Source organism: Tetrahymena thermophila (assembly GCF_000189635.1).
Source record: "Tetrahymena thermophila SB210 genomic scaffold scf_8254716, whole genome shotgun sequence".
Taxonomy (NCBI): Eukaryota; Ciliophora; class Oligohymenophorea; order Hymenostomatida; family Tetrahymenidae; genus Tetrahymena; species Tetrahymena thermophila.
In genome coordinates, this window is record NW_002476481.1 from 1 (window position 1) to 110,021 (window position 110,021).

General features: G+C 22.4%; 34 protein-coding genes across 34 annotated transcripts in view; 17 read left to right on the forward strand and 17 right to left on the reverse strand. All coding sequences in view use genetic code 6, as the record gives it.

Annotated features, from left to right (window-relative positions):
* Positions 1–3,285: 3,285 nt before the first annotated feature.
* TTHERM_000095358 (hypothetical protein) lies at positions 3,286–3,774 on the forward strand (the record flags this gene model as incomplete). Its single annotated transcript, XM_012796581.1, has 1 exon — positions 3,286–3,774. The coding sequence occupies one exon, from the start codon at positions 3,286–3,288 to the stop codon at positions 3,772–3,774; it is 489 nt and encodes a 162-aa protein (XP_012652035.1).
* Positions 3,775–5,719: 1,945 nt separating this feature from the next.
* Positions 5,720–5,935, forward strand: TTHERM_000095359 (transmembrane protein, putative; the record flags this gene model as incomplete). The annotated part of the gene is made up of 1 exon (XM_012796582.1): positions 5,720–5,935. One exon carries the CDS (start codon positions 5,720–5,722, stop codon positions 5,933–5,935), a length of 216 nt encoding a protein of 71 aa, XP_012652036.1.
* A 963-nt stretch (positions 5,936–6,898) lies between these two features.
* TTHERM_00095360 (hypothetical protein) lies at positions 6,899–7,459 on the reverse strand (the record flags this gene model as incomplete). Its single annotated transcript, XM_001012087.2, has 1 exon — positions 6,899–7,459. The coding sequence occupies one exon, from the start codon at positions 7,457–7,459 to the stop codon at positions 6,899–6,901; it is 561 nt and encodes a 186-aa protein (XP_001012087.2).
* A 1,430-nt stretch (positions 7,460–8,889) lies between these two features.
* Positions 8,890–9,656, reverse strand: TTHERM_000095362 (transmembrane protein, putative; the record flags this gene model as incomplete). Its single annotated transcript, XM_012796583.1, has 2 exons — positions 8,890–8,963; positions 9,014–9,656. The coding sequence occupies 2 exons, from the start codon at positions 9,654–9,656 to the stop codon at positions 8,890–8,892; spliced, it is 717 nt and encodes a 238-aa protein (XP_012652037.1).
* Positions 9,657–10,579: 923 nt separating this feature from the next.
* Positions 10,580–13,913, reverse strand: TTHERM_00095370 (AAA domain protein; the record flags this gene model as incomplete). The annotated part of the gene is made up of 4 exons (XM_001012088.2): positions 10,580–11,952; positions 12,104–12,923; positions 13,001–13,542; positions 13,598–13,913. The coding sequence occupies 4 exons, from the start codon at positions 13,911–13,913 to the stop codon at positions 10,580–10,582; spliced, it is 3,051 nt and encodes a 1,016-aa protein (XP_001012088.2).
* A 1,845-nt stretch (positions 13,914–15,758) lies between these two features.
* Positions 15,759–19,087, reverse strand: TTHERM_00095380 (AAA domain protein; the record flags this gene model as incomplete). Its single annotated transcript, XM_001012089.3, has 4 exons — positions 15,759–17,161; positions 17,266–18,073; positions 18,152–18,705; positions 18,760–19,087. The coding sequence occupies 4 exons, from the start codon at positions 19,085–19,087 to the stop codon at positions 15,759–15,761; spliced, it is 3,093 nt and encodes a 1,030-aa protein (XP_001012089.2).
* Positions 19,088–21,200: 2,113 nt separating this feature from the next.
* On the forward strand, positions 21,201–21,686 carry TTHERM_000095382 (hypothetical protein; the record flags this gene model as incomplete). The annotated part of the gene is made up of 2 exons (XM_012796584.1): positions 21,201–21,384; positions 21,439–21,686. The coding sequence occupies 2 exons, from the start codon at positions 21,201–21,203 to the stop codon at positions 21,684–21,686; spliced, it is 432 nt and encodes a 143-aa protein (XP_012652038.1).
* Positions 21,687–21,938: 252 nt separating this feature from the next.
* Positions 21,939–22,372, forward strand: TTHERM_00095400 (hypothetical protein; the record flags this gene model as incomplete). The annotated part of the gene is made up of 2 exons (XM_001012091.1): positions 21,939–22,110; positions 22,341–22,372. The coding sequence occupies 2 exons, from the start codon at positions 21,939–21,941 to the stop codon at positions 22,370–22,372; spliced, it is 204 nt and encodes a 67-aa protein (XP_001012091.1).
* A 276-nt stretch (positions 22,373–22,648) lies between these two features.
* TTHERM_000095401 (AAA domain protein) lies at positions 22,649–25,784 on the reverse strand (the record flags this gene model as incomplete). The annotated part of the gene is made up of 4 exons (XM_012796585.1): positions 22,649–23,868; positions 24,008–24,770; positions 24,846–25,372; positions 25,436–25,784. The coding sequence occupies 4 exons, from the start codon at positions 25,782–25,784 to the stop codon at positions 22,649–22,651; spliced, it is 2,859 nt and encodes a 952-aa protein (XP_012652039.1).
* Positions 25,785–26,830: 1,046 nt separating this feature from the next.
* On the reverse strand, positions 26,831–31,923 carry TTHERM_00095410 (hypothetical protein; the record flags this gene model as incomplete). Its single annotated transcript, XM_001012092.2, has 2 exons — positions 27,040–31,923; positions 26,831–26,986 (listed from the first exon to the last, which is right to left on the reverse strand). Exons 1-2 carry the CDS (start codon positions 31,777–31,779, stop codon positions 26,831–26,833), a joined length of 4,896 nt encoding a protein of 1,631 aa, XP_001012092.2. The 5' UTR covers positions 31,780–31,923.
* A 1,380-nt stretch (positions 31,924–33,303) lies between these two features.
* TTHERM_00095440 (hypothetical protein) lies at positions 33,304–36,280 on the reverse strand (the record flags this gene model as incomplete). The annotated part of the gene is made up of 9 exons (XM_001012093.2): positions 36,144–36,280; positions 35,669–36,011; positions 35,481–35,590; positions 35,022–35,203; positions 34,695–34,939; positions 34,413–34,574; positions 34,117–34,356; positions 33,856–34,063; positions 33,304–33,797 (listed from the first exon to the last, which is right to left on the reverse strand). Exons 1-9 carry the CDS (start codon positions 36,260–36,262, stop codon positions 33,304–33,306), a joined length of 2,103 nt encoding a protein of 700 aa, XP_001012093.2. The 5' UTR covers positions 36,263–36,280.
* A 2,377-nt stretch (positions 36,281–38,657) lies between these two features.
* TTHERM_000095441 (hypothetical protein) lies at positions 38,658–39,149 on the reverse strand (the record flags this gene model as incomplete). Its single annotated transcript, XM_012796586.1, has 1 exon — positions 38,658–39,149. The coding sequence occupies one exon, from the start codon at positions 39,147–39,149 to the stop codon at positions 38,658–38,660; it is 492 nt and encodes a 163-aa protein (XP_012652040.1).
* Positions 39,150–39,537: 388 nt separating this feature from the next.
* On the reverse strand, positions 39,538–39,828 carry TTHERM_000095443 (hypothetical protein; the record flags this gene model as incomplete). The annotated part of the gene is made up of 1 exon (XM_012796587.1): positions 39,538–39,828. The coding sequence occupies one exon, from the start codon at positions 39,826–39,828 to the stop codon at positions 39,538–39,540; it is 291 nt and encodes a 96-aa protein (XP_012652041.1).
* A 1,075-nt stretch (positions 39,829–40,903) lies between these two features.
* TTHERM_00095460 (hypothetical protein) lies at positions 40,904–41,218 on the forward strand (the record flags this gene model as incomplete). The annotated part of the gene is made up of 1 exon (XM_001012095.1): positions 40,904–41,218. The coding sequence occupies one exon, from the start codon at positions 40,904–40,906 to the stop codon at positions 41,216–41,218; it is 315 nt and encodes a 104-aa protein (XP_001012095.1).
* Positions 41,219–41,923: 705 nt separating this feature from the next.
* On the reverse strand, positions 41,924–42,079 carry TTHERM_000095461 (hypothetical protein; the record flags this gene model as incomplete). Its single annotated transcript, XM_012796588.1, has 1 exon — positions 41,924–42,079. One exon carries the CDS (start codon positions 42,077–42,079, stop codon positions 41,924–41,926), a length of 156 nt encoding a protein of 51 aa, XP_012652042.1.
* Positions 42,080–42,234: 155 nt separating this feature from the next.
* TTHERM_00095480 (hypothetical protein) lies at positions 42,235–42,828 on the reverse strand (the record flags this gene model as incomplete). Its single annotated transcript, XM_001012097.2, has 2 exons — positions 42,235–42,625; positions 42,782–42,828. The coding sequence occupies 2 exons, from the start codon at positions 42,826–42,828 to the stop codon at positions 42,235–42,237; spliced, it is 438 nt and encodes a 145-aa protein (XP_001012097.2).
* A 1,770-nt stretch (positions 42,829–44,598) lies between these two features.
* On the forward strand, positions 44,599–54,753 carry TTHERM_00095500 (CCR4-NOT transcription complex subunit 1; the record flags this gene model as incomplete). The annotated part of the gene is made up of 17 exons (XM_001012099.2): positions 44,599–44,784; positions 45,376–45,751; positions 46,601–46,722; positions 46,848–47,244; positions 47,301–47,428; positions 47,957–49,260; positions 49,389–49,596; positions 49,651–49,782; positions 49,845–51,801; positions 51,862–51,948; positions 52,008–52,348; positions 52,443–52,915; positions 52,976–53,381; positions 53,447–53,734; positions 53,785–53,956; positions 54,014–54,147; positions 54,205–54,753. The coding sequence occupies 17 exons, from the start codon at positions 44,599–44,601 to the stop codon at positions 54,751–54,753; spliced, it is 7,260 nt and encodes a 2,419-aa protein (XP_001012099.2).
* Positions 54,754–57,490: 2,737 nt separating this feature from the next.
* TTHERM_000095509 (hypothetical protein) lies at positions 57,491–57,892 on the reverse strand (the record flags this gene model as incomplete). The annotated part of the gene is made up of 2 exons (XM_012796589.1): positions 57,491–57,703; positions 57,767–57,892. 2 exons carry the CDS (start codon positions 57,890–57,892, stop codon positions 57,491–57,493), a joined length of 339 nt encoding a protein of 112 aa, XP_012652043.1.
* A 61-nt stretch (positions 57,893–57,953) lies between these two features.
* TTHERM_00095510 (hypothetical protein) lies at positions 57,954–59,289 on the forward strand (the record flags this gene model as incomplete). Its single annotated transcript, XM_001012100.2, has 2 exons — positions 57,954–57,959; positions 58,015–59,289. The coding sequence occupies 2 exons, from the start codon at positions 57,954–57,956 to the stop codon at positions 59,287–59,289; spliced, it is 1,281 nt and encodes a 426-aa protein (XP_001012100.2).
* Positions 59,290–60,127: 838 nt separating this feature from the next.
* On the forward strand, positions 60,128–64,105 carry TTHERM_00095520 (tetratricopeptide repeat protein; the record flags this gene model as incomplete). The annotated part of the gene is made up of 1 exon (XM_001012101.1): positions 60,128–64,105. One exon carries the CDS (start codon positions 60,128–60,130, stop codon positions 64,103–64,105), a length of 3,978 nt encoding a protein of 1,325 aa, XP_001012101.1.
* Positions 64,106–65,399: 1,294 nt separating this feature from the next.
* On the forward strand, positions 65,400–69,395 carry TTHERM_00095528 (tetratricopeptide repeat protein; the record flags this gene model as incomplete). Its single annotated transcript, XM_001471198.2, has 1 exon — positions 65,400–69,395. One exon carries the CDS (start codon positions 65,400–65,402, stop codon positions 69,393–69,395), a length of 3,996 nt encoding a protein of 1,331 aa, XP_001471248.2.
* Positions 69,396–70,096: 701 nt separating this feature from the next.
* Positions 70,097–72,082, forward strand: TTHERM_00095530 (DEAD/DEAH-box helicase; the record flags this gene model as incomplete). The annotated part of the gene is made up of 5 exons (XM_001012102.2): positions 70,097–70,402; positions 70,464–70,809; positions 70,991–71,387; positions 71,451–71,591; positions 71,671–72,082. The coding sequence occupies 5 exons, from the start codon at positions 70,097–70,099 to the stop codon at positions 72,080–72,082; spliced, it is 1,602 nt and encodes a 533-aa protein (XP_001012102.2).
* Positions 72,083–73,802: 1,720 nt separating this feature from the next.
* Positions 73,803–75,077, reverse strand: TTHERM_00095540 (tRNA pseudouridine synthase; the record flags this gene model as incomplete). The annotated part of the gene is made up of 1 exon (XM_001012103.3): positions 73,803–75,077. One exon carries the CDS (start codon positions 75,075–75,077, stop codon positions 73,803–73,805), a length of 1,275 nt encoding a protein of 424 aa, XP_001012103.1.
* A 1,414-nt stretch (positions 75,078–76,491) lies between these two features.
* TTHERM_00095560 (hypothetical protein) lies at positions 76,492–79,506 on the forward strand (the record flags this gene model as incomplete). Its single annotated transcript, XM_001012105.1, has 7 exons — positions 76,492–76,620; positions 76,680–77,069; positions 77,126–77,347; positions 77,477–77,599; positions 77,657–78,162; positions 78,386–79,341; positions 79,457–79,506. The coding sequence occupies 7 exons, from the start codon at positions 76,492–76,494 to the stop codon at positions 79,504–79,506; spliced, it is 2,376 nt and encodes a 791-aa protein (XP_001012105.1).
* A 609-nt stretch (positions 79,507–80,115) lies between these two features.
* TTHERM_00095570 (WW domain protein) lies at positions 80,116–84,763 on the reverse strand (the record flags this gene model as incomplete). The annotated part of the gene is made up of 6 exons (XM_001012106.2): positions 80,116–80,265; positions 80,324–80,650; positions 80,844–82,298; positions 82,625–82,948; positions 82,999–84,536; positions 84,613–84,763. 6 exons carry the CDS (start codon positions 84,761–84,763, stop codon positions 80,116–80,118), a joined length of 3,945 nt encoding a protein of 1,314 aa, XP_001012106.2.
* Positions 84,764–85,066: 303 nt separating this feature from the next.
* TTHERM_00095580 (hypothetical protein) lies at positions 85,067–87,020 on the forward strand (the record flags this gene model as incomplete). The annotated part of the gene is made up of 4 exons (XM_001012107.2): positions 85,067–85,519; positions 85,578–85,635; positions 85,697–85,768; positions 85,930–87,020. The coding sequence occupies exons 1-4, from the start codon at positions 85,241–85,243 to the stop codon at positions 87,018–87,020; spliced, it is 1,500 nt and encodes a 499-aa protein (XP_001012107.2). The 5' UTR covers positions 85,067–85,240.
* Positions 87,021–88,887: 1,867 nt separating this feature from the next.
* On the forward strand, positions 88,888–89,199 carry TTHERM_000095589 (transmembrane protein, putative; the record flags this gene model as incomplete). Its single annotated transcript, XM_012796590.1, has 2 exons — positions 88,888–88,983; positions 89,044–89,199. The coding sequence occupies 2 exons, from the start codon at positions 88,888–88,890 to the stop codon at positions 89,197–89,199; spliced, it is 252 nt and encodes an 83-aa protein (XP_012652044.1).
* Positions 89,200–90,238: 1,039 nt separating this feature from the next.
* TTHERM_00095590 (zinc finger lsd1 subclass family protein) lies at positions 90,239–93,690 on the forward strand (the record flags this gene model as incomplete). Its single annotated transcript, XM_001012108.2, has 11 exons — positions 90,239–90,358; positions 90,407–90,498; positions 90,553–90,594; positions 90,655–90,693; positions 90,754–90,858; positions 90,923–90,964; positions 91,032–91,079; positions 91,247–91,351; positions 91,411–91,461; positions 91,515–93,397; positions 93,449–93,690. 11 exons carry the CDS (start codon positions 90,239–90,241, stop codon positions 93,688–93,690), a joined length of 2,769 nt encoding a protein of 922 aa, XP_001012108.2.
* Positions 93,691–94,035: 345 nt separating this feature from the next.
* On the forward strand, positions 94,036–94,584 carry TTHERM_00095600 (hypothetical protein; the record flags this gene model as incomplete). Its single annotated transcript, XM_001012109.1, has 2 exons — positions 94,036–94,145; positions 94,440–94,584. 2 exons carry the CDS (start codon positions 94,036–94,038, stop codon positions 94,582–94,584), a joined length of 255 nt encoding a protein of 84 aa, XP_001012109.1.
* Positions 94,585–95,772: 1,188 nt separating this feature from the next.
* On the forward strand, positions 95,773–98,699 carry TTHERM_00095610 (transmembrane protein, putative; the record flags this gene model as incomplete). Its single annotated transcript, XM_001012110.2, has 15 exons — positions 95,773–95,868; positions 95,929–96,072; positions 96,162–96,326; positions 96,388–96,597; positions 96,644–96,787; positions 96,958–97,242; positions 97,294–97,385; positions 97,440–97,481; positions 97,654–97,692; positions 97,753–97,842; positions 97,899–97,940; positions 98,004–98,051; positions 98,286–98,390; positions 98,450–98,500; positions 98,555–98,699. 15 exons carry the CDS (start codon positions 95,773–95,775, stop codon positions 98,697–98,699), a joined length of 1,698 nt encoding a protein of 565 aa, XP_001012110.2.
* A 1,999-nt stretch (positions 98,700–100,698) lies between these two features.
* TTHERM_00095620 (hypothetical protein) lies at positions 100,699–101,343 on the reverse strand (the record flags this gene model as incomplete). Its single annotated transcript, XM_001012111.1, has 1 exon — positions 100,699–101,343. The coding sequence occupies one exon, from the start codon at positions 101,341–101,343 to the stop codon at positions 100,699–100,701; it is 645 nt and encodes a 214-aa protein (XP_001012111.1).
* A 1,909-nt stretch (positions 101,344–103,252) lies between these two features.
* TTHERM_00095630 (hypothetical protein) lies at positions 103,253–103,918 on the reverse strand (the record flags this gene model as incomplete). Its single annotated transcript, XM_001012112.1, has 1 exon — positions 103,253–103,918. One exon carries the CDS (start codon positions 103,916–103,918, stop codon positions 103,253–103,255), a length of 666 nt encoding a protein of 221 aa, XP_001012112.1.
* Positions 103,919–106,175: 2,257 nt separating this feature from the next.
* Positions 106,176–107,765, reverse strand: TTHERM_00095640 (hypothetical protein; the record flags this gene model as incomplete). The annotated part of the gene is made up of 1 exon (XM_001012113.3): positions 106,176–107,765. The coding sequence occupies exon 1, from the start codon at positions 107,751–107,753 to the stop codon at positions 106,176–106,178; it is 1,578 nt and encodes a 525-aa protein (XP_001012113.1). The 5' UTR covers positions 107,754–107,765.
* Positions 107,766–108,966: 1,201 nt separating this feature from the next.
* The window catches only part of TTHERM_000095648 (hypothetical protein), a gene marked incomplete at both ends in the record, with an annotated part of 1,457 nt that continues 402 nt past the window's right edge, over positions 108,967–110,021 (forward strand). The window contains 7 exons of the mRNA XM_012796591.1: positions 108,967–108,974; positions 109,095–109,133; positions 109,184–109,273; positions 109,332–109,373; positions 109,436–109,483; positions 109,848–109,931; positions 110,008–110,021. The exon at positions 110,008–110,021 is cut by the window's right edge and continues 123 nt beyond it. Of these exons, the coding sequence (XP_012652045.1) occupies positions 108,967–108,974; positions 109,095–109,133; positions 109,184–109,273; positions 109,332–109,373; positions 109,436–109,483; positions 109,848–109,931; positions 110,008–110,021 (325 nt within the window). The remainder of the gene's footprint in view (positions 108,975–109,094; positions 109,134–109,183; positions 109,274–109,331; positions 109,374–109,435; positions 109,484–109,847; positions 109,932–110,007) is intronic.

Consider the following 110,021-nt stretch of genomic DNA (forward strand, 5'->3'; position numbering starts at 1 on the left):
GGTAGATACTTCGTAGTTATTAATTTAACTTATATTTACATTTTAATACAAATTAATTTATCTTAATAATCAGTATTATTATTTTTTCTTTTTAAACATATTTAAAGTTATATTCTAAAAACTTTTAAAAATAATCAAAAAAATTTATATTTTAATGAAGTTGCTTGTAAAGTCCTATGTGAGATTTTTAAATAAAAGTAAATGTTTCATATATTTTATTGTTATTAGCCTCTTTTTTAGAAATTTACTTCTAATTAAAACTAAGTTAATTCATAGTTTTTTTATGTAATTGTATTAAATTAATTCAACAATATGAATATTAGTTAGACTTAGTTGACTTATTTCAAATTTAAGTTTTTTTACTGAAAATTTAATTAATTTTATAAAACAACAATGCATACTTTTTGAAAATAAAAAACTTTTTAAAATTACACTGAATATATTTATTAATTAGTAGATTTTTAACTTCTAAATAAAATTACTTGCTAGCTAAAATGATAAATTAAAACATATCTTTAATCAACAAATTCAAAAAAAAGTTTCTATAGCTTTTTTTTATTTTAAAAATAATTAATAATACTTTTTATTTTCTTAAATTTTAAAATATTAAATATAAAAAATTAACACTGAAGGTTGATAATTTAATTTTAATTTAGTACTTAAAATTGATAATTAAATATTAATTAATATTTAATTTTTTGTTAAAAATAGAAACTTTATTTTTTGAACTAAAATCAGCTTTATTAAAATGTAGATATCTATAAGAATAAATTATTTAAAACCTTTTTTATTGGCTTAAATTATGGAATTTTATTAATGATAAACAAATCAATTAAATAATTTAAATTATAATTATTTATTTAAGAAATGAAATTAAAAAATTCTTTGGATATTAAAAAATTTATTCTCAATTCATACTTTTGAATATAATTTTTTTATATTTATTTATATATTAAAAAATTATTAAACTATTAATTTTTTGAATTAAATTATAGTTAAATGAGCCATTACAGATACATAATTACGGTTTAAAGAATATTATTTTTGAGTATTCTATCAATCACAAAGTATTTTCTTGAGTTCAGTATTTTAATTTAAACAATAAAAATATTTTTTTAATCTATTTTTTCTGTAAATTGCCATTTAATATATTAAATAAATGTAATGTGATTATATATTAATTAATATATTTATTTAATTTTTCCAAAAATTAAATTCTTAAGATGAATTTAGAATTCAGTATATTACATAAAATAAAAATAAATTTCTATTGATTGAAATATTTATACAATCAAATTTCTATCTAATTATATTCTTAAATTGAAAAATATATTTTATTGAATATGTGAAACACTATTCAATTATTTTATATAAGTTTTTAGAAGTAAAATTCTTATTTTAAACTTGTACTTTATTTTTTTCTATGAATATAAAGATATCTTTGTTTAAGATTATTATACCATCTTTACCAATTAATTAATGCTATTACTAAAATTAAAATAAATAAATAAATAAATAAATAAATAAATTAGATTAAATTCGAATGCAAAAATATATGAATTACTTAATCAACCATGTAAGTAAGGAGATTTATCATAGATAATAGCTTAGTGATTAAAAAAAGGTAAAAGGATACATTTTTTATTTTATTAATTTAGAAGTTATTTTAAGAATTCATAAAATTTTTATTATAATTATATAGGTGACTAATTCAAATTTTAATTTATTATTTATTAATTTTTTTTATTTTGATTTTAAATATCTTAATATTTTTGTTTATTAAATTAAATCAAAAAATTAAACCTAACAAATAATTTAATATTAAAAATAAATCAATAAATTAAACAAAATGATGAGAATAAATACATAATTAACAGATTAATAAAAATAATAATTATGCTTCTATAAAAAAATGATGCATAATTTAAATATTTAAGAAGACATATTCTATACAGATCATAACATATTTAAATTTTTACAAAAAGCGTTAATAAGATGTAAAAAATTTTATTTTACTCTTAAAATAATTAAAAGTAGTAAATATTTCAATAGATGTAAATAAACTTAGTTGCTAATAAAGCATAAAATAGATTTTCGAATATCTAATATTAAAAGATTCTATAAAAAAATGTAAGAGATTAAAATTTTAAATATTACTTGAAGTAATTTCTCATTGAAGAATTATGAAATTTTTTTTTTAATGTTGGTATTTCTGAATTTTAATGGCTATAATATAAGATTATTCATTATTATTGATAAAAAATAGTTACTTTTAATATCTTAAAGCACTTTTAAATATTAAGTTGTGTGAATATTTTAGAATAAATTATAAAAATCACTAATAATAAAAATATAACTTTAAAAAAAGTTTTTTTTTTCAATAACTATTAAGTTATTTGTTATATATAAATGTATTAAAATATTTATTATGCTGTTTTTTAATTTAAAGCAATTCCATTAGAATTATGAATTATTTTGAAAGATTTGATTATTAAAATAAAATATTACTATCTAAAAAATTTTATGAATTCAATTTATATTAACAAATTGAGCTTTTGATCCAAAGTATAGAATCACTTTTAAATATTTTTTTAACTCAAAAGTAAATAAAAAATTGTTTCTAATTTAAATTTTAGTCAATTTTAAGATAATGATCAATAATAAATTATTATTCACAAACACACATAGCAGATGGGTGGATGTTATTGGGATCAAGATAAACCCATATAAATATTATATTTGTCATTTATTAAGGTCTAGACCATTAGACCATGATAATTTTTATCACTATTAAAGAAAAATAAGGGAATAAAAAATTATTTTAATGATAAGGAATTAAGAAATAATAAAAAATATAAAGAGTACTATACGGCTTTTAGACAATTTATTATCTAAGTTAGGTGATTTTCTTTATTTGAGAAAGAGATACCCTTCTTAAACCCTTCAAATACTCTGCACTAACTTTAAATTTTTCAACTTGATTGGAGTGGAAAAAGATGAGAGTAGAAAATATAAAGGTAGGTTTAAATGAAAAAGATGTAAGCAATATTAAACATTTTTGTAAATATGGTTATTGTTTTGATGGTACTAAAAATGTTTAGTAGTCTATTATAGTGTGATCTTGCTTGGTTTTGTGAAAATTATTCCATAAAATAATTTAAAATCCCATTAGATTTATACAATCTTTTAGTCAATAAAATATACTTAATTTGTGAAAAGTTTTAGCTGAAGAAGAGGAGTCCTTGAGAAAAAAATTTCATCTAGAAAAAATTAAAACTGTAGAATATGATATCCCAAATAGGATTCTTGAGGAACCATGTTAATGAAAAGCTGTATTAACATATATTTAATGAGGCTATATTAGAAGCTGACAAATTCTTGCTAACACACAATAGTCTAGTGAACAGTGAACAGTATCTATTGGCAACAAATATGGGATTTTTGATTATGGAAGAGATTTCAGAGACTTTAGAGTTCTCATTGTAGGTCATAATTGAAGTTACTATAGGTTAATCTAAATATTTGAAGACTTAGTTCCTATTAATCCAGATATTAAAATTAAGAGTCTTTATTGATAATTGGATAGGATATAGATTATTATAATAAGAGTTTTGGTAGTGGAAGAAGAACTAAAAACCACATAGAAAACCTATAGTTTAAGATAAATATGTTGGATCATTTGACAAAGGATAGATATTCAACACTTTAAAATAAGCATAACTCTATGTAGAAATATTTTAAGTCTTTAAATAATAAAAAAATTAAAAACAATGAATTGTTTTTTTACTTTTAATCAATATTTATATATAAATGTTTAAATTCCATAGTATTTTAGAAAAAGAAAACTTCCTACTTCTTTTAATTCACAAAATTATATTAACTCTTTTTTGTATTTTATATACCTTTTATATGAATAAAAAATATTTTACTTGAATTAAATAAATATGTTTTAATTTTTTATACTTTACATATTTTAATATGAAAATAAACTAAATTAATATTCATACATTGAATTATATTTTTTATGAATATAAATTATTATTAACTTTTTTTTATAAACGAAGCATATTAATATTTTAAAAAAATTTTCATTAAAATACTTTTTTACTATTATTAAAATTTAGAAAATAATTTAAGTTTTAAATATTTTTAGCTCTATTTGAAAATGATTTGAATTTTATGAGGAGATTTATGAAAATGTATTTTAAAGATAATTTTATGAGAACTTCTTGGATAATAGATGATTTTAGTTCTAATATATTTATACATTTATCTTTTTAAGATATTGAATGACAATAACTCTTTAACATTTGAATTACCAAATTATATCCGGGAAGTATTTTCTTAGATTTTAATGAAAATTTGGTTTACAGGTTTTTTGAATTGATAAATGTCACTTACAATTTTGAAAATTATTGATCCATTGCATATAGAATAAATTAAGTTTAAAAATTCTTGAAATGTAAATTTGCCACCATTTTAATGAAATAATTCTCAAAACTCTCAATTCTTTTATACAGTTTCTTAATTTTTGACATTTAGATGAAATTATTTCTCCAAGAATATACATTTATTTATTTGTTTTATTGAGTAATTAATAATTTGCATTTAAATTATATGTATAAGTAAAAATTTTTACTTTTATTTTCTATTGAATTTGTTAAAAATTTAACTAATTCTTAAAAGTATACAAGATTTTATAAACTTATTACTATTATAAAAATCCTTTTTAATGCGTTTATTAAAGCCAATTTTTATAATCAGATTATTTGAATTAAAAAAAATAATTTGTGATGGTTAAAGTATTAATTATATTTATTTGATTTTGAATTCATTTGCATGAACAGCACAGTTTTCTAGTATTTTGTTTAAATTTTGATATAATTGCATCTAATTTATTTGTCCATTAAATTATTTAAAACATCGATGGATGCAATTAATCTATTAAAATATTAAAATATACTTATTTTAAAGTGTTCATCAATTTATTTAAATTAAAATTTTGATCTATTTACATACTTATAAAGGTTGCTTACATTAATAATTAAGAATGGTATTCTTAAAATACCTTATTTAGAAAACAAAAACTTTATCATATGTATGCTATATTTACACTTGAAATCATATAAATTAAAAATGAATAAATAGATTCATGACAACTAATTATAATTTCGCTCATTGATCATAGATTGTTTGATATTTTGTTAATTAATTGAATTTATTGGAGATTACTCAAGTAAATTATTATTGAGCTTAATCATTTTCTAACAATTAATTCTTCACTTGTTAGGATAAATTAATTTAAATTATTGACTGAAAAAAGTTCGCATAAATTTTAATTAAATAACCTTTAATTTATTAATAAAAACTTTTAGGGGTAGGATAAAATTCAAAAGATAAAATGTCCCACATTTATTCTTATTTTATTATCATTCATTTTTACTAATAACCTAAAAAAGAAGGTTCTTATAGATGCTACAGAGCCTGCTCTCTCTCTCTAGAAAATATTCATGCATTTAAGAATTATCCTTCTAAGTTAAAAATAAATTTCAAAACTTAATATTTTAGTTTTTTTGATCATAAATAAATTTCATCTTTCTATTTTCCTAATAAATGATGTATAGATAGTATATTTTATGTAAGAAAAGAAATATTAAACTTCATAAATAATAAATAAATAAAAAAATAATAATAAATTAAATCTAAAATCAACTCAAAAATGAAAATTTCTGTCTTTGCTCTCCTTGTCCTCGTTGTATTATCTGTTTTTGCTACTGTTGCTAAAGCTTAAGATGAATAAAAAAAAACCATAAAAGTATACAATAAGACTGAATATAAAGTTAAATGCCTTATTGGTGAAAAGGGCTGTGATTGCTGGTCATGCAAAAGTTTTGATGAAATTTTGAAATGCAAATATACTTGCAATCATGATTGAATAAAATCATATAAATTATAATAATAATTAATTAACTTTTACATATTATAATTTTATATTTGTAATTAAAATATTAAAATATTAAAAACAAATATCCTCAAAACTTTTCTATTTCTTTATAAAATATCTTTAAATATCACCATATTATTTGCATTTGTAAAAAAATAAAATAAACAAATGAATGAAATAATGATGCATGCTTCAAAAGTAAATTAATTTTTGATATCATAAAAAAACATAATTAATTAATTAATTTTTGGTAGATGATTGATTTATTTTTATCATATCATCTTTTTAAATAATATTAATCTATTAAATTGCAAGGATACTATTAAAAAATATTAAATAAGCTGAATTTTTTTATGAGAAATATAAATTTAAACACATTTTCTCTATTGAAATTAGCTCATATATGTATGTGTAGATGATTATCTTCTCTTTATAATCAATCATTTTCTATTTATTCAAGGCAAATTTAATATGAGACTTTTAATTTAAATAGAAATAGAGGATTCTAATTTATTATTTTTATGAATCAATATTTCGAATGAATTTGAGAAATTATATTTTATAAGCATAAAAAATTCACTCATACATACATACATATTGTAAATAAATAACATTATGATAGATCATAATTTATTTATTAATAAAGCGCAGATCCAATTTTATTCTTTTGTCAATATATTTAGATGAAAAAAGCAAATAATCAACATATTTGTTTCATAAAATAAAAAAAATCACTTATTTATTTTTTATTGTTTTTTAAGATAATTTTATTAGCATAAAAATTGATAAATGGAAATATAAATAAATATATATACTTGAATAATTTATGTGAAATAATTTTAATTAAATTACTAAAATGATAAAAAATTAAGATATAAAATTTTCTCACATAGTTACAAATTATTCATTATATTCAATTTAGTGTATTAAATTATTTTAAAATAGCTAATAATTTCATTATTGATCGCAAATGTAATAAGCTACAAAATTATTATCAACTAAAATATAGTACCAGCAACTGCAATCAGTATTATTAGGATCATATACAATGCAACATTCTCCAGTAAAGGGATTGCATATTTTTTTTGGGGGATTTGTTGGAGTAGTATTGTTGTTATTACCACTTCCTGAATTAGTGGAGTTAGTATTTGTACTATTACCACTTCCTGAATTAGTGGAGTTAGTATTGGTATTATTGCCACTTCCAGAATTAGTGGAGTTAGTATTGGTATTACCTGAATTAGTAGAGTTAGTATTGGTATTATTGCCACTTCCAGAATTAGTGGAGTTAGTATTGGTATTACCTGAATTAGTAGAGTTAGTGCTGTTTTTACCTGCATTAGTGGAGTTATTATTGGCATTACCTGCATTAGTAGAGTTAGTGCTGTTATTAACCACATTAGTAGAGTTAGTCTTTGTATTAGTTGAGTTGTTATTATTAGCATTACTAGCAGCAGTAGAATTAGTATTATTTTATCCTTTTGCAGTGTTATCAACAAATTAAAGATTTCTCATATTAATAGCATAACTCAAGTTGAGCAAAGTAAGTAAAAGTAAGGAGACAAATAATTTATTCATTTTACTTTATTTTTTTTTATTGATTATTATATTTATAATGAAATTTATTTATTTCTGTAAATACTAAGTCAATTATGAATTTATTTAAACTGAAAAGATAATAAATATAAATTCCATCATCATATTATTTAAAAAAAGTCATGAATATAAAGTATTAGATTATATTTAATCAGCAAAAGGTTTCTATTTGGAGTATTTTAATAAAATCTATCTTTAATTTGATTTAAATCTATTAATTCCTACCCCCTTTAGTTTCGTAATTGATTTTACCAACAATTAATGTTTGAAAGCATTTTTAATTAACATTATTAGAAGACTACTTGAATTTATAAATTTGTGGTTTATCTTATTGAACAAATTAATAATTTTACAATAGACTGACTGTTAATTATTTTATCTTAATCTTATGTAAATTAGAAACTAATTAGTGGCTTTAGCCTATATATTTTAATTTAATGGACTAATAGACTAAATATTTTTTGGTCTTAATGAATAGTTAGTTGATGGTATTTTTAATTATTTTCTATGCATATCATGCTAACTAAGCAGAATACTTTAGAAATTTCATGATATAATTTTTTATTTTTTGAAAATATTTTTAAAATTGTGCGAATATATCTTATTTGCAATGATAGGATAATTTTCGTTATTATTACTATTTTAAGTTTGCATATAAATCATTTATGTTCTTTAATTGAAAGAAGGAAAAATATATTTCATCTAAGAAATTTAGATTATTTTAAACCAATTTACAATTATAATTTTAATATAAAATAGATTTACATAACAATATATAAAAATATATTTAACATTATCAAGATGTTACTCTTTAGTGTAAATTATTAACTAAATTTAACTTTTAATGATTTTTGTAAAATATTGTAAGCTATTAATATAATCATATATTTTTAAGATTCAGTGAATATTTCTAAACAAATAAAATTCTACCACGAAGGTTTAATGTACTTGAATGTATACAATGTCTTAATTTTCATTTTAAATCTTTTGCTAAAATGAAGTAGAGGCTTAAAAATTTTTAATGCGTAAGAAAAGGTTGAATACAGAAATCTCTAATAAATTAACAATTTAATTGTATTTTTATTAATTATAATCTATAACCATTTTTTAAATAATCACAAAAATAAATACCTTGAATCAATTAATGTATTAAAAGTGAACTCAAAATATCATTTGAATTTCCTATTCTCATTACAAATTTTTCTAAGTTTTTTAATTACTTTTTACTTTTTTGATAATAGAGTTTTTGATTTGAAAATTTTGATACAAATTATTCAAAATATATGCATGAATCAAATATTTTAAAGTAAGATATATTTATATTTTCTTTCTTTCTTGCTTCATTCAGTTCACCTTAATACCTCATAATTAACATTTACCAAAAAATAGATTTTTTTTATTTCTGAAACACTAATTGTGAGGCCTAATTTTTTGCACAAATTAACAATGTTGCCCAATATACACAGGTTTTACTGTTTATATAAAATTGTTTGAAATTACTATCAATTTTTAAAAATTAATTTATCTATTTCATCTATTAGGAGCTGATTAAGTTTATTTATTGAAGTAAAACTTAGCAAAAATATATTTTACTTTTAACTTAATTTTTATTTTTACCATTTTCAGCTTTAAAAAGGTATTTCTTTTATTAATTCTTTTAAAAATAACTTTATTTATTCATTTTTCCTTTATATTTTAGTTTTTTCTTTTATTTTGATTTTTTTTACTAAAATATATTAAAATTATTGTTATTCTGAACTGAATTATGAGGTTAATTTTGGTTATATTCCCTTTAGCTTAGATAAATCATTAAAAATGATATTAAAATTAATTAAAATAGGGATATATTTGTTATGCTACTACAGCAAAAGGCAAAGTACATAATATGAATTTTTATAAAATAAAATCTAAAGTTAACCAACTCAATTTTCTTACTATTGTATAGCTTGACAATAATAAATATATTTATTTTACTTTCTTTAATAAGTTTTTTACAAATTAAGAAATCTTTTAAATCAAATTATTTAAGAATGACTTAGCTCTCCTTATTGGTTAATTATCTAATTTAAATTAAATGATTTAAATTTTGTGTTAAAATTGAGTTTTTATAATTCATTTTATTTTATATTAATAGTTTCTATTTCAAAAATAATATCTTCAATTATCAAATTATAAATAAGATATTGGTTTTAAAAATAAAGTTTGTATGATCAAATATTTTAGAAAAACATCTATTGCTTTTCAAGAAAAAAAATTTATTAATTTATATTTTTATGTTATTTGTAATAAATAAAATTAAAGCTTTTAATAGAGCATATTGAATTATTGTCTTTTTGATATTTATATTTTTAAATAATTAATCAGGTCAAAAACAGAACATAAATAATTAATTTAGTTCAAAAAATAAATAATAAGGAAATATTTAAAGAAATTTAGATTCAGAAAAGATGATAGATGATACATGACAAGTTATAATATTTTCAAAATGTTAAATTTAAATAGTATTAGATATAAGCTAAAATTATAATATTTAATAAATAATTTATATAATTAACATATTTAAAAAATTAAGAAAATTTTAAATTATATTTGAAAATTAAAGTAGAATTTCTTCTTAATTTTTTAATAGAATACTTACAAATTACTGTTTTATAGAAACTTAATAGTATTTAGTGGAGGTTAAATATTAAATTATATTACAGTGTTCATAAAACAGTAATGATAACTCATAAGCTAACAGAGATGAACAATCAACAAATAAAAAATATAACTAAATCTTTTCAGATTTACCAATTAACCAATTTTTCTATTGATTCTTTAAATTAAATAAAAGAAAAATCATATTAAAAAATATTATTTGTTGCTTAGCAACAGGCAGGAAATTCTACTTTTAGAAAAATAGAAAAAATTTTCATACCATTCAAGTTTGTTTTTTCTTTTATTTAAGAGAAATTATAAATTAATAAGGAATTATTAATTAATTAATTAAGAATTACATTTTAATTTTTTACTTATTTTATTATTTTAAAAATTTTTATATCATTAAGAATTACTAAAATTTATTGAAAGATTTTAAGTTAAACTGAGCTATTATTTTTTTTACTTTTATTAGCTAAGTCTTTATTTTTATTTTTTGGTACTTTAAAAGGAGTTTTATTTTTCATCTTCTGTTAAAAAGCTTCTCTCTTTTTTTCTATTTTATATTTTGTTTTGATTTATATTTTTATTATCTATTTTTTCTTCAATATTTTCTAATAATTAAGGAAATTCTGAATAACTTTCTGAGTTAGCTGCTTGATTGTTACTTATTTAACTTATATTTAAATTTTAAAACTAATTAATTTATCTTTCCTATTAGTCATCATCTATTAATATTTTATCTTATTAGAAATATTGAAATTATTGTTCTAAAAATTTTGAAATATAATCAAAAAAAGTGTATCCTTAATTGCAAAGTCCTATGTGAGATTTTTAATAGCAAAGGTTGCAAATATTTTATTGATATTAACCTTTTCTATAGAGATTTATTTCTAATTAAAACTAAGTTAATTAATTGATTTTTTTATATAATGGCATTTAACTAATTCCACCATATGAAAATTAATTGAGACTAAGTTGAACAATTTCTTTCCATTTTTGGCATTTTTAACTGTACATTTCAAAATTTCCTATACAAAAGAAACCTATTTTAGCTCTTGAAAATGCTACGTTAATTCTTTGTAATTCAGTTATATAACCACATTTATTTTTTTAATTTGATCTGACGCATGAAAGAATAATAATATCATTCTCATTTCCTTAAAATTCATCAACGGTATATACTTCTATTTCAGGTAATTTTTTAAGTTTACATTGAATAAGCGTTTTTTAAGATTTATACATAGACAGAATAGTTATATTTTTTTGCTTGTATTTATCTGATAGTCTCTTAGCCAAAAACTTAATATAATACACCTCAAATTCGTTTAAGTATGAGCCTTCACTCATTTTTTACTCTGGATAAGTATGAGGAAGAAGATACATGCCAACAGTTGATAATTCCCTAACACAACTCCTATTATTAACAACTCGATCATCTTTATATTCATTACCATAAAATAACCTAGTAAAGTTTGCTAACTCAGGTCTCATTCTTTTTTACTAGTAGAGAGTAACAAAATCAATTTTATTCACTTTTATTAATCTTTCAAAGTAAGACATTCCATAATTAAATTCTCTTATTAATGATTTAGCTCTTATAAGTGGTTTAAGTTATTAATGATCTCCAAATTAAATCAAATGTTTTATATTTGGAGTTAAAATTGGGAAAAATTCACTTTCATTAATTTCACTAGCTTCTTCTACAACAATTATTTCTGGTTTGAGAATCTATAAGGCTTAATAATAAGTGTGATAGCCAGTAAAAGTCATTCCTATAAAATAAAAAAAATATTTGTTTAAATCTTGAAGTACTTTATAACAATTAATGTTTGTTTAAAATTATTTTTCTGTTAATTTCCATTAATTCTAAGATGTAAAATGAGAAATGAATAAAACATTTTAATTTATGAATAAAAAATATACCAATAAATTAAAATTGTTCTTGTTTAATGAAGTCCGATAGTCTCAATTAGTATTTTTTCTCATGAATTTCATAATTTTTCAAATTAGATTATTCATAGTTTCTCATTTCTTAAAGAAAATTTTCAATTTCTTATTCTTTTATAAAATTTTAGAAAGATAAATTGTCAAGACTTTCTTCCAATTGAGAATTATTTACTGAATAATAATCTTAATTTTAATCTCTTTCTAAGTAATCTTAGAGCTTTTTATCTATTTATTAAAATCCTAATGAGTATATTTACTTCCTTTAAGGACCTCCTTATTTTTCAATAGTGTATTTTTTCATTTCTTCAAATGCAGTTTAATATCCAAGTCTTAGAAGTTTTATTTCTGGATTTATTTTTTCTAAGTTCTTTAGAAGCGAATCAAGAGAAATATTTTTTTTACTTATGATTAAAATGGGTTTTTTGCAATAATTATTTTTTAAATTTTATAGAGTGTGGATTAAGTGGCTTGCTAAGAATGTTTTTCCTGTTCCTGGTGGTCCTTAAATCACAGCGTTTTAGTTAAATAGAGCATATCTCAACGCTTTAAGTTGATATGAATCTAAGTTTACTTACTTCTATATAACTTCTTCTATCGACTATATAAATGATTCTTTTAAATCATCTCTCCCATTCAAAAAGCTGTATTCTGGAAACTTAGATTCTCCTTTTTCACCTTTAACAGTTTGATCATAAAATTAAATTTGTTACAATTAAGCAAATTTTTATGAACAGTTTAAGGTTTATTGTAATGAATACCAGTACTCATGAGGAGTAAGCAGAATGTAATTTTTATTCTAGATTTTATATAATAAAACTAATTAAAAATGGTTATTATTAAATTTAGATATAATTAAAATTTTAATAAGATTACAATATTGCTAATGTTAACTAAAAACTCCTCGATATCGCTTAATACATTCATTTTTATCTAAAATGTTTAATTATATGTGGTAATATCAAAATCATCATAGTTTTCTTTTAAGATATCCTCTACTTCCTTTACGTCTTCTTTTTTAATGTCTTTATAGATGTCTTCTTAAAGAATATTTTCTATAAGAAGGTTAAAGCTTTCATTCTGTAAACTTGATTTATCTAGTTTACTTTGAGATTGCTACTTTTTATTTTAGTCAACTGTTTTTCCTACAAAATACTTTTTCGATTTCTTGTTTACAAAAATCATAATTTGATTATTTAAGATTTCCCACTACTTCTACTTCTACTAATACTTTTATATTTTCATTGAGGTTTTTACAGTTAAAATTAACCCACTTTGATTGAATTGCACATTACTTACTTAGTATTCTTAAATCCATTGAAAATCTTCATAAGTTGATTCTTATCTTTCGTTTTTCAATCCATTTTCTAGCTTAAAAACATTTTATCTCAAAGAATGTCTTAATTTTTTAAAGAATCCTTTTTTAATTTTAAGTTGAACTTATTAGATTTTAAAAGTTAAAGTTTATTTTACTTTCTTATTCTAATGTATTCATAGTTTTTTAATAGGTTTGTAGATCGTTGAATAAGTAATCTTCTGGAATAGATAAAACCTATGCATAGGGGTTTTAAAATAGGTTCATATCTGGAAAATCAATGTAATTTTTGATCTAAAATTCTCTCACAGAATCTGAATCAATTGAACTTTATTCTTCTTCGCTGTTCATAGAATTGTTTTATATTTCATCATCATCAAATGAACTATTTTAATAGTTGTCGTTTTCTGATTAAGAAGACTACGAAAAACTTCTACTATTTATAATAGAAATTGAGTTATTTTTTTGTGGCATTTTTTACTTTTTTTATTTGTTTTTTTTTGTGTTTTTATAATTATTATAATTCTTCTACCAAAAAATTGAGAAAATTTAAATTGAATTATTCTACTATGAAAAAAACTTATCATAGATAAAACTTTGTTGTGCGCTATAATTAGACTGAGTTTATAATAATCTCAATCTCCTATAAATTATCTATTCTTATTTTTTTAGGTTTCACATTTAAGTAAAAAACTATTAAGCTTCTGATAGATCCTAATTATGCATTTAAAATTGTTCATTTTTAGGTAAAAAAGAATTTTAGAAATTAATACTAACTCTCAAAGAATATTCATATTTTCTAGAATAATTATTTTTCTTAAATTCTCAACAAGTATTAGTATTTATAAATCGATTAAAAATTTTTATAATTTTATAAAATATTTTTTATTTATGTAAATTAATAAAAAGAATTATATCAGTAAATAATAGATAATAGTAATTTGTTTTAAAAATGAAGTTTTTGAGTTTATATTGGTTTAAAAATATTTACAAAGCTTAGTATTCGATATTTGCTTATATTTCTAATAGAATAAATTCTAAATTTGATTGGATTAATCTGTTGTTTAGTTATATAAATTTTTAGGCTTCTGATTGTTCCATAATAATAGCTCTAAAAAGGAATCATAGAAAAGAATTTTAGAAACTTACAACAAATCTTACGATTTTCATATTTTCTATGTTCATATTTTTTCTTAAATTATCTATCTATATTCATTAATTGACTAAAATATTTAGAAGTTTTAAAAATATTAAAAAAAATTGTTCAAAATCTTTCATTTTTGTAAGTTAATAAGTAGAATTAAAAATTAAATTATAAGTAATAATTTTAACTTTTAAAAATGAAGTTCATGAGTTTAAAAATATTTTTTAAAGCATTTAAAAGATTAAATGTTTGATATTTGTTTAAATTTCTAATAAAATAAATTTGAAATTTAATTTGATTATCTATTGTTTAGCTACAAGAAGATTTTATCCATTTTTTTTACTCTTCTAAAATGAATTATCAAAATAACATACATCATTTTAAACCAAATAATGAATAAAATTGATTTCGCAAGAGTAAAAATACAATTTTAGTATCTAATAAAAATAATATTTAAAAATGTAGATTTTCTTTGTAAAAAAATGGGACCATCACTGATAAACAACGTATTTCAAATTTGTCTCATAATTAGGTAAAAAAATAAATCATAAATTTTATTAATATTAGCAGAATTAATCAAAATAGTAAAATTCATAAATAGTCTAAAACAAAAAGGAATATGATTAAATTAAAATTGGTGTGTTTAATTTATTAGATAAATTATTCTAATTTAAGAGTTTTATGAAAATAATTCACAAATGTAAAAAATAGATAATATATCAATGTAAAATTTGAAAGTCCAGTAAAAATATTTTTATCTGAAATTTTAAAATAAAATTCTATTAATTGTATGTATATTTCTAACTCAAGAAAAAATTTTATGAGAATAACTATTTATTTATTGTATTTAAACTAAAATTAATAAATTTAAAAAATATCTATAAAATTATTTAAATAATATAAATATCAATCTGCCTATATCTATAAGTACTTTAAAATAAATTCAGAGGGTGGATGGGAGATAAAATAATTAAATAAAAGAAAAAATCATATTAAAAGGGTTATTTGTTGATTAGCAGGAATCTCTACAATTGAAAAATAAAAAAAATTTTCATACTGTTTTGGTTTTTTTCATATATTTTAAGAAAATTATAAAAAAATAGCAATATGGAATTATTATTAATTTATTAAGAATTATTATAATTTTTATTATTTAAAAAATAAATTTGTTTATATCATTTTGAATTATTTTAATTTATTGATAGATTTTAAGTTTAATTGAGCATTTATTTCTTAGGCTTTTTGCTAAATTTTTATTTTTATTTTTTTGAACTTTAAAAAGAGTTTTCTTTTTCGTCATCTATTAAAAAATATTTTTCATTTTTTCTATTTTATATTTTGTTTTGGTTTATATTTTTATCTTCCTTTTTTTCTTCCATATTTTATAATAATTAATCAATTTCTGATTAACTTTCTGAGTTAGCTGCTTCGTAGTTATTAATTTAACTTATATTTAAATTTTAATACAAATTAATTTATCTTTCCTATTAGTCATCAGCTATTAACGTTTTTTCTTATTAGACATTTTGAAAGTTATGTTCAAATATCTTTAAAAAATGATCATAAAAAGTGATATCTTAATGAGCTTAATAACAAAATCCTATGTGAGATTTTTAATAGCAAAGATTGCAAATATTTTATTGTTATTAGCCTTTTCTATAGAAATTTACTTCGAACTAAAACTAAGTTAATTTATCAATTTCTTTATATAATGGCATTTAATTAATTCCACCATATGAACATTAATTGAGACTAAGCTTAACAATTTCTTACCATTTTTGGCATTTTTTACTGTACATTTCAAAATTTCCTATACAAAATAAACCTATTTTAGCTCTTGAAAACGCTACATTAATTCTATGAGGTTGAGTTACAAAACCACATTCATTGTTTTTGTTTGATCTAACACAAGAAAGAATTATAATGTCATTCTCATTTCCTTAAAATTCATCAACAGTAAATATTTGTATATTCACTAAATTTTTAAGTTTACTTTGAATAAGCTCTTTTTAAGATCTATACATTGACAGGATTGTTATATTTTTTTACTCATATTTTTCTTTGTGATTTTATTTTTTAATTTCAAATATTTTCTTAACCAAACGCTCAATATAATATACCTCAAATTGGTTTACGTATGAGCCTTCACTCATTCTTTAATCTGAATAAGTATGAGGAACAAGATACACACCAACGGTCGATAATTCTGTAGCACAACTCCTTTAATTAACAACTTTATCATCTTTATATTTATTACCATAAAATAACCTAGTAAAGTTTGCTAACTCAGGTCTCATTCTTTTTTACTAGTAGAGAGTAACATAATCAATTTTGTTCACTTTTATTAGTCTTTCAAAGTAAGACATTCCGTAGTTAAATTCCCTTATTAATGATGTATTTCTGATAAGCGGTTTAAGTTACTAATGATCTCCAAACTAAATTAAGTGTTTTACATTTGGAGTTAAAATAGGGAAAAATTCACTTTCATTAATTTCACTAGCTTCTTCTACAACAATTATTTCTGCTCCCAGAAGCTACAAGGCTTCAAAATAAGTGTGATAGCCAGTAAGAGTCATACCTATATTATAAAAAAAATAAAATATTTGTTCAATTATTATTTTTGTTTAAAATTATTTTTCTATGAATTTTAATCTAAAAAAAAAAATAAATGATAAAATTTACCAATAAATTGAAATTTTTTCATGAAGCGAGATAATCTTTATTAGTGTTTTCTCTCTTATTCTACATAATTTTTCAAATTAGACTATTCATAGCTTCTCATTTCTTAAAGAAAAATTTCAATTTCTTATTCTTTTATAAAATTTTAATTATGAACACTTTCATCTAATTGAGAGTTATTTACTGATTAACTATCTTAATATTAATTTCTTTTTAAGTAACTTTAGAGCTTTTTATCGATTAATTAATATCCTTCTTCGTATATTTAAAACTTTAATGGACCTCCTTATCCTTGAACAGTATATTTTTTCATTTCATTAAAATCAGTTTAATATCCCAGTCTTAGAAGTTTTATTTCTGGGTCTATTTTTTCTAAATTCTATAGAAGCTAATCAAGAGAAATGTTTTTTTTACTTATAATTAAAATGGGTTTATTGCAAAACTTATTTTTTAGAATTTATAGGGTATGGATTATGTGGCTTGCTAAGAATGTTTTTCCTGTTCCTGGTGGTCCTTAAATCACAGCGTTTTGGTTATTAAGAGCATATTGCAATGCTTCAAGTTGGTATGAGTCTAACAAATCTTTCTTTTTATATATTTCTTTTTTTATCAACTGAATTTATGATTTTTCTAAACCATCTCCCCAATTTAAAAAACTGTATTATGGAAACTTTGATTCTCCTTTTTAACCATTAACTGTTTGATCCTCAAATTAAATTTGTTTCAATTAAGCAAATTTTAATTAGCAATTTAAGCTTTATTGTGTTTAAAACCAGTACTCATGAGGAGTAAGCAGAATATAATTTTTATTCTAGATTTTACAAAGTAAAAAATTAATTAAAAAAAGTTATTAATAAATTAAGATAAAAGTAAAATTTTAATATGATACAATCTAACTGATGTTGACTAAGAACTCCTTGATATCACTTAGCACATTCATTTTGATTTCAAATGTTTAATTCAAGTTGATAATATCGAAATCCTCATTATTTTCTCTTAAGATATTCTTTACTTTCTAAATCTCCTCGTATTCTGCTATTTTTTTATCGATTTATTTTTAAAGAGTATTTTCTATAAGAAGGTTCAAGTTTTCATTCTTTTATAAACTAGATTCATCTTGTTTTTTACTTTCAAAAGGAAGAATCTGCTACTTTTGATTTGAGGTAACTATTTTTCCAACAAAATACTTTTTCGATTACTTGTTTACAAAAATCATAATTTGGTTTGGTAAGGTTTCCCACTACTTCTACTAATACCTTTATATTTTCATTGAGGCACTTACAATTAATATTAGCCCATTTTAATTGAACTCTATATCAATTACTTAGTATTCTTAAATCCATTGAAAACTATCATAAGTTGACTCTTCTCTTTTATTTTTCAATTTATTTGTTTCCTTAAAAACATTTTCCCTCAAAGAATGTCTTATTGTTTTGAAGAATCCTTTTTAATTTTAAGTTGAACTTATTAAATATAAAAATTTAAAGTTTATTTTACTTTCTTATTCTAATTTATTCATTGTTTTTTAATAGGTTTGCGAATCATTGAATAAATAATCTTCTGGAATAGGTAAAACCTACCCTTTAGAGTTTTAAAATAGGTTCATATCTGGAAAATCAATGTAATTTTCAGACTAAAATTCTCTCTCAGAATTAGAATCTGACTCAATTGAACTTTATTCTTCTTCGCTTTCCATAGAATTATTTTATATCTCATCATTATCGTCATCTGTTGAACTATTTTAAAGGCTATTGCTTTCTTATTAAAATAACTAAAAAATGTTTCTATTGTTTATAGTAGAATATGAGTTATTTTTATGAGGCATTGTTTATTTTTTTTTATTTGCTTTTTTTTCGTGTTAAAAATTATTATTTTTTTCTTAATTATCACCAATATATAAATAAAAATATTAAAAATAAAAGTATTTTATAAAGTAGTTCGAAATTTTTATTTAATAAGATAATAAAAGAATTACATCATCAAGTAATAAGTAGATAATAATATACGAGTTAAAAAATGAAGTTTTTGAGTTTAAATATATTTTTAAAAACTTTTATAAGATTTGGTATTTGATATTTGCATAAATTTATAATAGAATAAATTCTAAATTTAATTGGATTCATCTATTGTTCAATTACAAAAAAGCATTAGATTTCTGATTGGTTCATGTAATAATATTAAAAATGTATCATTTAGGTAAAAAAGAATTTTAGAATAATAATTAATCAAATAATATTCTTATTTTTTAAAATAATTAATTTTCTTAAATTCTCAACAAAGTATTCAAATATTGATTAGAATATTCAGAATAAAAACATAATAAAAAATAATTCAAAATCTTTGAGATAATATAAGAATTAGATCATTCATTAAGTAATAAATAATAATATATAGGTTTAAATATGAAGTTTTTGTGTTTAAATATATTTTTAAAAGCATTTATAAGATTTGGTATTTGATGTTTGCTTATATTTCTAATAAAATAAACTCTAAATTTAATGGATTCATCTATTGTTGAATTATAAAAAAGCAGCATTAGGTTCCTTCATAATAATACAAATCAAATTTTTTAGGTAAAAATGAATTTTAGAAAATAATAACTAATAGTAGAATATTCAAATTTTATAATATAAATATTTTTCTTAAATCCTCAGTAAGTATTTATTTATTTATTAATTGGCTAAAATACATAGAATTTTTAAAAGTATTTTGAAAAGTTGTTCAAAATCTTTCATTTTGTAAGTGAATAAATAGGATTACATAATTAAGTCATATTTTTTGTTTTAAAAATGAAGTTTTTGTGTTTAAATATATATTTAAAAACATTTAGTAGATTAATTGTTGGTTATTTGTTTAAATTTTTGATAAAATAAATTCTAAATTGAATAAGACTGACTATCCATTCTTTAGTTACAAAAACATATTTTCCATTTTTTTAGTTTTTTAAAAATGACTTAGCAAAATATCATCATTTCAAAATTATTAATTTCAAAAAAACGAATAAAATGAATTTTGCAAGTATAAAAATACTACTTTATCTAGTAAAAAGAATTTCTTTATATGCATATTTATTTAGTAAAACTAAGAGATCATCCATCACTAATAATCAATACGCTTTCAACATAGTCTCATAATTAGGTAAAAAATAAATTATTAATTTTGTTAATATCTGTTGAATTTAACAGAGTAGAAAAATTCATAAATAATAAAATATAATAAGGAATATTATTAAATTATTACATTGATTTGTTTAACTTATTGAATATATAGTAATATGAAATTTAAAGTTAAGGTTTAGTAAAAATATTTTTATCTGAAATTTAAAAAAAAATAAAGAGATTATTCATACAAGTTTTAATTTTGGCTGATTAGTTATATCTATTCAGCACAGAATCTAAATAAATTTATATTTATAAGCATAAAAATTGAATTTTAGGTCATATTTATTATGTTTTTTTGTTTAATGTACTATTATTTATCATATATATACCATAATTACTTTATTACTCCTGAATATGGAAAAATCCAAATAACTTTTAACAAAAATAATAAGAAATTGAAAGAGTATTGGTTTTTTACAAAATTTAAAAACCTGAAACCTCCCTTTTCAAATTAACTTCTTAATTTTTATTTTTATGATTAATAGAACAATTCCAGAAAATTTTTAATTAATTATATGTTTTAAATTTTTCATTTAAAATTCCTAATGCATTTAATGGCTAGGCTTGTAAAAATGTACGGGAATTAGGTATATCTTGGTCAAGATGAAATGAAGTTTATTACAGAAATAAACTAAAATAAATAGATAGACGAATGCCTGTTGAGACTGAAAAGGAAAAGAGAAGGAAATCATATAGAAGAAACAAAATTTATTCAATTCCTAAAAAGCATAACAAATATAAGATTGCCAGAATTAATAGAATAATATAACAACAAAGATGTAGAATAGATAGATATCAAAGACACTATTCTTAGCAATGATCTTTTATGAAGCAAGAATAATATCAGAATTAGATATACTATGGGTAATAAATGCAGTAAAACTTGGAAAGGAAGACCATCCTATCGTTATAAAAACTTTGAAACCAAATAATGGGAAACTATTATTGAAGTTTGATGATAGTTATTTACTTGTATAGAAATGACCTGGAGAGAACTATATTTTAGCAATATCAGAAACTGATAAATGGGTTTTAGAAGGAGAAGACAATTTTGGTGAATTTAAAATAATTGAATATATAGAATAAAAAATAGAATTTTAAAAAGAAATTTAAAAAGGCGAAGTAAGGTAAGAAAAATATAAATTAATTTTAGACGAAATAGAAAGCAATAAATCAGAAGATGAATGTTTAGAAAACACAGAGACGAAAGATTAAGGAATAAAATAAATATTATCTTTGAGCTATTTTGAAGAAAAAAAATGACAAAGAAAACAATATGAAAAAACTCAATTAATATTAGAAGATAAAAGAATTGAAATAGTAAAAATACTGACCTAAAATAATTAAAACTATTAAAAAAAAAACAGGTTTAGAAAGTTGGATTGAAAAACTGGGCTGGAGTAATTTTTGAATTTGATTCAAATGAAGAAAATTAACCACTTGAAATTTACAGATAAAAAAAAAGAAAGGATGAATGAATGAATGAATGAAAAAAACAAAACCTTAAAATCAAAAATGAAAGAAGAAATAGAAGTAAACTTCTTTAATACTTAACAAAAAATAAAATAAAGCTAAGAAAAAAAAAGAAGAGAAGGGGAAGAACTAAGAAAAAATTATGAATAATTCAGATAGGTAAATATACAAAGTGTTGAACCATTTTAAGAATCAAATTCTTTTGTTAGTTCAGGTTCGAAACCTATTTCGATATTAGAACTTATTTTATTTTATATTTTAAAGTAAAAACATAAAAAAAATAAAATTCTTATGTTATAGATTTAAGATAATTAAACTAATAGATATTTTTTTATTTATGTAATTACTTAATTTATCAATTTGAAAGAATTATTTTTGAAATTATTAACTTTTTGATATTTTGTAAATAAATTAAATGATAAAGAAAAATACATTTAATAAAAGTTCATAACCTTGCAATTCAGACCAACATTTGAGATAACCTTAGAGGTTGGACTAATTTTTGCTAAATAGTATCAGCAAAATAATACCCTAGTATTTACTTTTCTAATATATCTGAAGTGAAAAAATATGATATCATTCAAAATAAATTTTATTTGAGTTACAAATTACTTTATCCCACCAATGAGCGAAAATAAATGATGATTTTAAGTAAATATATAATATTAAAATTTAAATTTAATGCTAAATAAATAAAATATATTATGTGAAATAGTTTTTAAAATTAATTAACTATCATAAAAATAAATATTTCACTTGGTTTTGGATTTGCTTTTTAATAATTAATTTATTTATAGTAAATATTTTTCTGTTGATAAAATATCACTACGATCTTTATCGTTTAATTATTTTAAAATTTCATCTTTTTGATTTTTATTATTTATATTATCTTGCCTTAACTAATTTATTTAACAACCCTTAAGATCTTTAATTTATGCTTAATTTGCTCTTTATTTAGGGACATGCTCATAGATAATTGAATCTTCATATTACTGTTCGAAAAATTCACAATTACCAATATGAGAACTTTAATTACATAAATTGCAAGTATATTCTTCTTAATAACCATTTTTATTCTAGATTTTTTATAAGCATTTTGTTGTTATAAAGTGGATCTTTTTATAAAGTGGCATTTAACCACCTCCTCCAAAATTAAAATATTTTTTGAAAGCTAATTTATTGATTTGTTTCCAAGTTTAAACCTTCATTTCAAACATAATAAAATTGCCAATGCAGAAAAATCCTCTTTTAGCTCTTGAAAAGGCAACATTTATTCTATGGTCTTCTTTAATAAAACCGCATTTATTTTGAATATTGGATCTAACGCATGAAAGGATAATAATGTCATTTTCATTACCTTAAAACTCATCTACAGTAAAGCTTTGGACAAATTCAAATCCAGATAGTTAGCTTTATATAAGTGTTTTTTGTGATTTGTACATAGATAGTACAGTTATCTATGATTATTTATATTACATAGTTAATTTGCAGACTAAGTTGTATATAAAATTAGCCTCATATTGGTTAATATAAGAACGATCACGCATCATCGTATCAGGATATGTATGTGGTAACAAATACATTCCTATTGTAGATATTTCTTATACGTATTCTAATTTATGTACTGAAGGATCGTCAGTATATTTATCTCCATAAAATAATCTAGTGAAATTAGCAAATTCTGGTCTCATTCTTCTTTATTAATATAAAGTGACCAATTCAACTTAATTTACAGTTATAAGTCTCTCAAAGTATGACATTTTATAGTTATAATTTAATTCTAATTTTTTATCTCTTTAAAATGGCCTGAGTTGTAAATGATCACCTAATTGTATCAAATGTTTTAGACAAGGAGTCAAAATTGGGAAAAATTCGCTTTCTATAATTTCACTTGCCTCTTCAACAACTACTATCTCAGCCTTTAATAGCTACAGAGCTTCATAATGCATGTGATAAGATGTTAATGTCATTCCTTTAACAAAAAAAGTAAATTTTTATTTAAAATTTTTTTAATAAAAAACTTAAAATAGAAAAAAAAAAAACTTTAAAATAAAAAATTTAAAATTAGGCTTTAATTTTTTTGAATTTCAAGGTTAAATTAATTAATTTACCTAAAACTTAATATTCATTTATTTCAATAAATTTTGCAAGCTCCTCTTGATACATCATATCATAAAAAATAGTATTTTTGATATATTATTTACTATATTCCTTCATCAACTTAAGTATTTAATCTAAATATTAATCTTATTAGAAATCATTCATATTTTTTTTTTATAGATAATTTTGAAGTATATCGTTTATTGGGTTATAAAAATGTTAAAAATATTTTATTTTCCTTTGAGGTCCTTCTTATTCTGGAACTCTCAATTATTTAATAAATTAATTTTTAGTCATATATCCGAATCTAAGAATTTTAATAGAAGGATTTTGATCAATAATTTTTAGAAGGAGCTAATCAAGAGAATCATTCTTCTTACTAACAACTAAAATAGGCTTTTTACAAAATTCCTTTTTTAGCTTTATTAGAGTATTAACTAAAAAGGCAGCTAAGAATGTTTTACCAGTACCTGGTGGGCCTTAAATTAAGCTATTTTAATTACTTAAAGCTTTTTAAAGAGCATCCTTTTAGAATTTGTCTAGCTTAGTTGCATTTTATACCTCTTTTTCAATTAATTTTTTATATGATTCTAAAGATATTTTTTATTCGTTAAGAAATTCATAATTTGGAAAAATAGCTTCACCCTTTTTAGCATGAATTGTTTAGTCTTCAAATGCTATAGAAAAATGACATCTAAATGAGATATGACTATTTTAAATTTTTTGGAGAGGAAGATAATATTCATTAGGACTTAAAAGTTCATAGTTATTTTCCTTTAGTTTTATTTTATTTATTAAATTAAATTATTTATATTTTTAAATGAAAATTAAAATGTTAAAATAAGTTACTATGTTTTTGATGTTCTTCAAGAACTCTTTTAAATCATCATTAATATTCATCCTAATTTCAAATATTTGTTAGAAATTAATTAACTTAAATTAATTTTGCTGCTTATTTTAAAGCTACTTTATTAACTACTACTCATTTTTTACTTTGCCATTCAATAAATCATTTACTAATCTTTAATTTTCAATTTAATGTATTATCTACTAATCCAGTTCTTTTCTATTTTCAATTATTTCCTAATCTTAATTATTTTGTGGGACTATAGCTTTTCCTAGGAATATTTTATTAGAGTTTTTATCCTTAAAAATCATCAACTGATTATTTATAATTTGCCACTACTCTTTTTAATATTTGGGTACTTTTAAGGAAGAAAATATTGATAAACAAAATCCATGCCTCTAAAAACCTACTTCCTTAACCTCATATTTTTAAATAGTTTGAAATTGAGAGAAAAGTGATTCTTTATTATCCTTTTTTTTAAGCTATTTAAAATTTAATTACATAGACTCTCTCAACTAAACAAAATAAGCTTTTTAAAATAAAAATTAATAGAAATAAATAACTAGCTAGCTAACTTGTATAATAATTTTACCTTCTACTTGTAGTTTATTCATAGTTTCTTAATATTCCTCTTTATTTTTAAATTCAAAGTTGCTTGGTATTGGAGTCAAGTTATCAATTTATTTATAAAATAGTTGTATATCTGGAAAATCAACATATTTATTTTCGTCTTATAAAGATTAATCAAGAATACTTTATTCATCAGATTTGCCTTCTTATTCATAAAAAACATCATCTTCATCTAAATATTCTTCATTATATTAAGAATCATCATCATCATGATTATACTCCTTTTAATAGGTCGATTGAGTAGTATCTTATTATTCAGAAACATCTTGACTTTCAATATCATAATGAAAAATAGAATTTCCATTCCACATCTTTTTAAATTATTTCAATTTAGCTAATGAAAAACTGCAAAAATAAACTAATCACTTTTTAGAAAAATTAATTTGAGCTAATTTTTTTTCTACTTATTTGATTATTGCTTTTTTATCTCTTAAATAGATAAATATTTTAATTAGAATTTATTCTTTTATCATACACTGATAACTTTTTTGATAAATAAATAAATTAAATTATTAATTAGCACTTATTAAGTAAAAATCTTTCATTTTAAGGAATCATCAGTCTCATCTTCCTTATTAATCAAATATATTAACTTAAATATAGTGAAAATATAAATAAGAATTTATTATTAAAACTACTTCCTAATATTCTTTCTCATAAGTAATATTCAACCTTCTTCATTTATGATAAAATTTAAATTCTTTTAAGTGTAAAATAATTTTAGTTTTTATTTTAATAAATTTTCAATATTTTTAGTATTTAATTTTCTACTTTATTGAAATAAATTGATGAGTGATTTTTGCTTTTCAATAAAATTTGCTGATACTAATTAATGATGAGACCATTTGATATAAAAAAATAAAAGTATTTTATCAAAAGCTTTACCTCTTAAGTTTTCATATATTTAATCAAATTAATTTCTATTAAGACTTTGAATTAATAAATAAAAAATATAAATAAAAGATTTTGAATTTAATTAAAACTAGAAAAATATATTTTTACATTTCACTAATAAAAATCAAGATTGTTTTATTTTTTTTTATTTTACTTCAAAATAAATTAAATATTTTAATTATCATTTATTTTACAAAAAAAAAAAATTAAATTTTAGATTTTAAAAATAAATTTGATAAGATTTTATTATAGTTAATTAAATTATAAGCACATTCAAAATTATATAAAAATTTTAATATAAATTACAATATGATTAAATTAGTTAAGTATTTAAATTAATATTTTTAATATCTATAAAATATAATTAACGTATTTTTGTTTTGTGTTCTAAAAATTATTTTATTTATTGCACAATGATTCTTTTCTATCTATTTAGTTATTTACATTATTCTTCATTTATTTATCAAAATATGTTGCATTCTTGATCTCCATTCATTTTATCACTCATTTATACTGTTGTGCTACCTTATTTTGATAAACTTCTAAATCTACCTTAGGTTTAATTAATAACTTCATTGCTATGGTTGTTATCTTTGTAGTTCATTTATGTGTTTCTTTCCTTTTTTTTAAATTTAATTTAATTATTTTAATTCATAATAAAATATTATTTACAATTCTTTCAGTCATGATTTATTGTTTAACTTCTTATTAGTTTTAGGCAATATTTAAAGGTTTATCCTGACTTTCAAGTTAGTCATTTAAACTTGTGAAATGCCTAAGAAGACCTGAATTAACACTCGAAGGCCTAATTTAAGTAAATTTTGAATCAAATTCTTTATTGCCCTTTATTTCTTAAAACTAATTTTATTAAATTTCTTTAGAGGTATCTGGCTTATTTAATATGCTTTATGATGAGAATTATGGGACTGAATTTGTATGTTTAGTTCTTTTTTCAAGTGTTTTCTTCTGATTATCAATAATATTTTTGTTTTCTTTTTAGCTGTATACAGGTATGGATTTTTCGCTGCGTTCTCTTTAACTTTAAAGGATATGACCCTTTAAGTCGAATGGCTTGTCATTATAGTCAGATCCTCTTTATGTCAAAGAACCTGATTTTCTTTTTTCTGTATTATTGCCAACTATCTAGGTTTGTCCTAAATTTGGGTTAGCTCTCAAGTTAGTGGCTAATAATTCTTGCTTATTCATTGAATGATTAAAAGGTATTTTAAAGTTATATAAGGGATTATTTTGTATTTCTGTTGTATTCTTCTAAGTTTTATCTAAAGAATATGAAGATATTTTGGTGGCATTATTTTTTGAGTTTAAATTGCTTTCAGGCTTATTGAATTAGTTATCAAAGTTATTCATATAGTTATTAGCATTAGAATGCATTTAACTATTTGTTGTATTTTAATTGCTATTTTGAATTTAATGTATTTAGCGAGGCTAGTTTTTAGTGATTTGTTTTAGAAGTAAGGTTGTTTATCCCATTTTTTATGATTAGCATTATTGTTGAGCTTTCAAAGGTTTATTAGAATCATTTACAGAGTTGTGCTAAGATAATTAAGCTAGCTATTATGGATCATTTTTGCTTAGAGTGGTTTTATTTACAGTAGGAACAAAAGATTCATTATTCAAAAAGCTACTTTTATGAGAAGAGTCATGCATTTATTAAGAAAAACTTGTCATCATAGCACCACTAACTCCATTATTATTTGTACCTTAACTTACCTTTTAGATTTTCTAAGTTGGTATTTGAGATTATTCATTTGTCGAATTGCAGCCTTGTGCTATGTAAAATGAAGATAAACCTTTCTTGCATCTTGAAGAGGTGGAGGAAAATTCTTCTATACTCATACTTTACTGAGAAGAACCATTTGATTAGCAGTAAGTCACACTTGCATTTGAGTTATTCTAATTTTATCCAGCAATAGACCCTATCAAGTGGTAATTCATTTAATTTAAATTGGATTTTTTTACATTTTCTTAATGCTTTACACTTTTAACTCCATTTTTTTATAAATTTGAACTGTTATCTTTTTTAATATTCTAATTTTCTTAATCTTTACATTACTTTTCTGGCAAATTATCATTTTTTTAGCTTAAAACATGTTGTTGCTATGAGATATTAGTTTTTCCAGCCAAAACTGAAGCTCTTAATCCCTAAGTAAATGAAGGTTAATGGACTGTAATTTATTGTTCTTATTGTTTTTTGTTGATCTGCATTTGATATGAATCAATACTCTTTGAGTGGTTAGGGTGGCAAGTTAATTGATTATTTGAGCTTTAAACTTATTATTAAGTAGGTGGATTAGAATGCAATGAAGCCTTATTTTTCAAAAATGAAGGCTGAATTTTTAAAATATGATTATTATTGCTTGATAATCCAGACAAGCTCGAAATAATACTTGAATTAGGAGTTTAATTTTAAGATTAATTAAGCTGCTGTATATTCTATGAACTAAGCTTAGTGCTAACCGTTTAGGAAATATCATCATTTTTTGTTAAATTTTATAGTTATTCAACTAAAATGTGTTGTTTTTCTTGCAATTATTTCTGAATTTATTCTTGAGAATTTTATTAGTTCATTATTATTTTTGATTTAAGCAACTTAGTAGCAGAAAGTTTCTTTTAATCCATCGAAGTTCTCTCAACTGAGCATCCATTACCATGAGAAGCATGCTTGCTATCAATTTCTATTTCACAACTGTTTATTCTTTGCAGGTCTTTCTTTTAGTTCTCAAACTACTTGCTATTATTGTTGTTATTTTGGTTATTATTGAAATTTTATTAAAAGGCAATGTTGTCCTACTATAAGAAATCTCTGATAACAACAGTACCTTTTTGCTTTGGCTGCATGGGAGGTTTATTTTTAACTAAAATACTATTTCCACTTTGGCTTTAAATCATTTAACCTTAATTAAAATATGCTTAAATCTAGTTATGAGGATTATAGAATGCTTCGTTTTGTTAATTTTATGGATTATGCAAGTTTGAAAGAGAAGATTAATTGCTAAGTTATTAATTTTAAGAGTGTGAGTAAGAAGAATTATTATTTTAATTTTGCTATTAAAGGTTCTTTTAAATTGAATAATTTGTCAAACTTCCTATATTTCTTGTGTTATTTAAATAATTATTAGTGCTTATTTATTCGTCGTCTTCAGTTTTTTACCTTAAGATAGACATAGAATCAGGATGAGCAGGTTCAGTTGATTTGTTTTCTTCTATGTCACAAGATGTGTAATGCTCAGTGTTAAATGTGTTTGAACTTTCTTTTGAAAAATATTAACTTTCGCCCATCCCATTTTGCTGTCTTTTAGTTTGTGATGTTGCAAAGGTTGCTCCAGCTTGCTTAGAAGCTCCACTAACTAACTTAGTGTTAGGTGTTTATAGCTGAGTTGTTGTTTGAGAGTAGCTAACAGATTTATTATGTTCATTTGAAGAAGTGTTATGCTTTTATTGGTTTTCTTTGTCTCCAACAACACTTAGTTTTACTTGTCTTTTTTCTTAATCTTAGGAAATGTTTTAGTTGGCTACAATATAAGACAAACTAGATATCTTGCTGTCTTTTAAATTACCTTTTTGACTTTCTGGTGATGACTTTTAAGGATTGTTCTAATTAGAATTTATGGAGTTTGAGTAATTTTACAATTTATATCCATCTCGAAGCTATTAAGAAGCCTTTTCAGTTGAAATATTTCCCAATGTACGTAATAAAGTTGCATTATTTTCTTAAAGCTAATTATTTTTTGATTGCATTTCTTATTGATAATCAAGAAGAGATTATTACTTTTTGTTGAGATCAGCAATCGTTTCTTCAAGCTACTTTATTTTTTATTATTGAGAAATAATTGTTTCTCTTTCAGATACCTTGTTTTACATTACTTATTCAAATTCATTTGATGTAAAAATGACATATTTAGCCTAAGAGTATATATGAGGGCATTAAGAGTAAACACTGTTATTGTAAAATACGTAATCGGCATCTTCGCTTTCTCCTTTTAACAAATCTTCTAATTTTTTACTTACTTTTTCTAAATCTGTTTCCTTTTTTGCAATATTCAGAATTGTATTATTTTTGAAATTTAATCCACTTTTTTAAGTTAGTTAAATATTTGATGGGTATTCTCTATAATGTTATCTTGAAGAAATACTCCCATCTTCATTATTTTAGGCATTGCGGGTATTATCTAAGCCGCCTTAGGATAGAGTATGTGCTTTATTATTTTTTTCATTTAATGTTAGTGATCTCTATGAAGGAAGGTCAAATTACTACTGTTAAGCAAAAGTGCGATCCCTTTCAGTTAGCGGTAAAGAACTTGATGAATTATGTCTTGCGTGATAACTATGTGCATTATTATTATTTAGATTATAAAGCGTAGTAATTGATTAAGCATGAGTCCTGTTTGTTAATTAATTTAAATTTGAATTTGATCTATTTGTAAGTAAGTTATTTTTATTATCTGTGTCTTACAATAGTATATCTTAAAAATCTTTACTATCGCTGTTATTAAAAGTTTATAAATTGTTATTGCCTTTGCTTTATCTCTTTGTATTGTTGCTAGGCGAAGTAAGCATATAATCAATAGAGTTTTCGTTGCTAATATATTTTTTTATTTCAATGTCATGCTTCTCGCTCTCCTTAGCAATTTTAGCTATGTTTTCTATTTTTCTCCCCAAGTTTTCTAAAATGCTATCATAATTTTTTGAATGAAATTTCTATTCCTCGTTTACTTTTATATCTTGTTATTACTACTGTTACTGTATGTTCGACTATTAACCTTTTTCATCAAAGCTAGGCTAATATGTATATGTTACAGGAATGAAATTATAATCTTAGCGCTCCTATTACTATGCATATTTAAACTCTATTCTATTCTGATCATTTACTTGTCCATTTCTGTAGTGATAATTTGAAACCTCCAAAGATTTGGAGTTAGCGCTATAAGTGCTTTCGTTATTTTAAAAGAAGCTATGTGGATTGTTGCAATAGCTTTAATTATTTACAACAACATTTTAATCATCAGAAACTGTAGCAACTGCTTACAATCCTTAAATACTCCCAAAACAGCCATTCTAAGAAGAATTCTCAGCCTGAGAATGAGTAAATTACACCTATTCGTGAATATAATTGTTGCTATTTGTGACTCCTCCATTAATACCATTAATAGATGATACACAAGAATTAACAAAATTATTGCTATTGTGAGCAACTTTCTTCATTAAGCTGGAATTTAAATCCTTTTGCATAGCTTGACTAGGCTAAGATAAACTATTTTTGTTAAATTATTCATCATTCTAATTTTTTAAATTCAGATTAGCTTGCATTTGCATCTAAGGATAAGCTATGGGTTGATATTCAAAAAATTATTGCTAGTATTCGAACTATCTTTAAGGTACTTTCTGGCTCATTTAACCAGGATTTATTTCTTTCAACTTGCCTTCTAAATTAAAAAGTAATGAATGTTAGTTTGGCTAATTTTATCTTAATTTTGCTGAAGAAATGCTTGCTTGCCCTATTGAAGTAAAGTAATTTATTTCTTCTACTCTTTGAATTAATTAGATAAATTATATATATATTTTCCTTATTTTACATTCAAAAATATCTCTCCCTTTCAATATTTTTTTCTTATTGATCTTTAAAATTTACTTTGAATTTGATATATTCAATGATCCAAATAAATCAAATCAAAAATTGAGAAATAAATATGTATGTATAAATGAATGAATTTATTAATTAGTTAATTGAATGTAATTGGCATTATCACATATACTCATAAATAACTAAATACATTAAATCAAATGTAAATAGAGAAACCTGTATCAATACAAAGATTTAATTTACTTAATAAATAATTAATAAAACAAACAAACACTTCAATCATTTTCTTTTATTTTAGAAATTCAAATTATATTTATCGTTAATAGTTGTTTAAATGGGTATTATTACTTTATTTATTTACCATATTATTGATACTTAGTTTTCAATCAATTACTCAGTCAATAACAATAACAACAATCAATTATATATTTTAATTATAAATATAAAACTTTAATTTTAAATGAATTTGTATCATTCTAACTATCTAACTAACTTTTTTACTTTCATAATTTTTTTTAACATTAAGTTACTCGTATTTTTTTCTCTAATTTTTTTTAATTAGCTTTCATTAATATTTATTTCCTCCTTTTTTAAATTCAAATTTCATACATAGATTATTTTAAATATTAATTTAATTCCTTAGAAATATCCACTCAATTCTTTCAACCTTCATTATTATTTATGAATTATTTCTTAAAAAGAAATCTGATATTCTTTATTAGCTAATTTTTATTTGATCAATAAAAAATAATTCCCCCACCGGGACTTGAACCCGGGTCTGAAGGGTGAAAACCTTCTATCCTAACCTGCTAGACTATAGGGGATTACAATTATTTTACTAAATAAGCTTTAGAAAGATTAAAATTTTTTGCTTTTTTAATTTTTAAAGATAAAAAGAATTCCCCCACCGGGACTTGAACCCGGGTCTGAAGGGTGAAAACCTTCTATCCTAACCTGCTAGACTATAGGGGATTACAATGTTTTTGCTCAAAAGCTTCAGATAGATTGATTTTTGCAATATGGAAACATTTTTTAAATTTCACCAAATAATCATTTTTTAAATAATTAAATACACTTAATGAAATTAAATTATATTTCTATTAAAATGATAAAATTGTAGAATTATAAAATTAGATTTTAATGAAGTTTAAAAATAACTTATTTTATTTAAGGTAAGAGCAATATATATTATATTTACTATAAAAGTAAATAAATACAATTAATTTTAAATAGATATTTTTAAATTATAAATAATTAATTTGTTACAATAATAATATTTTATGAAAAGATTTGATTTATTGATAGATAGATTCAATAATCATTTTAATTATTTTTCAGTTTTTATATTTAAATTGAGTGATTTTTATATATTTAAGGAATTGCTCTTTAGTATTTTAATGCATTCCTTCACAAGATTATTTATTTTATTGCTTTGCTTGTATGTTAGTATTTGTATTAGGAGATTTTGTGGTACGCATCGGTTCTACAAAATTGTATTATTCTAAATTTTATTAAGTTTCTATTTAATTGTTTGAAGCTGAATATTATGTGTTTTTAGCAGTTTTATTTAGAGCATCTTAATCGTTTTGGTAGTAAAACTATATTTACTGCCTACCTTTGTTCTATGACTCAGGCAACAAACTGAAAGTCTCATTTTCTAACTCCCATTTTATAGGCTTTTCATCTTCTTAGTTTGATAAGCTATACTCATGAGATTCATTTGAAACATAAGTTAATGACAACTGATTATTACTTTTTTATGCTTAATTATCAGTAGCTTTAGAAGAATTATTCATTATTTTATGAGCATGATATTTGTTTGTTTTTTCTTGTTATTTTATAATTATTATATATTTAATTAATATATGGTTAAGGAAATTATTTACTTTGCTATCTGATATTCTTGGTCATCGGGCTTTGACGAGAGGAGCTATTTTTTGATACTTTGACATTTTATTCTTAACTCAAAGTTGTTAACTTAGACTTGCTATTCACTTCTCTGAATATTTTGAAATTTTTAATTACTTGCTCTATCTTATCTTTGGTGCTACTTCCTATATTTTCTAAGTCATATACTGCTGCTACATCTAAAAGCTAATTTAAAATTAATAAATTATTTCTATAGAATTTTTTATTTTTATATTTACTTCTTGTAGGTCAGGCCTTGGAGTTGTTGTTTCTTTAATTGAAGTCAACTAATTTTCAAGAGCTTAAACTTTTTTCTCTAGTTCAGTTTTTTGAAGCTAAATTATTTAAATTTTATTTTCTGACAAGCTGATTTTTTCTTGAAGCTATTTAATTTCAATGACACATTCCTTATATTAGTCATAAATTTTATTATAATTTTCTTTGAGTTCATCATAATTTTTTAATTAGCCTTAGTATTTCTAAAAAAATATTAATTTTAATTATAAATATTATTTATAAACACAAAAAAAGTCACATTTTCAATTGACTGATAAGCAATCGAATCCTTTTATTCCTATCCTTTATATAGCTTTTCTTCAATTAAAGTATCATATTTAATATGGAATTCAAGCATCTATTTCCTTAATTTCTCGCTTTAATCTTATAAGTTATAGTTTTAGAATTCAAGTTACTTAATCTATTTATTTAATTAATTTAATTTTAAAATGTTTTAAAAAGATACAAAACCAAAATAAATGATAAATCAATAATTAACTGCAAAATTACATGAAATCAATTAATATTTTAAAAAATATACCTTTTCTCTTAGCTCTTAGGTTTTTTTAGATAATTCATTATTTTTTTCTTGCTAAAACACTTCAAATTTGATATTTTATTCTTAAATTTATTAAAATAGCTTTTTATTTTCTTGTTCAATTTTTTATTTTTGCTACTCTATAACTTAAAAGTATTGTTATCTAATATTCTCATTTTTTGTAATGTAATCTATCAAAATAATTACAATTTCTCTATATGTGAAGAATTACTAATTTAAATTAATCCCTAATTATTAAAATTTCGATTAGAAAAAATTTAATGAAATATTTAATTTATTTTAATTGTTATCAAATAAATGCAGTTCTACCAAAAGGCTCAGAAGAAGAGGAAGGATAAATTTATTATTATTTTAATGTGTATTTTTCAATTTTATCAAGCAATTCATTGTCATTACAGAAAAGATATAAATCAATAGTATTGACTAATATTTTCCACTCATCCTCATCATGAAGCAATTCAATACAAGTGGGTGAGTATTATTCAGCAAGGCTATTTATTATAATTAAATTTATCAAAAATGAAGCAAAAATGCTATTTATAAGGAAAAAATTAGATAAAAAATAATAACCACAAAAACTATGTTATAACTAGATTATAATGTAAAGATAAAATTCAGTGGATCTGTAATTACTTTTACAACATTATCTAGTAATTGTTCAGTATATTTATTATTTGAGAGGCCAATATTTTTATCTTTTACTTGATGTATAAGCAGACAAAAAAATATAACCCTAATCAAAATTAAGATTAAAAAGAAAATAAATACTTTGTCATTAATTTGAGAATCTTCGTGCTTTGGATAGCCTTTCTCATTGAGAGCTCTTTACTATTTTTCCATTCTTGCTTTAAGTTTGAGAGCTACTTCCATAGCCTGACCTAATTTTAGGTTACAATACTTTTTCTCTAGTGTTTTTTCTATTCCAAATAATAATGCAAAGTAAAATAAAAAAATACATTTTGTAGCTTTTCAATATTTATAGGCGATAAGAACTGGTTTTTAATAGACCCAATACTGTCATTTCTTCCTTTTGGAATTTAATGAATGGTGTTGATTCTTCTACTTTTAACTATTGTTGCTTTCTCATTTTAACATATAGCTGAAAGTGCTATTTCTTTCTGCTGCTTTATAGCTTCTGGAGACTCAGTGTGCATCCTATTTATCTTTTCATACATAGAAGTATTATCGATTGATAATCTTGTAGCTATTTCGGTTTTGCGTGAGTGAGAAAACGAATATTCATTATTAAATTTCTTTAAATTTTAATTTTATCTGATCACTTAACTTATTTATACGTTTCTATTATATAAAATATTTATTTAATACTATTTTATTTCATACATGTGCTGATTAAGAATTTGAACATTACAAACTAGTAATATAATGATAACGAAGTTAATTCTAGTTTGCTATAAAATATATTTTTGTTACTATTTGTTGTTTTGAATATCTGGGCTTATAAGAGGATCTTTGTATTGAAATTTAGAGAAATCAAAAGAATAGTCGTTTTTACTTGACTTAGAATCCAATCTTGGAAGTGGATCTATCATACTAAATCTATTTAGAAAAGTATATTCAATTTTTAAAATTAATTAAAAAATATTAACTTCAAACAAAACAACATCACAAATTGAATGAAGGTTATGCAAATTATTTAATTGTATTTTCTTATTCAACGAAAAAAAATTAATAAGGCATTAATAACTCATAAAAACTATTACATTGATCTAAATATTAAATTTAAAATCATTGTAAAATTAATTAATGCATTTTTATAAATTTAGTAATTTTTAACTCAAGTAAAATAAACCTGCTTAATCCTAATAAAATTGTATCATTTCTACAATTTCTTGTAAATTTCTTTAATAATTACAAGACTTGATTAATTATTTCAATAGATAGATCATTAGTCATCTCTAATAAATTATTTAAGAAAAACTTCGATAAAATCGAACAAAATTAATTTTTTAAAACAAAAAAATAATATTAGAATTTTTAAATAATTAATATTTTATAAAAAGATTTTTAACAAAAGCATACAAAACATAAAAGCTAAATATAAATTTGCTTGTTTAAATATTATAAAAGATTAAATAAAAAATTTTTAAATAAATTTAGACTTTCCTAAGAAGATTTGAAAGTAAGATTGAATATGTCGAATTTATGTTAATTTTATTAATTCAATCTTTAAAAGATTAAATATAATTAACTATTATCAAATCTTTTTCATAATCTTTTAAACTAAGATCATTTAATTTAAAGTTATTATTAAGCAAAGAGAATATATTAAAAGTTCTCATAATCATCCAATCTCTTTCTAACTCTCTCTAAAATTAAGTATTTATTTTAATAAAAAATATGAATTCGAAAATTATTAATTAAATCAGCATCTATCAAGATTTAAATATAAAATTAAATAAATGAATTTTTCTATATACCTATTTTTATTTAATTTTTTTAAAAAAATATAAAATATTATCAAATATTTTAAATTTGTATGTATGTGTTTTAATAAAATTAAATTAATACAAATATTTACAAATAAAACCATGATATAATTTAAACTATCCCATAAAAATGTTAAATGATAGGTTTTTTAAGTAGGAAATAATTTCCATAAATATATTTAAAGTGAGATAAAACAAATACAACTTCATCAAAAAAAATTGTGTTTAATCTTTAAAAAAAAGATTATATTTATATCAATAATTTTTTAATTAGAAACAAATCAAAATCTTTAATATTTTTTAAATTGATATTAAATGTATTAATATAATTAAGAATACAAACATTCATCTAAACTTTCTAATAAAGCTTAAAGCAAATTTTTGATATTTAAGAATAAATAATTAATTTTCTTAAAAATAAATAATTTTTTTTTTATTTAAAAAATTTAAAGTATTTACCATTTACTTTAAAATTAAAAATATGAAATATTTAAATAAAAATCTATTCAATATTAATTATTTACTAAAAATAATATTTCTTTTCAGATAAATGAATTAATATAAATAAAAGTAATTAGTTATTAATATGAATTTAGCTTATTTGATTTAAAGCGTTATTTAACTTTAGATTTGTTAATACAATTTCAGATTTTTAAAAAATAAATTAATGAAAAATTTATAATTTAATATTTGAACTAGAATTAAATAAATAATTTATTCACTCATTATGTTAATCAATATACAAAATTTGAGCGATTAAACTCTTAGTATTTAGAAAAAAAATCAATTTTTTTGAAATAAAGCCTTATGACAATTTAATAATATTTTTAGTTTAATTAATTATGAAAGATTAAAAATCTCTTATTTGTTTATTTATATCTAGATAATTTAATTTGTAAAATAAATGGTTTCTATTAATTTCTTTCTAAATTTTTAATTAATTTATTTCTGAATTTTTAATTAATTTGTTTCTAAAATTTTTTTTTTTATTTTGTGAATTATCAATCAAATTATTTTTTCAGAAATCAATAATTAACTTCAAAAAATTAATTTAATTTAATTAAAAAAAAAAACAGCGTGACAGGTCATTATATAAATCTTGTTTTTATGTTGTTTGTTTTTATGTTTTTTGTTTTTTGTTCTTTGTTTTTTATTTTGTTTTGTTTTTTATTTTCATGTTATTATTTTTTATTTTTATTTATTTTATCTTAGTTTTTTTATTTGTTTATTTGTTTATTTGTTTATGTTTATGTTTATGTTTTTATTTTAATTTTATTATTTTTTTTTTATTTTTTATTTTTAATTTTTTAATGTTTTTTTATTTTTAATGTTATTTGTTTTTATTTGGCAAGGACTTAAAAAATAGGCAAGGCATTTTTTTAATTTTGATATGGTACCTTCGTTGAGGTAATGGAAAATTGATAGGTTTATAAAATAACATTTTTTTCGCAGTGTCGGAAGGGGATTTTAAAAACTAAATGTTATTTTATATACTTTTTCAATTCCATATTTTTTATTTTTAGGTATTAAAAGTAGGCAACAATTTTTATTTTTATTTAACTTTGAGTAGTTTTTTAATTGATTTTTATTCTTTATAAATTTCTCTTGATATTTTCGTTTATTTAATTATTTTTATTTATTTTTATATGGCAGAGGACTTTAAAAATATTGTTTAAAATTAATTATGGCATTTTTAAGAAAATTGAATGGCTTTATTATGAAAATTTATGGCATTTTAAAAATAGTTTGTTAGTCTGAAAAATTTTTTAGTAAAATTGTGAATGCTTTTAAAATAGCTTATTGGCTTTATCGAATAGTTTTTTCTTGTAAAAATTGATCTTGTTAGGTAGTTTCGCTTCTTTTAAAAATGTAAAATTACTGATTTAAGTAAAAATTGTTAGTGGCTTTGTTAGAAAATTGGTGGCTTTTAAAATTGTTTTAGTGGCTTTTAAAAATTGATTGATATGTGGCTTTAAAAATAGCTTGGCATATAAAAATGTTGAAAATAATTAAAATGAATTGGATGTGAATTCGTCCTGGGTTTAAAAACTTCATTTTTTTAAAAAACTTTATATCGAGAGAAATTTGGAAAGACAATTAAAAAACTAGTGATTTTTTTTATTCAAAACTAAAAAAAATCATAAAAAAAAAGTTTGGGCTGAAAAGTGAGCTCTGGTTTCATTTAGACTCATTACTTTATTAATTAATTGGCCTGTAAGGTAAAAGTCGTGGATTGGATCGCAGTGTTTCACCGGGTTTTAAAAACTTATTTTTATCAAGGCCAATTAAATAATGAGCTAAAATGTTTTGACATTGCCCTACTCCGTCCCAAATAAAGAATTCATCCCGATCAAGGCATAGTGGCGTCTTCTTCTAACTCATTCTATCTCTTTTGACTAGGATCTTAGAATAGGATTGACTTTTCTTTCTTGCACTGAGTTAGGAATTTAAGCAAAGAGGAAGAGTAATAATTAAGAATTTGACTTAAGACTTTAGAGATATTGTCTTAGTCTTTTTTTATTCTCTTGCGCCATATACTCCTGGGATAGGACTACACTTTTTCCATAGAACCTAAGTAACGGGAGGGTTTCAAACGCATCTAGGAAACTTTCTTTAAAGAGCTATTCTTGACTACTACTTAATGATTATGTTTGAGAACTAAAAGGCATCAACCTTTAGATTCTACATTTTCACTCAATAGAGTACTTACTTTAATAGCTCTCAAGAATTCTCACATTGATGCTTATACTCAACTTCGCCGAACGCCGCTTCCCTGTAGCCCTTTAAGAGATTTTCATTTATCTTTATCTTCTTCTTTATATTCAGTAGATGTTAGTAGAAAGACTGTCTGAAATTAATTAGGAGAGAGAGAGAAGTATTTTTAATTTTTAGCACCTGTTAATAATTAATAATAAAAAACAAAAAAGAAAGCTAAATTCATAGCTACAAAGACATATAATAAAAGCTGATTTTTTTTTTTTACATTTAATTTTTTGATTTTTTTCATTTAGAGACGATTTGAAGATATTTTGATTTTGACTAGTGATTCGTTCTTTGTTTGCGTTTTTTCTTTGAGGGAGTTTATTGTTTTTATTGATTTTTCTTTCTTTTGAGTTTATTTTCCTTTCTTGCAAGCTCTGAGTTTAATTGAGAAAGTATTAGTAGACTTGTTGAGAAGTCATCTTTACCTTTAATTGCTTTCTAATTAATTCTTACGACTTTTAATTTAGAGAATAAAAGCGCTGGAATTGCATTTAGAAAATTTAATTAAAGTTAAAGAGTAGATTAAGAGCGAATTTTTTAAGAAGAGACGTTTAAGCTAATGATTGTCACATCTCTTATGAATTCTTTTTAAAGACAAGTATTCATTTGATTGAGCTCTATAGTCCTGGTATACAGAGTATTCTGCACCCTTTATCTTGATGATTCTAAGCTAAATGATTCGAATCAAATGCATATAACGAGTGAGAGCTGCCTCTGCTTACTTCTCCTTGGCAAGTAAAGAAACATCCATTAAAAAAACTCCAATTAAAGAAAAGTATCCATAACAAAGAAGAACATAGCAAAACAAAAGGTTATTTGACCAACTCACACAAGTCGATCATCTTCTAGCTCTCTCCAATAGAAAAAAAGGCGGCAAATTAGTGAAAAATTAAAACATTTTCAGCTGAAAACAAAAACTTTAAATCCGCCAAAAATCCTAACTCAGGCAATTTCCAAAACAAAAAGAATCAAGAAGAAAAAATGAAAAAAGAAATTTCAAAAAAAAATTCAAAGAAAAATCTTACCAGATTCATTGAGGATCTTCTTAATGTTTTTGATAAGTTTTGGATCATTTTTCTGAAATCTAGCTTTAGAACTACTATATCTTTAGAAGAAGGAAATCATTTCTTAGCTTAGGCATTAGACTTTTAGTTAATTAGCTTACTACTTGAATAAATATCCTTTTCTTTGATTGATGCTACTGGTTAATAAACTTAGCTCTCTCTGATTGCATTTCACAGATTTTATTTATATTTCCAAGCTCATTTCCTCGAAGCAAATGATTAGAGAATCTGAGCATTTTAATGAAAACAATAATCAAAGAGATCTTTAAGCTAATGATAAGATCTAATCTGTTACTCTACAATTTTACCAGATTAAGCGTTATCTTTTTCGTTTCTGACGCAACAGAAGAGAATTACTTAGATTTTGAATAAGCTTAGGAATTTTAGTTATTGAGAGTCCTTTAAAGTCAATTAATTCCATTTGAGTTAGTTACAATCATAAGCATTTGAGCAAATTAGATTGAATCTTAAACAAAGTAATTGATAAAAAAACTACGCTGCAAGCTATGAATTTTACTAGGGACATGATCAACTACTTAAAAGTAATTCTTAAAGTACCTCTTTGAACTGAAATCGGTTCCGCTGGGCTTGCTCTTACGACAAACTCTATCTTTACTCTCTCCTTCAGTAGAGTCAAATTTTTTAATTTGCTATTCGTATTCATTTCACCTGGAAAAGCTTCAAAGATTTTCTCTTTCTGTCTGGTCTGACTCGTAATCCTCCCATCCAGTATGCCGCTTACAAACAACCAGGTTTATTGAATACTCATAACAAATTGCAAAAATTGCCCGTTTTCTCTGAAGATTTCACTGAGTAAAAATTTTAAAGAATTTGCCTTTGTAAAAGTTCACATTTAAACAGCTTCAGTACTTTTAGAAACACTTTTTTCATTGATCTTTATCAATCAAATTGTTTAATCATCTTTCATTTCATCTACTCAAAAATCACTTAGTATTTTGATGAAAGTAAATTTTTCAAACTTGTCAATCTTCTTGAAGAATCTCTCATTTTTCCTTTTCTCATTCATTTTTTCAATCTTTTCTTTCAAATTCTGTTTTGGCGCGTACTTGTATCTAAAGATATCGTTTATCATGTTCGCATTTAGTTCAATCAGAAAGAATCTTTATCCTGCTTCAGCTAATAACAAGATAATTGTTAAGCAAGATGAACAAATAATAGGTCTTCAGCCTAAACTTAGATCATCCACAAACTTCAATTCGATATTTCGTTCTACAGCCAGAGCATTGATCAGAATTTTAGATAGCCAAATTCTTATCTATTAATAAGATCCTCTTTGAAAATCATTCCCCACAAAGTTTGGAACATCCTACGATTTGCACAAAATTCTCTTTTTCTTTATTGAAGGAGGAAAAACATTTAACATGACTCCTTAAAGTTACAAACTAAATCTTTCACACCATTTACATGCACTATTATTTTTTTTTATTTTTTTTTACAAGGAGAAAAACAAAATTTAAAATCTCCTTTTGTTTCAATCTTAGTGTATCTTTCATTCTTCGTGTTGATGTCCATGTCAATTGTCTTGTCTTGTCCATTTTGTAGAGGCGTCGATCTGATGCTTTTAATTAGTTTATACTCCAAATTGCCTATGAGCATCTAGATGAGCAACATGAATGACCTTTTATACAATAAATGGTTTAGATGATTAAAAAGATAGATTGAAACTTTATCTAAAAAAAAACTAGAAAATAAACACAAAAACAAATATGATTTTATTTTCTCTCAAAATAGTTTTCAGATAATCAGCGAAAAGAAAAAAAATGTATTTATTTACAATGTAGAGTTTTTGGATCGCCCTCTATACCTCGTTGGACATATCATATTTCTAGCACAAAAGTAAAACCCCTCATCTTTGAAATATAATATGGAGGCATAGATTCTTATCCTAAAAAAAAAAAGAGAGAGTTCTAAAGATGTTTAAGTTGAGTCACTGCTGTGTCTTTCATTGAATTATTTTGAGATTGTATGTACATGTGATTTCTGTCCTCATTTTAGTGATCCTAAGCCACCAAATCGGGATGCAGGATCTCTCTTTTTATTTTTTTTCATATTTTTTTATGACTTGAAAAAAAAAAGAGAGTGAAAAGAAAAAAGTTTAATTAATAGATTATACAAGAAGAAAATATATTTCGTTTGTTTCTTTATTTTTTCTTATTTTTTTTCCCCCACTTCTTCTCTTATCTAAGATTAATAAAAAATAAATAGGAAAATATTAATTAATTATTCATCACACTTTTGTAAAATTAAATTCAAATTTGATAAAAATCAGTTAGGTATTTAATTCATCAGCAAGATAAATTGTATCAAATATCTTTTTTAATATACACACACACACCTTCATATCTTTATTCAATTTTAAATTTGAAATATTTTAATTAAACACAAAAATTAATTAATATATAAAATAAAATCTTCTATTCTATTATAAAAATTAAATTTATATCTTTAACACATATTTATATATTTATTTATATCTTTTTTTTATTATTTTCTACTGAAAAAACTTATTATTTCATATAATTTATTTTTTTATTAAAACATTTTCTATACCTAATTTTGTAATTAATTTTATAAAATATTTTTTATTTATTTTTTAATAAAATTCTTTATAATTAATTGTTTTAATATTTATTTGACTAATGCATTGTTGATTAATATAAAAAAAGGGAATCAAATATTTGAATTGTATTTTATTAAAAGAGGATATTTAATTGATATATATATATATACCTTATATTTAATAAATTTAAATACTATCAAAAATTGTTTATTCAAAGGATACAATATATCAAAACAATTAATTAATTATTATTTATACATTATCCATGCTGCCTTGAAATTACAAAAAAGCTTAAAGAAAAAGAAAATCAATTAATTTTATTTAATTATTTTGAATTTTACTAAACATTTATTTTGAGTAGCTTAAATATTTAATGATGAATTTTCTTAAAAAATAAATTAATCTCTATTCAAAAAAAATGATTATTTTCAAATTGATTTTTATTTTTTGATTTATTTATAATAGGAATAATTTTAAAATAATAATATAAGTTCTTAATAGTTTAGTTTTTTTGTTTTTAATATATCATAAGAAGACTAAAGATTTATTCATATAGAAAAATTTTTGATTAGATTGAAGGATTAATTAAATAAAAATGTATAAGATTTGAAGACCACGAACTATATAGTGACTGAGTGAAGAGTCTTCTTTAGTTAATTATTTATTTATTTATTATCTAATACATTGCGGAGAATATAAGGTTAGGAGAAGAAAAAGAAAAGAAATAAAAAACTAATTAAAAATAAAATAAAAATAACACTTAGAAATTTAAAGAAAAAGGAAGTGAAAAAAAGAAGAAGAAAAATTAATTAATAAATAAATAAAAAGAAAGAAAAAAGGAAGAAGTATAAGCAAATAAACAAATAAACTAATAAAGAAGCAAACAAACACACATCATCATCATCTACTATTTTAAAGTATCAAAAGAAGAGTGATTACCAAATTACTTAGAAAAATATAATAATAATCAAAAAGGAATTACTATAAATACATATTAACAAAGTACAGTCAATTAAAAAAACAAATACACGATGAAGAAAGAACTGGGTTAGAGCCAAGCTAACCAGTTCCTCAACAGAAGCGGAAATTCCAATCAGCAATAGGGTTAAGGAAACGTTGCATCTCCCAACCTTCCTTAATTCATATAGATTAAGAATTGGGTTGCTTAGCTCAATAACAAGAAGATTCTTAGAGCATAGAGGAACGACATTATGAATGTAATACATCTATCAATCTATCTATCTATTTTCATTTATTTTAGTAAGCATCGACTTCAAGTTGTAGCTAGCTCATATTGATTTCGCACTTGCTTTTATCATCCATCCATCATTGCTATTCATAATTTCTTTCATGCTCCCTGTTCTTCTACTTAGGACTAAAGATTTTCAGTCAGTCTATCTTCCCATTTATCCTTCCTTCTTTTTAGGTTTTTGGAAGTAGAAAATACACTGACTTTAAATATAACTCAAAAAATATATTTATATATCTTAGCTACTATTCTTATCTTTATAGATATTATAAAGTCTTTTTCGGATCATTGTTTTCTCTTTAAAGATTAATCAATAAGTGAATTGATCATTCATTCATTCAATCCAATTTCTCCTTTCTTAAGCAATATTTATAACAAAGCAATAAAGCAAAAAAGCAAAAGTGCAAGCAACTACAGCTAATAGGAAAGAATGATTACTAAATGATAAAGCAATCGATGTTTTGATAGCAGTGGATAAAATATGTTAGCTACTCAAGCAGCGGAAGCTCGATGCAATAAAATACATCATAATTAATTTTGTTTGTTTGTAAATTCATAGATAGTACAATAACTAGGATCAGAAGGAAATTAGTATTTGTTGGAATGCCTTTTAGAAAGTTTGGATATGAACTCACAGAATTCCCAAAATAAGGCAAATTTGCACACCACAGTTAAAGGCTAATTTTTGAGCCAACATTTGCATGATTTAATATTCAGCAATAGCTTCTCAAATTTTCTTGATTTCATGCCCAACGTCTTCATTAAAGTAGTTTGTGGACCTAATAGTTTTTCAAATTAAACCAATACAAAGCAGCTAAATTAAGTGGTAAATTATGCTTAAGAACTGAGCAAGTGCCTCAAAATGAATCCTGTTGATTAGCTTTTCATAGCCTTAAGCTTTGCATGTTGCAACAACGAAACAGTAGCATCAGAAGGTAATTTTTTTACATGCGTTTTCAAACTTGATAAATCCTAAATTTATTTTGAAGCCCATTTTCTAGTGATTAATTAGCATTAGATTAAGTATTTAAATAAAAAAAAAGAGTGAAAAAAGTTAAGAATCTAATCAAAAAGCAAAAGAAAAAGCATGCAAACATCTGCCGTTTTCAGCAAATAATAAAATGCTAATAAATCAAATGAATTTAAATATAAAATATATTTTTTCAAGTCAAAATATAAAAATGTAAATAGAGAGCATCTAAATAAAAGGCAATTATTTATTTATTTAGTGATCTCAAACTTTAAAAAAGATAGGAAAATATTAATTAATTGATTTATTAAGCGCATTTTTTATTTAATTATTTTTTATGATTATTATCATAATTGGTTGATCTATTAAATCATTGAAAAAAATATTAAATGTTCTAAAGGATTAATTCCTTTAGCTATTCATTTATTTATTAAAACCTGTTCATTTTATTTCAATACTACCATTTTTTAAATGACCATGTAAATAAAAATACAAGCAATAAAGTCAATCAATCAATAAATCAAAAAACAAAATATAACTAACTCATTTCAAATTTATTTTGCTTCTTCCTCATTATTTTCATTTATTTTAAAATTCTCTTCATTAATTATTTAGACTAAATAAAATTCACTATAACCCAATTTATTATTAAAAATACATAAAGATTTTTATTTTCACTTGGATTTTTATTTTGTTAGTTTCATTCAAATAATTCATTTTATTTTAAATATTAAAATTTAGGATATTTAAAATTAATTTCTATTTTACTTTTTATAAAAAAAAATGATTAATTAATTTTTTTTATTGTTTAAAGGTGTTAAGCTTCTCAGAGAAAAAATTATTGATTTTGTTTAGTAGCAAAATTAAATTGCTTTGCCTCAAAATAACCTTCCAATTATTTTATTACAATTTGTTTTGCAAAACCCTGAATTAAAGGTAATTAATAAGAACAATATCATTAATTTTGTTAAATTTTAGTTTTTCAAATTAAGAAATTCTAAAAAAATTAACATAGCTCAGTATATTAAATAAAAATTAAAATCTTTGTATTTTAAAAATAGAATATGTCCCAAGAGATTCTTCAATTAAAGCAAATACTCAATGATCCTAAAAATAAAGAAATCAAACCATTAATTTATGGTAGAGATAATATCGATGATGAAGGTAACAGCTAAGAAAGTGATGAAATATAAGACCCTGATTTACATAAAGAAATAAACTATCCTAAGCCAGAAGAGTTAAACCACATAATAGGACCAGCTGACATTCTTAAAGATTTAGGCCCAAGTGCACTATCTTCGATGGATAACTTAGTTAGAAGTTTATCATAATTTTAAAAATGGAGCAATTCTGATGTTTACCTCTCTCTCGAATTGATAGCATAAGACCCTGTTTAATTAGGTGATGAATAAACTCAGCGTTTAGCTAACAATATTCTCCAAGTTGAATCCAAAAACAGTAAAATTTTACACAAAAATTACAAATTTCAATAACTTTTTTTTCATTTTTTCAAGGTTAACAAGAATGGGGTAATTTCACTAATTAAGATTAATCAGATAAAAACTAATAAAGCGATTGGAATGCTGAGTTATTTATTGAATTCCTAATGAAGAAGATATTCCCTCAAAACAATGAATTAAATGTAATTACTTATTCAATACTTTAATAAAAAAAATTTAAAAGCAAGAATTTTATCTTATTTATTAATAAGTAGTAGTATAAAAATTTAAAGTAATAGCAAATTCTAAAAAAAATTGAAAAAAAGCATCTAAAATTTTGTATAACAAATATCAAAAAAGACCTCTAAAATATTTAAGCATAGAACATTTTTAAAAACTTAAGCAGCATCTTATACATATAAATTAATTCAAGCATAAATAGCAAATAGTGTTAATAAGAAGTAAATAAATATAAAGAAAATGCTAAAATTAGTAATTTTCAAATAGCTTAAATTCTATTTATTATGAAAACAATTAAAAAATAATAGTTTCAAATCAAATCAATAATTTAAATATTAATTTCATTAAGAAACGATAAATACTTTACCTTAAATATATTTTTGATTAATAATTTTTTGGCATGTAAAAAATAGTCAAATATAATAATAAAATTATAATTAATTACTTTTTACTTTTTTTCAAATTTTTAATTATTTTTTTGTTTAAAATAGTGGGTTTCCGTATTGACAGAAATTGATAGACCTTATTTGAAATTGAAGGACGAAAAATCTTTTAAATAATTCTTTACTAATATGCTATTAATTCACAAAAAAGCTCCATTTTAAATGCCTGCATATTTGTTACTCAAGCCTTGGAAGAATATTAGAAGCCAAGCCTTATTCTTAAAGAATATGCTAGCTGTTGGTTCTTCTGAATTAGTAAGATGGAACGAAATTTAAAAAAATCCTATGAATTTAGAATTCAATCCATAATATAAATATAACACACTACCTTCTCCTATGCAGTTCTGGGCCTGCTTGGATTTCCTCGATTTATTGTGTGAAATTAGTGAAGGAGATAACTATATGGCTATCCATGAGTTATTTGAGCTTCCTATTGCAAAATATCCAGATATCTTAATAGTCGCTTTATCTTAACTGCATCCTAAAAAAGGTGCAAATCTCTTAGATGAAGTATTCAGTCAACTATTTCCTAATTATTTGTCGAATCACATAAATTCTGTAGCTATTTTAGAAGCAATTTGGAAGAATAGAGAGGATTTGCTTATTTCTGCTATTAGCGAACTTTATAGAAAAGAAAACAAGAAAGAAAACACATCTTTGAATTTATCAAGAGTCCTTGATATTTCCTAATATCTAAAAGACTCTTTAATTGCTCTCACAAATAGTAACAACTACTCTTTTTCTGTATCACTTGGTATTTTAGCTGGTAAGAGAGAATTCCTACACTTTGACTAATGGCTAAATGAGCGTGTTAAGACTATTGGGGATCCATTTGTAAATGCTCTACTAGCATATATCGAAGACAATGTTATTAATCCAATTAAAGAAATAAATATGAGACTAAACAACCCCAACAATTAAGCTTAACAGTAATATGAAGGTGTTTTAGAAAAGGCCTAACTAACTATTGAACTACTGACTATTATTTTTGAATCTCTTCTATTAGAGTAACACCCTGAAAAACTTACTAGCAAAAATCGTTAAAAGTTGTAAGATCAATATAAAGAAATATTGTAATATTTCCCCTAATTAAGTGGAACTTCGGATTCACCAGGACAAGCTACAGAAAAAAAAGCCAATTACAATTACCAAAGATTTTATATGAGAGAAATAACAATAGAGGAAATGATTGCAAATTTAAAATAATTAATGAATTCCAACAACTCTGAAGACAAAGAAGTGTTTGCATGCATGATCACAAGCTTGATTGAAGAAGCTAAATACCACTAGTAATACCCCATAGCTGAGCTTCTTTTAACAGGCTAACTCCAAGGAAGCATCATAAATGCACAGTAATTTAAAATTTATAAATTAGACTAATTTAATTATTCAATTAGCTTTAACTATTAATTATTTTTATCAATTTTATTTATTTTATTTTTTTATAAATTTTTTTAATTAATTTGTTCACTTTTAATAGACTTGTCAACTAGAAACCATTAGGCATTATGCTAGAATAAATTTTGGAATCATCAAAAAAGACACAGAGATAAGTTGAGTAATCAGTAAAAGCAATAGAAGCTATGAAAGATCGCCTTCATGAATTCCCTTACTTTGTAAATGCTCTTTTCGACCCATCCTGCCATCTTTCTGAGCAATTTCCTCAACTTCTAATTAATATTTATAATGTAATTAAGTGTTTTACTTTTATTTATTTATTGACTTATTCTTTTTTAATAAAGATTATGATTGAGAAGAAGGTATAAATTAATGTAACTAGTAAGCAAATTGAATAGCTTAAATAAAGAGTAGAATCCCTTAAAAATGAAGCAAACAAACCATCTCAAACTTACTAGGCAACAACAACTTAACAAGTAAACAATTTCAATCTAAAATTTTCCTTTTTACAATTGACTTTATTTTTTTAATAAAAAAGAAGAAGATCTTAAAGTTAAGAGGAGAAGTAGAAACTTCATCTGAAAATACCTCCTAACAACAATAAAATCAACAAGCATAGAACTAAGCTGCTGCTGTAGCTCAATCTGATTAATCATCAGCACAGCCATAAGCATAAAATTAATAATAGTAATAACCATTATAGCAATAGGAAGGAAGTGCTTAGACAAAATAACAACAAGAATAAGATACTAAAGCAAAAGCTGATTAGAATAACTAGCCTAGAAATCCTAGTGTTTAAAATGTAAGCTAATAAAATTTAGGTGAAGAAAAATAACCTTCTGATAACACCACACAAAGTAAAGGTAAAACTAAAAAGCCTCTTTTTGCTGGATCTTCCGTATTTCCTTTGAGCAATTTAACTGCAAACTAACCAAAAATGGTATTCGAAAATCCTATTAATCAATAGATGAGATTCTAAGATACTTAAATAGGAATGTATGACCAAGGATTGTATAATAATAATAATAATAGCACTAATAATAACAATAATGGCAATAATACAGAAGAGATAGTTGTAAAAGCAAGACCTTACTAAGGAGGTGTTGGTTTTGTTTAAAGACCTATATTTACAAACGGTGAACAATAAATCTATGCTTCTAAATCTATTAATGAAATTTTAGAATATGAAAACTCACTTTAAATAGATGAATCAACAAAGATGAGAGTTAATTTTGCACTAAATAATTTATCAGATGGAAACATAGAGAAACACTAAAATGATTTTAGAAATTACGCAGAAAATGAAAATTTTTAGAAATGGTTTGCTAGGCATCTTGTCACTCAAAGAGCTACTTTGAAATCAGAAATTAATGTCTTGCTGTACACTAAGCTCTGTGAAAGAATAGATAAGCCTAAACTCTTTTCCTTTATCATAAAAGATTCTTTGTTACTTTTGCACAAACTTCTCTTATCAGAAGCTGCCATTCATGCTTCTATCCGTATTACCACTCTTAAAAATCTAGCTCATTGGATAGGCATGTTTACTTTGAATCGTAACAAACCAATCAATTCAAAATATTTGAATATCAAGGCATTAATTGTCAATTCTTATCCGAACAAAGTTGATGTAATTATTCCTATTGTTATCAACATTCTACTTTGCTGTAAAGAATCAAAGATTTTTAATCCTTAAACTAACCGCTGGGTCAAGCGTATTCTTTCTCTCTTAGAAGAATTCAAAAATGTGGTTCAGAAGGAAACTGTCAAGCATCAAATTAATCAGTTGTTCTCTAATTTATAAATTGACGTAAATAGTTTAGAACCTTGTACCTACTTTAGATACTACTTACAAGAAAGTAAAAAGGAAGCTAAGCCAGCTTAATAGCCTGCTACTATTGTTTCTTTTTGCATCCGTGATAGACTAATAATTACAGATGATCTTCGCAACCTGTGCAATATTTAAAACTTTGACTTAAAGTAAGCAGTTTTCCAATCCTTAGACGAAGCAATCATGGAAATTATACAACCAGTAATTTCTCGTAGTGTTACTATTGCCTTAGTCACCACTCGTGAATTAGTCTTAAAAGATCACTGCACTGATCCTGATGAGAACAATCTTATAAATGGCATCTCTAACATGGTTTAAAAACTATCTGGCTGTCTTGCTTTAATCACCTGCAAAGATCCACTCAGATCAAGCTTCCAAACCCACTTAAAGACTAATTTAGAAAAAGTGACTGAATTAAATGCCAACGAAAAGGAATAAATCATTAATAAGGTAGTTATCGATAACATTGATATTGGCTGCCAAGAAATCCGCTAAAGAGTAATGGATTAAGCTCTTAAGGAAATAAAATAAGATGATGCTATCCTTGAAGCTATTGAAATGAGAAGAGCCGCAAAAGAAAAGTAGTAAGTATTTGTTGATGAAAGATATTACAAGTTCACCAAAAACCTTCCTCCTGCTTTACAACCTAAATTCCCCAGCTCTTCTGGTATATATTTTTGAATATAAATTTAATAAAAATAATAATTAAATTAAATAAATAAATAAGCAGCATACTCAGAATTCGATAGAACTTCTTTAAATGAAAACTTGGTAAGCGAATACAACACATAAACTTTAGAATAATTCAAAAAGAGTAACATTTTAAAATTAAAAAGTTTGTATTAAATCCATATTTCGTTTAAATCTCTTTAGTTGTCAACAATTTTAGTCCAGAACAACCTGAAAATGTAATTCTTACTCCTATTGAAGGATTCTTTAAGAAGATCATGTTCTCTGATAAGCTATATAACGAATTAATTGAATTAAATTTCTAATTGATGTACCAAAGCGAGGGTGCTTCTAAGATTAGATTATTTGTTGAAATTCTTGACAAATTACGTGAACAGCACAAAGGAAAAGACAAAATTGGCAAATTATTAAAAGATAATTTAATGAACAGTGCTCCTCTAGACAATCTGATTAAGACCAACCTTCATATAATTTTGAATAGCCTTTTCATAAAAAGAATAATAACTAATAAAGAATATCAAGAAGTACTAAATTTATAAATAACATTTTTATTTACTTTTAATTATTTTCGATATAATTTCTTTGATATAATAAATAATTGATTATACTAAAATAAAGATTATGTTGCTTCTTGTTTCTAGAAATCAAAGCAATGATATGATAATATGTTTGGTATCTGCCTTGAGAGAGCTTATTTTTGAGAAAAAGGAATACACTCCTTAAGATTTTAATGACTCAATTATTGCTCTTAAGTTAACAATGTCTAGTAAATAAGACATTCCTCCTCATTACTCCTAGTTCTTGCAAGACCTCAACAAAATTGCATCTGAAAACTCTAATTAATCAAATAACATTATCACCTTTGAGCGTGCTCTTGATGTTATTACCAACTTCTATGGCAATTTCGATAAAAAGCAGTATGAAGAAATATAGGAGAAGGTTGAAAAATGGCTTTCTTTGTCAACTGAAGTTCAAATGGGCTAATTCATTTAAGGCCTTGTTAATATTATCATTGATAATCATGATGAAAACTCTTTAAAATTCTTTGTCTACTTTGCTGATATCTGCATCAACTACTCCTTAGAAAGCGCGTAAATAATCTTTTTTTATTGTTTTAAATACAAGTCTTACTTATTTAATATATAAAACAGTAAAAAGAATTAAAGAATTAGCATACAAAATATTACTAGTATGGACTTTACTTGCGTTGATAGTTTCACAAAATTGATTGAAATTATTCAAAAGACTTGCAAAATTGAACAATATAAGAAGCAATTACTTAATCAAATTTTCGATAGTATATTCATCACATTGACTAAATATCATGAAACTGATATGTATGAATTCAACCAGCGTCCATTCTTCCGTATCTTCTTTAATTTAATTTATGACAACCAAAGACCTAAATACGATTTCTCTAAGAATGAAATATCTGAAACTTACAGCATGTTGGCTAACATATTCCATCAACTTTCCCCTGTAAAATACCCAGGATTTGCTTTCTCTTGGTTAGAACTCATTTCAAATCGTTACTTCATGCCAGTGATTATGGAAAAGGTAAAATTTAAAATAAAACATAAAATAAAATTTATTAAAATTTATTTGTTTATCATTTATTATAGGAAGAATTGTGGGGATTATACAGCCAACTCATAATAGATTTAATCAAATTCTTTAAAGAAATAATGCAAGAAGAAAACCTTCAATTAGAATACATTAAGATATTCTACAGAGGCACCATTCGTATTTTACTTGTCTTGCTTCATGACTGGCCTGATTTCTTAGCAAAATACTCTAATTCTTTATGTGATGAAATTCCTGAAAATTACATTTAAATTAGAAACATTATTCTCGCTGCTTTCCCTAAAACTATGAAGCCACCTGATCCGTTCTCAAACAAAAACGAACAAGTAAATATTTTTTTGTTTTTATTAGCTAAAAAATTAAATCTATTAAATAGATCTTTGAAAACAATGAAGACTTTAAGAATCCTCCTATTATGGACTACCCAGTTTATAATGAAAAAATCCAAGTCGATCTCATGAATGATCTTCAGAATTATCTTCGCACTAAGAGCGAAGATATTTTCAAGACTATTTGCTCTAAATTGACTCTTAAAGAAAAATCATAATGTAATTTTTTCAATAAAAAAGTGCTATGAAAACTAAATATACTTTAAATAAATATAGTTGTAATTGATTAGAAGGCTGTTAACATACTCATTTTGGCTATACCTTTGCATTTACACAAGCAATCTGTAAATTAAGGAAATAAGGATACTAAAACAATCCCTCTAAACAACGATTTATACAATTTCTTACTTGTAAATTATTATTGAAAATTAAAACAATAAATTTATTAAATTTTGATAAAAAAATAGAAATTGCTTAAAACAAGTCATTACGAAATGAGAGAAGTAATTCTTAACTTGATAATAAATCAAGTTAGATATCCTAACTTTATCACAAAGTTCTACATTAAATACATTCTGTTGACATTCTAAGAACAAAATATTAATGATATTTAAGAACAAACCATTCGTATCATTGTAGAGAGATTGTTTGTATAGAAACCTCACCCTTGGGGCATAATCTACACATTTATTGAGATCATTAAGTCTAATTCTAATTTCAGATCAAAGCCTTTTGTCAGAGATGCTGAATTGAAATAAGTTTTCCGCTTCATCTACTAAGAACCACCCAGATAAAGACCACCTCAATAATAGTAATAGCAACCATCATAACAACAGATTGGTCAGCACATACAACCTCAAGAGATGAACATAGATCAGTAAATGCACATGAATAGTATTTAGTACTAGCAGATATTGTAATAGCAACAATAGTAACAATACTAGCAACAATAGCAATATCAATAACAAATAGCAGGAGCTATAAGCCATCCTAACTATGTTAATAGAAATAATTGATACAAAAAACAAATACTATTATATACATACTTATCTCTGATCAAATGGTTGAAATATATCAATATTAATTAGACTTATAATCTTTTTTCGCAATTCATACTCACAAAATATTTAAACTCTCTCTCTATAATGAATGTCAGTCCTTTCTTCCAAATAGCAATAAGTAAAAACAAGTAAATTCTTTTGATATCAATTAAGGTAAAAATCGTTTGTTAGATTCTCAAATAAAGTTGTGGTAGATTTCAAACTTTAAATTCTGTAAGCTGAATGTATCTATCGTCTGTTTGCTTTTTCTTTTTTGCCTACATCATTGGGTAGTTAGTCAAAGACTACACTTTTAATAAGTATTTTTCAAGAAAAATTGTTTAATATTTCTTCACTTATTGAAAGATTGATATGTAGTCTGATTAAGCACATAATAACCCTTAAAATAATTTTCTATAAGAATCTTTAGCCACTAGTTCACTCATTAGTCTTCAGAATATTTTATGAGACTATTAATAGAAGCAAAATACTTGCAATAAAAAATAATAACAAACAAATATTTAAATGATTAGATAAAATTTGGAAGACAACTATAAATTAGCAACAAAAATATCTCATTTTCTTACACTTATCATATAATCTATCCTTAATATGCTTAAAATTTGAAATGAAGATGAAGAATTAATTAATAAAAAAATAAATACCTATAAACGCACAGTAACAACTGATTAGAATAACGAATATAGAAAATCTAATTAGAAGAGCACATGTTACTCAAACATTTATCATATTTTTTGAATATGATATTCTACTAATTTCAATATTATTTTTGTTATTTGTTGAATTCTTCGATATTATTAAAATGAATGATCGATCATAAAGAAATATGAAAAAAAGAAAAGAAGAATTTGCTAACGAAAAAAATTGCTTAAAATAACATAATAAAATAAGTTATGATACACATCATACAAATAAATTTACATACATTTTTTCAAAATAAATTAGAAAAAAAATTTAATCAACCATCAATTCCATTCAGTATAATAATTTTATCTTTCACTCATGCATCATAATTCACACCTAGAAAAATAAAATAATAATCTCATCAAATAAAAAATAATCATATCAATATCATATGTAGATAATTAGCATAATAGTTATAGTAATTCAGTGAACTCTTTTAAATCACTAATTAAAAATAATGAATCCATCAATTAATCTATAATTTTCTAAATCATATCAAACCTTATCATCAAAAGATAGCATGCATAGAAAGATCAAACATAATAAAACAATAATAACATTTCCTCATTTTAATAGTATTGAAAAATATAACAACAATAATATAATTTACTCTTCATACTTTATATATTTTTTTCAAATGTTTTGTCTGTATAATTTGCGAAAAAAACTTTATCAAATTTTTAAACTCTTTTCAAAAATCCATTTAATCTCTTTTATGCTATTCTTTAATTTTCATTTGTATTATTTCTTATTTTAATAATTAATTTATTGATTTGCTTTTTTATTTTTTAATTCAAAAATAATTTAATTTTTATAGGATCTTATCCTTGCTTGTTAATGCCTAATTTATCAAATTTATTTATATAATTTTAATTAAATGAATTAATTAATATATTGACAAATATCTTAATTAAAATTATCGTAATACAATATCTACAAATAAATATTTTTTTATCTAAAGGATTGAATAAAAGATTGCTAATTTTCATAAATTAATAGTAATCTAGTTTTATTTAATTTTTAATATACTAATTAATCCAATCAATTATCATATATATTTATATTTAAGATTAAAAATTTTTAATATAATTTTTTAATAAATACTAATTTTGTAAAATAATTAATGAGTTAATTTTAATGTTTTTCTTAACTATTAATTTATTTAAACATGTATTTTTAAGTATCCTATATCAATTATAAAAATTTTTTAAATAATTATAATTAATTAATTCTACTTTATTTGAAAAATTGATAATTAATGATGAAATTATGAAATCTTTCAGAATATTTTCTAGCTTAAAATCTATAATTTTAATTTGTTTATGGGTGTATTCATTTGAATAAAATTAATAATTTAAAAATATTTTGTAATAAAATTTATAATTAAAATAATAAAAATCAATAGAAATAGAAATATAAAAAATTGCGAAATATTTTTGGTATTGTCCTTTATTAATTTAATGATAATGGTGAATAAAAAATATAATTATTTATAATAATCTGAATTAATTAGTCAAATCAAAATTTCACCTTATGAAATAAAATACAAAGCAATGTAAACTGAAGGTATATTTTATCTTTTATTAAATCAAAATACTTAAATATTTTCTTCTACAAAATAATCAAATAATATTTTTTTGGTTTAGATACAAGCTGATATATAAATAAATTAAAGGTTTATAAATTTAGGTAAATAATATATTTAAGAGTAAACAAAATATTAAAAAAGCTTTTCAAAAATTTTTGTATAATATTTATGTTGATATTATTTTTTGATTAGCTGTGATGGATAAAGAAGAATAAAATAATGAGTTAATTGATAGAGGGCAGAGTAATAAAAGCCAAAGTATAAAATAATAATAAATCATTTAAAATCCTTCGAACTATAAATTGGACATATCTCTTATTGATGTTAATAAGGAAAGGAGGTAGTTAAATATTTTCTAAAAAAGGATAATTAACAATTAAAATGTTCAAAAAAGTGGTACTTAAAAAAGAGATAGAAAATTCACTCTCTCTCCTTCAAATGAAAATAGTTCTAAGCATAAATAAAAAGATGAAAATTAATAAACCTAAACTCTTTCAATGCAGGCGCGTCCAGATTTATAAGATTTACTGAGCCCTTTAAATTATTACTTTCATAAAAAGGAATTAACAAGTCCAATAGGGCATATTGTTAAGAGTATTTCCCCTGAGAGTCCTATAAAAAAAAGTAAAAGCCCTTTTAAGATAAGTAAAAGAGATTTAAAAAATCAATAAATTTATGAGAAAATTTATTAAACACTTTAAAATTAACAATCTCTTAATAGCAAAAAATAAAACTAGAAGCATTTATTTCTTAACAGTAAAGGAAGTTAAATGGATTCTTTTTTAAACAATTCACCTCTTAACTTGTCTATAATTAATTCATAAGATTTTGAATAATAAAAATTATAAGTTTTTAGCACCAAATCTCAATTACAATAAAATTAATGCAAGTAAAATTATTTACAAAAAAGTAATTAAATAAGAGCAGCTTCTTCTAATAATTAGTCTTCCTTTTAGGAATAATGTGAAAACTAGTCTTAGAAACTCTCTACTGAAATCTGTTAAAGCTCTCCAAAAAATTTATCTAATTCAGTTACAGGTTATGGTTAGCATACAAATAAGGAAGTTTTCTAAAATAGAAAAGTAATATCTGTTTTTAAACACAGGTAAATTTACAATTAACAATTAAACAAAAGAGATGAAATTAAATATAATGAGGATTTATCTGTTAGAGCACTTAGAACTCACGAAGCAGATAACTCAGAAAATATTGCATTAAAAACAATTTACAGTGAAGTTCCATAAATAAAATTAATAACAGAAAATTCTAGCAATATACTTTAAAATAGCAGATATCAGAAAGAATACACTCCATCTAGGTTGGGTTCAAGATAAAATAAAATTCAATAAGATTAAGATATTTAAATTCCAACAAAAAATAAAAAGTAAGCTTAACAGCAACTTAAATTAGATATGAGCTTAATTTAATTTGATTAACAATTTATAGTCTTATCTAATAATTAATCTGTAAAAGAAAAATTATCAAAAGAAAGCTAATAAAAAGGGAATATAAACTCAAATTTTGAATAAAATAACAAAAATAGCCACTAATTTTTGAGATAAGAAAGTGGGAAAAATATTATTAATAAAAAGTAAAATATAAGGCATCAACACTCCTTTTCTATTAATTTTATGGAAGCAAACAGCAAAAGTTAAATTGAAAATAATTAAAAAAGTACAAAGAATGTATTAAATAGTTCACATGATGATAACCATATAGGAAAAATATAGAAAGAAAAAATAGCTAAAAAGTATTTGAAAGATATTGTGGAATAAAATGAATAAGTAAAATTGTAATGTGATATGTTAGATGATGAAATTTAAATTTAAAATATCATAAATAAATATTCATACAAAAAGGTTTTCAATTAACAAAGAATGAGACAGCAGTCTTTTGAAAATTAAAAGCCATTGAATTCAAATATCTAAAATAGATTTTTAAATACTCGGTAAAATGAAAATCCAGGTCCAGGTGAATATAATTTGCCAGGAATGTCTGATAAATATAATTTATATAAAAAAACTAAAAACGAAAGATATCACTTTAATCATGATCAACAATATTCGTTAACTCCTTTAAAAGAAAAAGAAAAATAATTACTTGTAACCAACTACTTCAGCCCTAAGCTTTTAAATTCTATTGATAATACAATACAAATACCATATAACTACTACGAAAGCCATAAAATTAATCATAATTAAACTATTAGCTATAACTGAAATAATTATATATTAAATTAATTTAATTTGTATTTTAATAATATCTATTCATGTTTTTAGAATTTATTGATATAATCTTATTATAAATAAATATTCAAATCTACTTACATTATTAAATAATTAAATTCATTTAAGTAATTAGTTCAAAAAATTAATATTGAAAATATATACAATTAATTAGTCCCCATAAATTTTTTTGCTCTAAATTTTAAAATCATTTTTCAGTTTCACCTAAATCATGAGGAAAGAAAGACATTGAAAGTAATATATATAATATTTAAAAAATATATAATTTCAAAACTCTTTTCAAAAATTATTTTATTTTTTTTTGAGATTTACTAATTATTTTTTATTCAGTAAAAATTATTTTTTTACTTTCAAAATTTGAGTAAAGGCACTAAATGATATCAAAAATTTCTTAAAATTAGAAAAAAACAGAATGATAAAAACAATTATAAAAAAAAGAATGAGTAAAATTAGATAAAAATCATAAAAATTAATATTTTAATTTATGGATTAGCAATTTAAAATATTGTTTTAAATAAATTTTACATAGATTAAATTTTTAATAAAAGTAAGTATTCAATTAAATATTTTAGTTTACATTCTAATTTTATTTAATTTTGGCTTTTATTAATTGTTAATAACATTTCCTAATATATCTGTCAAAAATGCACTTTTTGATAATTTTTTTCCATTCCTATATGCAATTAAAACCTATTTTTCTGTCTGATTTTATCAAAATTTTTGATTTAATTAAGTTGGTAAAGAAATTTTAAAAGAAGTCAAATTTAATCTTAATAGATATTGATAAATAAAGCAAGATATTTATTTAGATATGAGTGATTCTGAATAAGATTCCAAAGATGAAACATTAGAATTTTTAGCATAATAGCTTGAATAACATTATCATTTAAAAACAATTAATAAATTTGGAGGATAAGGTGGTTTTGGATTGGTTTTATTTGTTTAAGATGAGAACGATGAGTCATAAAAATATGCTGTAAAAGCTTAATCAATAATTAACACAACTACCGGAAACATCAATTAAGTAGTATTAAAACAATGCAAAGAAGAAGCAAGAGTAATGAAAGAATGTAAGCATTAAAATGTAGTAGAAATATACTCTGATTTCGTACTTGGCTTCTATCACTTTATTTTAATGAGGTTGTGTAAATAATCTCTTAATGATTGGATAGTGTAAAATGGAAAAAATTCGATTTCTGATTAAGTTTTTTGTAAGTTTGCTGAATAAATGATTGAAGGGCTAGAATATTTGCACAATAGAGACTATGTTCTCAGAGATGTCTCTGTCAGAAACATACTCTTAACTGCGAATGATGAAATAAAATTTTGTGATTTTGGTCTTGCTAGAAAGTATGATAGTTCTCTTAGAAGCAAAGTCCTCTATACTTCTCATTTGAATGGTGTCATTTACTATTTTCCACCAGAAATTCATTAAGCAATTTAAGAAAATAAACCTTAAATAAAATAAACGAAAGAGGGAGATATATGGGCTTTAGGTGTTTGTTTATCTCTCTTGGGAGGTATTCCAATCGTTCACTTTTCAAACTCATTTCATGAGGACTTTAAAATAATTGATGCTCCTAATTTAAGTAAAAAAGCTAATTAACTTATAAAATAAATTCTTATAAAAGATGCCAAAAAGAGGCCTTCATTCAAAGAGATAAAAGAACACATTTAAAATATATTTTAGAATGAATTTGAAATCGAAAATAAATAAGAAATAAATTTAAACAGTGAAGAAAAGACAATCAACTAATTTAGATAATAAGAAAAAATTAAAGATAATTCATAAAAGAGGGATAATTTGTAAGAGACAGATGTGTTCTTTGTAAATAGATCGATATTAGAAAATAAGATTATGGAAAGCTCTCTAAATGAATAGAGTCAATTAGCAAGTGAAGCTGATATCAATATAGAATTCAATTTCTTAGAAGGTGAAAAGTTGTTTTTAAAATACAAGGAAAAATTAAATTAATAGCCAGAAAATATAGAAATTTTATTATTGTTTGGTCATATTGAAATAAAAATGAATTGCAATTTTGAATTTGGTTAAAATTACCTCAATAAAGTTATTTCCCTGAAAAAAGATAATTTAGACGCTTATCTGGGTATATGTGAAAGTTTTTTACTATAAAAAAATTGTTTAAATTACTCATAGATTGAAGAATATATTAAATTATGCTTCAACATCAACCCTTCGTATTGGAGATTACTATACATATAGGCTTGGCTCTTGTACGAATAAGAAAACTATATTGAAAGTGAAAAAATTATTATCAAAGCTCTGCTTCAATTTCCTCACTCTCCTCTTTTGAATTCACTTCATGCTCTCATACTGGTTTAAAAGAATTTTCAAAATAAAAATACTTCAGAAGAAGAAATTAAAAAATCGATTGAGTCAAATCCACTAAATGATCCAATTGTTTTAAGCAGGGCAGGTTTTTTTTATTAGTACTACATAAAATAACTCAATAAAGCTCAAGAATTTTATATAAAAGCTCTAAGTTTATGTCCATAAGAATTATTGTCACTTTCTAATCTTGTTTTACTTTTTAATGAAGTAAAAGAAAATACTCAATTAAAATATTACAAAAAATAAATAAAAAGTTTTTATTCAGAAAATAGTTTTGCAAAGCAGATTTTAGGGAGAATAAATTAAAGCTAGGAAAAGAAAATAAAATATTTCTAAAAATCAACTGATTTAGATCCTTATATGACAAGTTCTTACTTTTATCTTTCTGAAGTTAGAAAATAACAATTAAAATTTAGCGAAGTCGAAGAAATACAAAAATTAATATTGGAAATAAATCCTAAAGCAGCTTCTGCTTGCATAGAGCTTGCAAATATTTACTTACATAAGAGTGACAGAAAATCTGCTTAATAATATCTATTTCAAGCACAATAATTAGAAAATAAATAAGAATGCGACAGCTTATATCTAGATGGAATTAACTTTGAATTAGATGGATATGATGAGCTTGCTTTAAAACAGTACTATCAATCTATTAATAAAAATCCTATTTAAGAGAGGTCTTACTAAAGAATCATTCGTATTCTATAATTAAGCAAATAACAGAATTTTGATGAATTGATTAATGTAGCAAAAAAAGCATTGATATACAATCCTGTAAACGAGCTTTTTAAGTTAGTATTAATTGAGGCTCACATAGAAAAATAATAATACATTGAGGCTAAAGCCGAATTAATGGATTTACTAATAATTAATCCTAAAAGACGAGAAGTATACGAAAAGCTAGCGTACTTAGAAAATGTATATTTCAAGAATAAAGACTAAGCAATCTTATATTATTTGAAAGAATTAGAAATAAATTAATCAGAGACATCTATGGTGCACTTAGTTAACATTTATTTAGAAAAGAATCAATATCAATTAGCAGAAGAACATTTAAATAAATATCTCTAGATATTTCCCAATAATAAAGAGTTAAAATTTAGTAAAGCAGTTTTGCTAAAATCAAAGAACAGTATAGATGAAGCAATTTAAATTTTAAAAGAAATTCTATTAACAAATCAATCTGACTTTAAAATATACAATGAACTAGGTTATATTTATCAAACTTACAAGTAGGATTATAATGAATCCCTTATCTATTATAATAGATCTTTAGAAATAAATAATTAAGTCACTTCAATTTACTATAATATAGCTTTAATTTACTTGTATTTTAAGAATTACGATTATGCTGAAAAACTGTTAAAAGATTATATCAAATATTTTAGTAATGATTACAAAGGCTATTTTGACCTGGGCTAAATATATTATATTAAAAATGAATTACCTATTGCCGCTTCTTACTTTTTAAGGACTATTCAAATGGAGCCTAATCATGAACAAGCCTATTATTTATTAAGTTAAATATAAATCCGTGAAAATAAATATGCTGATGCTATTGTTTCTCTTAAAAAGGTGAGAGAGCTCAACCTCAAGCGCTATGATGCTCTTTTAGACCTAGCAAATCTTTACTCAATAGAAAATCCATAGCTTTCATCTGATCTCTTTTTCTAATTCTTATAACACGAACCACTAAATAAAGAAGCCCTAAAAGCTTATAATTAAATCACAAATGGATAATTTTTGAAGAATCTGCAAAAAGAATTAGATAAAATATAAGATGAATAATAAAAGGTAATAATGTTAAAATAAATAGTATTGCTCTCTTCTAAACCTACATTCTAAATTTTAAAATTGTTGGCTTCAATATAAATTTAATTAGAATTGATTTAAGATGCAAATTTGACTATAAATTTAATGTAAAAACATTATCCTAGAGAGGGTTATTCTTATTTGCTTTTAGCAGAAATATAAGTTATGCATCTTAAAAACTATAAATTAGCATTAGAATAATTAAACAAAGCTAAAGAATATTAAGTTAATGAAGAGGGTCTTCTTTATTTATATACTGGCTTCTCTTATTGGAAGTTAAAAGACTTACAAAAAGCAATAAAATTTTTTAAAAAGTCAGCTAAGAGTTAACCATTAGCATACTTTTATTTAGCTGAAATTGAAATGAATGAAAAATAAGATTATCTTTAAGCTATTCAATACCTACAACAGTGTTTAAAATAGAATTTTACTCTCCCTAAAGTTTATTTTGCTCTTGGTTAATCTTACTAAAAATTAAATTATATTTATCAAGCTAAGGAATCATATGAAAAAGTTCTAATGCTTGATCCTAATTACTTTGAAGCAGAAAAATTGCGAGAGTTCATAAATTAAAATCCAAATCCAGAAAAATAAGAATTCAAAGAGAAATGTTCCATTTTTTGAATTAACTATTAAAGCATTATTTCAAAGAAATTTAAATTTATTTTCTTGTTTTCAAATAATAATTTTGAAAATATAAATTTGTTTGTTTATATATGTGGGAATTATTAATCAATAAAAATAATATAATTACTTGTTCATTAATAAAAACAAGTAAGAACTAATAAAAATTAGTATTTTATATTTTACTTCGAAATTAAATAAAAAACAATAATCATTATAATTTGCTAATTGCAGTTTTATTTTTAGTACTTATATTTATTAATTGATTTTTATAAGCGTATTAGAGCTATGTTAATTATTTATTAATCAAAAATTTTTAAAAAATCAGCTAGGTTTTACTTTTAAGTTATTTAGGAATTACTTAGATTATTAAAATTTTGTTTATGAAAAAATTTGTTCAAATATTGCTAAATTTGTTGATTGACAACCCTGCTAATTATATTAAATCAATATTTCCAAATATAAAAATAATAAATTATTTTGTTAATTAAAAAACAAAAATTATTTTACTTTACTAAAAGATTATTTATTTTTAATAGTTTTTTATTATTTAATTTAAAAAAGAAATAAAAAAACAAATCAATATCATTAAACTTATCTATTACTTGTTTATCCTTATCTAAAATAATTTATTTATGTATAGAGGATTTTTAATTATATCAGTGTTATTTTCTATCCTGAGTACTAAAAAAAATGAATTTTCATAATTTATTAAAATATAAATTTAATTTATTTATTTTTTAAATTCGAAAATAAAAGCATTGCTATTAATGAGATTATTTTGAGTTAATTGTTTTATTTTATTTAGATTTTATAAACACTTATTTATATATCTTTAGCAAATTAAAGAAGTAAAATTAATTAATTAAAATATTTATAAAAGAAAAATAAATATTTCTGATCAAAATTAAATATTGAAAAGAATTTCCTTAAAAAAATACTTTGAGGGAAAAATCAAGTTTAATTGAAAATTTTTATTAACTTTCTTTCACATTCTTACAACTAGCCGCATCTATTAATATGTTTAAATATTTCTATATATTTTAAAGATATTATCAGATAACAAAAGTAATGAACGTCTTAAACCTTCAAAAAAGATTTAATTATTTAATTTCATGGTTTAATAAATATTCAAAAAATATGAGTAGGTAAATACAGATAATTTGCATGTTTTAATTTGTAGAAATCTTTAATAATTATTATTGTTTATTGAATTAATAAATTGATTTACTCAAAATTATTATTTAAATTAATAAGTATTTATCTAAATTGACATATTCTATAATCTTTGAGGATGAGTGATAATGATTAAGAAGAAGATGAACTAGTTGAAACATTAGAATTTATATCAAAACAATTAGAAGAGCATTATCAACTCAAAACAATCAATAAATATGGGGGATAAGGTGGATTTGGATTGGTTTTATTTGTTGAAGACATTAATGATCAGTCGTAAAAGTATGCAATAAAAGCTCAATCAATAATTAGTAAAACAACAGGGAATATAAATTAAACATTGTTAAAATAATGCAAAGAGGAAGCGCGTATTATGAGAGAGTGTAAACATGAAAATGTAGTTGAGATTTACTGTGATTTCGTTCTTGGACTTTATCACTTTATCTAGATGAATCTTTGCTATTGTTCGCTCAGTGATTGGATCATGATCAATGGCTAAAGGAGTATTTCTGATTAAATTTTTTGCAAATTTGTTGAATAAATGATTTAAGGATTAGAGTATTTACATAACAAAGACTATGTGCTTAGAGATGTATCAGTAAGAAATATACTGCTAACTGTTAATGGAGATATTAAATTTTGTGATTTTGGTTTAGCTAGAAAGTATGATAATTCTCTCAGGAGTAAGGTTCTCTACACTTCTCATTTAAATGGAGTGATCTATTATTTTCCACCTGAAATCCATTAAGCAATTTAAGAAAATAAACCTTAAATAAAATAAACCAAAGAAGGAGATATATGGGCATTGGGTGTTTGCTTATCTCTTCTGGGAGGTGTTCCAATTAGCCACTTTTCAAATTCATTTCATAAAGATTTTAAAATAGTTGACGCTCCTAATTTAAGTGAAAAAGCAAATTAACTGATAAAAGAAATTCTTATAAAAGATCTTAAAAGCAGGCCAACTTTTAATTAAATCAGAGAGCATATTCATAAAATATTTTATTTTTTAGACTTGGGAGCAGTAAAAACTTTAAATGAAAAAGTAAAAAGTTCTGAAACAACAATTAGCCAAACTAACTCAAAGTTAGAAACTCGAGATAATTCTATAGTAAGTCTATCGTAATCAGAGACAGCTGTCGTTTTTATAAACAACAAGATAATTGAAAAAAAAATATTTGTACTTCCTTCTAACTTAGATGAACAAATTAAAAAAGCAGAAGTTAATGTTGAATTTAACTTTTTAGAGGTTTAAAACTTTTATCAAAAGTACAAATCAATCCTAGCTGAGGAACCTAACAATATAGAAATTCTACTTTTCCTTGGTCATGTTGAAATTAAACTGAATTGTAATTACGAAATAGGTGAAAGCTACTTGGAAAAAGTAATTTCTTTATAGAAAAATTCTATAGAAGCTTACTTAGGCATTTGCGAAAGCATCTTAATATAGCGAAAAGCATGCTTGTACAATTAAATTAGAGAATACATTAAAGTTTGTTTTGATTTTAATCAATCTTATTGGAAAATATTTTACATTTAATCTTGGCTTCTTTATGAGTGTGAAAATTATGTATTAAGTGAAGAATGCCTTCAATTAGCTTTAAATTAATACCCTAAATCTTCCTTATTGAATTCTCTACACTCACTTTTATTAATACAAATATCTGGGTAGAGTATTCAATCTTCAACTGAAAAACTTGAAAATGCAATTTCTTAAAACTATCTTAATGACCCATTGGTGTTAAGCAGAGCAGGTTTCTTTTATTAATATTACTTAAAAGAATTTAATAAAGCGAGTACATGCTATAAAAGGGCTCTTGAAATATGCCAAAATGATTTAATGTCTCTGTTTAACATAATAATTCTTCTAAATCAATAAAAAACAGCTCCTGATAAATTAGAGGCTTATCTAAATTAAATAAAAAGCTATTATAAGGAGAATAGTATAGTTAGTCAATTGTATGGATGCATTGAAAAGAGTTTCTCAGAAAAGATAAAATATTTTAATAAATCGATTGAGCAGGACAAATGCTAAGTTAGCTCATACATTTATCTGTCTCAAATAAAGAAATCATAAAACAAAATAGAAGAACTTGAAGAGATTTATAAGAAAATTTTAGAGATAAATCCAAATCAAATCAACTCATACATAGAATTGGGTTAAATATATTTTCAAAAAAATGAAAAATTAAAAGCACAATCATACTTTAAATAAGCTTAAGATCAAAAAAATATATCTTAATACGATGATTTATATCTAAAGGGAATAAATTGTGAATTAAACCAGCAAGAAGAACTTGCAATGAAATATTATAATTAATCAATAGAGTATAATCCATATTAAGAAAGATCATATTTGAGAATTATAAAAATTATCTAAGAAAATAAAAATATAATAATAAGTGAAGCTATCAACATCAACATAAATGCAATTTAAAAAAACCCTTTAAGTGAAGATTTGAAGCTCTCTTTGATTTCCCTTTATATTGAACAGAAACGCTACTTTGAAGCTAAATAGATCATGATAGATTTGATAAAATTGTAGCCTTACAAGCCATAAATTTATGAGCAATTAGGTATTATTGAATATCGAGAATTATTAAACAAAGAACAAGCGATTGAATATTTTAATAAAGAATTAGAACTTAGTATATCAGATACATCTGTAGGGTATTTAGCACTCATATACTTTGAAAAAAATGAATAATAGAAAGCAAAAGAATATTTAGAGAGAGCAATAGAAATCAACATGAATAATTTAGATGCCAAATACGTTTAAGCTAATTTGATGAAACAAGACAATTTAATAGACGAAGCAATTTAAATTTTAAATGAAATATTAGAAAGAGATCAATATTACTACAAAGCCTATGCTCTTTTAGGTAATATTTACCAGTTTAATAAATAAAATCCAAAAGAAGCCTTGAATTACTACTTGAAATGCATGGAAATTAATAAATAAATAAATGAGATGCATTATAATGTTTCACTTATTTACAAGAATGATATTAACGATATTGATAAAGCATAATAATTTTTGTGCCAATATACAAGCATGAATATATATAATTATAATGCAATATGCGAACTCGTTAAAATATATTTGCTGAAAAACGATCTTTATAATGCTGAATCTTTGCTCATTTTATATACTATGCATAATACATAAAATGAGGACGCATTACGTAAGCTTAGCGATATTTAGATATAATTAAATAAGGATACAAATGCAATTAACACTCTTGAAATTCTCAGAAGTCTAAATCCTACTAGAAAAGATGTACTTTTAGATTTAAGTAAATTGTATGAAAGTAGCTAACCTTAAATGTCTGCTCAAATATATTACTTATGCCTATAATAAGACCCTTTAAACGTCCAAATTTTACAAAAAATAAACTCTTTTACATAGGGGTCATTTTTATTAAAATTATAATAAGAAGCTGAATAAGAAAAAGATGAAAATAAACTTTTGATTCTATTGAAACAATAATAATTAATAAATAATAAAAGCTCATATAATTTATTGTAAAAGTTAGCTGATATTCAATTTAAATTTCACATGTATGAAGACTCTGAGAAAACAATCTAGAGTATGATTTAATAATTTAAAAAAAAAGGATATCCATACCTGCTTCTAGGGAAAATAGAACTAAAAGTAAATTAGAACTATACTAAAGCCATCGAGTACTTTCAAAAAGTGTAAGATCTAAATGAAGAGTCTTCTGAGCTCTATTTAAGAAGAGGATATTCCCATATGTAACTTTATTAAATGGAAGACGCTACTAAGTACTTGAAAAAAGCTACTAAAATAGTCCCAGTATAGCCTTTATCTTTTCTTTATTTGGCTTAAATAGAAACTTATGTTAAGGGTAATTATAAAAAGGCAATGAAATATCTATAAGAGTGTTTAAATAAAAATTTTAAAGTAGCCAAAGTTTATTATGAATTTGGTTATATTTTTGAATAACTAAATTATTTGTATCAAGCAAAAGAATCTTATGAAAAAGTCTTGGAGTTAGATCCTAATTTTGAGAAAGAAAAATATTGTAAAAATTTTATAGAGCAAAATCCTTAACCAGAAAATAAAGAATTTAAAGAATAGTGTTCAATATTTTGAATACAACTTAAATAAATTAAAAATTTTATATTTATTTTAAGCACTACTCAAATATATTGATATTGAGTATATTTATTTTTATTTTTATTTATTTATTAATTATTTTCATTTTCAAAACATATATAGCTAGTCTTTCAAATTTTTTAAATTTATGCTCGTAAGTGAGTCTTAAAGTATTAAAAATTTACAAATTATAAATTATAACTTTTAAAAAATTTCTTAGTTGAAAATATTTTTTCAAATTAAAAATAAATAATATATTTTAAACCAATTAATAAAATTTCAATTTTTTAAATTAAATCATTTAGAAAGTTTTGAAAATATAAAAATATCTTATTCTGTAATAAATAAATATTTTTAATTAGATTTTAAATGAAATAAGATAAAAGATAAAAGTTAAAATAGAAAATTTTATTTTATTTTTTTACTTGATATTTAATATTAATAAAATTTTTTTATTATTAAAATATTATTGTAAACTGAATTATATTTATATTTATTTATTTGTTATCAATAAGATAGTAGAAATTTAGTTCTTTTGTTTGTTAAAAAGAAATGGTTTAGGATTTTAGAAGCATTATTAATCAATCTGTTTATTATTAATTAAATATAAGATTAGCTAAAAATATATAAACTGAAATATTAATTAATTAAAATATAAAATTTTATACCTTTACAATTTATTAAACAAGCACAAGCAAATGTCAACTAAACAAATTCAGAAAAAAGCCAACACAGCAGTTCAAAGCAAGAAATCTTAAAAGATAGAAGAAAAGAAAAAAGATTAGCTTAAGAAACTTGCTGAAGAAGAAGATGAAGTAGAATAAAGTAGTGACGAAGAACAAGAAGAATCCTAAGAATTAAATGATGATTCAGCTGAAAAATAATAGGCTAAACAAGAAAATAAGAATGGAGATTAAGAAAATAAAAGCGGAAGCGAATACTTAAAAGAAATTTAAATTGATGAAACTGAAGAAAAAGAAGATGTGACCTTTTAAAGCTTAGGAGTAAAATTTAAATTAATATTTTGAAAAAAATATCATTTTTGTACATAAAATTAATGTTTAGGTTTGTGAAGAATTAGTAGAAGCTTGCAATAGATTAAAATATGTGAAACCCACTGCAATTTAAAGAGAATCTTTAGTTTATACATTAAAGCAAAGAGATATTATTGCTTTAGCAGAAACAGGTTCTGGTAAAACTTTAGCTTTTGCTTTACCTGTTATTCAAAATTTGTTAGATGCTCCTCAACCTTTCTACGCTTTAGTTCTTTCTCCTACAAGAGAATTGTGTATGTAAATTGCTGAGCACTTTGAAGCTTTGGGTGTTGGTATAAGCTTAAAGACAACAGTTATTGTTGGTGGTCTTGATCCTATGGCTTAGGCTATTGCTCTCTCTAAAAAGCCCCACATCAGTAATTTCTTTTAAATTTTAAAATATGAAAATATAAAATTAAATTTTGCTATTTTGAAGATTTAAGTGTACTTAATTAGTTTATACACTTACTTGAACTTGTAGCAATTATTATTCATACTATTTTTGCAAAACCAGTGAAATGAATATAAAGAAATTAATTGCTTTGTTTTAATAAATAGTCATTGGTACTCCAGGTAGAATACTTTATCACATGCAAAACACCAAAGGATTTAATTTCAAGGCACTCAAGTTCTTAGTTTTGGATGAAGCTGATAAGTTATTGAATATGGATTTCGAAAAGGATATCAACCAAATTTTGGATATCATTCCTAAAAAGCGTAACACATTCTTATTCTCTGCCACTATGACTAATAAGGTTCATAAGCTTCAGAGAGCTTCACTCAAAGATCCTGTTAAAATTGAAGTTTCTTCAAAGTATCAAATGGTTTCAACTTTAGTTGCTTAGTATGCTTTCATACCTGCCAAGTACAAAGACTGCTACCTTGTCTATTCCCTCAATGAATTTGCAGGAAACACCTCAATTATTTTCGTTCAAACTTGCTTAAATGCTATCAAGTAACAAATAAATAAAAACAATTTTTGAATTTATTTTTAGAATTAAATTTACTAACAAATTAGGTTAACTTTGATGCTTAGAAATCTTGGATTCTCAGCTGTTACTATCCATGGTTAAATGAGTTAGGTCAAGCGTTTGGGTGCTATTAATAAATTTAAATCAGGAGAGAAAAAAATATTAGTTGCTACTGATGTTGCTTCTAGGTAATTAAATTAATTGATAATTTTATATGTCTTTCTGTATAAAGATTTTTGATTAAATTTTATATTAAATAATATATAGAGGTTTAGATATTCCAAGTGTTGATTTAGTTATAAACTACGATATTCCTACAAATGCCAAGGAATACGTCCACAGAGTAGGTAGAACTGCAAGAGCTGGTAGAGCTGGTAAAGCCATTAGCTTTGTTACTCAATATGATGTTGAAATGTATTTAAAGATTGAAGCTTTGATTGGTAAAAAACTTGATCAATATAAATGTGAAGAATATTAAGTTTTAGTTTTCAACGAAAGAGTTTAAGAAGCTCAAAGAATCGCTGCATAAGAAATAAAAGAAATTATGGAAAAAAAGAACAATCCTCTCCATGATGTTGATGATGAAGGTGAAAAATACAGTAAGAAAAATGCAAATAACAACAGAAAGAAAAGCTTCAATAATTCTAAGAATATGAAAAAAATGAAAATAGATATTTGATATCAATTAATTAATTAATTAAAAAATAAATAACTTACTTTTTAAGAAAACAAAACAAAACAAAAAATGACTAAATAAATAAAACATTCAATTTAACATATGTAAAAAATTAATTCCTTCTTCTTCTTTATTTATATATTTGTATTTCCTTTTCATAAATAATATGTTTCCATTTATTTTTCTATCTCATCTTTCATACAGAATTAACTTAATTGTTTTCTTTTCAAACAATCAAATTGAAATAATATTAACATTTATTTGAGTTAAAATTACATATTTTAATTATTATCAAAACAATCAAATTGAAATAATATTAAAATCCATTTGAGTTAAAATTACATATTTTAATTATTATCAATTGCAATTTGTTAAATATTCAACTCTATTTTTATATTTTTAATAATTTTTTTTTGTGAAAATATTTTTGAAAGCAAGAATCTAATTCAATTGATTTATTTTTTTATTTTACTTTGAATTTCATCAGATTAAGTAATATGATGATCAAGAAATATTAGAAAAAAATTAGATTATTTAAGAAAATACATAAAAGAAATGAAATCTTTTATATTTCATATTTAAAATTCAATGTTTTCCATAAATAATTCAATTAAGATAGTAAAGTGTTTTTATTTGATTTAATGGGACAAAAGATAAAATTAGCTTAAAGGTAATAATAGCAAAATTTAGTTAAACAAGAAAAATATTTAATTTTTAACAAAAGATAATGAAAGGAATTAGGAAATGTGTTATAGAAATCGATTAAGTAATTATTAATTTTTTTTGTTAGGTATTTGAAAAGAAATAAAACATATTCGAATGGATGAAAAATAAAGTTAATAGGAACAATTCTGATGTAATTGGATTATTTATTTGTTAATGAAGAAAATGAAAACGAATGCAAAACGAATATAATAAGAATATAATTTACAAAATAAGATGGATAATTTCATTAAAGTGCGTTATATTTTTAAATGCGAAATTATTTAGGTATACTAATCAATGAATGAATGAAAGAGTGAATTATGAAAATTTATTTGTGGTTGATGTGTATTTAAAATATTTAATATTTCGATAGATGATGGCTAGTTATTAAATCTTTGAAAATTCATCAGTCAGTCAGTCAATCTCCCAAATATTTATCATAATTTAATGATTATGCGTTTATGTATGTGCCAGCTAGTTGATTTTTAGTTTTTTGATTTGTTTGTGTGGTTTTTTCGTAGTTTAGATTGGAGTTCGTAATTATTTTATTCATAATAATTTTATTATAGTTATATATTAATTGAGTGTTTAATAATATTTTAAGTTTTAATTTTTATATTGATGGATGAATGGATGTGTGTATGATCTAGCAATGAATGAATGACGAGGTAAAAAGAGAGAAAGATAAATATAAGTATTGGTTAAATAGTAATAAGAAAGAAATTTAGTAGCAGTAGAAAACCAGTAGATAACAGCATATTTTATTAATTTTTAAATATATATCTTTTTTTTTAAATTTCTTAACAATCCTTAATATTTTAAATAAAAACGTAACTAACTAACTAACTTGAGACTTGTTCAGCTAGCTTACAAGCTGACGAATTTATTGTTCTACTACTTTATTTGTTGTATTAATGTTTCACTCTTTGCTTAATAAAATTAGTTGATATTCTATGCCTTTCCACTACATTAAATTTCCTCTTAAATTCGTATTATATTCGATGCTATCTAATCCTTTTCAATTTTCTTCAGGCTTGGGGATGTTGTTATTTTCTTCATTAACGTAGAAAACAGTCCAGTCGTTAGGTGTTTAATCGTTGGGCTTTCCGTGCTTATCTAAGAGACCTTCCTTGATGAGGTTTTTCTTTCTTAAGGCTCTAGGACCCAAACCCCATCTCTTGGGATAGAGGTCTCTGTCCATAATAACTCTCTTGGTCTTGCAGACGATACCGTGATCGCAGGTGGCGAGTTCGGAGGTGGTCATTTAAGCAACAGCAACAGCGATAGCTTCACCCTTGGTGGTGATCAAAACTACTTCCTTACCGTTTTCAATGTTGTTGTCATAACGGAGGACACCAGGGAGCATGAGCTTAGCACCATAACAGATAGAGTTAACGGTAGAATCCTTAACGACAATACGAGGGAAACTAGTAAGTAAAACTTCAAGAGGTAAAACAACACGTCTGAGATAAGATTCATCCTTGAAGTGTTGATATCTCCAGATAGAGTCCTTGACGTCGTGCATGGTGACGAGATATTAGTTTTCGTCGAGGATACCAGAACGAACTCTTCTAAGTTCTTCCATATGACCACCAGTACCGAGTAAGAGACCTAAGTGGACACAGAGGGTTCTAACGTAAGTACCAGCTTCGCAACTCATCCAGATGATACCCATCTTCTTTTCGGGATTGTATTCAATTAACTTAGATTCATAAATAGTTCTAACTCTCAATTCTCTCTTGACAGCGGAAATAAGAGGGGGCTTTTGGAAAAGGGGACCAGTCAATTGTTGGAGGGCCTTAGCGAGCTTGAGTTCGGATTCAATATCGTTGTGGAGTCTAACAATACCAACGTATTCCTTACCAGCGCTCTATTGAGCCTTAACCAATCTAGTAGCACGGTTCAAACAAACGATCAAACAACCAGTAACCTTAGGATCAAGGGTACCAGAGTGACCGGTCTTTTCCATCTTAGTGATATTTTCGAACAACTTCTTAACCCATGCGACAACTTCGTGAGAAGAGGGGTTAGAAGGCTTATCCAAATTCATAACACCATATTTTAAATGTTCTTCCATGGGTCTAGCTAGGGGGTTAGATCCGTTAGGAATGGGGGTGTAGTGAGATGATCTGATGTTCATCTTATCGTAATTCTTTAATAATAAGGGCCATTGGCTAGCATCCAACTTAGCGCCTCCCTTGGAAGGTTTAATAAAATCTTAAGCGACGACTTGCTCTTCAACTTCAGCAACTTCGCTTGATTGCTTTCTTTGCTTCTTCTTATCTTTACCCATTATATCTTAATAATATGTTAACTTCTATATATTTTTGTTTATATATTTTTATTATTTTTATTTTGTTTTCGCTACTATTGAGCCTATATTGTTCTTCAAATCTTTTTATACTTTTTTTTGGTCCTTTCTTCTTAATACCTAACTTAATTTGACTTTATCTTCTTTCTTTTTAATTTTGTTTTTATTTAATATTTTTTATCCTGTTCATATATTTGCTTAATGAGTTATCCATGCCAATACATTTATAATTTTCATTTATTCTTATTCCTTTCATTTATTCATTCATTTATAAACACATTGAAGCATACATATATATATTTATTTATTGATAGAGCTGATTTTTGATGTCTGCAAAATCAATAATAAATACAAGCAGTCAAAGCAAGCATCCACTATTATTTTATTTCATTTTTCATTTATTTTTATTTATTTATTATTATTATTACTACAAAATTTATAATCAAAAATGCTCACATAATCTATCTATACATGCATTTTCGTTTTTGCTTCAAATGGATATCTCTCACAAAATCATAATAAACCGATTTGCATTTCATTCATTATATCTTACTTAAAAATTTAAAATTTATTTTGCTTAAAATCTCAAATATTTAAATTCTACCATCTGATAACTACCTCTTTTTATTGAATTCCTCAATACACTATGAATTTTTTATTTACTAAGAGACATTATTGCAATAAAAAATCCAACCATATAAAGGGGTAAGTTTATTAATTCTACTTAAAAAATTTAAATAAAAATAAATGCAGAATGAATATTTTATTAATTTGGATAAATTTTGATAAAAATAACTTTAGATAATTTATTGCTATTTATTCCATTAGATTTCATTTCTAATAAAAATAATTATTTTAAAATTAAATTGATGTTTAATTAAATTTTATTTCATTTATCTAAAAATAAAATAAAATATTTTAATTATTTTATACAAAATTAATTTTGTTCCAATTTTTTTGAATAAAAATATTAAAAATTATTTTTGATATTTATCAAATAAAAAATTAAATCATTGTAAAATCAAATAAAAACATTTTTTTAAATTAATTTTTATCTGACTAAAATTATTATTTGTAAGTGAAATCATATTTAAAAAATTTATCTATTAAAAAACAAAATATTTATCTTATATGCTAAATAATTAATTATTAACGTAATTATCAGTAATTAGCTATCATGTATATCATTTAAATTTGAGATTTCAGCAGATATTTTTATATTTGAAAAATAGTGATTTTGAATTTGCAAATTTTTGATTAGCCAATTTTTTTAATTAACTAATTAGTAGATTTGTGAGATTCTATTAATATTTTTTACTTATTAAAATTCAATTTATATAATATAAAGCAGCTTAATTTATCATAACACATACTTATTTGTATTACTAATAAATCAATGGTATCAAGATCCTTCTGTATAGGTACTAAAAACTTGAATAGTTTTGATAACGAAGATGAAGAAGATGATCTACTTAGTAAAAAAGATGTAGAAAGACTCACAAATTTGTGGAAAACCATGAAAGATGTAAAAAAAATTAATTAAATTTATCATTATAAAGATAGAAAAAAATATTAAATAAATAGAGTAAAAAGCATCTGAATAATAGCAAAACGAACATAAATGCAAGCTTTTTGAATACTAATGCGCCTCATCATTTGAATAACTCTTTTAATAATCATACTATGAAATAAAATGATGATTCTATTTGCGAGTAATTTGATAACAATAACAACAATGATATTTCTTTAAATATCTCTAAAATTCCTCATATACCAAAATAAACAGATGCAATTTTACTCCAAAAAGCTAAAGACTCAAATAAGCTTTTAATCAGAAAAGTTAAAGAATAGGAAGTTGAATTGGAGTAGTGCCATTAAAAAATTGCAAAATTAGTCAGTTAAAATTAAACTCAAACGAAATAAATCAGCGAGTTATCATAAAAGCTTGAATAATACGCTATCAGTTAAAAAGAAGTAACTTTAATTATGAATTCACATGCTAAAAATTAATTTAAAATTTAAATCAAAAGATATTGGAAAAATCTAGACTTAACACAAACATGATAGAGCAAAGTCTAGAGGATAAAGACAGAATTATGGAGGATTTGAAAACTCAGCTTTAAGAATCAAAGGACTAAGTACAAAGAATGATAAACTCAAACAAAGAAATAATGAATGAAAATTCTAAATTAATTGAATAGTTAGAAAGCAAAACAGTTGAAAATGAAAGGATTAAGGATAGATTGCAATAGGTAATTTTTTTTTTTTTCATTTTTTATAAAAAATTAATTTATTTTTTCAATTTATTTCGATTTGAAAAAAATTATTTTAGAAATATTTATTGACTGAAAAAATATTATAATTTATTTTGACGTAAATAGGTTGAGAAATATTTGGAAGAAATATATAATGAAAAATAAGCTAATGGGGTTAATTAAGTAGAAATGGATTATTTAAAATCAGATATTGAAAGATTATTAAAATTATTAAAATCAACTTAAGAAGTAAATTAATTAGCTTTAATATTTTAAATTCATTTTCAAAAATTATTTCAAATTTAGTATAAGGAACTTTCATTTATGGCAGAAGAAAGTATGTCAATTAGATATCTAAAGAATAATCCCAGCTTTTTGAAGAATTATAAATCAAACAATTAGAATTCTTCATCTGTTGATTTAAAGTAAAGCACCATTAAGAGAAATTGCTGTGGTTGTTCTGCCTAGGTAAAACAGTAGGAAGTAAATGAAAAACAGCTTTGGGTTCCAAAGGATGCATTCTAATTTGCATTTTAAATAAGCTAAAAATACAATAAAAGACTAACAGAAGAAATAATTGAAGAACTACTATATGGATTAAACTAAATATGGTCAAATAGAGAAAAAACTATAGTTGATAAACTCAAAAGATAATATGAAACAGAAAACAAAGAGCTTAAAAAATAACTGAATAAAAATCTCACTTATGATGAAGTTTAAGCAAAAAAAAAGATTTAAAGATTAAAATCCGAATTAAGTAAAACAAGGAAAGAAAATGACTTCAGTACTCTCAACACAACTCTTCCTTTGCCGTAAAAGACTTTGAAATTAAATTTATCTTTAACAAGTCCTACTTAAAAAAAATAATTATATAATTTTAAATATTTATTTTAAGATTTTAGAATAAAGAATTTTAGATTTACTTGATTATATTATTTTTTTATTAATTGGAGAATGCTTTAATTAATTATTTAAAATAAATTATTTTTTTATTTATTGGACAAGATTTTAATAATTTAAAATATTTAAAAAAAGACCTAGTAGAGGAAGCAGCTTAAATGGCAACTCTCATTAGTGTAAATAGTAAGAAAAGATTATTTACTTTTAAGATGCAATTAGATTATTTTAGGAGTACGAGTCTGAAATAAGAATTGGCAAAGAAGAATTGTAAGAAGCCAAGAACAAAATAAGATAAATAGAAGAAGATGCCTCTTTGTATGATAAGGTTATTTACATGGAAGGAGCTCTATGGATGATTGAAAAAATATTAGCTGATGTTAATAAAGTAAAGCAGTAGTCATTTAACTAGTTAAATTAATATTAATTGGATTTAGACAAGCTCCTTCTGGTTACCAACAATAACTCTGAAGAAGAAATAGATGTCAATGCTGTATTAAAATTAACAAAGAATTTAGTCTCTGCTCTTTCTCACTTAAACCAATCTTTGAATGAAAAATATCATAATTTAAAAGATTCCACTTAAAAGTAAATTGAAAAAAGCAGCAAGGCTTAACATAAATTGAAAAAGTAAAGAAAAGCAGATACTAATTAGCATAATTAAGAGAACATAAATACTATGAACAGTTTAAATAAAAATGCTCATAGCTAATACGATGATGACTATGAAAAAGAGTAGAATATAAATTCAGCAGTTATATCACCAATAAGCATAAATAACCATAAATAATACCATTCTTATAACAATGTTGAGTCTAATACTACAACTTAAAGAGTTGTCGCTTCAAATTTAATCCCTTAAGTTTACAACTCTAACAGTGTTTACTCATCTAATCATAATATAAATAATTATTTATCTGAGCACAATTAAAACACTCATATCAATCATAAAAGTGCCAATAATATAGACTCTTCCTCTCACAGATAAAATAACCACTATTCCGCAATAAGTACACCTATATAATAATATTACTCTAGCAGCCACTCAGGATAATATAATTCCAGATTAAAAGATATATTTGATGATTCTATAAGTAATTTATTTATCTATTTTATTTAATTCTATTCTGCTTTATGCTTCTAAAAAAATTTTAATTTTAATAATAAATTTGCAAAAATATTTAAATAAAAAATTTATCTTAAAAATAGATTAAAGACCTATCTAAGAAAAATAAAATAGAAACTTCATAGAGTAATGAAAGAATATTTTGAATAGTATTGTAAATTCTAATAAAAATAGAAAATTGTTTTTTTTTGTTTTTATATTTATTAATAAATGTATATTTTATTTATTTTTAGATAGATCATTAAAATTAATTATTCATATCTTGTTTTTATTTTCATTTTTAAATATTCTAAACAAAAAATCTTAAAATTTTGACATTTTAAATTAATACAAACTAATTTGGTTAAAAATTTAAGGGTGTGTTATGAGAAATTAATGTATTATATCAATTAATTTTGATAGAGGAATTTTATTTCAGTTATAAATTTTAAAATAAAGTATTTGATAGTGATTTGAGGTTATGCAAATAATTTTAATTGTATATTTAGTAATTACATAGTTGTTATATAAATATATATTTACAGTTAGAAAGTATTTTATTTAATAATTTAATATTTCTTTACAGCTTTAATAGTTTAAAAATACCATTTATTGCTTTTATTTTTTTTGCTAATATATTTTATAAATTGAAAAGAAAGAGTAAATAAAAAGATAGATAATTAATTAATTTGAGAGAATGAAAGATAAATAAATTGTTATGAGGGATTGATTTTAAGGGATATTATAAGATAATTTTTCGTTTTCATAAGTTTAGTACAGTCATATTTCCTATTCTTTTTGTTAGAAGATTAGCTGCTAACATTTTTTACTTTAAATTATCATAAGAGAAATTAAATTATTTTCTTTTTGTAGAGTCTTAGCTGTATCTGTTTGTGTATAGATCATTATTTAACTTATTTATTTTAAAAAATTAGAAATAAATAAACATTAAAATACAATTTATTTATTACCTGTTGTTTCATATTTTTAAGCCAGTTTGTGTGTTCCTCAAAAATTTAATCAAGTTGTTCAGCATCTGTATACAAAAAATTTTAATACTTGCTATGTTTTCTTGAGTTTAGGTTTATATTGTTATCTTCTTAAATAAATTATTTCTCTAACTAATACAACTACAGCTATTTATCGAGCTACTGCTTATATTAAGTTTGATAGTTGCTTAGTTGGAAATTTGTTGTAAAGTCACCATAATTTTAAGATAGATCAAATGTTCTTTATAGAAGCTCCTCGATTGACATATTTCCCTTACTGTGATCTGCTATCTATTGATTTTCTCTTATCTAAATTATTTTTTATTAGTTAAAATATTTTTAATTTTAAAAATAGACCTATTTAGAATCTCAAAAATTTATTTAATTCAATTTTTTAACAATAAAAAAACTAAAATATTTTAATATCAATTTAAAAACACTGATAAAATATTTCACATAGAGTTAAATTAATTTGCATAACCAAAAGAAAAATTATTTATACTTGTTTGTTGAGCTTTGGATAAACATATTAAACCACGGATTTTTAATAATGGTCAATTTTTTAAGAAAGTTCTTCTTGAGTAAAGTTTCCTGATTCAAGCAAATCTTCAATTTAAAATAAAGCTTCTTCTCTGTTTTAAAGGAATTTTTAATTTTGTCTTGTTATTTAAACATCTTAATTAAAAGCGTCTGTAAGTTGCTACAATTTATTTTTCATAACTTTAATTTTGTTTTGGCTTTCTTAAGTTTAATGAGAATTAGATTCTATCAACTGAACTTATTGTTTCATTTTATTTTTTTCATATTGTAAAAATTCATACGATTTTTTTATGATAATTTTATCAAATCTCAGCTCTTCTTTTAATTAATCAATTTGCTGCCATTCTTCATCTAGAAATTAAATTAAAGGATCTTCAGCATTTTATTGCTGTTAATCATCTTAGAATTATTGTTATTCGTTTTCTTCATCTTCACCTTAAGTTTCTTCTGCTAGGGATAGCTAATTGTGTATCATAATTTACTAGTTGTGAGATTAACCATTACTACTCCTTCTATAGCTTAAGTCTTATCTTTGAAGTGGCATATTATTTTAATAAAACTCTTCGTTATCGTTTTCTAAGTTTTCCTCTCTGTCATGAGGTGCTTTATTAATTTAGTTTCTTATATTTTCAGAATCTCCGATATATTTTTATCTTTATTGCTCTTATGTAAATGAGTCATGAAAATCATCATCACTATCATCATCTGGAAATATAACTCTGTTAGAATGAGGAGGATTATTTTAATCTTAATTAAACTAATTCTGCTAAGCGTGATTATGTTCTATCCTCTCTTAGTTTTTTTAGTGTGCTAATTACTGAAGATTTTAGTGGAGATAAGTAGATATGGGCTCTTATTAATCTTAATCACTAGTGATATACATATTGTTATAATTATGATGATTTTACTAATGTTTTGTTGAAACTTAATTTAATCCACCTTCTTAATTTTTACTCATATTCATGTTCATTTATAAATTATTGATTTATAAAGGCAAATCATACTTTTTATTTGATGATTATTTATATTAACTGTTAGAATTAAATAAATTTTAAGAATTTATTAAGCCTTTTTAAGCAGTATAAGATATCATTTTCCCATAGCTATCAATTTGTTCAGATTTTTTATCTGATAATTATTTCAAGAAATCTACTCTGTTTTCAGATTGCAATAAATCTTGTATCATAAGCTATTTACTCATCTCATTTTGGATATATTTTTATTACTATTTAACTAATTTTAGGTCTTACTTCTTCAAGTTAACACTTTGGTGAAGTTCATCTAATACTTTTTGTTGCTGAATATCTATGTTGCTATTATAATTGCTATTAAATGACTAATTTAGCAGTTTTTGATTTTCTTTCTCAAGCTCAGTTCTTAAATCATTTATTCTTTTTAGTCCTAACACTTCATAATTCTATTAAAAAAAAAATATTATTTTCACTTGAAATAAAAAAATTAAAACAAAAATAAAACAATTTTCTCCTCCAAAAAAAATTAAAAATAATACTTTGCATTAAAACTAAAATAAAAAATTCAAATTCAATCAATTTAAATCCAAGTGTTAAAACTTTATTTTAAATTTAACCCAATTAAGTTTCTATCAAAATCACTTAAAAAGAGGTTGATTCAAAAATGTTTATTTTCACTTCTCATTAAATAATTAATTAATAATAAAATAATTGTAAATAAAAATTAATTAAATTATTTAAATTTTTTTATATTAACTCAAATATTTATTACTTTTATTTTAGACTCATAATTATGCTTTATATCTTACAATTTAATTTCGTGGCTTTAGGTTAAATCATCCAATTATTTTTAGAATAACTTTTGAGGCTCTTTTAATTTTTATTTGATTAAACCATCTATAAAATCTTGCTCTTCTCTTTTTATTTTTTCTTCTAAGAGAATCTACTGTTCTTATTGAAATTTTCTTAATTTATCAGAAATTTTATTCATTTCTTCAGTTTTTTTAACATCGTATTTCCTTTAATATAAATCTTTTAGCTAGATTTTTTTTTAAAAGATTTCTTTTTACACATCTTTTTCATCTCTATTAATAAGCTAAATAAATAAATGAATAACATAAATTTTTATTAAAGAAAAATAATTACTTTATATATCCTGTTTTCTTCTTCTTCAAGTTCTTTTATATAATTTTATTATATTTGCTAATATTCTAATTAGATATCAGCATCTGCTTCTTCAAGCTTTTTTAATTATTGATATTGCAATTCAACTTCTAATTCTTAAAATTTTTAATTTAGCCTTTTTTTAGATAATTCTATTTTATCTTTATTTGCTATTATAAGCTCTTCCCTTTTCTTCTTTTGCTTTTTTTACTCTTCTATCTTGTATTGATACTAATTTTATTTGTCTTCTTGATATTAGTCTAATTCATATTGGTAATCTTCTTTGGCTCTTTTGTTTGTGCTTTCCACATTTTCTTCGTGTTGTTATTTAATTTGCTTAATTTGCTTCTCCATTTCTAAAATCAATTCATTGTATTTTTCCTTCCTAACTTTTTCTTTAATTTAAGATAGCTTTTTTTAAACTTCTGATTATTTTTTGCTCTTTTCTTCTTAAAACTCTTCTCTTTTGTTTTTCTGTTTGATTTAGTCTGTATCCTTCTTTTATTCATACTCATCTTTTTTTGATTTTAACTGTTTTTCATATTCTTCAATCTGATTTTGATATTACTTTTTTAAATAATTTTCAAAGAAATGCAATTCTTCTTCTATTTAATCATCATTCATAGCATCAGATTATTCCGTGTACATAGGAGCTCTTTACTTATTCTCATTCAAGTTATTATTGCTTTCACCTGCTAAACCTTCTACCCTGCTTTAATTCATTGAACTTCTCATATAATTATTTTAATCATATTAATTTTCTTCAAAAGACTAAAAGCTAGTTTCATTTTTTTAAAAAGAATTGCCTTTATTAATTTTGTTATTTGAAGTCATACCATTCCCACTTTGTTCATCAAATATGAATACTTCATTAGAAGTTTAGTGATTTTATATATTAGAAGAATATTGTCCTTAAGCATAAATGCTTTTACTTAGCATAATGCTGTCATTATTTTAAAAATTACTTTAATTAATGCTATCATTTTTCATAACACTCTCATTTTTCTAGGGCATTTGCTTATTATTGCTTCCAAAATTTTAAAGTTAAATTGAATTATTTTTACTACCACTTGCTAATAAAGAGTTATTATTATTTAGCACACTGCTTTACAAATTATTTTTACTTAACAACAAAGAATTATTATTTGAAGACGAAAGTATTCCTTTAGGCTTCAAAGCCCCTAATTGTGTTGGTGGATTAAGTTTCTAAGGAGGAACATTAAAGCTGTTTTTGCCAAATGTTTCTTGTTAATTTCTACTTTACATATTGTTTTACTGCTACTTCTTTTAAGAATTTTTTGTTTTAGCCTTCAAAAACTCATTTTTATAAAACTCATCACAAGGATGCACAAAGGTCATCTCATTTGTGATTTAATTAACATAAAATATTTCCCCTTTTGAATTCCTCATAGCTCTCCAAGGCTTAGGTAGAGGTGCCTTTAATCCCTCTCTAGCAATATAGAAAAATTCCCTATCGACCCTAGAATCCATTCCCAAGTATTCTGCATACTCAATAATTTCTTGATAAATATAAAATTGATATTAATTTTAAGAAATATATTATTTTTGACATATTAATTTAATTAAGTATTATACCCTCTTCGCTTGGGTCATAATTCGAATCTATATCTTCCTCTAAAGGGATAGTTCCCTCTTCATCCATATCATCATATTCATCTTCATCATTATCATTGCCATACTAATTATAATAAGTAGATTACTATGGCGCAGGATATTTTCCAAACATTATTAGCAACTTAAACCAAACAAGTTGTTTCAATTAACGCTTGTAAATTTGTTAAATTATTGGTCTGTTTTTCTATCAACTGCACAGCTATTAAACAAAAACTTAATTAAATGTATTCTATTTAATATTCAACACAATATTTGATATAACAATGATTAATTAATTTTTTGATTTCAGAAAATAACATACAAATGCTTGCTTTCTAATCAGCTTTAATTTCAAAATTAAAAAGTATTAAATATTTAATCTCTTTTCAAGCTATTTTTTTAACAATAATTAATTAGTTAATTAAATATCTATCTATCAATCTAATTGAATCATTTTTTAATACAAATTTCTATCAAATTTTTTATCATTTCAATATTTTTAAAATCTTAAACTGTCCAAATTTTAGATCAAAAACAAAGAATTATACTGTTAAAAAGTTTTTACTAAAGTTAAAACAGGAAAGCTCATTTCTTTAATTAAATATACAAAATGTCTGAATTAGCATAGAACGAGTAAGCAAGCGATATTCAAGATTAAAGCAATTCAACAAAGGTGGAAAAAGAATCAATTTAGCCGAATTAAAAAAGAGAGGAGAAAGTAGATGAATAATAATAGTAAGAAGGAGAAGGAGAAGAGGAAGAAGATGGTGAAGATGAAGAATATGAAGACGAGGAAGAAGAAGAATTCTAAATTGCAGATTTTTCAAAAGTAGAAAAAGCAGAAAAGTTAATAAAACATATTATGAAGGATAAAGAACTTGAATATAGAGTAAAATATTAATTTTGAGCAAATATAAATTCATTTTCATTCAATAATATTAATGCAGTTTTTGCTGGAAATAAAATCTAAAAACTATGACGAAGCAGAGTTTATGGCTGCTAAAAGTATGCATTTTATTTAACTATAACTTTGGCTATATTTACTTATTATTGATAAAAATATTAGTTCTTGCTAAAGACCCTAATAATGAAACTTTTCTCCTTTTTTGGGACATGCTTAGAAAGTATAAATAAGATTGTAATTAATAAATTATTCAATATTTATTTATTCTTTTCTATATTATAAAATTTACTGCTTTATTAATTTTTTAGAAGATTATTTGTAAAAAATAACTACAAATCAATGAAAATATCTCAAAATATTTTAACTATTAACTAAATATTTATTAATCAATATAGTTTATCAGATGGATGAGGAAGAGTAATAAGCTGAAGAGGAAGAAGAAGAAGTAGAGGAGGAGGAAGAATGGGATGAAGAAGAAGAAGTAGATGAATATGACTATAATGATGGGGAAGAATATGAAGATGAATATGAAGTAGACGATGATGAAGATGGCTGGAAAACAGAAGATGAGTATGACACAGATGAGTTAGAAGATGAAGAAGAAGAGGAAGAGGAAAATAACGATGAAGAAGAAGATGAAGAAGAGGAAGAAGAAGAAGAATAAGAAGGAAGTGAATATGAAGAAGAAGAAGAGTAAGAAAATGATGAAGAAATAGAAAAAGAATAAAAGGACTCAGTTACTAATATAAATTTAGAATCTTAATAATTAAAAAAACCTGTTATTACTAAAAAGAAAGAGAGAAATGCTAAAACAGAGCTAATTTAACCATTTGTTTAAAAGCAAGAGATTTAAAGCTCAAGTTAAAAATTAGATTCTAAAAGCATCTCAAATACATAGAAGTTAACTTTAAAGTAATCAGATGTTAAATCAACAAATAAATAGTAAATAGTACTTACAAAGGAAGTTAAACCTCCATTAAAACCAATATCTGGTAAATAGCCTGGAATAAAATCATAATCTATTTCCTCTGCCTTTGATATAAAATCAAAAACAACTCAATTTATACCTACAACAGCTACTTTTAATAATGTCAAAAGACCTCCTTCTTCATCATCTGTTTAGTCATAAAATAACAACAATAGTAATAGACCTCCTTCTTCTAGCTCTATTAAATCTGCAAATAATTATAATATAAATAATAGACCACCTTCTTCAAGCTCAATTTAATCTGCTAAAGAAGTAACACATAAAAGAAATTCATCATAATCAGCAAGAGATAAAAAAATTCCTTCCCTTAACTCTTTAGGTTCAGATATTTAGAAATTACCTCCTATAAATAATAATAATAATCTCCCAACTTTAGGAGAAATTAAAAAAAGTATTTCATCAATATCATCTGCTTCTACATAAATAACTACACAGAAAAGACCCTCCTCAAGAGATTACAGGGGTTCTAAATCAATTTCTACAACAAATTATAAATGAGAGAATAGCTTAAAAGCATTTTTTACATAACTTTGTGGAAAAAAATATTTAAACAAAATTTATTTATTTGATGTTATAAATAAATAAATATAGCCATAACTATAAAAAGATAGATGAAGAAATGTTCAAAATTAAAAAAAAAGTTGTAAGTAATAATCAATTTTAGTTAAAATGTAATTAAATATTTGATTTATATTTATTTTAAATCATTGAATCAGCTTTTGACCTGTTGTAAAAATAGAAATTAAATTACTAAAAATTTAATTGCTTTGTTATTTAAAACTTCTAATTTGATTACCTTATTAATTTTATGCTAAAAAACTATAAAATAATAAGAAGAAGATAATTTGTATATTTTGTTCATACTATACATACAAATTATTTTAGTTATTTCTCAGTACTTTTTTATCTATTAATTTATTTTTGGTTTAGCTAAACAAATTTTAATTTATTTACTTTAAATTCTTAATAATATATTTCTAAACTATATAAATATCATTTATAAAAGAAATTTATTAATCATTTATTTAAAAATGTAAAATCATACAAAAAAAGTATTAAATTAAAAATTATTATGGTATAAATTATTAAAGAAAGTTTATATCTAAAAATAACAAAAATAATAATTGATTTAATTAAAAAATCTAATTATCGCTAATTCATAAAACAAATTCTTATAAAAAGGCATAAAGAGTAATTTATTTCTTAGAAGAACTAAGTAATTTAGCAAACTAAAAAATTAATTATATGTATTTAAATTTATTTATAAATACTAAAGTAAATTTGAATTTCAACTAGTAATTTGTAATTTGTTAAAAAATATATAAGAAACAACTGATTAAAATTCTTTAATATTGGTGTTCAATTCATAATGAATTTTATGCTTTAGTTTTATCTTTATTTTTATACTTTTGTCTTATTTTGAAAAAAATATTTAGCTTAACTATATAAACCTTATTTATAATTTGACTATTTAATTAAATTATACATTTAGTTCAAAATATTAAAGAAAAAAAGAAATTGAAAACTTTATGTAAAATTCAACGCTAATAAATGTTTTATTTTTTTTTTAGTTAATTAATTGTGTTATTCTTAAAAGGAGTTAGAATTAAATAAAATATTTAAAATAAGGATTATTGATTTTATAAAGTAGCTTTTAGATTTATTTAAATTAATACCCCTTTTACCTACTTAATAAGCAGCTTAACTTAATATCTAAAGCTAAGAATTTAAAATATCAGTGTTACTGAAAATGGCAATGAAAGAAAATGAAATCTTTTATACTAATCAAATACATTTAATAAAACATTCTCATAAACAAGCAAAAAATATTATTTTTTGAATGAATAAATAAGTATGGAATTAGTTTTTCAAAATGATTTGCGAATAGACTTAAGTAAAATTAAAAATATTTGGAAAAAGAAACAAATAATGGAAAATTAAAGAAATCAAAGTGAAAAGAAAGTTGTGGGCTAAAATTTTTCTATTTGAAGAAAAGTTGTATTAGTACTAGTTTGTAATTAAAACAAACTAAAATATAAAAGAATTTCAATTATTATTGGTATTTATTTCAAAATTTTATGACAAATAGTATGATATCATATTATTTAGAATCACACAATTATTAATTTAAATTATTTATCTTATAGGTAAGATTGAAATTTATAGAGTTAATAAAAAATTTAATTAAGTCTTTATTGCTTACTTTTGTTTTATATGGATTTTTTTTAATTATTTGCATTAATTTATTTTTTGAAAGAAGAATAATCAGAATAAATAATAAGTAAGTAAGTAAATAAATAAATTGCTCTATCAGCATATATAAATAGATAATATCAAGCAACTAACTAAAATTAGAAATTCTAAAATGAAAATTTAAAATTTTATATTACTAATATGTAATTTCACTCTATGCTATGCCGCGTTACCTATCAATGTTGGTTAATTTTGGTTTTAAATTACTGTAAGTTTAAAATTATATTAGGTTTTTAAAGATAATCATGTTAATTTGAATAACTTAAAGGAAGACCAAAGCATTATTTACCTTGACTCTGATTAAAACCAATGGGTATATAGTAGATTAAATTAAAATGGTGATATTATCCTTTCAATTAATCTCAAATATTTTATGGGAAAATCTGATTTAAATGACGAATATATGATTGAAGTAAAGGATTGATTATATATTCATTACTTCTGCATTTCAAAATATAAACTTACTTTATTAATTAATACTTATATTCCTAAAATATAAAAAATAGTCAGATTAATCAAATCATCGCTATCTCTATATATTTAGCTATTAATAAGGAAAATATCAATAAATAGATTACGATCTATTATTATAAACTCAAAATAATTAAAAATTCGATTGCAAAAATAATATTTAATCATACGGAAATGCAAGAACAAGATACTTAAAAAGAGTATTCATTTTAGTTAATTGTTTTATAAAATATATATTTATCATTTATTATTTATATTTAGGATTCAAATTATGTGAAAAATGATAGTACTTATATAAGCTAAATAAATAAAAATTTCTCTCCTTCTGTTTAACTAATTCAAAAAATTAAATCTTTTTAGAAATCTCCATATTACTTCTAATATGAAGATTATTCTAGTAATATAGCTTATATTTATTGGAAAGGCAACAAGTATCAACTAAGTGGTATTAAAAGATCTCTGGTTATTGATGTAATTAATATTAATATAAGTTTAATCAAAATTAATTTATTTTTAGTATGAAAATGATATAGTTTTGAATGAAGCCAAAATATTAGGAAAATTTAGTTTTCTAAACAATGCTATTGAATTTAAATATTAAATATAATTATCATCTGATGTAAGCCTAATAGCCTTCACTGAAATATATACAGTTAATCAGGTAATTTCTAATAGCTTTTCTCATTAAATTAAAATATATATTATTAATAAATTTTTTTTAATTTCATCATTTATTTTCATATTGTTTATAATAAAAATTTTTATTGATAAAATGAAAGTAGTTAATATTATTTAAATTTATATTTATTTTAAATAAATAAAAATAGGTTAAATTGATTGGAATTTATGATTAATCTCTAAAATTTTATGATCTAAACACTTTTCAATAAGTTAGCTTAAGTAGTAATAGCGATTAAATAGGATAAATTACTTATTTTAACTAATTATTTTCATATAAAAATTTAATTATTGTCAAAACTGATGTGTATAAAATGAGTTATGACCAAGTAAGTAACCAAGTTACCTTAAAAAAATTAAAGTCTCTTGATAAAGAATTAACTCTGATATACCAAACATAAGCTAATGCAATATGGAGAACTTCATTTACATAAGTAATTTTTTATGATAAAAACTTGATTAAAAAAAATATATTATTTAAGGGATAAACATAAATTTTGTAAGTTAATGGTTAAAATCAAATAACTTCTATGGAAAGAATCATATGTTAGAATGGATAATTTTTGACATCAAAGTAATTTTTAAAAATTTAATAAATTATAATTTACACTTTTATTAATACATATAGTTCAGATTGTACATAATGCAAAATAGATGAAATATTACAGAAGTAAATTTACAATATCTAAAGAAACTATTAATAAAAATAATTTATTATAATAACTTAAAGTGATAAATGTGTCAGCTGTCCTCAAGGTTCAAAGAAATTGTAAAATATTTTATTTTAGGAATATATTAATAAATTTGATTATTATAAACTTATGATTAGAGATATTAATGATAATGTTTGTACTTCTTCTGTATCTTCAAATTGTGATTAACCCAGTGCCTAAAAAAGTTGTGATTGCCCAAATTACTATTACTAAAATTCTTCGTAACAAAAATTTGTTTATTTTCTTAAAAATAACATAAAAAATTGAAAACAATAATTTTAATAGTCAAAAATGCATCCAATGTTAGACTGGTTAATAATTTAATAAGTAAATAATTTTTTATTTGTTGTTAAAAATACTTTTAAGTTTATTTTTAATTAATTAATTTATTAAGCATTAAAGACTCTTGTGATCAAGCTTGCGATGATGGAAGTTTTTTTAAGTAAAAACTATAATATTTTAATTTATTTATTTTGTTGAAAGTTAAATTTTTTGCAATTAATCATATAGAAATTATCTATTTTCTAAATTATTTCATTTAAAAATAAATAATTACATTTTTGGATAGATTAATAAATTGATTTTATTAATTAATTTGTATATTAACAGTGGCTCAGCTTGCTAAAAATGTACAATTAACTGTATTAAGTGTTAGAGTGATAAAACTTGTGATTAATGTGATTAAACAAATGGATATTTTTTAGATGCTAATAAGTTAAAATATTAAATTTTATCTTAAATTTATCATATTTATTATTTATTTTGTTAATTAGATAAAGTTGCTTAAAGTGTGATCAGAATCTTTATTAAATTTTGAATAATCAGTAAATAGTTTTATTTTTAATTCAAAAATATTCAATATTCATTATTTTAATAGGAAAAACGGATGTGATTGTTAGAAAGGTTATTTTTTAGACAATACTTCTTAATGCTTAAAATGTTAAGAAGGATGTAATGATTGCGATAACACTAAATGTAATTAATGTATCTAAGGATATTATAAGGATGCTTCGACTAATTAGTGTTAAAAATGTATGGTTAATTGTGATTAATGCACTCAAAAGGATTAATGTGACCAATATAAAACTTGCCAATCTGGTTAATATCTCGATAAATAAACCAATCAATGCTAAAAATGCATGGATAATTGTGATTAATGCACTCAAAAGGATTAATGCGATTAATGGAAAACTTGCCCATCTGGTTAATATCGTGATAAATAAACGAATCAATGCTAAAAATGTATGGATAATTGTGATTAATGCACTCAAAAGGATTAATGTAACCAATGGAAAACTTGTCCATCTGGTTAATATCGTGATAAATAAACAAATCAATGCTAAAAATGTATGGATAATTGTGATTTATGCACTTAAAAGGATTAATGTAACCAATGGAAAACTTGCCAATCTGGTTAATATCGAGATAAAGAAACGAATCAATGTTAATCATGCCATCCTAAATGCAAAAGTTGCAACGGCCCAAAAGAAAATAACTGTAGAGAATGCTTTAATTAATTTTTTGTTAACGAGGAAGGAAAATGCTCAGAATGTGAAATTGGATAGTATAAAGAAAAAAGTAAATGCATGAATTGTCACTGGAGCTGCAAAGAATGTAATGGTCCAGATGAAAATAATTGTCTTTCTTGCTAAAATTCGTTGGAACTTTCTAGTGAAAATACATGTTTAAGTGAAAAATAAAAGGAAAATGAAGAAGATGAGAAAAAAATCTGTGACTATTCATGGTTTGAATTCGAAGATAAAGAAAAATTATGTCAAAAAAGTTTACAATATGCCAAATTAAACAACCAATTTATTGATAAACTTTCACTGGTCAATTTAATTCTTGCATTTATCGTTTCTATTTTTGTGCCTCTTTTTAGTCCTTTTGCATGGTTTTATATTTAATAGTAATAGTTAATTGGTAATTTTGCTTTACTAAAATCGATGAATATAATGTGGATAAATCAGTTACAGCTAAAGGTTTCTTTCGGACATAATGTTATCAATAACTTTTCTAACTTTTTATAAAAAAATGAAGATAAAATATTTTCATTTTCCCTCTTTGATGAATTTGCATTTGAGACTTAAGACTTATATAAATATTTTATTGAAAATACTTTAGTTCATGCATCTATTTTCATAGTAATAATTGTTATATTTGGTCTACTTATGATACTAAAGTCACATAGCGCTTTCGCTGAAAAATTACTTGGATATATACAATGGAATTTGTTTATCAGGTTTTTTATGATTTCATCTAATTTCATAATCTTATCAGCACTTATTGAATTTAAATAAGGAAGTTTCAAAAATATAACAAGCTTAGTAATCTTTATAATTATTGGAATATTTTACTTAATTTTCTAGATTAAATCTCTCAGATTTTTATTTTCTTACCATTACTATTTGAGGTTTTTTGATAAAAAAACATTAATATGCCTTAAGAACGGACTACTTGACACTCAAAGATGGCCAAGACTATTTTGGTTCATTTTTGAAATCAGAAAAATTATTTCTTGTGTTTTACTTTATCTATTGCAAGACACTATTTATGCACCATGGATTGTTTTAGGATTGTCTATAATTCAGATAGTTTACTTTGTAATTTACAAGCCATTAATAGACAAAAAAGCAAATATCTTAATTGTAATAATTGAGCTTATGTTTGCTTTTGTAACTACTTTTATATCATTACAAAACTATTTCAGTATTCAATCAGGTTTTGCTAGCTAAAGCAGAAATATTTTCATAGCTAAAGGTAAATTTTTTATTAGTTAAATTCATAGTAAAAACATTTTTTTATAAAAAGTAATAAGTGGTGGACTTTTAGCTATTCAAGCTTTTTGTTTAGTTGCTTTAATCTATATATGTGCTTATGCTTTCATTAAATTAATTATTTAAAATAAAAAAGATAGATTATAAAATAGCTTTGAAAACAGCCATCTTATAATTTAACAAAACTTAAAATTTGAAAGCTTTGATCAAATAATCACAGCTTTAGCTGGTTCAAGCTAAAATATATCTTGGCAACAAAAAACTAAAAAGAAATGAATTTTTATCTCAATAAATTTTCATAAAAAAATAATATTAATTAATTTTTCCTATTAAAGAAAGTTATAATAAAATTTATCAATTATTTACTAAAATAAATAAATAAATATTAAACTATTTATATCATAAAGCCTATTTATTCCTATAATAAATTTCTAATTAATATAATATCATTTTTCGTTTTATTTTATCTTAAGTAATTTCAAATTTTATTTAATCTTAAGTAATATTATATTGTATAAAATCTCATAGAATTCATTTCTTTTAAAACTAATTTTTTTCATTTTTTATAAATAAACTTACGTTCTATTTTTAAATATAACTGTACCTTATTTTATATTAATAATGAATATTTTTTTCTTTCTAAGTCTTAATTATTTCCTTTACATTGAACTTTCTGCCCAATATATGAAGGGTGCCCAATATATGCCTGCCCAATGTAGACAGATTATACTGTATATATATTAAATGTCAACTAAACATTCAAATAAAATTATTGAACTATTAAATTTTTAAATATTTTTATTGCATTCTAAGCAAAAAAAGAATATTTGGCTTCTTTTCTTTTATTTGAAAAATTTACATTTTCTTTTTATTCTCTCTTATTAAATCAAAAGATAAATTCAAAACTTAATTAAAATTGAGAGTTTTTTATGAGCAACCATAAGGTCTCTTTAACTTGAGATTAAACAAAGCCTCTTGTATTAGAGTGCTTCTTATTAAAGTTTGCCAAAATTTAAATTATTTAGATATATGAATAAATTAAATTAATTGAAATAGTAACCTTTTAAAGAATCCAAGCAGCTAAGGAAAAAATGTTTAAAAAAAACAAATTTTATGGAAGGTGTTGAAAAGGAAACACCAACTTACAAAAAATAGCTAATTCATGCATGAGCCAAATTATTGTAAAAAAGCATGAAGAAAAATTTATCTTAGAAGAACTATTTAAGAAATTAATTATATATTTAAATTGATTTATAAATAAATTCTATTGTAAATTTGAATTTCAAATAGTAAAAATTTGTGATTTATAAAAGACTCTTTAAGAAACATTTCATTAAAAATTTTTTATGTTTGTATTCAATTCAAAATGAATTTTATGTTTTAGTTTTATCTTTATTTTTATACTTTTTCCTTACTTTGCAAAAAATATTTAGCTTAACAAGATAAAACTTTATTACAATTTGACTAATTAAGTAAATTTTACATTTAGCTCATAGTGTTAAAGACACGAAAATTTAATATTAAACTCAACTACTAATAAATTTAAATGTTTTATTTGTTTTAGTCATTATTTAAATCTTTAAAGGAATTAGAATTATATAAAATATTTATAAGAAGGATAACTAATTTTACAAAGGAGCTTTAGATTTATTTAAATTAATACCCTCTTTTACTTAATTTCTTTAGCAGCTTAACTTACTATCTAAAACTTATAATTTAAAATATCATTGTTACTCAAAATAGCTATTAAAGAAAATCAAATATTTTATATGAATCAAATAAGTTGAAAAAAGAACTCTCAGTAACAAACAAAAAATATGCTTTTCTAATAAATAAATCACAGTGGAATTCGATTTTCAAAATAATTTGCTAATAGGCAGACTTAAGTTAAATTTAAAGTATTTGGAAAAATAAACAAATAATCAAAAATTAAAAGAAATCAAAATGAGGAAAGTTGTGGGCTAAAATTTTTCTATTTGAAGAAAAAGTATTATAGTACTAGTTAATAATTAAAATATTCTATATTTTTAAAGAATTTAAATTACAATTGGTATTTATTTCAGAATTTGATATGTAGTATAATATAAGATTATTTAAAATCATACAATTTTTTAATTAAATTATTTATCTTCTAGGTTAAGTTGAAAGCTATAGAGTTAATCAAAAATTTAATTCAGTCTTTATTGATAACTTTATTTTATATAGATTTGTCTTTAATTATTGGCACTAATTTATTTTTTGAAAGAAAAAATAATCAGAATAAATAATAAGTAAGTAAATAAATAAATAAATAAATTGCTCTATCATCATATATAAATAGATACTATCAAGCAACTAACTAAAATTAGAAATTATAAAATGAAAATTTAAAATTTTATATTACTAATCTGTAATATCACTCTATGCTATGCCGCATTACCTATCAATGTTGGTGAATTTTGGTTTTAAATTACTGTAAGTTAAAAATTATATTAGGTTTTTAAAGATAATCATGTTAATTTGAATAAATTAAAGGAAGACCAAAGCATTATTTACTATGACTCTGATTAAAGCCAATGGGTATACAGTAGATTAAATTAAAATGGTGATATTATTTTTTCAATTAAGCTCAAAAATTTTAACGCTAAAACTCATTTAAATGACGAATATATGATTGAAGTAACGGATTGCTTATATATTCATTACTTCTGCATTTCAAATATAAACTTACTTTATTAATACATATATTCTAAAAATATAAAAAATAGTCAGATTAATCAAGCCATCGCTATCTCTATATATTTAATTATAAATAAGGTAAATACCAAAAAATAGATTACGACCTATTATTATAAACACAAAATGATTAAGAATTCGATTGCAAAAATAAAATTTAATCATACGGAAAAAAAAGAACAAGATACTTAAAAAGAGTATTTATTTTAGTTATTTTTTTTATAAAATATATATTTATCTTTTATTATTTATATTTAGTATTTAAATTATGTGAAGTATGATGGTAGTTCTATGAGCTTAATAAGTAAAAAATTTTCTCCTACTGATGCACTAACTCTAAGTGTTAACTCTTTTTAGAAATCTCCATATTACTTCTAATATTAAGAAACTTCTAGTAATATAGCTTATATTTATTGGAAAGACAACAAGTATCAAATAAGAGGTATTAAAAAATCTCTCGTTATTGATGTAATTAATATTAATATAAGTTGAATCAATATTAATTTATTTTTAGTATGAAAATGATATAGTTTTGACTGATGCCAGCATATTTGGAAAATTTAGTTTTGATAAGGATGTTATTGAATTTAAATATTAAATATAGTTATAAAGTGATGTAAGCGAAATAGCTTACACTGAAATATATACAGTTAATCAGGTAATTTCTAACGTTTTCCTCATTAAAAATTAAATTAAATACTATAAACAATTTTTTAATTTTCATCATTTCTTTGCATATTTCTATTCAAATAGGTAAAATTTTTTATTGATAAAATAAAAGTAGCTAAAATTATTTAAATTTATATTTATTTTTAATAAATAAAAAAGGTTAAATTGATTGGGATTTATGATTAATCTCTAAAATTTTATGATCTAAACACTTTTCAAGAAGTTAGCTTAAGTAGTAATAGCGATTAAATTGGATAAATTAGTTATTTTAACGAATTATTTTCATATAAAAATTTAATTATTGTCAAAACTGATGTGTATAAAATGAGTTATGACCAAACAAGCAACCAAGTTACCTTAAAAAAATTAAAGTCTCTTGATAAAGAATTAACTCTGATTAACCAAACATAAGCTAATGCAATATGGAGAACTTCGTTTACATAAGTAATTATTTAAAATAAAAACTTGATTTTTAAAAAAATTTTTTTATTTAAGGGATAAACATAAATTTTGTAAGTTGCTGGCTAAAATCAAATAGCTTCTATGGAAAGAATCTTATGTTAGGATGGATAATTTTTGACATCAAAGTAATTTTTAATAATTTAAAAAATTATAATTTACACATTTATTATTACTTATAGTTCAGATTGCATATAATGCAAAACAGATGAAATATTAAGGAAGTAAATTTACAATACAGTATTTTGATGCCAAGTATCCTTGTACTTAATTTTTTAATTAAAAACTATTTGAAACGAATAATTATTTTAAAATATAAATGAATTAGGATACTTGTCATTAAAATACTGTATGTATCTAAAAAATTATTAATTAAATTATTATCATAAATTAAAGTGATAAATGTGTCAGCTGTCCTCAAGGTTCAAAAAAATTGTAAAATATTTTATTTGAGGAATTTATTAATAAATTTGAATATTATAAATTTATAATTAGAAATATAAATGATAATATTTGTTTTCCTTGCGATTAGCCCACTGCCTAAAAATCTTGTGAATGCCAAAATTACAATTACTAAAATTCTTCGTAACAAAAATTTCATTAATTTCAAACAAATAACATAAAAAAAAAAATTTTAATAGTCTAAAATGCATCGAATGCTAGTTTGGTTAATAATTTAATAAGTAACTAATTATTATTGATTAAGATTCTTTTAAGTTTATATTGTTATTTATTAATTTATTAAGGACTAAAGACTCTTGCGATTAAATATGTGATGATGGAAGTTTTTTTAAGTAAAAAATTAATAATAATATTTTATTTAAATTAGTTTGTTTAAAATTAAATTAAGTACAATTAATGAAATAGAAGCTATCTATTTATAAAATCTCATAATTTAAAAATAATTAAATGCTATTTCAAATAATAATTTGATTATATTTTGTTATTAAAATTAAATTAATTATTACTTTTTTGAATTATTTTTAGATTAATAAATTTATTATATTAATTAATTTATATATTATTAGTGGCTCAACTTGCTAAAAATGTACAACAAACTGCATTAAGTGTTCGAGTGATTAAATTTGTGATTAATGTGATGAAACAAATGGATATTTTTTAGATGCTAATAAGTTAAAATATTAAATTTTATAATAAATTTATCTTAATTATTATTTATTTTATTAATTAGATAAAATTGCTTTAAGTGTGATCAGAATCTTAATTAAATTTTAAATAATCAGTAAAATAATTTTATTTTTTATTGAAAAGTATTTGATGTTCTTTATATTAATAGGAAAAACGGATGTGTTTGTTAAAAAGGTTATTTTTTAGACAATGATTCTTAATGCAAAAAGTGTAAAAAAGGGTGTGATGATTGCGATAAAAACAAATGTAATTAATGTGTCGCTGGATATTATAAAATGTATAAAATTATTTGAATTCTATCCCAAGCAAAAAATACTACACTATCACTTCAGCCACACCACTCGTCATTTTTTTAAATTTTTATATTTTTTTTGGGGAGTATTAAGTGAGTTAGAGTTCGTATTTTTCTAACTATATCTATTATAAAAATATTAATATGATGAATTTATATATTAATTCTTTATTTTTATATTTGTTTTTTTGTTTTCTCATCTAAATTAAATTATTTAATAAAATATTTAGTTATATATTTCAAAAAAATTACATATATTTAATGTCTTCTATAAATATTATTAATTGCTATTCTAGCATTTCTGCTTTATTATAGCTTAATCTTGATCCTCTTTCTAAAATGATCAAACAATGAGGGTACATAATAGATACTTTGAGAATTTTTACTTGATAAAAATAACATAAATACATACATTTAAGAATGAACGATAAATCAGGTAAAAAATAATAAATTTATTTCTATTATAAAATTAATTATTCATAATTATTTTAGTAAAAATTCATATTTTAAATTTGAATAAATAACAGTTTATCACTTTTCTTTTTTGAGATAAAATTGAACAAAAATACATATATAAAACTTCTACTAATAAAAATATTACTATCTAATATTTTAATAGGCTTTAAGAATCTATGGGCATTTTAAGTTTTGACATTTTTTCATCTAAATTTTATTTCAACTTATTCTAATAGTAAAAAGGTAAAAAAACTTTGTTAGGTGCATTTTTATCATAGTTAGTAATATTAGAATTTTTATGCTACTTAATTTATCTACTGTATTAGTATTATGATAATTAAATTTAACCTACATTTAGATCATAAAATTTTTTTTAGGATTTTACTAATGTTGAATTGAGCAATGATCTTTACAAATTTAAATAGATTCAACTTAACTCAGAATTTAGATGATATTTAGGAATAGCAAAACTTAACTGACCCGGTTTTTGTACCTTATTTCTAATACACAAATTATACTGAAAATGAATTTATTTACATTAATCCTATAAAATGCTAAAACCCTTTGCTTGATGGATTCAATTGTTTTGATTTTTCTTTGATTTAAAACTATAGCCTTATCAAAACATAAGGCAATAAAATTTGGTCATGAATTTATCTCACTATTTACACTTGTTAAGATGCTAACATACAATTTGATCTGCAATTAAATTGTGCTAATTAGTAAGAAATTTATATAATGATAAATGATGGTAGTAACATATTGCAAATAAAACTGATAAAAATAAGAATTTTTACTACTCTTCTTATAAAATTTGTATCAAGAAACATTTTTATAGCTAGTGAGCAACGAATTTAATAGTGAAAGCAAGAAATAAATTGAATCGTAATCTTAAATATAGTAATAAAATGAAAAATAAACTCCTTTTTAAGTAGACCAACCATCAAAAGTGCCATAATTTTAAAGTAAATTAAAGTAATATTTAGACCAAAACAACTTTTCTTACATTTAGCACTAATCAGAAAGCAGAGTGTTTAATTTTAGAAATGAGTAAAAAAAACAATATTTAAAATAATAGAAATTATTTTATTTTTGACAATTTAAATATTTGGGATATTTTAAAAATTTGGGGATATGGAATTTTCTTAATTAAATCAAAACACTAAATTTCGCTTATTGTAAATTGAAATGGCATTTAACTCTACATATTTAAAATAAGTTTTAGAAGTTTAATATTTTTTTAAAAGCAATACCTAACTACCTATTTATGGAATTAAAAAATATACATAAGCTTATTACAGAATAAATATTTGGAATAATTAGTTAAAAATTATCACAAACATACATTCTTACAAAAAATAAAAATATTTAACAATCATTTAAAAAAATATATTTTAATCCTGATCCATTATTATTTTTAAATGAACAATTAAAACAGCAGCAATAGCTAAGTCTATCTATTTAGATAATCTTTTCATATGAAGGAATATCACTGTCTATATCATAAACAGTAATATCCTTTATTATTTTCCATTTTTTTATTTTCAGTTCTTGTTCTTAGCTTTTTCTTCAGCTTAGCTAGCTTTTTCTTATAAAGCTTTCAGATATTCAGAAATCTCCAGAATTTAATTATAAATTTACTCATCATAATTCTAAATTAAAAAAGTTTAATTAGATTCAATAAAATTTAATTTAGCAATTATATGAGTCATTTCCATATTATCTTAAGCTTCTTTCAATTGTTTTTAAGCTTGTTTCAATTCTTTCTCAGCTTTATCATAAGCTTATTTATTTTATTCGTGGAGTTTAGTAGCTTTATCATATTATAATGCATAATCATTAGCTTCATTTTTCAAATTAATATCTTCAGGTTTAGCATTAGCAGCTTCTAAGCTTAAATTTTTATATTTTTCAGCATAAAATTTTTCTTTAAAAGATATAAGGGTAGCTTTATCAGCTTCTTCGTATTGTTTCTAAGCTAGTTTTGCAGCCTTTTTAGCTTCTTCAAGAGTCTTCACAGCGTGATTATAAGCTTTCTTACTTTCTTCAGCAGTACCTTTAGCTACTTCAACAGCTTCTTTATATTTATCAAGTTGGTCTTTAAAATTGTCTAATTCGCTTTCATTTTATCCATAAATATTTGCCAAGAAGAGGGCAGCAATTAAAAGAATAAATAACTTTTTATTCATTTTTATTTTATTAGTTTATTATTTTTATTTATGTGAATTAATTAATTATAACATTTTAGAGATTAAAAACTGGCTTTTTCAAGAACAGTTTATATCAAGTTTACACAGCTTAGTAAAACAGCGTTAATTAGTGAGCTAATTTGCTTAAAACTATTTATAATTTAAATAGCTAGCTATTTTTATGGTAATAGTAAAATTTTTCTAGTAATATTTTGAGTCACAATATTAAAAGTTAATTTTATTGTATTACTTAATATGAATTATAATAATTTTTTAGCTCTAAAATAATTTTCAATTAATGATACGAAAATATTAAATAGTTAGTTAGTATTTATTTTTTTTTATCAGCAAAAAGGTAGTATTTGCAAAATATTAATTTTAAAATGAATAAGAATGGTTAGCTATCTAATTAAGTAATCCATGATCAATAAATAACAATCTATTTCCTTTAAAAATTTCAAATAAATATAAATTGTTATTTATTTTTAAATAAAAAAATTTAAGATTTAATCAGATTAAAAGTGTAAATTAAAGATTTTATAATTAAAGTTGCTGTTTAATGGTTATAGTATTAGTATTAGTATTAGTATTAGTTATAGTAATAGTTATAGCTTTTGATTTATAGAATATTATTGAGTCATATTACAAAAACTAGAGTTTAGGAATTTTGAGCTCTTAAAAAAGTTTGCAATTTATAATACAAAAAGGTTCAAAAATTTTTATTTCAGTAAAAGCATTGAATTTAACATATTTATGATTTGATGATTCAATTAAGCAATTAAAATAAGATAAATTAATAGGAATTTTTTATTTTTTCTTAAGCAATAAATAGATTCAATTAATTAAAATTATAATTAGTATTAAATTAATTAAGAAATTATGTAAAAGAATCTTAAGAATAGCTCAAGAATTTTATTATTATTTGAAAAATTTATTAACAAAATTTATTTTATAAATTAAAACAAATTCACTCAAGTTTTAAAGTATTTTAATATTATCAAAGTTTAAGATGTGCCCATTTTAGTATTTACGCAAATGTGCGCAGTTTCACTAAATATATATTTACTCGAAAACTCTTTAAATTTTGTGTACCTTTAACTTATCATATTTCTGTAACTTTTACATGTCTTAAAACTAAATTATACTGTTAAATATTGTAAGTCCTCGATAGGCACTGTGTTCTGAGTTGTGAGTTTATTAAAAAAATCTATTTATAATCCAAAAAATAAAAATCTACGATTTCTAACCCTGATGATAATAGAATAAAACAAATAAATGTAATGATATAAATAACACAGAAAATTAGTAAAAGTAAAAATATGGTTTAATGAGGTTATTTTCTTAATATAATTTATATTAGTGTTCATTCATGCAAACGGAATTTAAATGTGCCTAGCATAGAATTCCTGTTCATCCTTGTATTAATTAATTGCTACTTGTGAGATCAAAATTTTTTTTTGGAGGATGACTAACTAATATTAATTATGTGATTTAAATTCTAATTATATTAATTGATCAAAATACTAGCTATTATGGGTAAACTAATTAACAACAAACAGCAAATTCTCATAAAAATTACTTGTAAATTAAATATACATATTTAAAATAATTTTTAAAAATTTTTTAATTCTAAAAGACAATATGTATTTACTTATAGAATTAAGAAATATAAAAACTAAATTATTAGCTAAATAAAGCATTAAGAAAAATTAGTTAAAAGGTACTGAAAAAATATATTTTCACAAATTAATTAAAACAATTAACAATTATTAAAAAAAATATGCTTAAATTTGTATCTGTTATCATTTTTCATAGAGTGAGAAACAAACAACTAGGGCTATTTAGATGATCTTTCCTGAAGTAGGATTAGATAGAGTTATATTTAGAAGGAACAGTAACATCCTTATTTTCAGTCTTTTTTATTATCAGCCTTCTCAGCTTTATCTTCTGCCTAGCTAATTTTTTTTTAAAAAGCTTTCAGATTATCAATAATCTAGTCATATTAAGCAAATAAATTTTAATCATTATTATCACGTTCATGTATTAGAAGAAGTTGCTACTTTATAGCCTCATCGAATCTTATAACCTCCTGAGCTATTTTAAAATTCTTTTTAGCTTCATTCAATTATTCTTAAGCATCTTCAAGCTATTATTAAGCTTCGTTAAAAGCATTTGAATATATATCATAATTATCCTGAGCTTAATCAAAATTTTCTAATGCAGCTTCAGCTTCATCTATAAATTCATCATCCCAAGGACTTTCCTCATAAGCTTTTATAATTTTTTTAGCTTCTATACTTTATAATGAAGCTTTATTTAAAGCATCTTAAGCTTAAAGCAAATCCTTTTTAGCATTTTCAGCTTTTTTCTAAGCATTTTCAGCAATCGTTTCAGATTTTTTAAGAGTTCTCCTAGCACTCAAATCTTCATAAGAACTATCATTTAAAGATGCACTAGCTTTTGCCAAAATCTTTTAATATTCATTAAAAATATCTTAGAAATCGGCTAAATTGCTTTAACTTTGTGCATAAATAGTAGTAAAGAGAATCAAAAGAATAAATTACTTTATATTCATTTTTATTTTTTAGTTTTTAGTTATTTATATTTATCTGAATTATTTAATAATAATATTTTAGAGACAGACTCACAAATTGCTACTTAAAGAGAAATTTGTATAAAACTATAATGGTTTATTTAATAAATAAAAGTATGAAGGAGTTAATTTAATTAAAGTTTATATTCTAGATGTATAATTTAAATAGTTATTTTTATTGTAATAGTCAAATTTTTCTTTTAATAATTTGAGTCACAATCAATATTAAAAGGTTTTCATTTATTTAATTTTATTTAGTTTTATTAGATAAATTGAATTTGTTTTTATAATTTTTTAGCTCTTAAATAATTTTGCAATTTTATGATGCATACATGCCATGCATGCATGAAGATTAAAACATTTTTGTTTCATTAAAAAGGTAGAATTTATAGTTTTTATGTAACAAAAAATTAATTCTAAAATGAATAAAAATACAATTCTAATCAAATAATTAATGAATGAATGACCAATAAAAAATAGTTTGCTATTTTTACAAAATTCAAATATTTATTCTACTTTATTTATGAATTAAAATATCTAGGATTTAATCAGATTTAAAGTGTAAATTAAAGATTTTATAATTAATGAAGCATAAAAAAATAGTTTGCTATTTTTACAAAATTCAAATATTTATTCAACTTTATTTATGAATTAAAATATCTAGGATTTAATCAGATTTAAAGTGTAAATTAAAGATTTTATAATTAATGAAGCTGCTTTAATAGTAATAGTAATAGTAAAACGATAGATAGTTAAAATTTTTGATTTATTTAATTTTATATAGTCATATTAGATAGATAGATAGATATTTTGAGCTTTAATAATTTTAAGCTCTCTCATAAATAATTTTGCATATAATTTTATGATAGAAAATGATTAAAAAATTTTCTTGAATTAAAAAGGTAGAGTCAGTCTATCTACCTATCATTCATTTTTACGATACAAAAAACTCAATTCGAATAAATAATTAAAATAATGTAGACACATTAAGGATTATTTTTTTAATTCTTCTTACGCGCGCGATTTATTTTTAGTGATAGAGAATTAATTAAAATTATATCAGATTTAATTAAATAAAAATTATGTAAAAGAATCTTAAGAATTGTTCTAGCATTTTTTTATTATTTGAATACAGCAAAATTTTTAGTATAAATTAAAACTATTTCATTCAAATACTAAGGTGTTTTCTCTATTTGGTATTGCTAAATACATTGTAAAATTTAAGATCGAAATATATATCATAAAATATAAAAATAACCGAGAAAAAGTATTTAAATTTTAAATAATGACTATTAATAGAATTGTAAAAACATCTGTTACTTTAAATATTTAAATTCCAGTTTAATAGTTTGGAGTGTACTTAGTATGTAAATAAAAAAAACAATATAGTATACATGTATGTATATGTTTCATAAGATTTGTTGAATATTGTTTTTGCATATTTAAAATAAATATTTTCCTTATTTAAAATAAATAAATTTTAAGTAATACAATATACTTAATCAAATAAGCTATGAATTTCAAACAAAGATAAGTAATTAATTAACTATTCCAGCCAATAATAAATCTCATTTTATTAAATTAATTAGTTCCATTATTTTTTGTTCTAGAAAAATATTAAGTAAAATAATTCATTCTATTTCTAATGAATGATAAATACTTATTCCTTTATATTTTAAGCATAATAAAATCAAAATCTAATATACTAATGCTGATAGAAATAGATTTTAGGTAAATAAGGTAAATGGATGATGGATGAGCATATTCACCACAAGTTGAATAGAAATTCACGTTTTATTCATCTCATTTTTTATTTTTTATGGGTGAATAGGAATCTGCTTCATTCACCTTAGGTTGAATCAACTTATAATTAATTAGGTGAATGATAATAATTTAAAATATCTTTTTTTATAAAAGTAAATTCCTTCCTTCCTTATATAATTAATTAATTAATTAATAATTTAATTTTTAATAATAAAAGTCTCTCTTACACTAATATACCTTCATATATTTTTTTTATTAAAAAAATGTTAGCCATTTTTATAAAAATGCCTAACTGGTATATCCTTACTTACTTATTATTAAATAACTATCTAAATAAAGTATTAAGAACAACTAGTTAACAATTATCATAAATATATATATATATATATTTTTACAAATTAAATAAAGTATTTAGAAATTGTTCAAAAAAATATGTTCTTTGCTTTTAACATTAATTTTGATTTCTTATTATTTTTCAAAGAACGAATAAAATAGCAGTAATAGCTAAGGCTGTTTAGATAACCCTTCCGTAAGAAGGATTAGCATTATCTCTAACAATTTCAGTTTTATTTTCTATTTCAGCATTCTTTTAATCTTCGAGATTTTTAGTTTCTTCTTCACCTTTCATAGCTTCTTATTCAGACTTTTTAGCTTTTTCATCCTTTGAAACTTCTATTTCAACCTTCATTTAATCTTCGAGCTATTTAGTTTCATCTTCCTTTTTTTAATCTTCAAAATTTTTGGTTTTCGAAGCTTCTATTTCAGTATCCTTTTACTCTTCGAGATTTTTAGTTTCTTCTTTATCTTTCATAGCTTCTTCATCATCCTTCTTTTAATCTTCAAAATTTTTAGTTTCTTTTTCATTTTTCATAGCTTCTTATTCAGTATTCTTAACTTCTTCATCCTTCGAAAATTATATTTCAACATCATTTTAATTATCAATTTTTTTAGTTTCATCACCATCTCCCATAGCTTCTTCTTTTTCATTTTCTTCTTGTTCTTCTTCTTCTTCTTCTTGTTCTTGTTCTTCTTGTTCTTGTTCTTCTTGTTCTTCTTCATCTTTTTCATCTCTCATAGCTTTTTCTTCATAGTTGTTAGCTTCACCTTGCTGAAATTGTAAAAATTCACCTTCAAACAATTAAAACTCTTCTTTAAATTTAAGTAATTATTCAAATTCTTCATTAAATTGTTTATTTTTTTCTTAAAGTTCTTCATATTTTTCTTTTTGTGACTCTTCATCATTCTTTGCTGTTTTCTCACCATATAGATTTTCTTCTTCACCCATACTAGTTTCTTTTTCAGCATTCTATTTATTGTCAATCTTCTTAGCTTTTTCTTTATCATTATTAGCTTCATTTACAACCTTCACACCCTTATTAGCTTCTTCTTCAGCATTCTTGGCAGCTTCTTTTTCTGCATTCTTCACTTTTTCTTCAGGCTACTTAAATTTTTCTTATAAAGCCTTCAGCTATTCAATAACATCCTTATATTAATTAAAAGCCTTTTTATAGCGATTATAAATCAGCAAAGTTTAATCAGCAACAGTCTAATCTAATCTAGCAAACAGCTAAATCCTTTTAAAATTTTTTAAAGCTTCTTCAGATTATTTTTAAGTTTCTTATTATAATTACTGAGCTTGTCTTTACAAATTAAAAGACTTATCATATTTTTTGAAAGCATTATACAATAATTCACTAATCTTATCAGCTTTGTTTTACAAATTATTGTCAAATGGTTAATTATCGACGGTCTATTAAGCTTTATTATTTTATTCTAAAGCTTATTCAAAATATTTTACAGCTTATTCATAAGTAATCTTAGAATTAGCAACTTCTATTTAGGCTTTAATATTAGCAGCTTAAGCTTCTTAAAGAATCTTCTAAGCATATTTAAAAGCTACCTAACTAGTTTCAGCAGTTGCTTAAGCTTTTTCAGCAATCTTTGTATAATCTTAAATTAGATCTTGGAAATAATTAAATTTGCTTTAAGTTTAAGCATAAATAGTTGCCATGAGGAGGGCAACAATTAAAAGAGTAGATTTTTTTTAAATCATTATTAATTTTTAGTTTATTATTTATTTTTATCTAAATTATTTAATTATAACTTTTAGAGATAAAAAACTTGCTTTTTCAATAGAAATTATATTAAAATTTTAAAGGTTTAATAAATAAAAATGTGAAGGATTTGACTTAATTAAAAGTGCCAATTATAGATTTTTTTATACAATTCTTAATTGATTTAGAATAAGTGTCTAATTAAATAATTCATAATTAATTAACGAACAGCAATTTATTCCCTTTACAAACTTCAAGTAATAATTAATTAATTTTTCTATTTTTTAAATAAAAATATGTAGGATTTAATCAGGTTAAGAGTGTAAATTAAAGCTTTTATAATTAAAAGAGCTGTTTATTTTATCGTAATAGTACAAGTAATAGATTAATTTTTAAGTTTTATTTAGTTATATTAGATAAAAGCTAACTTTAAAGATGTTTTAGCTCTAACATAATTTTGCAGTTATATGATAAAAAAGGTTAAAAAATGTTTGTTTCAGCAAAAAAATAAGTTAAAAAAACATATGATAAATTAATAGGAATTTTTTTATTTTTGTTAAATGATTAAGAGATTTAATTAATTAAAATTATAATCAGTATTAACTAAATTTAGTAAATTAAGTAAAAGAGCATTAAGAATAGTTCTAGCATTTATAATTATTTGGATATAGATTAACTATCTATATTTTTAGTATAAATTAAAACCAATTCATTCTAAAGTTTAACTATTTTCACTTTTTGATATTGTTAAGTACATACTAAATTTAAGATCTAATAATAAAAGCATCTATTTATTTATTTATTTAATTATTTAAATATATAGTTTAATAGTTTAGAAGGCTAAAATTAGAATACATACTATGTAAATTTAAAAAAAAGTATATTGAGTAAAGGCGAATGTTTTGTTTTAGATTATACTTAATTTTTTTTTTGTATATTAAACTAAATTTGTTTATCTTTTTTAAAATAAAATCAATAAGTTATAAATAATAAAATTTATAGCAATATGCCAATGAAAAATTTAAGGGTTTAGATTAAACTAAAAACTTAATTTGAATATTTAAAAAATTAAATAAATTAAAAATTTTTATATAATATATATTTCTATTGTATAATTCTGTTAAAAATTATATGTAATGAATCTTTCTTTTAAAAACAAATATAATATTTAAGACAATTTTTTAAATATCGAATAATTATTTTAAAATATAAATGAATAAGTATACTTGTCATTAAAATACTGATTTTATTTTAAATTGTTATAAATAATAAAAAATATATGAAAAACATAAAAAATTATTAATGAAATTAATTAATTAAATTATTATCATAAATTAAAGTGATAAATGTGTCAGCTGTCCTCAAGGCTCAAAAAAATTGTAAAATATTTTATTTAGGAATTTATTAATAAATTTGATTTTATAATTAGAAATATAAATGATAATAATTGTATTCCTTGCGATTAGCCCACTGCCTAAAAGTCTTGTGAATTCCAAAATTACAATTACTAAAATTCTTTGTAACAAAAATTTCATTACTTTCAAACAAAGAACATTATAAAACAATAATTTTAATAGTTAAAAATGCACCCAATGCTAGTCTGGTTAATAATTTAATAAGTAACTAATTATTATTGATCAAGATTCTTTTAAGTTTATTTTTTATTTATTAATTTATTAAGGACTAAAGACTCTTGCGATTAAATATGTGATGATGGAAGTTTTTTTAAGTAAAAAATTAATAATAATATTTTATTTAAATTAGTTTGTTCAAAATTAAATTAAGTACAATTAATGAAATAGAAGCTATCTATTTATTAAGTTTCATGATTTAAAAATAATTAAATGTTATTTCATTTAAAAATTTTATTATACTATCAATCCTCATTAATTAACACCCGAACATATTAACACCCAAGAAAACAATTTTTTTAGAATGATCAGAGGGTAAAAATTTGGGGGGGGGGGGGGGGGGGTTGGTGTTAATTAATGAGGATTGATAGTATTTTGTAATTAAAATTAAATTAATTATTACTTTTTTCAATTATTTTTAGATTAATAAATGATTATATTAATTAATTTATATATTAATAGTGGCTAAACTTGCTAAAAATGTACAACAAACTGTATTAAGTGTTCAAGTGATAAAAATTATGATTAATGTGAAGATACAAATGGGTATTATTTAGATACTATTAAGTTAAAATATTAAATTTTATCATAAATTTATCTTAATATTTATTTTATTAATTAGATAAAATTGCTTTA